The 123,510-nt window shown below is 35.4% G+C and overlaps 5 protein-coding genes, 5 long non-coding RNA genes, 2 other non-coding genes and 2 pseudogenes across 17 annotated transcripts; 10 read left to right on the top strand and 4 right to left on the bottom strand.

The window, feature by feature from the left end:
- Nucleotides 1-5,445: 5,445 nt before the first annotated feature.
- On the top strand, nt 5,446-16,766 carry LOC105157608 (coatomer subunit beta'-1). 3 transcript variants are annotated; one of them, XR_002286765.2, is made up of 26 exons: nt 5,446-5,644; nt 5,929-5,949; nt 6,035-6,096; nt 6,546-6,600; nt 7,380-7,416; nt 7,530-7,855; nt 7,938-8,069; nt 8,155-8,303; nt 9,249-9,317; nt 9,694-9,844; nt 9,917-9,982; nt 10,817-11,005; nt 11,380-11,520; nt 11,619-11,693; nt 11,783-11,959; nt 12,043-12,134; nt 12,310-12,426; nt 13,073-13,187; nt 13,355-13,426; nt 13,696-13,892; nt 13,976-14,069; nt 14,209-14,315; nt 14,603-14,729; nt 15,035-15,202; nt 15,725-15,790; nt 16,458-16,766. XR_002286765.2 is itself a non-coding variant. In XM_011074022.3 (26 exons), exons 1-25 carry the CDS (start codon nt 5,642-5,644, stop codon nt 15,742-15,744), a joined length of 2,721 nt encoding a protein of 906 aa, XP_011072324.1. In that variant the 5' UTR covers nt 5,446-5,641; the 3' UTR covers nt 15,745-15,790; nt 16,458-16,766. The 3 variants fall into 3 exon arrangements, 1 of the variants encoding a protein (XP_011072324.1); XR_002286764.2 differs by having other exon boundaries at nt 15,035-15,237; XM_011074022.3 differs by having other exon boundaries at nt 15,035-15,161.
- An 853-nt stretch (nt 16,767-17,619) lies between these two features.
- LOC105157607 (nuclear pore complex protein NUP50A) lies at nt 17,620-21,771 on the top strand. 2 transcript variants are annotated; one of them, XM_011074019.3, is made up of 3 exons: nt 17,620-17,790; nt 18,786-18,876; nt 19,923-21,771. In XM_011074019.3, exon 3 carries the CDS (start codon nt 19,985-19,987, stop codon nt 21,419-21,421), a length of 1,437 nt encoding a protein of 478 aa, XP_011072321.1. In that variant the 5' UTR covers nt 17,620-17,790; nt 18,786-18,876; nt 19,923-19,984; the 3' UTR covers nt 21,422-21,771. The 2 variants fall into 2 exon arrangements, with proteins under 2 accessions (XP_011072321.1, XP_011072320.1); XM_011074018.3 differs by lacking the exon at nt 18,786-18,876.
- Nucleotides 21,772-23,974: 2,203 nt separating this feature from the next.
- Nucleotides 23,975-27,186, top strand: LOC148788719 (uncharacterized). Its single transcript, XR_016064873.1, has 4 exons — nt 23,975-24,308; nt 24,679-24,776; nt 26,404-26,568; nt 26,935-27,186. It is a non-coding gene; the product is annotated as an uncharacterized LOC148788719 (long non-coding RNA).
- Nucleotides 27,187-29,219: 2,033 nt separating this feature from the next.
- On the top strand, nt 29,220-44,591 carry LOC148788717 (uncharacterized). 3 transcript variants are annotated; one of them, XR_016064881.1, is made up of 3 exons: nt 29,220-29,420; nt 30,704-30,784; nt 44,280-44,591. It is a non-coding gene; the product is annotated as an uncharacterized LOC148788717 (long non-coding RNA). The 3 variants fall into 3 exon arrangements; XR_016064880.1 differs by having other exon boundaries at nt 30,704-30,745; nt 44,280-44,590; XR_016064879.1 differs by lacking the exon at nt 44,280-44,591 and adding an exon at nt 34,637-35,192 and having other exon boundaries at nt 30,704-30,745.
- On the bottom strand, nt 31,558-32,704 carry LOC148788718 (zinc finger BED domain-containing protein RICESLEEPER 1-like; annotated as a pseudogene).
- Nucleotides 44,592-45,820: 1,229 nt separating the features above from the next.
- On the bottom strand, nt 45,821-46,625 carry LOC105157606 (thionin-like protein 2). The gene is made up of 2 exons (XM_011074017.3): nt 46,206-46,625; nt 45,821-46,108 (listed from the first exon to the last, which is right to left on the bottom strand). Exons 1-2 carry the CDS (start codon nt 46,489-46,491, stop codon nt 46,038-46,040), a joined length of 357 nt encoding a protein of 118 aa, XP_011072319.1. The 5' UTR covers nt 46,492-46,625; the 3' UTR covers nt 45,821-46,037.
- An 18,913-nt stretch (nt 46,626-65,538) lies between these two features.
- On the top strand, nt 65,539-68,108 carry LOC105157605 (uncharacterized). Its single transcript, XM_011074016.3, has 2 exons — nt 65,539-65,726; nt 66,963-68,108. Exon 2 carries the CDS (start codon nt 67,096-67,098, stop codon nt 67,951-67,953), a length of 858 nt encoding a protein of 285 aa, XP_011072318.1. The 5' UTR covers nt 65,539-65,726; nt 66,963-67,095; the 3' UTR covers nt 67,954-68,108.
- On the bottom strand, nt 67,474-67,580 carry LOC148788716 (small nucleolar RNA R71). Its single transcript, XR_016065021.1, has one exon. It is a non-coding gene; the product is annotated as a small nucleolar RNA R71 (small nucleolar RNA).
- Nucleotides 68,109-78,865: 10,757 nt separating the features above from the next.
- Nucleotides 78,866-81,624, top strand: LOC105157604 (uncharacterized). Its single transcript, XM_011074015.3, has 2 exons — nt 78,866-79,305; nt 80,540-81,624. The coding sequence occupies exon 2, from the start codon at nt 80,673-80,675 to the stop codon at nt 81,528-81,530; it is 858 nt and encodes a 285-aa protein (XP_011072317.1). The 5' UTR covers nt 78,866-79,305; nt 80,540-80,672; the 3' UTR covers nt 81,531-81,624.
- LOC148788715 (small nucleolar RNA R71) lies at nt 81,051-81,157 on the bottom strand. The gene has a single exon (XR_016065022.1). It is a non-coding gene; the product is annotated as a small nucleolar RNA R71 (small nucleolar RNA).
- Nucleotides 81,625-89,320: 7,696 nt separating the features above from the next.
- On the top strand, nt 89,321-90,249 carry LOC148788714 (secreted RxLR effector protein 161 pseudogene; annotated as a pseudogene).
- Nucleotides 90,250-110,755: 20,506 nt separating this feature from the next.
- LOC148788713 (uncharacterized) lies at nt 110,756-115,287 on the top strand. The gene is made up of 2 exons (XR_016064827.1): nt 110,756-114,317; nt 115,119-115,287. It is a non-coding gene; the product is annotated as an uncharacterized LOC148788713 (long non-coding RNA).
- Nucleotides 115,288-118,031: 2,744 nt separating this feature from the next.
- LOC148788712 (uncharacterized) lies at nt 118,032-119,419 on the top strand. The gene is made up of 2 exons (XR_016064943.1): nt 118,032-118,433; nt 119,257-119,419. It is a non-coding gene; the product is annotated as an uncharacterized LOC148788712 (long non-coding RNA).
- A 2,719-nt stretch (nt 119,420-122,138) lies between these two features.
- LOC148788711 (uncharacterized) lies at nt 122,139-122,730 on the top strand. The gene is made up of 2 exons (XR_016064929.1): nt 122,139-122,437; nt 122,525-122,730. It is a non-coding gene; the product is annotated as an uncharacterized LOC148788711 (long non-coding RNA).
- Nucleotides 122,731-123,510: the final 780 nt, after the last annotated feature.

The raw sequence follows: 123,510 nt of genomic DNA, 5'->3' as shown, positions 1-123,510 counted from the left end.
CTTTCGACATAATTTTCTTGAATTTCTGAAGAAAACGGAATGTTTAACGTGTCGTTTACAAGTAGAACCTCAAGGAGTTAAATGATTACTTCTCCAGACATTTGTTTATACACGAGAAAGTAGTAAGAATTTGTGCTGATGTGCATTTCACGGTGTCAGGCTGTGAGCCCTGGATTTGGACATCATGTGTTGAAGGTTATTGTCAACATAAACAGATGTCTGCAAGTTTAATAAAGAGTAGAGAATCTTAACTCCCTGGATTGATTAGTGTTCTTGGTCCATTTTTAAGTATGTGATCAATGTGATGAGAGAGAAATCTCATGATTTTAATATGTCTTGGTGCCAATAACAAGGGCCAGAAATATCTCAAGAAGTCAATCTCCCATCAAACGGCTCGAGTTATAAGTATAGATACAACCCATCGTCTCGTCCATCGTTTTCAACAGTTTTATGATTTCGGACAAACTTAAAAGATTCTAGAGAAGATAAAGAGAAGATTAGCATGCACATGCCCTTATAGTTCATTGTCCTTTTTGAATTGTGTTTGGTTTAAAATGATGTAGACTGAGAGTAGTTAGTACGAGTGTTGAATGTATCTCTCTCACTTCTCCAATTATCAAATTCTCTTAATTAAGTTTTCAAATTTTCTTATTAGGTTTGGTCGAATTAAGTTAAGTCATCAAGATCCTTTAAACTATAAATAAGACTGAGTTTTAAGATTTTACATCAATTATTAATGTAATTTTAATTAAACAATTGTAGCGACTTTATACATTTATGGTCTTTTCATGAAGGCGTGTAATTATAGATACAATCGAGTTTTAGGATTTTACGTGGACCACTAATGCAATTTTAATCAGACGAGTTTATACATCTATGGCTTGGATTGAGTCTACACGACTTGAACGTAATGTGTGAAAACCAAGAGCTTTTTAAGGTATAAGAATCATATTTTGAGGTATTCTATTCATTTTGGGGTGGGCAAGTGTGGCACCCACATCAAAGTCGATGATGAACAAAATATAGGAATTCAGCAAAATTACAAATTTAGTCCCACAGAATAGGGAGCGTCTCATACTTGACCTGTGCTTTGCGTGATCTTAAAGTTGAGCCCACATTCTGTTAAAATTTGCAGATCGGAGACCAAAATCATTGCACAAAAGGCCCCTAGTCCCACTAATTAACTGCCTTTAAATGTTAACAGTTGACAATCTTTTGATGGCTAAATTACAACATTGGTCCCATAGGATTAGGGCATTTCAATTTTAATCCCACGTTTTATGGGATTTTACTTTTGGGTTTGGTTATGGGTTCCATAAAAAAATTGCACTATTAGTTCAAAAATATATCAAATTTAGTCCTTTATTCACTCCATCATTAATTAGTACACAACCATGTAATTTTATGTGGTCATTACCTGGTGATTTTTTGACGAGAAAATTACCACATAAGCCTCACAAACATGTAATAAAAAACCAAATCAATTGTCCTAACAGGAAAAGGAAAAGCTAAACCTAAATCATATGTTAATCCTCTCGAAAATCCCTCCAAATCCTCCCAATTGTTATACACGTGATTGTCATATGGTAAATTTTACTTCCAAAATTCACAAGCTAATGATCAAGTGAATATCACATAAGTTGTATCATTTATTTGCAACGGTGGGATGCCAAAAAGGACCAAATTTGATGTGTTTTTGGATTACTTGTGGAAATTTCAACTTAATCTATGGCAAAAAATATAACTCCATAAGTGTAGAACCAAAGTTGATATGCTCCATTCTTATGGGATCAATGTACTAATTTTGCCTCTTTTGACCCACTAATTGCTTAGAGCACGTGACTTTATGACATGCTGATCCACCGCTAATATTTAACGACGGATAGTGGAAGGAGCTTTTTGTGCAACGATTTTAACCTCTATTTACATTTTTTGATGGGATTATTGTCAATGTAAAAATCCCAAAAAACATGAGATCAAGTATGAAATGGCCTATGGTATTGGACTGACTTTGCAATTTTGCCTAACGAATTCTTATGTCAATCTTTACAGTGCTTTTTGCGGTATCAAAGACTCTATATCAATTCAATTTCAAGAAAATACAAAGCAAGGGTCCAACTAGTTAAATATAGGAAAGTATGTGACCGATATTATAAAATCTCATATAGTGTGGGAGTCAATATTGTTGCTCTTGGCTTGTCATTCCGAGATGGCTCATTTGGACCACAACTACTTGGACATACTATACACCATAATCTTGTCACAAAACTGGACATAATATTCATCAAGTCATTTATTTTAACTGAATCACTTTAAAAAACAGACTATTTGGACCAACCAACCAGATTATTACCTTTATTCAAATAAAAACCGCTCCTAAGTCCTAACCATTCCCATGTCATATTCCATTACAACTTCAAGTGTTTGATAATCCTCAAACTTGACCACTGCTACTCATGAATGATGACCCTTTTTGTCTGAATTGATGACCTTTGCTTAGAAATTGCTCCAAGTCAAAAAAACAATACAAGAAGTGGGGTTAGCTATAAATGTAAAAAAAAGAAATTTAATTTTTATAAATAGGTGGAATTGCTAGGAATCTAGGCAGGCAATTACATGACTTAGTGAATATCAAGTACAAAGTTTGGACCTCATTTCCTTCTCCATTTACTTTGAGGTAAGTGGACAAGTTTATTCCAAGAATATACCAACCCTATTCCATTTGGAAGTGGGAAGGATTGCCCTTCTAGCTTTTGAACTCCTAATAGCAATCATTGCAAATGTGACTCTTTTTTATTGATTTCTCTCAATAATTTTAGGTCTTAAGATGAAGTCAAATTTGGTGACAACCAATTACATATATATGTAGTATTTTATTAAAATCTTCAATAGATTAAATTTTGAATTTAATTAATGAATAATAATCCCAAAATGACATTCTCTTTTCTTAAAAAGGATAGATTACATTAACGTTTCAAAGGTCTGATCCAAATATATAAATATTTTATGCATGTTACAAAATTATTAGTATTATCATTGAGATTATAGTCGTAACTATAATTACACAAATATCTTCTGAAATACAATACATATTCACTCGATATATACCTGTAATTTTACAAAAAAATATTAGAGGTATTTATGTGTTTGGACATAAGTTAAAGGAGCGTCGATGAAATTTGCCCTTTTAACATATATAATCACAAGTGTTAAAATAATAAAACGCATTTCCTAATTACCCGACATTTATGATTTTATGATCACCGTCATATTCATTTATTTTAATTTTTAAAAAATAATACATAACATATGTGATTAAAACTTTCATTTATTGTATTTATGTATATTCTTTTTATTTTTAAATTTCTTTATCCCTATAGTGCTAATCATCAATTGTTTCTCCACTACCAAGACTTGTTGCTTGCTTTTGCCACACTGCTGAAAATACTCAAAAGGGCACCAAACTTTGAGGTGTTCTTTGTCTTGGCAGAATATTAATAGTTTGTGGATCCATATCTTGATGATGATTATGTAATGAAATTGGAAATCATGTGCCTAAAACACATTGGTTGGACATGCCCTAATCCCCCTAATTAATAACTAATATATGTGAAAGCTTGGAGAGTTTGAGTATTTTTTTTTATTCAAAATTATTATTCACTTTTTGCTTTTTATTTTCCTCCCCTGATACTTTCAGCGCTTTTTACCTATGTCAGTGCAGTTGGTGGGCCGACAATCTAAATTATTACTTTGAAGAATAAATGAGAATTATTAAAGTTGATTATTTTTAGTAAAATGGTTTAAAGTGTACAAATTTTGGATATATTGGTGATGATGCAATATAACTTTTAAAATAGTCTTGCTCGAAGGCCTTGTTTGCCTATTATTTTTTAACTCGTCATATTGTATTTTATAATTGCAAAAAAATTATAATTTTTAGTACTAAGTTTTAATTTCGTTTAATTTCCTATGGAAAAAGCACGTAAACGAGCTGTGAAGTTTACAGGAAAATTAAATAACTTTCATAAATTTCACACTCGAAACTAAAATTACAATTCTTTTAAAGTGTGTTTGGTTAGGTGAGAAGTAAGAATATAAGAGAATTGGAAGTAAAAATAAATGTATAAGAGATTATTGGTGTTTGGTTAGGAGGAAGAGATGTGGGTAAAGTAAAATTCGATGTATATAAAATTCATTCGGAGTCTAATTATGTTTTCGTTCAAAATTAGGCTGAAAAGTGGAAGTATAAGGTCAAAAACGCAAAAACGTAAGTTTTTATTTTTATTTACTCTATTACCTATATATATCTATATGTATAATTTTTCTCCAAAGTTGTTTTGGTATCAACAAAGACAGTTATGTTTGAACTCGAATTCATTAGTTGAAAATATTGTTAGTAATTTTTATTTTATTTAAATTAAACAGTTTAAAATATATGAACAATACTCATTTTGATGAATATTTTTATTAATAAAAAATATTCTTATTCTTATTCGATAAATCTTTTTATTAATAAGGTTCTTAAATTTTTGATATACTAAAATTATATCTGTATAATATTAATTTATTTATTTTTAAATACAAAATAAAAAAAAAGGTTATTTAGTAAAATTACAAAAATTATTATTTTTCTGAATCTATTTTTCTGGTACTAAACAAAGGGTTAGGGAAGTATTTGAGATCTACTTCCTTTTCAATCGTAGCAAGCAACCTGAAGGAAAGCTTTATTCTTTCCCCTCCCTTCCCCTTCCACTTCCCTTTTCCTCTCACTTAAACCAAACGATTATACAGAATGTGACGAGTACAAAAATAATGAGACAAAATCACAAAAGAATTAACTTATAGAACGTAAAATAGAGCTTTTCTTTTACTTTTACATACAATTTTCCCATCCTTTATTCATTGGGCCTGGGATATGGGCCGGACAAGATGTATCATATTCCTTTGAAATACCAAACTCTCAATTCATCTGTCCAAACATAACATAAGATAATATTGAACGGGTTAAGGCCCAATAAAGGACTGAATCCAAATTCTGGGCCTAGGCCTTTTAGGAGAACTGTTGGAGGTGGCCCAAAGTTTATGGGCCATATATTTTCTTTACATTACTTTTACAAAACCCTTTTTCCTTACTTGAGATTTCAAATTATGTGTTGAAGGATTTAAATTTTATAATGACTTGAAAGCCTATTCAAATACAGTAATATATTAATTATTATTTTAGATAATTTATTTTCAGTAACATAAATAATGGAGAAAAATATATTTTTGACTGTATTTATAGAGAAGGAAATTAAAAAAAAGAGAATATTTCAGAAAAAGAAGGAGAGTTAAAGAAATAAAAATGAGCCAAAAGAAAATTAAAATTCCGATAATATTAAAAAAGGGATGATTTTTAATTATAAATAAAATAAAAAATACAAAGGTAAATAAGGTTCATCGCCTTGGTTGAAATTTTGCCACTATTGCTCTCATATGAGCGCAAAATCTCGACTTTCTCTCACTACAATTCACATATTAATACGCGCTCTTTCTCTCTCTTGATCTCAGCATTCGAGTGCGTGTTTTCTTGATTCATTCACTCTTCCACCTTACACTCGGATCTCTTGGGTTCCTCGAATTGCACAACTTACTGTAAAAGATGGTGAGTCGTTTTGCTTCTGTGTTTTTGGGAATGTGATGTTGGGTTGGGTATCGGATCTGTATATCTTCTAGGAATTTGGAGTTAATTTCGTGTTTGGATATTTTTGTTTGGTAAATGGTGGGAGGTTCGGCTGTTTGATTGCTTTGGATTTTACTGTTGATTTTGTTATTTGTTTGGATTGGGTGCGGGTTGATTGAGATCTGAAGCTACTGTTATTGTTTACTGACTCAATTTTTTCGGTTTTTTTGTTTTTGGTGTTGAATTCTTCTGCTGCTGTGTTGCAGCCGCTCAGACTAGAAATCAAGGTGCGAAATCTTTTAAATTGAAAAATTCGTTTTGATGTGTGACTGAGTGATTGCTGGATGCTAACCTTTTGATGTATTACATCAGAGGAAACTTGCGCAAAGATCAGAAAGAGTAAAATCTGTGGATCTACATCCTACAGAGCCATGGTATGTTTTCGATGCAATCAATCAATGTGCCTTTTTTTCTTTCTCGTTCTTCACTTGTTGCATTTTGCATTTTATATCAGCAGCTGGGAAATGCTACCTCGTCAATTTAAAAAAAAAAAAAAATGCAGAAGAGAAAACAATTTCTTTGTGCTTATTTCTCATACTCAATGATTTAGATATTTTACAAGTTCTGTTCATATATATTTTCAAGTGCTCAGACGCTTTTTGCAATCAGGTTATAAAATCCAGTTTAGGAGTTTGATATAATTTTCAGTTTACTTAATCTAAGCTATTTTCTGCTTCTGTTCCTTGTTTGCATTTACATGTATATCTTGGATGTTGGCAAGCTTGCTTATATGTGGGAGAAGAATTACAGCTTTGAATGCCTTTTCCCCTTGTTTATATATCTGGAAAATCTATTGATTCCATGATGCATGGTGCTCTCACAGGATATTGGCAAGTTTGTATACGGGGACTGTTTGCATCTGGAACTATCAGACCCAGGTATAATGCAGCTGACACGAGTATTTTAGTCATCAAAGAAGTTTGATAAATTGATCATATGCGATGACATGGTCTTTTTAGGGTGTTTGTGTAAGTCTGTAAGCTTTATTTTTTGACGGGTTAGAAGACTAATGATGGCAATTCTATAATTTCTAGCAATGAAAATTCAGCTACTTTGATGGGATTGAGTTGTAAATAGGTTTAATGTTGTAATAAGGATGTTAATTTTGTTACCTATTATAGTTTCATTGACATCTAGCTTTTGTCAAAGTACTTTCCTTTTAGGAACTTTCAAGAACCCGTTTTATTCCTCATTTATATTAATTATATCTCATTATATGAGTACATTTTATGGAAGCTACTCATAGTACCACTCATAAGCTCCTTAAGTTATAGTTCCTGGAACGGAGCAAAAGTGCCATGTTATATTGAATGATATTACATCTAGCACTTCTTTGGATTTAGGTATGTTTTCGATGTCTAAATCCTTGCCCATGTCCTCTTGTTGAGTGAGTGTTTGGGTGTGTAAATCCTTAAGATGGACTTTGATCCTATAATCTGGCAGCTCGGAACTTTTGGAGGCGAGTCTTTTGTGTGCCAATTTTCCTTGAACATTTTTAGCATCCTTACTTTGTATTACGGAAAGTCTGAATAATAAAACATTTTATTGATTTGAATAGAGATGTGAAGTCTACTCTGCTTTTCTTGTAATAACCCTTTCTGTAGTTGATTTTCCTTGCCTGGAATTACATTCTAAAGCTTGATTTGTGGTGCTACAGACAATGGTTAAATCTTTTGAGGTCACAGAACTACCAGGTGCGTGATTTGGATTATTTGCATTTCTCGAGTTGGTAAATAAATGTTTCAGTAATCTTTATTATCTTGGTCTGGATCATCTTAATGCTAATTCCTACCATGTAATCTCGCAGTTAGATCTGCTAAGTTCATAGCACGGAAGCAGTGGGTGGTTGCTGGTTCTGATGACATGTTCATGCGTGTGTACAATTACAATACAATGGATAAGGTCAAAGTATTTGAGGCCCATACAGATTATATTAGGTGTGTGGCCGTTCATCCCACTCTTCCATATGTGTTGTCATCCTCCGATGACATGCTCATAAAGCTCTGGGATTGGGAAAAGGGATGGGCGTGCACTCAAATATTTGAGGGTCATTCCCATTACGTGATGCAAGTGACATTTAATCCTAAAGATACTAATACTTTTGCCAGTGCATCACTTGATCGTTCTATCAAGGTATGCCTGTAATGGTTTGTAGGTGAATTTTACTAGGTCTTTTAATTAACTTGATGTGATCTTTATACGTTTCCTTTTGTAGATTTGGAATCTTGGCTCCCCTGACCCAAACTTTACCCTAGATGCCCACCTGAAAGGAGTCAACTGTGTAGATTACTTTGTTGGTGGTGATAAACCTTATTTAATCACTGGTTCTGATGATCATACTGCTAAGGTTGTCCCTTGTTTGCGTCGCTTCTTCTGGTTTCATGAGTTTCTATGAACAAAATCTAATATTATCTGGAGAACTTGTGAAATAGGTTTGGGATTATCAGACAAAGAGCTGTATCCAGACACTAGAAGGCCACACACACAATGTATCTGCAGTTTGTTTCCATCCTGAACTTCCCATTATCATAACAGGTTCTGAGGATGGTACAGTCCGCATATGGCATGCCACCACTTATAGGTAAATTTTGTGCTACAAGGTAGCGGTGTTTAGTTCGGTTAACCCAACTGAACCGAATGGTTCGCCATTTTTAAAAACTGAAAATCGACCCGAACAGTATCGGTTCGGTTTAAACCGAACTGGGTTCGGAAAAAAATATATAAATAATTTTAGTATTTTTTCAATTTTATCCAAAAATACATGTACCAAAATATCAAAACCTAAAAAATAAAATGTATAATGAAAAGAATGTTTAGAAATACAATTCAAAATTCAAATCATCTATATAATATAATATGATATAATATATAATAATGTATTTTATATAATGTAATTAATAATATATATAAATCGGTTTCCGGTTCGGACACCGAACGGTGATGGAAAAAACTGTGTTCGGCCGGTTTAAATGAACTGTGAACACCCCTACTACAAGGTGGCCTGGTTCTTCAATTATGCTGCTTGCCCAAACTCATTTCCTGTTCCATCAAGTAACATGGTTAACATATCTTTAATTTTCAAATTCATATTCGCAACTCTCTCATGCTAAAGTTGAGCTATTGAGAATCGTGTTTTTCTTCATCAACGTTTGTTTGTTTAGCGGGAATAGTCTTCTCAAGTGTGAATACTTCCGGGATTTGGTTTCCTATAAATTTTGTGCCACTTCTTGCTAAACTTATATTTAAAATGTCTGATAGACCTGTGATACCTTCAACTTAGGTCATCATTCCTACATATCACTCAATATTGAGATCGATGAGCCTATAATGAATATACATACTTTATAATCTATGACTATTTGTAATTACCTTGATTCGTACCAAATTAGTCTCCGTTAATTTATATACTTGTGTCTCTGTGTGTCTCACTATATTGGTATTTTTCTTCATCTTCCTCACATAAGATTTTAGGTCAATTGCTTGCCCATCTATATGACTTCTGACCAGTTATGTCATCATCTTGCAGACTTGAGAACACATTGAATTATGGCCTTGAAAGAGTTTGGGCACTTGGTTACATGAAAGGTTCAAGACGGTAAGTTTATTTGCAGTTGATCTCATGTGCTGGTTGAGGGATTCTTTCATTTATTTGAAGTTGGGGTCTCGAGGCTAGCTCTCAGTCTGCTCATGCTGTTTAGAATTATAGGGGTCTGAATGTCCCGAGTTACATCTTGCCCAGATATTATAATGTGAATTTTTTAGCAGTGTGTAAACTCTACAAGTAAATGTCCAGCTCAGTGTTCAAGAAGCTGGCTATAGCCTATAGGTTTGATATTGGCTCTACTCGAGCTTTTACATGATGAGATTATTTTGGGGAATATTAGAGAATCAAACTAGAGAATTTTAGCATTCACATATGCATTTCTCTTTTATTTTGGGACTGAACTTCATTTGATTGATTTAACGTGCAGGGTTGTAATTGGTTATGATGAAGGAACCATCATGGTAAAGCTTGGTCGAGAGGTACCTATTGCTAGTATGGACAACAGTGGGAAAATCATTTGGGCTAAGCATAATGAAATTCAGACGGTCAACATTAAGAGTGTCGGAGCAGATTATGAGGTATAAATTGCCGAGACTAAATTAATTAGTTGCAAAGCCAATTCTCTGAAATTACTTTACATTTTTCCTCAGGTCTCTGATGGAGAGAGATTGCCTTTGGCTGTTAAGGAATTGGGTACCTGTGACCTTTATCCACAGGTTATTTTTCCTTAGTTTCATTGTATTTATGTGATTATTTTGCAGGATTGAAAAGGTATTTCCATTTTATGTCTAGGTGTTCTTAACTGCCCAAGTTATTACGATGCTATCTTGTAGACTTTGGTTTGATATTTTGAAACCTTTTAGCTTAGCTGCCTTTGCGGCCTGCTGGAAGGTCTTGGTTATAATGTGAAATAGATTTGGGAGCATTCAAGCTACTAGAGATGCTTCCTCGCACGAGATGTTTATCCAATTTCTTTGACAATGTTCTACTAAAAAATTCTGTATCCTTTTTAACACTTTAATCTGAAGTGTTCATGTTCATTACATACCTTGTAAATCTTTTTTTTTTTGGATGTCTAGTTCTTAACACGTTAAGGATTAAAATATACTTTAGGGATGAAATGGTCAAGTTCTTAACACATCATGCACTAAACGAGAGTTTTAGGGTGACTATATCTATGTTCTCCATCTCAAACATATTCTTCTCCATTCTTGTTGGTTTTCAAAGAGTTCTAATGGTGTTTGACTTGTATATAAGAATTGGTAAGTGTAAAATTGTATAAGAGAGCACAATCAAGACTGCGGAGTTAAAGATGAAGCTTTTCTTCTTTCTCCTCCTCTTTCTCATTAATTGTTTTCATATATTTTATGACTAATGTGCTAGAGGATCTTTGAAAGATTTTGAATGAAAAGAAAATTAGGAGAGAGATGTCTCTTTGATCATCCTCGTGGTGCTTCTTGAAGGATTAAATTAAATTCATCTCTGCTGATTGTTTGCTGCTCTGCATTGACTTTGTATTAACTTTTATATCTTACTTTTTTTGTTTGCAGAGCTTAAAGCACAACCCCAACGGTAGGTTTGTTGTTGTGTGCGGAGATGGTGAGTACATTATATACACGGCTTTGGCATGGAGAAACAGGTCATTTGGTTCAGCTTTGGAATTTGTATGGTCAACGGAGGGAGAATATGCTGTTAGGGAAAGTACATCAAAGATCAAGATCTTCAGTAAAAATTTCCTGGTTGGTTGTCGTCTCTTATGGATCTGCTTAATTGGGCCTCGTTCTAGTGAGATTTAATTTAAGCTAGAAAAATTTCTTTGCTTTTCTGGTTGCCCTCTTTTTGCCTCTTTTTTTCATAGGTTTTAAATTCAAATCCAACTTGATTCCTACTGCATTTAACAACACTGTGATGCAAAGTTTTGTGGTGGTTGTGCAGCTTTCCCGCATGTCCTTTCTGAATAATGTTGTGGACCTGACATGAGTTACTTAACTGTTCATGCATGATTCTCATTGAACAAGATTGATGTGCATGCATTTACCATTGGAACCTTAAATCCATACTAAGTTCTTACTGCATCTACTAGGATAATATCTAGAGTGATGTTTGCTTTCAGGAAAAGAAAAGCATCCGTCCCACATTTTCCGCAGAGCACATCTATGGCGGCAGTTTATTGGCAATGTGCTCAAATGATTTTATTTGTTTCTATGATTGGGCTGAGTGCAGGTTAATACGGAGAATTGATGTCAATGTCAAAGTAAGAAAGTTACTGGTTAAAATATCTATTGTGCATGTTACAACTGTTCGTATGGATCCTGATCCCTATTTTGTCTGTTTTACGGTGATATATTTCAGAATCTGTACTGGGCTGACAGTGGTGATTTGGTGGCCATTGCCAGTGATTCATCGTTCTACATACTTAAGTATAATGTAAGCATACTACTCATCCTGGTCTTATGAATTTGCATGCAAATTCTTTCTGGGGATTTGGTAATTGAATTGGCTTTTACATCTTGCAGCGTGATGTAGTTTCTGCCCATCTGGATAGTGGGAGATCAGTAGATGAACAAGGCGTAGAAGATGCTTTTGACCTTCTTTATGAAATTAATGAACGTGTACGGACTGGAATTTGGGTGGGGGATTGTTTCATTTACAATAACTCATCTTGGAGACTTAACTACTGCGTAGGTGGTGAGGTATGGTTACTGCTCTCATGGCTGTATTACTTCCAGAATGTGAGACGATACATCTTTATGTGATTCTTTTATTTTATTTTTAGGTGACAACAATGTTCCATTTAGACCGGCCCATGTACCTACTTGGATATCTTGCTAATCAGAGTCGTGTTTATCTGATTGACAAAGAATTTAAGTAAGTCATTCAGTCAAGATATCAGTGGCAGCAGCCACTGTGACTATCATTTGTTATTTTTTATCTTTGATTAGTGAAGCACATGTGAAGTTGACTGTCCTTCCTCTTCATGTGAGGAAGAGGTCCTTGCTTGGTTCTGCAACTGCTCATATGTATATCTGTATCATCTTCACAGTGTTATGGGTTACACTTTGCTTCTCACCTTGATTGAGTATAAGACTCTTGTAATGCGTGGTGATCTCGGAAGGGCAAGTGAGGTCTTACCATCAATTCCGAAGGAGCATCATAACAGGTGTAGCATCTTTAACTTCATACTTGAATTCTAATTTTGCGTCTTGTTCTCGCTGCCATGTATGCATGATAGTCCCAAATGACTTATGCTGCTAAATCAATTTATATATGCAGTTACGCCATGGATTGGCCTGATTTTTGTTCAGCCAATTAGAGTTGTCAATTATAATCCTAATTTAATCATCATTATAGCTGACATTGATCTTATTCTAATATGTTTTTGCTTGCTCTGTTGTTCTTACATGGAAGAGCATATTATATTTTATATGTATGCTTATCTTTGCTTTATCAACATAAGCGGCAAGCCCAAGACTCCATGTTCTGCGTAAATCGAGGATACTTTATTTGTGAAGAACAGTATTTCGATTTCTAATGTATAAGCTTATGCTGCAAAATATATCTTAGAATTCTTCCTTAATGAACAGTACTTGCTTCATCTCTAGCTTGATGATACTATATGGACAAATCCTAGTTCCTTGCCAAAAAAATATATGAAGTAAAAAACCTGTATCTGAAGGAAGTTGATTTCTGAATATGCCATCCCATGATCACTTTGACATTTTCTTGTCCTATCTGATTCTGATGCATAAATTCCTAGAACCATTTATTTGTCTTGGCTTGGGTTATAAAGTTTGTTTGGTGAATAGTGTGGCCCGTTTCTTGGAATCACGAGGAATGGTAGAAGATGCACTTGAAGTTGCTACAGATCCCGACTACAGATTTGAGCTGGCCATCCAGCTAGGCAAGCTGGAGATTGCAAAGGTAAACCTGCTGAATTGTTTGGTTGGGATATTATAGATTAAACGAATATTTTTCTGGAGCAATTCCAATTTGTTTCCATGATGTTCTTTGGAGGGTTCTCCCTCATCTGCTGTACTGATGTTTTGTGCTCCTGAAATATGTGTTTCTTACAAGTGCTTTTTCTGCAGGAAATTGCCATGGTTGCACAGAGTGAGTCTAAATGGAAACAATTGGGCGAATTAGCCATGTCTGCTGGAATGGTATTCTCTTGATTATTGCGCACTGAGCTGAACATGCATTAGTATTTACTTCTTTAAAGATTCTAGACTGATGTTCAAATGGTTTGACTGTTTCTTACACAAATATATACAGATAATGCACCTTTTTCTATAAAAACCTCTATAAATATGTTGAAGAAAATAATTATTGAATCCCCCCCCACCCCCACCCCCCTTGTTTGTCAATTTTGATTAGATGTGTGCTTTTTTTTTTATCGGTTAGAAATTTATGGTTCTGTTTTGCATTTCAGTTGGAGATGGCAGAGAAGTGTTTGAAGCAAGCAAATGACCTGAGTGGTTTGTTGCTACTCTATTCTTCTTTAGGCAATGCTGAAGGAATTACTGAACTTGCATCTCTTGCCAAAGAGCATGGGAAAAACAATGTTGCATTCCTTTGTCTGTTTATGTTGGGAAAATTGGAGGACTGCCTTCAGCTATTAATTGACAGGTAAAGCTTTTCATCACTGTATCTGGTTGGTGTACCATTTTTTTTTATTTCTTTTTGTATGCATAATAAACCTGGCGTTGCAGCAACCGGATACCTGAAGCTGCGTTTATGGCTCGGTCTTACCTTCCAAGTAAGGTGTCAGAAATTGTTGCTCTTTGGAGAAAAGACCTCAATAAGGTTATCTTTAATATCCATGTTCGAGTTTTTATCCATTTATGATATTTAAGCCCAAACAGGAGGAACTAAAAAGTTGAATGTATCTGGAGGTTACTGAGTTGTTTCTTCTTGTTTGATCTGATTTGGATATAATTTGCAGATTAATCCGAAAGCAGCAGAATCTCTTGCTGATCCAGAAGAATATCCAAATCTGTTTGATGAATGGCAAGTTGCACTTGCTGTTGAAGCTAAAGCGGCTGGGACAAGGTATTTCAGCTTTATTTCCTCCACTTGTTATTAATCAAGCATACAAGGGAAAATTAATGGTGTTGGGTAAATGATTCCTATTGCTATTCCGATCTTGGAATATGTAAAAGATGTAAATTCATTTGAAGGTGGTTATGTTATTTATCTTGACTTTAGCCTGTTTTGCGGTGTGTCCCTTTTCCCTTGTATATTTCTAAAACTTGCGGTGCTTAATTTAGTATGTTGTGTGAAATGTTCGAAGTTTGGGCATCTAAAGAGCCAAGATAACTTGTTATCCATTTGCATAGGGGTAACTATCTTCCTGCTGCTGAATATGTGCAACATGCTGATAGATCAACCGCCAGTCTTGTTGAAGCTTTTAGAAACATGCAAATAGAAGAAGAAACCCTGGAAAATGGAGGCTTGGATTATGAGGTAGGGGTGTTACTTTCCTTCTTGCTGGATTCTCCATCCCTTTTTGGCAGCATATTTTGACATATGTCTGCATAAGTTTTTCGGGCGACTTTTCTTTTTATGTATGTGTGTATGTATACTGGAAGTTGCCAGATGTGGAAAGTTGAAACTGCAGAAGTTGCATCATGCATTATATTATAATATCTATTTAGTGTCATGGATTTCAGTATCCCAAGATGTAATGATCCAGATCTTAACCTAGGTATTATGCTAAGTTTATCCGCTAAGCTTGTTTGCTTTTGTTTCATTTCCTAACTTTGTTTTAGGGTGGAGAACCAAACGGTGAAGTGCAAGAGGGGCCTGATGGCACTCAAGAAGAGGCTATTGTTGTGGATGCTGATTCAACAGATGGAGCCGTACTTGTTAATGGCAATGAGGCTGAGGAACAGTGGGGTACGAATAATGAAGGAAAACCGTCAGCCTAAAAGCAATTGGTTGGGCCAGTGTCATATTCCTAGTTTTGTAGCTGGTGATTAATTGATTTTCTTTAGTTGCTTGTTGACTCCCAATTTTTTCAGATTTGAAAACTTTTTGTGTTACTAATTTGTAATTGTCTAGCTTTTGCTGCATCTTGTCATCTAATGCCCGTTTGAATTTTAGGATTAAGTTAAATTAACTTGCACTAGGAATTATTTAATTTTAAACGAGTTTGGCACATTCAATGGAGATTAAAATCTTTTTTTACTGATGCATCACTGACTAGTTATAATAACATCTCAAGCACTTCCGTTCATTGTAAAGTTTCTTGATTCTTCTCCACTGGATTAAGTAAAGTTTAAAAGAATATATATTATGGCATATGACCTGAACAAATTTATATAATATTGAATCACTCTTATTTTTCATAGATCTTCCTTATTAATTTTTCTCGTTATGCATTACTGTTGATTAGCAGTTACTAACCCCGTATTGATGGAACCTTATTTCTTTCTTCTCCCGCTTACTGCTGTTGGCAGTGCTTACGCCAAGTAACTGAGTCCACTCAAGGCAAACGGTTCCAGCTGTCAACTATTTTTCTCACGGTAAGAGTTGGAATGTTTGCCTGAAATGTACATTTCCTGTGATGGCCGATTGCCATGTACTGATTTTGAAATCTCTACAGCATGGTTATATGTCATTAATTATCCTTGTCTCCTACGATGTAATCTGAAATTCGTCATTTGTGTGGACCTCTGGTGCTAAGAGTTTCTTGTCTGCATTTGCAATTGCTATGTACATTCTAGCTTTGTGCATTAGGATGTGATTGCAATTGAAAATGATTTGCTTCCATGTTTAAAAGCTTGTCATAATTGCATGATCTTGAAATGTATGCTTCAGTTATCAAATCTCTAGTAAACCATACTCTTTTTTATAAAGTTGAAGAACGAACTTGACTAAGAGATTTATTTGCTGAGCCTCAAGCTTGTGCCGAGAAATAATTTCGTAATGAAGGCGCATCCTTGAAATTATGGTGACCTTGTTATTGCATTATGCACAAGTTTTGAAAGATAGGTTTGTTCTCCACCTGGCACGAGTTTGATCACAATGTCTGTGTTCCTTGATTGTCATTGGCGAGTATTTCCTCCTGCTCATTGGTTGACCACGAAACCTTCTTTGATAATACATAACTCCCGTGCTTTTCAGTATAGTGAAAATTCTTCTGTTTCCATGCCCCCTCATGGTTATGACAACTAAGTTTTCTTGTGCCAGGTACACTAGAAGTTGCCTGCAAGACGCGTTCCGGGGACCAGAGGTGTCTTTCTGCCAGTGGGGTGATAAGCGCATTGATTTTTTGTCGTTGGGGGCGCACACATTGTAGACTTTCGAGTTACCATTATTAGTTAGCTGCGGCATTAGTTCTCTTATTACACATTCTTTTATACCAATTTTCCGTTTAAAGCTTCATATGCCGTCGGTGAGAAGTGTAGATACATAATAGCTACTTTTCAGAAATTTGTATGGGTTGATTGACTATCATGGTCCTCTGAATTTTGTTATATCAATATGCTGTTCTCTTAATCTCCAGGTTGAAATCTTTCATGCTCTATGCGACATTTGTTCCCCAGTTGGCCAAAAATCTCACATTGCACTAAATCAGTGCGCTCATCGAAAATTGCTGCACTATATGGTACCTACATCGAAATTTGGGCGACATTTACACAAATAAAATCTAACAAATAGGTGTATGCAAGTTTCTTCAACAAATTATTCTTAAATTTGAGTAATTTGTTCCACAATTTACTTTTATTTTGAGATGTATAATTGTGAACAAACTGCAAGTATGGAAGAAATCACTCGAATCTAAATTTTATATTACCTTTTTGTTATAGTGGGAATTTTTAAAAGTTCTAAAATTTTGGTTCAAATTAAGATTTTCAGACTACAATTATATTGTAATATCTATCTATACTAATATAAAAAACATATATTTTATTTATAATTAAATTATCACAAATTTTAAAATATCAATTATAGCCTCTAATATTTGTATTAATACAACAATTTATTTATTTTATATAGTCAAGTTTAATTGTTAATATACTATTATATTTATCTCTCACTTCCACTTATGTTAATTACTTGATCCGTTTTTAATTATGTATATATATATTTCTTTTCAAAATTTGTGCAGTAAGAACTTATTTCATATAACTAATGTCATTTTCTAACTATCAATATATTATTATATTTATCTCTTCATTTTATAAATCATAAATATTAATTGTTATTTTTAAAATTTGTGGAACATCTAACAAGTACTGTGTTATAGATAAAAAAATAAAATAAGCAAAATGAATTGGTACTAATCTAAAACGTCGGTCTGAAATAAACAAAATAAATGGTTAGAGATGAGGGTTTATTTATAAGAGTGTCCTGATTTTTCATTCTTGTGCTCGTTTATAGTAACCCCTCTCTCTCTCTCCCCTCTTTGATTGGGGCTAGGGTTTTAGCGGATCCCATTCCGGACACAGTCCACAAGAGAGAACTACGAAGTAGAGCTTCCAATTCAAGCGGAGCTAAACCCTCATTGAGGTTCTCTCAGGTACCCATGTTTATCCTTCTCTTGTTCGCTGCCGCGATTGCAGCATTTCTTTTTCTTGCCTATGTTAGCCATAGATACAAGTGGTGCTTTTGTTCTATCTTCTTTTGAATCTTTACGACGATTGAGGTTTGGATGGTTCACGGTTTTGCCATTATTTTTATTTGGCAAAGGTGGGTTTTGTCGTTTCGTAATTCAGTGTATACATTGAGCGAATATGGTGTTAAAACAGGGTGCGGCTTAACGGTGAGGGAAGAGCTCAAAATGATCTTTTGCGTGGGTGTGTTGTCGATTGGATATGTTTTCTTTTCTTTATTTTCTTTTGCTTTTCGGTCATGAACTGCACAAATTAAGTTACTTTTAATTTTTTTTTAAAAATCTTTTGAAAGAAGTAGGCGCATTGGATATGATGGAGGTGTCTTTCCCCCAACCCTACCAACCTGTCAAAAGGTGGTACCAATTGAGGTTGAAATGGGTTTGATTCTAGTCGATTGGGGCATAAACTTGAAAGGAAAAAGTGAGATAACAATTGTGAAAAGAATGTAATTTGGTTTGTGTATTGTCAAAAATCTATTTTACCATTCGAGTTCAGTAAATGCTGGGATTATATGTGGGATATCTGGTGCATAGATGATCAAGATGGATTTAGGTTTAAATCATGTGCCTCTTGCCTTTATGTTCTTGAATAGAATTCTGTTCGATTTGGAATAATTAGTGGTCTTGTGTAGGTCTTCTGACGATGTAGTTTTAGCCTTTAATGTAGTGGCTATTGGTTTTTTCTTCGTAATTTCCAGTTCAAATATTATTGGTTTGCAAGAGCATGAATTTTTTTCATAACAAGATCCCGCTGCATGGATTATCTGTAGTTATGGAAATGTAATGTTTTGGCACCAAGTACAATCAGATAGATATAGCTTCATATATGATTAGTCATGTGTATTCCATGAGCTATATTAAGAAGGTTTTATCACAATGACTTATGGTGGCAAACATTGCAGATTTGTGACAAGCCATGCCAAATCCACTTGCATTCTGCTGCCTGCCAATCTGTGGGGAAAAGAAATACTTTATGTGCAAATCATTTTTTAGGTACAAGAAGAAAAGGGAAAAGAAAGAAACCATTATACATGAATTGAACTGATATTTTGAACATTTCACTTCAGACTTCAACATTGTGGGAAATAGGGCAGGTGGATGTAATGGGTAGTAGAAATGGTTGCTTAGATATCATCTAATTATGTATGCACTTCCTGGATCTCCTAGCGTATATTGGTAAAACATTGGCTTATCTTAAATATATAATAACCTCATCAAATTCTATTCTTGCTCGTTGATATCATTGTTCTACTGGGATTATATAAAAATAGGGGAAAAGATAATCCTTGGTGTGTATATATATTTGGAAATCATTAGCATACAAAGTCATCGAAGTTTTCAGTTTTTTTTTTTTTTTTTTTTTTTAATCTCTGAATGCAGAAAAAAATGTTACCTATAGCTTTCGTATATTGTATATCTATAATGGTGAAAAGTTTTATCACCCTCCTTTGAAACATGAGACACGGCTGTTGGTTGTCATCGTAATGGCAATCTCTGGTTTTTGTACAGCTTTTACATCAAACTGTGACATGCTTAATTTTAAAACATGTGCTAATTTTAGAATTATAAGCGTTTGTCATTCCTGTTTCCATGTTTCATCTAACCTTGCTTCTAATATCCAGCATCTTAGCTGGATGAGGAAAGTGCAAGCATGCGTGAATACTTGCAATATATATCCTCAATTTTCTTCAGAATGGTTAGCAACATAAGTGATGGTCTAGATCAATGATTATACTTGTTAATTTTGTAAAAAAAGCTAAAAGCCGCTGAAAATTGGTGGATCAGAGAACAATTTTCGTTTGTTTGTCATGATGTTCTTGTCAAGTCACTTTAAATCATTTTTCATATTTGAGTTCATGGTATTTTAGACACTTGTAAGGCAAGGAAAAGGGTATATAATCCTCAATGTCCCTACTTTTTTCTTGCTCTAGTTGGCAGAACTGGACATAATTTGCCCATCTTTTATAACTAGCAGGGGGCGTTCAATTCAGTATATGCTGCCATTTAATTTTTGCTGAGTTTATTGTGGTTTGATGCAGAGATTGCTGTTTTCCACTCAGCTGAAGAAAAACCTTATCTGGTTTTTTCACTGTAATCTGCGATGGGGGATGCAGAAAACAACTTTCAACCTTCGAAAAAGAGAGCTGCTGGAGTACAGCTGTCTCGTGATAACCCTGATCTTGATGACAATGAAGATACATCTGAACAAGAGTCGGGAACTTTTAAAAGAGCCAGCGACGAGGTTCTTGCTACTAGAAGAATTGTGAGAGTCCGTCGGCAGCAAACAACGCCCACTACCCCAGATCCATCTCCTGCTTCTAATCTGTTTGCGGCTATCCGCTTGGTTCCTCCTGCTTCATCTGCTCCTCCAGTAGAGGCAGTGGCATGTAGTGGTAAGAGTAAGGAATCTGAGCAGATTGATGAGAGCAAATCCGAGAACAAGGTTGATGAACCAAAAAGTGAATCTTTTGCAGAGGAGGAGAATACTGTTGTCAATGATGAAAATGCCAAGCAATCTGAAAGCAAGGTTGACGACCCAAAACCCGAACCGAATGCTCAGAAGGATAAAAATGTTGTCAATGATGAAAATGCTAAGCAATCTGAAAGCAAGGTTGACGACCCGAAACCCGAACCAAATGCTCAGAAAGATGAAACTGACAATGTCAGTGAGCTAGACACAGCTAAATCTATGGTTGATAAGGTAGCAGAAGGTGGAAATTCTGGGGATGGAGTGAAAGAAGCTACAACAGCTGATAACAGTGTGACTGAAGCCAGGAAGCAGGCAGAAGAGGAGGGAAATGATGAGGAGAAACAAAATGCGGAGGCAACTGCTGAGAAGAATGCAGAACCTGCTCCTTTTAGCTCATTTCGACAACTATCAAGTACCCAAAATGCCTTCTCTGGATTTGCAGGAACAGGCTTTTCTGGTACCTCATTCTCATTTGGATCAATTCCCAAAGATGGTTCTTCTCTAGGGTCTAGTACTTTTGGCCTGAAGAGTGACCAGCCCACTTTTGGTTTTGGTGTTTCTAATAATGGGAATTCTTCTATTTTTGGTTCCTCGGGCGACAATAAGGCCAGTAAGAGCGAGGGCAGCAAATTTCCCCCGATGCAGGAGGTTCCTGTTGAAACAGGAGAAGAGAATGAGAAGGCTGTTCTTACTGCTGATTCTGTGCTTTTTGAGTATATTGATGGAGCGTGGAAGGAACGTGGGAAGGGAGAACTGAAGGTCAATGTTTCGACAACAGGGACAGGAAAAGCCAGACTCGTTATGAGGGCTAGAGGAAATTATCGGTTAATCTTGAATGCTAGTCTATTTCCGGACATGAAGCTAACAAATATGGACAAGAAAGGCATCACTTTCGCCTGTGTAAACAGTGCAAGTGAAGGGAAAGATGGTCTATCCACAATTGCCTTAAAATTCAAGGACGCTTCCATAGTTGAAGATTTCCGTGCAGCTGTCATGGAGCATAAAGCAAAGCCTCCTGTTGTAGCTCTGAAAACCCCAGAAAATTCTCCTAAGGCATCAGATGAATGATAAGCACCTCTGTTCTGTATATGGAATTGCGTTCATAACGTGATTAGCGCCTAAACCTCTTTCTCTTCTTTTCAAGCAGACAAAATAGCAAAGAGAGAGTTTCTGTTGGGAGTCCGATAACTTTTGAACCCCTCAATGTAGTTTGTGAGTCATTTTCCTTCTGTTGTTAAATCTCTTGTAGACGATAAAAAGTATCCCTCAGTGCTTTTCTTCGGCAATGTAGTTGGGGTTCTGAGTTCTGCTACCTTATTCCGGGGACACAAAAGTTGAATACTTGAAGTCTACAGTTGCATTAAACTGTCCTTTATAGAACACAACTGTTTTGGTAATGTACTGCTATTTCTTAGTTACGATGCTGTATAATTTACCATTGTTTAAAGCTATTTTAAACTATTATTGCATTGTTACAGAAAAAAGAATGCATGAAAATCCTCTAATGCTGATTGTAGCTGAAGTTTCTCGTTCCCAATTAATGGGAAATGCTTATCAATATCATTGTCAAATTCAAACTACTAAATTTTGGTGAATTTTCTATATTTGATGAAGCAATTTTTCTTTTACAGTTCCTTCTCATGTGCAAGATCTCGTTTATAAAGAATCTTCCATCACATTTTCTATATCATGGACTAATTTTACCTATATCTGTGGATTACATGTGATTATATTTTTAAATTATATATAATTTAATTATATTTTAATTTAACACGTATCAGTCACATATTAAAGTATAGATAAAATTAATGGTTCGAATTTTTTAATTCATCTACATATAATATAGTAATTTTTAATGTCTCAGATTATCCGAATGGTTATAACAGAAAAAAGAATTTTACACGGGGTTAATAAATAACTAAATTTAAAATCTAATTATAATAACTGGTATTGAAATATAATTAACCTAACTATTGGCCAAAAGATAGAAAATATGATTTTTGATACTAAGGATTTATTCACCTTTAGACTATTCTTTGTAAAAAAATAACTAATAGTTAGTATATCAATAAATTTCAAACTGTTTATAAATAAAATGATAACAATATAAGAATTACAATAGATGAAATATAATAATGTATCATTAATATAATATTAATTAAATTGGGCAAAAAGCTTTATCAGTAACAAAATGTAATAAGTTAATTTATTTTTCTAATATAGGAGTTCTTTGTATTTTCACAATAGCACAGGGGTAAAAAATGCAATTTACCCTTGAAACTGTTATTTATTCTTAGTATTTGTTCACAGATGAGTCACTTTATCACACTTAAAACCACACACAAACCCTTCTCAAAAATTAAAAAGAAAAAAAAAAAAAAACCACACACAAACCCAAACCAAGAATATTCATCTTTTCCAACTTCCTTCCAACTTACCATTCTGAAAATCATGTGCCGGCGTATGTTAACCCACTATGCTAAAACATAATAAAAGAGGAACATCCCATTAATAGATCTATTGATATACTAATAGTTAGTATATCAATAAATTCCAAACTATTTATAAATAAAATGAAAACAATATAAGAATGAAAATAGATGAAATATAATGATGTATCACTAATATTATTAAAATTGGGTAAAAAGCTTTATAAGTGAAAAAATGTAATAAGTTAATTTATTTTTTTTAATATAGGAGTTCTTTGTATTTGCACAATAGCACAGGATAAAAAATGCAATTTACTCTTGAAACTGTCATTTATTCTTAGTATCTTGTTCTTAGATGACTCACTTTATCCCACTTAAAATCACACACAAACCCTTCTCAAAAATTAAAGAAAAAAAACAAAAAAAAAAAAAAACCACACAAAAATCCTAATCAAGAACATTCACCAACTTTTCTTCCAACATACGTTGCGAGTTCTTGAAAAAAGAAAGAGAAATAGTTACTGTTGTGAAGTTCCCGCGCCGGCGTATGTTAGCCCACCATACTAAAACATTATAAAAGAGGAACATCCCATGAACAGATTTATTGATATACTAATAGTTAATTCTTATACTGTTATCGTTTTATTTATAAATAGCTTGAAATTTATCGATATACTAATAGTTAGTATATCAATAAATTTCAAACTGTTTATAATCAAATGATAACAATATAAGAATCACAATAGATGAAATATAATGATGTATCATTAATATTATTAAAATTGGGTAAAAAGCTTTATAAGTAACAAAATGAAATAAGTTAATTTATTTTCTTAATATAGGAGTTCTTTGTATTTTCACAATAGCACAGGGGTCAAAAATGCAATTTGCCCTTGAAACTGTCATTTATTCTTAGTATCTTGTTCACAGATGAGTCATTTTATCACACTCAAACCACATTGAAACCCTTAATAGTAATTACTAGAGTAATAGTAATTATCAATAACAGAAAAAAATGTATAAGTAATAGTAATCATCAATTTATTGTAATAATAATAATAATTAATTAATTATATATATTTGATATTAATAATCAACCTATATTAATTATTGATAGAGGTAAGGACCGTTTTGCATGCTATATTTATATGAAGCATCCAAATGTTTTTGCCAAGCTGAACTCTATAAAGAAGCAATTTATTTATAAAAATCACTGGAACAAACAACAGGGAGAGTGACTGTAGAGCATCCGCCAGAATGCTCACTTTGTGAGAGAGAAACCTTTTTCTCTTATAAATGAAAATATGCACGTTGTAATTCTCTGATATTTCAATTTTCCTCTCTTTCTCACGCTCTTGCAGCAAAATCATCATTCAGAATGCACATCCGCTTCCTCCCAACGGCTACTCTACCACCGCTGCCCGTGTGGGTCCACTCGAAACGCTAGTCTTTGTCGGCTTTCCTATGCCTCTCCTTCCTACTCGAAATTATTCCTCAATTTTCGCACTGGGATCCTCAGAGATGATGTGAGTTGTCCTATTCTTAACTTTTTTCTTAAGAAATTCGTGACGGTTCTTGAGTGATTTCTTGATTTTTTTTTGTTCTGAATTGATTTCTTGATTTTGCTGAGGTTTTTTCTATTTCTTGATTTATTTCTCGATTTTCTTGAGGGTTTTTCTATTTTGTGATCTATTCTGTTCTTTCTTTTGTTAGTTTTGGACACGACATATGGAGCAATAGTTTTACTTAACAAAATCTTGAGTTCTTTATTTTTTGCCCCTTTGTAATTTCTTGATTTTTTTTCCCTCCTGAAATGGTTTGTTTTGACATGTTATTGAATGATGCTTTTCCGGGTCGTGTGTATTTGTGATTTTGTTGATTCTGGCTTTTTTGCAGGCTGGACTTGTACATTCACAATTATCTGATCGGAAACAACATGCACGAAACTGCCGAGATTTTCGCCAGAGAGGCTAATGTCTGTCCCAAAGCTGTTGGTAGGTTGACTCTCTTGGTCACTTTCAAGATTCTTTTGATGTACTTGAGAAATCTATTATTTTTTTGAGACTATTGTATCTATTAATGCAAGAATTAATCCGTTTGCTTGATTTTAGTTTCTTTTGACGGAAACTTTTATTTTGGGAAGCGTATCTAATCTATGGCTAAATTTTTCTGAGTTGAGTGCTATTGCATGGTTGATTTGGGTTAATTAAGCGAATGCTAGTATAACAATAAATTGTGTTGCTTTCCCAACTTCCTTCAAACTTACCATTCTGAAATTCAGGCACCAACGTATGTTAGCCCACTATGCTAAAACATAATAAAAAAGGAACATCCCATTAACAGATCTACTGATATACTAATAGTTAGTATATCAATAAATTTCAAACTGTTTATAAATAAAATGATAACAATATAAGAATCAAAATAGATGAAATATAATGATGTATCGTTAATATTATTAAAATTGGGTAAAAAACTTTATAAGTAACAAAATAAAATAAGTTAATTTATTTTTCTAATATAGGAGTTTTTTGTATTTTCACAATAGAACAGGGGTAAAAAATGTAATTTACCCTTGACACTGTCATTTATTCTTAATATCTTATTCATAGATGAGTCACTTTATCTCACTTAAAATCACACAGAAACCCTTCTCAAAAATTAAAGAATAAAGAAAAGAAAACAGAAAACCAAACACAAACCCTAATCGAGAACATTCATCCTTCCCAACTTTCTTCCAACTTACCATTGCGAGTTCTTGAAAAAAGAAAGAGAAATAGTTACTGTTGTGGAGTTCACGCGCCGGCGTATGTTAGTCAACCATACTAAAGCATTATAAAAGAGGAACATCCCATGAACATATTTATTGATATACTAATAGTTAATTCTTATATTGTTATCTTTTTATTTATAAATAGTTTGAAATTTATCGATGTAGTAATAGTTAGTATATCAATAAATTTCAAACTGTTTATAAATAAATTGATAGCAATATAAGAATCACAATAGATTAAATATAATGATGTATCATTAATATTATTAAAATTGGGTAAAAAGCTTTATAAGTAACAAAATGAAATAAGTTAATTTATTTTCTTAATATAGGAGTTCTTTGTATTTTCACAATAGCACAGGGGTAAAAAATGCAATTTATCCTTGAAACTGTCATTTATTATTAGTATCTTGTTCACAGATGAGTCATTTTATCACACTCAAATCACATTCAAACCCTTAATAGTAATTACTAGAGTAATAGTAATTATCAATAACAGAAAAAAATGTATAAGTAATAGTAATCATCAATTTATTGTAATAATAATAATTAATTAAGTATATATATTTGATATTAATAATCAACCTATATTAATTATTGATAGACGTAAGGACCGTTTTGCATGCTATATTTATGTGAAGAATCCAAATGTTTTGGCCAAGCTCAACTCTATAAAGAAGCAATTTATTTATAAAGATCACTGTAACAAAAAACAGGGAGAGTGACTGTAGAGCATCCGCCAGAACGCTCACTTTGTGAGAGAGAAACCGTTTTCTCTTATAAATGAAAATATGCACGTTGTAATTCTATGATATTTCAATTTTCCTCTCTTTCTCACGCTCCTGCAGCAAAATCATCATTCGGAATGAACATCCGCTTCCTCCCAACGGCTACTCTACCACCGTTGCCGGTGTGGGTCCACTCGGAATGCTAGTCTTCGTCGGCCTTCCTATACCTCTCCTTCCTACTCGAAATTATTCCTTAGTTTCCGCACTGGGATCCTCAGAGATGATGTGAGTTGTCCTACTGACATTTTTCTTAAGAAATTCGTGAGGGTTCTTGAGTGGTTTTTTGATTTTTTTTTGTTCTGAATTAATTTCTTGATTTTCTTGAGGTTTTTTCTATTTCTTGATTTATTTCTCGATTTTCTTGAGGGTTTTTCTATTACGTGATCTATTCTGTTCTTTCTTTTGTTAGTTTTGGACATGACATATGGAGCAATAGTTTTACTTAACAAAATCTTGAGTTCTTTAGTTTTTGCCCCTTTGTAATTTCTTGATTTTTTTTCCTCCTGAAATGGTCTGTTTTGACATGTTATTGCGTGATGGTTTTCCAGGTCGTGTGTATTTGTGATTTTGTTGATTTTGGCATTTTTGCAGGCTGGACTTGTACATTCACAATTATTTGATCGGAACAACATGCACGAAACTGCCGAGATTTTCGCCAGAGAGGCTAATGTCTGTCCCAAGGCTGTTTGTAGGTTGACTCCTTCGGTCGCTTTCAAGATTCTTTTGATGTACTTAAGAAATCTATTGTTTTCTTGAGGCTATTGTATCTATTAATGCAAGAATTAATCCGTTTGCTTGATTTTAGTTTCTTTTGACGGAAACTTTTATATTGGGAAACGTATCTAATCTATGGCTAAATTTTTTCTGAGTTGAGTGCTATTGCATGGTTGATTTGGGTTAATTAAGCGAATGTTAGTATATCAATAAATTTTGGGTTGATTTCCCAACTTCCTTCAAACTTACCATTCTGAAATTCAGGCGCCGGCGTATGTTAGCCCACTATGCTAAACATAATAAAAAAGGAACATCCCATTAACAGATCTATTGATATACTAATAGTTAGTATATCAATAAATTTCAAACTGTTTAGAAATAAAATGATAACAATATAAGAATCGGAATAGATGAAATATAATGATGTATCGTTAATATTATTAAAATTTGGTAAAAAGCTTAATAAGTAACAAAATGTAATAAGTTAATTTATTTTTCTAATATAGGAGTTTTTTGTATTTTCAAAATAGCATAGAGGTCAAAAATGTAATTTACCCTTGAAACTGTCATTTATTCTTAATATCTTATTCATAGATGAGTCACTTTATCTCACTTAAAATCACACATAAACCCTTCTCAAAAATTAAAGAATAAAGAAAAAAAAACAGAAAACCAAACACAAACCCTAATCGAGAACATTCATCCTTCCCAACTTTCTTCAAACTTACCTTTCCGAGTTTTTGAAAAAAGAAAGAGAAATAGTTACTGTTGTGAAGTTCCCGCGCCGGCGTATGTTAGCCCACCATAATAGAACATTATAAAAGAGGAACATCCAATGAACAGATTTATTGATATACTAATAGTTAATTCTTATACTGTTATCGTTTTATTTATAAATAGTTTGAAATTTATCGATATATTAATAGTTAGTATATCAATAAATTTCAAACTGTTTATAAATAAAATGATAACAATACAAGAATCACAATAGATGAAATATAATGATGTATCATTAATATTATTAAAATTGGGTAAAAAGCTTTATAAGTAACAAAATGAAATAAGTTAATTTAGTTTTTTAATAAAGGAGTTCTTTGTATTTTCACAATATCACATGAGTCAAAAATGCAATTTACCCTTGAAACTGTCATTTATTATTAGTATCTTGTTCATAGATGAGTCACTTTATCACACTGAAAACCACACACAAACCCTTCTCAAAAATTAAAGAAAAAAGAAACCAAACACAAACCCTAATCAAGAACATTCATCCTTCCCAACTTTCTTCAAACTTACTGTTGCGAGTTCTTGAAAAAAGAAAGAGAAAAAGCTACCATTGTGAAATTTCCACGCCGACGTATGTTAGCCCACTACAATAAAAGAGGAACATCCAATGAACAAATTTATTGATATACTAATAGTTAGTATATAAATAAATTTTAAACTATTGATAAATAAAATGATAACAATATAAGAATTACAATAGATAATGACATATCATTAATACTATTAAAATTGCGTAAAAAGCTTTATAATAACAAAATGTAATAAGTTAATTTATATTTTTAATATAGGAGTTCTTTGTATTTTCATAATAGCATAGGGGTTAAAAATGCAATTTACCCTTGAAATTGTCATTCATTATTAGTATCTTGTTCATAAATGAGTCACTTTATCACACTTAAAACCACACACAAACCCTTCTCAAAAATAAAAAAAAAAGAAAGAAGAAAAGAAAAAAGAAAACCACACACAAACCTTAATCAAGAATATTCATCATTCCCAACTTCCTTCTAACTTACCGTTGTGAGTTCTTGAAAAAAGAAAGAAAAAATGTTACCGTTGTGAAGTTCCCGCGTCGACGTATGTTAGCCCACTATGCTAAAACACTATAAAAGAGGAACAATTCATGAACATATCTATTGATATACTAATAGGACAAAATCTTGTTTTGGTATCATTAAAAAAGGTCAGTTTTGTTTTTGGTACCACACATTTTGTAAGTTTGGGTTTTGGTACCATTAAACCAAAAAATGAACATTTTTGGTATCAACTTAACAGCAGAGCCCATGTGCCGTGCACATGGACCTTAACGGCCGTTAGATCCCGTTAAATCACGTGCCAATTCTGTTGACCTCTAAAGACCAAAACAACGGGCAAAATACAGAACCCTCTTTCACTCTTCCAAAGAAGAAATTTTCCCCTTTGAAAAAAACCCTAACCTCAAAATAGAAGATAAATTCGAAGTTGAGAATCTGAATTCGAGAGCGAGGAGGCTAGTGTTCGTGGTTGATTTGAAGAAATGGCGTTGACGCCCATCCTTCGACCCGATTCATTGGTGTCAGATGGTGTGCCCGATTATGGTGAGTTTTTTTTTCATTGCTTCCTTGTCGTCTGAGTTTACCATTTACATTGCTTCCATCAATTTTCTTGACTGGTGTGTCAAATTTCCTATATGATTTAAAATGATACTGGATCATCCTTTCACAAAATCTTCCTTTGATGGCCACTACATTGACTGACTTTCTAGTTGGGAATTGCAAGTTCCTTTTTTTCTACCTATCACTTTAACATTCTCTACCTCTTCAATATGTTCTGTTTTTTACCAGATACCTTCACTATCCTAATTTGTCTTATTGATTTCTTTTAGCCTAATTTTTTTTGTGTATAACATAAACAGTTTTGACAGAGTTTCTTAAAACAATGGTTTTATGTTATTTAGCAGTCAAGTGAGATCTGAAAGATGATTCCCCGCTTAATCTTCCAGCTTTAATGGTTAAAATCAGTTCATCTCAAATATTCTGTTCTTGTGCAAGGAACTCAATCAACATTATTGAAAACCTCAAATTTTAGGTAACTCTAAGTCTTCGGACGAACTGAAACAGAAGTTTTATTGCAAAATGTCAAGAAATTGGAAACTGTATATTTACATATCATGTTCTGCTTTTAGGGGAGTTGATGTGGAGGATGAGATTGGAAAGTGTATATTTACCTATAGTGTTATGCTTTTACTCCATTTGCTGCAACAAGAAATTGAAATCCTATTTCCTTAAAAAGTGCAATTTAATGTATTAATTGTTTTTCTATTGGCATTACAATTGTAAGCAACAACACTTAAGTACAATTATAACATTGGTTGTTTTGGATTGTCCATCATAAGTTATCATATGTGCTTTTGTCTGTTATGGACTCTGTAGAATTACATTCTATAGCATAATAGTAAATCATGAATCAGAGTGCAGTAGTGAGTGCTGTGAATTGTTATTGTTGTCTGTATCCTATGATTGATAAACTTTTTCTGGTTTAATTGGAACTTCATTAGCTCTGTATTGTAAGTTTTGCAAGTCATTCCAGTTTTGCAATTACTTGTTTGGAATTTGTCATCTTATGTTTAAGTATTTCAATTTGTTATATTATTTCTGAAATGGGTTATAATTATAGTGCTTCATCCCCAATATAAATCATATTTGCTTTAATGCAATTTTAGCTATACAACTATTGGATTCTCCTAATTGGTGATGTTACCAAGTTTCATTCGTTTATAGTAGCATGTTAGGCGAGATGTTTTTGCTAATATTTAAACATGAGAAGTTGAGAATTGTTTAATTTATTTATTTGTGACTGGTGCTATTATTTATATTTGCAGGTAAATATAAATCTCTTATCAGCTTACGAATTTATCATGGAGGTAAATTGATATTCCATCCTGAAGCTGAGTATAGAGGGGGTATGGAAAGTGTGTCTGACTTTATTGATAAGGACACTTTTTCAATGCAAGTACTTGACAAGTGTTGTGAACAGTTGGACTATTTGGGTAGGAAAAAATACTTTAGAATCGATCTATTAAAAAAGTTTAGAGCATTATGCTTTGAAACAGACCTTTTTCAACTTATAGATGGCCATGGGGGTGAGATTAGGGTATACCTTGAAGCAGTTAGAAGCCCCATTGTTGCTGCTGAAATTGAAGGGGGTGATAAGGGTAGGGGTGGGCATCGGGTCGGGTAGTTCGGGTCGGGTACCCGAGAACCCGACTAAGTCGGATACCCGACCAATCGGGTGCCCGACAGTCGGGTTCGGGTACCCGACAGTCGGGTTCGGGTTTTTTAGCTTCAAAAAATATACAAGCTCAATTTTTCAAAATGAAAGTAATTCACTCCATGTAAATCTAAAATATAAGTTATGGACACAAATAATTAAAGCTTTACATAAATACCGAAAAAAAAAGAGTTCAATCACATCCATAAATTATCATAGGTTTTTGTAAATTATTTTAGTAACAACAATAAAGCCAAGGCCTCCTAAATCCTAATGCCTACAGACTGAAAAAGCTACTAGCTCATGTCACATTTTCATCCTCGAGTCATCGACCTGTCAAGCATTAAACATACAAAGTGGAAGAACTATTAGAGAAAGTCAAACAGATTAAAAATTTAATATTACACAATGAGGTTCTACCATTCTAATACCTTGTCAAAAATTTACAAGTACCAGTTAGCACCATTAAATATCAATAATTGTTGAATCAACCCCCAACTTAGTCAACTCTACAACAAAATAGAAACTAGTTAGACAAGTAAAATATATGAGTAGAATACATAGAATTGAACAATAATCAAAATACAAGAAAAAGAATAAATAAGTATCTTTCTGAACCACTTCAAGTTCACTCAACTCCTCCTCAATGCTAATTGGTTTGGAGTCTTTTCGTATCCAATCTTGAGTACAAATAAGCGCTTGCACTATTTTAGGAGACAAAGAGCTCCTAAAAGTGTCAAGAACACGACCACCGGTACTAAATGCGGATTCCGAGGCAACAGTTGAGACTGGAACTGCTAATATATCCCGAGCCATTTTGGAAAGAATGGGAAACCTTTGGGCGTTTACTCTCCACCAATTTAGTATGTCAAATTTGTCTCTATGCATTTCAACATCCTCACCAAGATATTTCTCTAATTCCGATTTCACACGATCCCCTTTTCCACATGATTTGTACATACTGAACTCTTGTTCTATGGTGAACGCACTAGTCGCTTAATAATCAGTGTATTGCGTAGATGTCCCAACTGAAGAGGAAGATGATGAAGAAACACGACTAAATGATGATCCCAGGTTTTCTAGCGTTCCTTGAAGACTATGACCGTATCTCAACTTATAATCATTAAACAACTCGCAAAAGTCCATCTCTCACTTGTTCTTTCATCACATTGCTTTGTTCGGTACCACCATACAATTTATCAAAGCTAAATTCAATGAACTCCAATTTATGACGTGGATCAAGGATCACAGCATAATATAAAATCATATTCATCTTCTTAATTGACCCCCAATATTTGTCATACTTTTCTTTCATCTTTCTTGCCATCTCATTTAATTCAACATCATTACTACTTAACCAATATTTGAGAAGCAAGTCAACTTCACATATTTCACGAAAAACCAAATTAGATATGACATACAAAGCACCAGAAATGCGCAAAGTGAGACTGTAAAAATGCCTTAAAAATTTCACCAATACCTTTGCCCTCTCCCAATCATAATCAGTCGGTATTCCGTCAAATGGTTGTCTCGAAAGATCAGTCTTATAGGCAAGATCTGCATCTTCATAAGCATCAAATGCGAGCTTAAGGCTTATAGCCGTCTCCAACATCAAGTAGGTAAAGTTCCATCTAGTAGGCACATCAAGAGATAACAATTCTTTCGTTTCCAATTTTTCAAATTCAACACACTCTTGAAATTTCTTGTACCTAGCTGGAGAATTCCTAATATACCTGATGGCCCCTCTAATACGACAGATAGTTTCATGCTCACCCTTTAAACCATCCTGCACAACGAGGTTAACTATATGTGCCATACACCTCATGTGCACATATCTCCCACCTAAGATGTTTTGCCCTCAATTTTCAAACTTCTTTTTCAAGTAAACGATAGCCCCATCATTGGAAGACGCATTATCAACAGTGATAGAGAAAACCCTGTCAACACCCCAATCAAGCAAGCATTTTTCTACTCCTTTACCTATTTCTTCACTTTTATGCCCGATAATTGGACAAAAGTTCAAAATTCTTTTGTGCAAGTTCCAATCATCATCAATAAAGTAAGCAGTGAGACACATATAATTGACTTTTTGAATGGATGTCCAAGTGTCTGTAGTGATGCAAACCCGTTGAGCATGATCTTTAATAAACGACTTCAATCTTGCTCTTTCATACACATATATATTGAAAATATCTTTCGTTATTGTTCTTCTTGATGGAATAGCAAACATCGGGCATGCAACAGACAAGAAATGCCTAAATCCAGGATGTTCGACTAACTTAAATGGAAGTTCATCCACAACCAGCATGTGACACAAAGCTTCTCTAGTTTTGTCTTGCTCAAATCTCCAATTAACAAGAGGGGCGTCTCTATCACCAATGCGAGTTGGTTGGAAAGACAATCTATTTTGATTTCTGGTGATTTCTTGGGGTTTTTTCTTGCAAGATTCATAATGGTTTTTCAAAGGTCTAGTTCCATGTGCTTTTGGATCGGCTTTGATCTCTCTACTATAATATTTGCACCTAGCCTTTTGGACATTATCCTTTTCACAATGAAATTTAATGAAATGCAATACAGTGATCTAGAAGCCACTACCTTCCTTTTTCTTTTTTTAGAATCACCTAAAACATCTTCCTCCTCATCCTCTCCCTCCAACTCCTTATCAATATTATCATCAAAATAATGCTCAACATTCTCAAGATGATCACCACTAACCTGATTTTCCAATCCATCCATATTTATGGTTTGGGCATTCGGTGACGAGTAAGACTGAGACTGAGAGTGACTTCCAATTCCATCCATATTTATGAAAGATATATTGAGAAGCCAATGTTTTCAATCTGCAAAGTATAAAAACAAAAAAATATATTAGGAGTTTCATAACCTTGCATTGAATAAAAATACAAATATTAGCATGTAAAATTAGAGTTTTGACTTTTGACTTTTGACTTGATACTATAATAGCTACCATCAAAAGTCTTGTGCTTATAACAACCTAGCCTCTACATGTTTCAACAAAACAGTATGCAACTTCAATGAATAACTCTGGTTGGTCATTCAATTAATTGAACAAAAGCACATGTCTTATGATATGAGATACGAAAATTGCATTCTTCTCTGTTATCAGTCAATGGCGTCAAACTTCTGGAAACTAATTGTGTGAAACATATATACCGAGAGGCTTGGTAATGTAAGAGTTTTAGATTCCTTTGTTGCATTACCATCAAGAGAATAGGTATGCTTCTTCCTATCTTTATAAGAAATAGTAATGCTAGAAACCATATCTTTAAGGCAAGCATCGTCAGACCAAGATTCCAGCAAAATTTGTGGTTGAGTATCTTTTTAATGTATGACATGGATGCACCTTAAACATAATATTTTCTTCACTAGCCTTGCCTCAGTGCTTTGGCTCCTCATCTTGGCAAGATGGTGCTATTGGACTGGTGGATTAGCATGTCATTTTCGAGAGAATGAATTTTCATATTGAGATGATTTATTCTATCCAACCTGTGTCTTATCTCTGCTCTGTTCCTATGTGCAACAGTTCAAACTTTCAGGAAAGAGAATGTACCAAATCTTACCCTGGTGTCACGGGCTGCCCGTTCACTAGGCCCCCGTGACGCGCAGTTCGGCCACTCTACCGTTCTACATGGCCGACCACTCAGCCTTCATCGACAGACGACGGACACCAACTAGTCTTAGAGTCCTAGGTGTAGGCCTTTTATTGCTTTGTTACTGCTTTGTTATTTGCTTTCTGTTATTTAGATTGCTCAAGGGGACGTTACGTCTCTTGAGTTGCAAATTTCAGCTTTTCTAGTGTCTAGTGTAGACGATAGGATTTATTTTTTTAAGCCTATTATAGGGGGGAATGAGTTCAAGAAGCTTGGTTTAGTGACGTGTTAGAGTCCCCCTCAAGGCGATCCCCTTGCTCTAGCATCGTTGATCATTGTATACGCACTTTTCAGTTCAATGCAATCTGGTTTTCTGAATTCGCGTGTGCAATTTACGATTTTGTGATTTGTTCCTCCCGACTCTGATATATTCGGCGCGCTGCATTTGTGCCGAGCGGAGGTATTGGCGGACGTAGTCAGCGGACTACTAGCCACACGACGCGCTGTGTGATAGGCGCCTCGTGAGAGGTGGTATCAGAGCCTCGTGCCGAGATGGGGCCGAGGCGTACGAGTGCTACTGCTGCAAAGGCGTCGGGACAAGATCCGGAAAGCCCGCGACACACAGCTTCATCCAGCGAGAGAGCTGAGAACCCGGAGGACGGACACTCCCGGTTGGCGGAATTGGAGGAGAAGGTCTCTTTCCTAGAATCTGAGATCATGGTGCTGAATTCGGAGTTGGACGAATGTTGGCACGTGATTCAGGAGATGGCTGGCGTATTCGAAAATGACAGCATTGCCGATATGCGGCGTGACATGGAGCAGATGTCCATTCAGATTGGATTGCTCCAGCGTGCAGTGGGTAGCACGCCTATGGTTGCTCACGACCCCGGTACTAGGCTTCGAATACCAGAACCGAAGGCCTATAGCGGTGAGCGTGATGCGAAGGAGGTCGAGAACTTTCTCTTCGACATGGAACAGTACTTCCTTGCGGCAGACGTGCGGGACGAGGCAAGGAAGGTTGCGACTGCGACCATGTACCTGACTGGTGACGCAAAGTTGTGGTGGCGTACCAAGTTTGCGGAAATCCAGGCACATCAAATACAGCTCCATACGTGGGCTCTTCTACGGGAGGCGATTAGAGAGCAGTTTTTCCCCGAGAATGTGGAGTACAATGCCAGAAGGGCATTGCGAAAGCTTGAACATACAGGTTCCGTGCGGGAATATGTGAAAGCTTTCTCAGCGCTGATGCTGAACATCCGAGACATGTCGGAGGCAGACAAGCTGTTCAGTTTCATGAAAGGATTGAAACAATGGGCAAGAAACGAGTTGCAGAGGCAACGAGTGACTGATTTGAGTTCGGCTATTATAGCGGCCGAGCACCTGGCAGATTTCAACCTAGAGACACAGAAGGATAGGCAGGCGACGCCTAGTCCTGAGCGGAGTAAGTGGAATGGGATGAAATCATTCAGAAATAATTTCAGCAGAGGTGGGGGAGACTAGAGGCCCTACACTCAGAATGGCTCACAGGTCGGTTCAGACAGGAACAGGCCCCAGGAGAACAGGCAAGGAGCACCCGAGAGGAGGAGAGGGTGTTTCTTCTGCGATGGTCCGCATGGGTATCGCGACTGACCGAAGAGACGGGTGTTGAATGCATTGGCAACGACCTTTGCCGACAATGCGTCATCCTCAAGGAGTGTGGAGCCACAAGCAGAGGCAAGTGGTGAGAATGGCACGGAGGAGGATGAGGACAATTTGGGGGCCGTATCCCAATGGTTCAACACAGTCTCTATGGTGGCGGCGAAGAGAGTTGCGCCACCCCTTGCGAAGAAGACTGTCCCGGCTCTTACTGTGGAACAGCCGGAAAAGAAAGAAGAAGAAGTTCAGCCCCGGATTCCTCGGAAGAAAGGGTTGATGTTCGTTGATGTGAAGATTCATGGCAAGCCAATTCGAGCCATGATCGACACTGGAGCCTCTCACAACTACCTTGCGAGCGTCGAAGTGGCGAGACTCGGGCTCGTGCTGGAGAAGGGAGTTGGGCATGTGAAGGCGATCAACTCGGCTGCACAACCCATTGCCGGTGTAGCCAAGTCTGTGCTGATTAAGGTTGATGCTTATGAGGGCAAGACCAATCTTTCTGTTGTGGTAATGGACGACTTCAAGCTTATCCTCGGGCTTGAATTTCTACGGGATACACGCACTGCAGTCTTACCCCAATTCGTTGATGATGATGGGAGCGAAACCGTGTGTCATCCCTACCTTGGCCGGACGTACTGGAGGGAAGAACTTGTCGGCCATGCAGTTTGAGAAGGGTCGCAAGCGGAATGAACCATCCTACTTGTGCACTCTTTGTCTTGATGAAATAGAAGAGGTGTCAGGGCCCATCCCGGGCGACATCAAGAAACTGTTGATGGAGTTTGAAGACGTGATGCTAGACGAGCTGCCTCGGAAGCTACCGCCGAAGAGAGCAGTGGATTACGAGATTGAGTTGGTGCCTGGCACGAGGCCGCCCGCCAGGGCACCGTACAGAATGTCGCAACCTGAGCTTGTGGAGCTTAGGAAACAGTTGAAGGATATGCTGGAGAGCGGAATCATCAAACCCGCGAAGTCGCCGTATGGAGTGCCGGTCCTGTTTCAGAAGAAGGTCGACGGCTCCCTCCGCTTGTGTTGTGACTATCGGGCACTGAACAAGATCACTGTGAAGAACAAGTACCCGATACCGTTGGTGGCAGACTGCTTCGACCGTTTGAGTGGAGCGAACTACTTCACGAAGATAGACTTGAGGTCGGGCTATTGGTAGGTCCGAGTCAAGGAGGGTGATGAGGCGAAGACGACAGTTGTCACGAGGTACGGAGCTTTCGAGTTTCTTGTCATGCCTTTCGGCCTAGCTAACGCTCCCGCAACCTTCAGCACCTTGATGAACTAGGTCCTTCACGGTTTTCTCGACGAGTTTGTGGTGGTGTACCTGGACGACATTGTAATATACAGCAGAACCTTAGCCAAGCACGAGGACCATTTGCGGCAGGTTTTGACGAGACTCCGTGAGCACGAGCTGTACGTGAAGGTGTCGAAGTGCTCGTTTACTCGGGAGACTATCAGTTTCTTGGGACACATCGTGGAGAGAGGACGCATTCGGATGGATCCCAAGAAAGTACAGGCTATCGAGGAGTGGAGACCACCGAACGATATTCATGACTTGTGCTCATTTCTTGGCTTGGCGAACTATTATCGCCGTTTCGTGAAGGACTACTCCACGATCGCACGGCCTTTGACAGATTTACTGAAGAAGACAGAGACTTGGAATTGGATACCCCAATGCCAAGTAGCCTTCGATAATTTGAAGAGAGCGATGGTGACAGACCCTGTGTTGGCCTTACCAGATATGTCAAAGCCATTCATGGTGGAGACGGACGCTTCAGACTTTGCTTTAGGAGGAGTTCTGATGCAAGATGGCCATCCAATTGCCTTTGAGAGCAGAAAGTTGAAGGATGCTGAACGACGTTATTCAGTGCACGAGAAGGAGTTGTTGGCCGTAGTTCATTGCGTTCGACTATGGCGACACTATTTGTTAGGCTCTCCATTCGTGGTCAGGACGGATAACACTGCAGTGAGTCATTTCATGTCGCAGCCGAAGCTGACCAGTAGGCAGGGACGTTGGCAGGAGTTGTTGTCAGAGTTTCACTTCGTGTTGGAGTATTGGGCCGGCTCCAGCAACCACGCAACAGACGCCTTGAGCCGCAGGGCGGACTTGGCGAACTTGGAGTCGATAGCAGCGCTCTCCACTAGCGCGGCTGCTATCTCTGTGAAGGATCAGGTGCGGGAGTTACTACCGAGGGATCCCGCAGCGCAAGGCCTGATTCGGCTTGTCGAGTAGGGCAAGGCTCGACACTTTTGGATCGAGGATGGATTGTTGATGACCAAGGGAAACCGCGTATATATTCCGAGAGGTGGGGACCTACGGAAATCACTTCTTTCCGAATGCCACGACACACTTTGGGCTGGACACCAAGGACAGGAGCGCACGTTTGCCTTGGTGCGGAGGGCTTACTATTGGCCACAGATGCGAGACGATGTCGAGATGTATGTCCGCACTTGCTTGATTTGTCAGCAGGACAAGGCAGACCATCAGAAGAAGGCTGGTTTGCTGCAACCACTTCCCATCCCAAAGCGTCCATGGGAGAGCGTCTCCATGGATTACATCTCTGGATTGCCTAAAGTCGGGGACTTAGGCTCTATTATCGTCGTGGTAGATCGTTTGTCAAAATATGCTACATTTATCGCAGCACCCAAACACGTTACAGCAGAAGGGACGGCTCATCTCTTCTTCAAGCACATCGTAAAGCATTGGGGACTGCCAAAAGATATTGTCAGTGATCGTGACTCCCGTTTCACTGATGTCTTCTGGACCGAGCTGTTCAAACTCCTCGGGTCCACACTTTCCATGAGCTCGAGCTATCATCCACAGTCCGATGGTCAGACAGAACGCTTTAATTCTATGTTGGAGGACTACCTTCGGCACTTTGTGCAAGGTACACAGAAGGATTGGGTGAAGCTCCTGGATGTCGCTCAGCTGTGTTTCAATGCTCAAAAGAGCTCTTCGACTAACAAGAGCGCTTTTGAAATCGTTACTGGGCAGCAGCCGCTCCTTCCTCACACTCTTGACATCCCACAAAGTGTGAGATCCCCTCTTGCTCGAAGTTTCTCCAAGGAGTGGAAGCAGAATGTTGATATCGCTAAAAGTTGCCTGGAGACAGCTCAGAAGCGGATGAAGAAGTATGCAGATCAGAATCGCCGCTTCGTTGAGTTCAATGCGGGAGACCTGGTGCTGGTGAAGGTCCCGAATCCGAGATTGTCAAAGTCATCAAGGGGGAGAGATCCTCGGTTGATGCAGAAATATGTCGGTCCTTTGCCTGTCCTTAGGCGTATTGGGACGGTGGCGTACAAGGTGGAGTTGCCGCCGTGGTGGAAGATCCACAACGTCTTCCATGTCAGCCAATTGAAAACGTATTCAGCAGACAGGGAAGACGATACCCGCAATCAACCCAGCCGCCCACAACTCGAATTGAAGAAGACGAAAGAGAAGGTGGCTGAAGCAATCCTAGATCACCGAGTGAGGAGTACCGTGAAGAAAGACCACACAGAGTACTTGGTGAAATGAAGGGGATGCAGCAGCGAGGAGAACACTTGGGAGCGAGTGACAAACCTAAAGGCATTTCTACCTCTTGTCGAAGCGTACCATTCTTCCATAGCGCCAGGGACGTCGCTATCTCAGGTGGGGGAGAATGTCACTGGCTGCCCGTTCATTAGGCCCCCGTGACGTGCACTTCGGCCACTCTACCGTTCTACATGGCCGACCACTCAGCCTTCATCGACAGACGACGGACACCAACTAGTCTTAGAGTCCTAGGTGTAGGCCTTTTATTGCTTTGTTACTGTTTTGTTATTTGCTTTCTGTTGTTTAGATTGCTCAAGGGGACGTTACGCCTCTTGAGTTGCAAATTTCAGCTTTTCTAGTGTCTAGTGTAGACGATAGGATTTATTTTTTTAAGCCTATTATAGGGGGGGAATGAGTTCAAGAAGCTTGGTTTAGTGACGTGTTAGAGTCCCCCTCAAGGCGATCCCCTTGCTCTAGCATCGTCGATCATTGTATACGCACTTTTCAGTTCAATGCAATCTGGTTTTCTAAATTCGCGTGTGCAATTTATGGTTTTGTGATTTGTTCCTCCCGACTCTGATAGCTGCATTTGTGCCGAGCGGAGGTATTGACGGACGTAGTCAGCGGACTACTAGCCACACGACGCGCTGTGTGATAGGCGCCTCGTGAGACCTGGGAAGGAGTAAGACTGATTTTTGCATGTGCTAGTTAGATTATTAATTTTTTTAACCTAATAACCTGTCTTTGCAGACAATGAATGGCCAACAAAACAGTATGCAACAGGATGAAGATGAAACATGCAAATGCAACTTCAATGTGACATTTCAACAAACACTAAGTATGCATAGAAACTTACCTTCAAAATCAAAATGTAAAACAAATTAAAACTAACCAAAAATCTAATTACAACAACAATACATAACTATTATATGATTAAATCAACAAAACAACTCCAATCATTGAAAAATTACCAGGCACAATTCTGAAAATTCGCAAAAATAGCCATTGTTGTCGGCGATGAAGGAGAGCTCATCGTCGTCGGAGTCCGGTGGGTGGCGCAGCCGCAGCGACTAGATGCCGGCGACAGCAACAGCAACGGCAACAACAAATCAACAATGGCAGTAAGGAAAGAAACGGGAGCAAGAATGCAGGAGCAGCAGCAAGCAAGGGTTTTCTTTTCTGGCTTGTACCCGTAGCACTAGCAGCCCTTTTTCCCCTTCTCCTAATCGGGTACCCGATCGGGTTTTTGGGTGGATATTTAATATCCGAATCCGAACCCGATTGGGAAGAATCGGGTTTCGGGATAACCCAGAACCGAAAAAGAATCCGACAAACCCGATCCGATTTGCCGTTACCCGATCGTCTACCAATCATAATTATCTTCATAATTATCTTCATAATTATCCGATTTGCCATGTCCTTTACATAATTAAAATTGTTGGTCCACTAGCCAAGGTGCTTCGATTGGTAGACGATGAAAGAAAACCACCAATATAAAGCCATGGACCGAGCCAAGGAAGCTATTGCTGCTTTATTTTCCAACATTGAAGAGAAGTATAAAGATGTGTTTGCATTGGTTGATGCTGGATGGAATGTTCAACTTCATAGGCTTTTGCATGTAGCTAGTTACTACTTGAACCCGGAGTTCTACTATACAAATCCTAATGTAGAACAAGATGAAGAGGTTATGCAAGGTTTATATACTTGCATTTGGTGGGTGGTTCCAACTATTGAATTGCAAGATAAAATTCTTAATGAACTCCCAAAATACAAGAAAGCTGAAGGACTTTTTGGGATGCCTTTTGCAATAAGACATAGGACTACAAAAGCACTAGGCAATGAGAATTATATTCTATAATTTTAATAAAAGTTGATTTTTTAACTATATGCTATACCCCTATAGCTATACTTATATCAAGTTTTTTAAGTTTTGAAATGACTAGCTAAATGGTGGTCTTCTTTTGGATGATCAACTCCGAATTTGCAAAATTTTGCAATTAAAATTTTGAGCCTAACCTGCAGTTCATCGGGTTGTGAATGAAATTGGAGTGTTTTTGAATATGTAAGTATGCTATATAATTTATTTATTGGTATTTGATAGATATAAGTTTTATTTAAGTGTTAATAAATTACAAATTTAAATTTATGCAAATTCATTCTAAGAAAAGAAATAAATTGGAGCAAAAATGCCTCAATGATCTAGTTTTTATCAAGTATAATAGAGTTTTGAGGAGGCGATATGATGCGCATGATACAATAGATCCTATTCTTTTGGATGTGAGAGTAATGAATGGTTGTTAGGGAGATTGACTCCCAATAGTGATGAAGAGAATGCTACAGTATTTGAGGATGATGACTTGACTTGGGGTGATGTTGCACGAGCTGCCGGGTCAGATGAAGATGCTTATAGTTTGTGATCTCAATCTACAATAGAACCAATGGGCACATCAAAGGAGTCTTTTTGAAAACCTAGCAAAAAAGCCTCTTCATCTAAATTTAGTGGACGCCATCTAAATCTAATTAATAAAGAAGAAGAGGACGAAGAAGAAAACTTCGATAATTCTAAAGAGGAGGCTGAGTATAGATCTGACGAAAATGGAGATGATGGAAATGAAAGGGAAGAATCTGAAGATTATCTAGTAGAATAAGATGATTATATTTAGGCTTATTTGTTTTTTGATAACCTATTTACTAAGGATTTATTTGAATCTTTAGGACTTTTGCTATCCTTCAATGGTTCAACATTGGTCGTTTTAGTTATATATGTTGAATTTGTTATTTTATGTCTTATTTAACTTTTTATACATTAATATAATCAAAATAATACTAATTATATAAATATATAGATTATTTCTTATATTTGCGTCATCCTTCAAAAAGGCGTGCGCCACGCCGTGCGCCATGGCTCCAGGAGCCCTTGGCGCCATTGTGCGCCGTGCGCCACTGACTACTATGATTATCTCGGGTTTTCTTCATGAGCTTGTTTAAAATTTTTTATTATTAATACATTTGATATTTTTGTATGATTCACAAAAACCATGTTAGTTCATATTATTAACATCTTATTTTTTAAGGTGAATTACACAATAGTATGTTGGAGCATCTATATTATACAATCATAAATTGCTTTATTTGTGAACTTTGAAAATTAAATACTATGCTAATGTGGAACAGTTGTCTAGATGCCAATTCAAAATATATTTTTCAACATACTTGGTAAAACTTTTTTGAGTATTATGTATGTTCTAGATTTCACCAATGATTTTTAAGAAACACAGATTTTGATAACTCAAAATGTATTTCTAGAAAAATTGTTTCTTTATTTTGCCCAAAAGATTTGTGTTCCTTGTCTAGTGTTCTTTTGTTTTCACCTGATGTTCTGAAATAAGTTTATCTCGTTTACACAAATTTTGTTTCTTGTCGAGTGCTCTTTCATTATTCTCAAAATGAGCTTGAAAATCAGTAATTTCTCTCAAATTATTTAAGATAAATTTTCTGTATTTGATTATTCATGGGCGTATTCATTTAATTATTTTTGGATAAATAAATGACAAATCACGTGTTTGGATCTTTAGGGAAATTTGTTATTGATTTTTATTTTTCATAAAGAATATTTGGATCCAAAACAGTTTTTGCTTTGGAACATTTTAAGCTGCACGCAGTTTTCTATTCTCTAGCAAAGTGCATTTATCACCATATTTGTTTAGACTTCCAAAAAACTACATAATTATCTTTTCTTTTGATAAATGATAAATGTCTTTTAAGATATACATGTGATTTTAAAATAAATAATGAGACTGACATCTCCACTATTTTGCAATTTAGTATGTGGTATTTTATTTCTGAAATTCTGTATAATAATGATTTTTCAATAAATATTTTTGTGATACACTTTCAAAGATTAGATGTCAATTATATGGACAAAAATAGTGTTTCTGTAAAATTTGTACAAAATCACAAATGTATGACCAACGAAATATTTTGAGAAAGCAACATGAGACCAAAACCTAACATAATGAACAAATCGAGAATAAATCTACAAAAACTTTGGAGTAGTATTTCTTGTTTAGGCCTCAACTCCGAATTGCCTTGCGTCCGTCATATTTAAAGTGGTATCGAAATTCATAATTCTATTGCTCTCCACCTTAGAATGTTGAGAACGTGAAGGCTTAATAGAGGAAATCAGATCAGATTTTTTGTTTGAAGTATACAAAGGATAATAAAATGGCCTCAACATTTTTTGATTTTGAAATATGTGGAAAAATTGGTAGAGGTAAAATGGATAGGGACAAAGGTTGCCTTTTGGTTAGAAATGGCAGAGAGGAAGGGAAGATATAGGCTTTCTTATAGTTTACATGCCATTGTGTGTTGCATACTTTTCTATATGGTTGATTCTGCTCAAGTTTTCTTCTTTGTTTTTCCAGTTAAGTTGCCGGTGAACATGATCTCAATGCAAGAATTTGCCTAACAACACAATTGAGGATTTGCTTCATAACAATGCATCAGTTCCCATGTTAGCTTGGGTTCAAGTGATTCTAAGTATGAGTCTCGCAGGTTCAGGAGGAAATCGGCAGCCATCAATGTGAAGACTAGCAATTGCTTAAGACGAAAAACAACATCTAGGAAACCAGAAACAGGGAAACAATAATATAAAATAAGTATGGGAACAAAAACTATTGTTTATTATCAAATCATGTCTCTGTTAGTTGAAGGGCTTATAATTAGTGTAAACTTATTAAATCAAATAAATAAAGCACTGTTTCAAAATATTTCAAAATACCACCAAAACTTCCAAAATAAATCAAAATAAATATTTACCATATTTTGGGAGATGGGCAAAAAATAAAACCAAAGTGCGGGTCATTTTGTGATATATATTGCTTTGTCTAAAAGTGATCTTGAGAGATCTATGTAAGTTGTTTTCCGCGACTGTATTGTTGGTGAATACTATATATTTGATCTTGTTTCGAGGAAGCAATTTTTCTGTTTTGGGAACTTATTTGCGGGGAATTATTTTAAAAATGCAGATAAAAAAAAATTAAAAATTTGAAGTAATTTGAAAAATTTTAGAAAAATAAGTGACACCCGCGGTGATTTAACCGCGGTGTCACAATTTATATTTTAAAAAAAAAAAATTCTATGTCAGCGCAGTGGTTTTTTTTAAAAATTTTTTTAATGTGTCACCGCGGTGACAATTTTTTTTTTTTAAAAAAAATTATTTTGTTCCACGACGAATTGCTGCCAACTTTTCGTTAAAATTTCAGCACCATCATGGCGAGTTGTCAACCATCAAATATACCGTTCGACTCCCTTTGATGAGACGAACATTTCCCCACAAACAATTTCAAATTTTATCAATCGTAAATAATGAATTTTTAGCATGACCACCGCACCTTTCGACCGTCTATTCGTCGCCACCAGAGCGACCCACGATCACGGACCACCACCACTGGACTCGCCTTGACCTAATGGTTCTAACGAGACCAACCTAGTTCAATTTTCTTAAATATTTGTTGAGATATGAAAATTTGAAGATTTTTCCACCGAAAATACGCGCTGAAGCTGTTTGCTGGCATTTCTCCACCGTCAGGAAGAATAACAAATTAAGACCATAGCCGTTCGAATCCTGTCGTCCAGACGATTCCAACAAGACCAGTCTTGCTCAATTTCATCAAGTATTTGTTTGTTCAATTAAAATACAGATGTTTTAAAATAGTTATAATTTTTCTAAAATTTTTCAAAACACTTCAAATTTTTAATTTTTTTTTTATCTGCATTTTAAAAATAAGTACCCCTTATCTGCAGTATGATGCTGGATTGTTTGATACTATGTGTAAAACATTCAACTCCCGTGACCTTCTCTTTCTCTATTTCTTGTACAGAATCCACAAGCACCACATGTTTCAACTCTTCCCTACAGCATCTTGTTCACGGGTCACTCTATGACACTTAAACCACACACAAATAGTAATCAAGAGCATTCATCCTTCCCAATTCTTGTACCATCAAATACATAGGATGTTTGTCTTTTGCACTATGAACTTGAGAAAGATGAGTAATAACAAAACAAAGAGATCACTACTATTGTAGTTCAGTTGACATCAATTTCAACAACTAAAAAGATTAACTCGACTGAAAATCGGTAGCAATGATCTATAAACGTCGAAAGATGGAGAATTCTTCTAAGGCGACGCGTAGCTCTTGATGCACTTATTCGAGCAGGATCCCACACAGTCATCAACCTTCTCCCCATCTGAAACATGCCAAAACAGTGTCAACAAAACAATATCAAATTCAGTATGTGACTCTGAGTGTGTGTGTGTGTTCAAGGAGAGAGATGGGGGGCTTACTGGGAGTACGTTTACTGCTGAAACCTGAGCACATGGAGAAGGCGCAGCCAAGTTTGCAGAAGGCAAGGTTGTCTGAATCTTCACGGAGATCGTTCTGTACTTCTTGGAAGATGCAGTCTTTCAAGCAGTGGGTGGTGCATGAACACAGTGTCTGAGAAGGTTCAATCATGCAGAAAATAAAGCATTTGGTGTAGCAGTCTTTGAAAGAGGCAGAAGATCTCTCCGTCAGCATCCCCACAGCCAACACTACCAACACAACTGCCCTTATTACATTCCTCATCTCCATTTCTCACTTGTTCTGTTCAAGAATCCCTTTGGCCTATGACAACCTCATACTTATATATATATATATATATGTATATATATATATATATGTATATATATATATATATATATATGGCATCTCATAAGGATTATTGTATACAGCAGGTAAGGGTAATGAGTAAAGAAATACAGCAGTGGTCAGTCATGTGAGTGGCCAGTAAGACATTTTGCTCTGAATGCCCACTTACATTTCTCCATATCATTTTTTTTTTTTTTTGCGTAAATTACAATTTCTTTATTTAACTTTGTGAAATTTACACTTTACCATATATGATTTTTTTTTATCTGAAAAAATCACATGCTTTATATATGTGAACAATATTACATTACACAGTGCTTAAATATCACATGTGCATTGCATGTGATTTCTTTTTAACAAAAAACTTGATAAAAAAAAATATTATAAATGGAAAAGTGCAAATTTCCGTAAAACTAAGATGATAAGTTAACATAAAAAAATTTTAAATATCAAAATATAAAAACGATGATTATTGGAATGGTAAAGTGTAATTAACCAAAATAATCCAAGTTGGATATACATAAGTTGAAATAAAATGCAACATGTGATTGTTATTTGTCTTATCCAATGGCAGTCTCATGCTAATATTAGAAAGTTATTACAGAGCACATAGTCACACAAACTTTGGGGCATGATGAAAAACAACGAGAATGTATGAATTGGACACCTCTCACTAACTCATCATCACCTGAACATTAATTTCATGATCATAATAAAATAATATAAAGTTTCTGAATAGGATAATTAAGTGGAATCATGTCGATGTTACACTTAATTGCTCGCATGCTATGTCTTTTTGTCGCTTTCCTTTGTATTTTCGCCTCACGGGTTGTCTTTCCAACCAATATATACTTTCTTTGAGTTAAATGTATTTTTTTGTGCTCTAATTTAGGTTATTTATTATTTTGTTTTTTAATAATTAGAATAGTATTTTAGTTTTATATATTTTTAATTTTTATGCTTTTAGTCGTTGGAGTATACCTCAATCGAAAAAAAAATTAAAAGGATATAGAACCAAAATACTACTTATAAAACAAAAGTACTTGCAAAAAGGAATCAATAAAAACAGTAGCCCTGATTTTAAAGACCCCCTTTAAAAATGTAAAATTACACTTTTTCTCAAAAAAACTTTAGAATTAAACTTACACCCTCTCGAAAATTCGGATTAATCACCAAATTTTAATTTTATTTTTAGCCTCGATGGATTTCATAATTACTATCCTAAATCACCTAATCTTGAATAATCAAGTAGTCAGTTCTTCATTATGATAAAATCTTGAATCCAGATCCTTACTTGTATTTCCTTTTCCTCTTTAGTTAAGAAATTAAATGTTGCATAAATACAGAATGATTTATGGGTAATAAGTAAGTAGAATCACAAAGGGGTATTGAGTAAATATTTTGTCAAATATGTGCAGATCCCATTTCCTCTAAAATGGAATGTGATAATTAGCCCCATTTAATCTCACATAATTTTTAGTGTTTGAGAATATAAATACACCACCTTTTGTGAAGATGCACTTGTCTAGTGCAGCACTCTCGTCTTAATAATAACAACTTTGGTTAGTCTTCTCCGAAAATGCTCCACTTTTGTCATATCAAAACTCAAATTATCGACATCTGGTTTCATTTTTTTATGTCACAAAGTCGGCGGGTTTGGTGGTTGATTTCTTTTAAGTCATTGTGTTGGGTGCGGCGGTTGTTTTACATTATTTTTCAAATTTTTTCATTCATCTTGTCCATTGTTTTACAATTTTTATGATAAATGTAAAGTTGATAATTCCAAATTTCCATTCAAAGATTACATATATAATTTTATTAAGTATCAGAGAAATAACTAGAAATCATATAATTTGCTCATTCGCAATATCACAGAAAATTTTGCTTGCATTTTCCCTTATTTTTATTTAAAATCTGAACTGATTTAAGTGATGAAAAATTTTAGTAGGAAGAACTCAAGTTTAATGTGTTTCATTTTCATATTCCCCAACGTACGTGAAGTACGCCCAAGATACTGATAATAGACCCAGCCTCGATTGGATCTGCTATTGCAGTTTTTGTTGCATTTTCTATTGTTATTGAAATACACATGATAAATGTATAGTTTTTTCCTTTAGATTAAATTAACGACTTCATTATACACATGCAAGATGAATTAAAATAGAAAATACAATCAGCCTCGTTCGGGGGGGGGGGGGGGGGTTAATTATTTTTTTATTAATATAAAATAAATAAATTATATAAATATACTTGAAATAAATACTATAATTTTATTATGAAACCACATTTTGAATATTATAGTATTTATTTAAATTATATTTATATAATTTATTTATTTTCTATTAATAAAAAAATAAGTAATCCCTGGTTGGGCTATATTCAAGATTACAGTGTGTGTGTGTGTGTGTTTTATGTCGTGCAACCATGCATGTTTTGTTCTTTGAGTTTTATATTTAAACTTTGGAAAAACCAATAATTATAATTATAAATCACCTAATATGAAAAATCAAATATTCATTTACGTGATACATATGATATAATCTTGAATTCGTTTCCTTTCCCATTTGATTTACGAAATCAATTACATAAATCCATGATGACCAATCAAAAATCAAGCAATTAAATAAGAAAGATTTTGGAGTATTGTAATCTTATTTCCTACAAAATGAAATGTGATTTGCCAATTAACCTCACATGATTCTACTGTTTCAGATTATAAATACACCACCTTCTTATGAAATAATCAAATCAAATATTTTGCCCAAAAAAAACAAAAAAGAGGATTTGAATTTAAGAAATGGAAGGGAAATGTGTAAATCATGTTATTATTGCAGCGACAACATTACTAATAATCGCAAACATCGTCATTGCAACAACATATGCGACGAATTCAATGATTTCGATCGAGCCATCAAAGGATGCATGCAGTGACAAATGCAGCAGAGAGTGTGCAGGAGGAGGAATTCCGAATATATGTTATATGTATTGTATATACTGTTGCACTCATGCATGTCCACCCAAAAATGAAAGCGGACAGGTTTCGACTCCATCGTTTTATTGCAGCATCAGTTGTTCGATTGATCGTAACTGTGCAAATATTGAAGGTATATGTTTAACTTATTTCACAGCGTCGTATTCGTAAATTTTTATGTTTATAACATATATACTTATGTATACTTATGTTGTTGTGCATTAATTATCCGTTGTACATATTTTGTTTAACAGATACAAATCAGAAGCAAAGGTGTCTCGACGATTGTTCTAATATCTATTGCAAGATATGAGGGTCGAGATTTGTATGAGATTTTGAGTATGAAAGTTTGATTATGTGCAGAAAATAGAAATTCGGGGTTTTTTTTTTTTCTTCTTGAAAATGTTGTTATTTAATTAATGCGAAATGTGTTTTAATTGAAGTTTTATAGAATTAAATTATATAAAACTCGGATTTCTTGGCTATTTCATCTCTTTTTCCTAATGCTACAATTGACATATAGAAAACATTATAAAAAGGACTTTAAGAAAATAAGGTCGTTCAGATTCAAGACTTATTTGTCTTAAAATATAAATCAGGATGTAATAAACTGTAAATTATAATAAAAATAAATCTACACATACAGATAAGTAAGATTTAAACTTAATATAAAAGATTTTGACAACTCAACGTTACCACTAAAACAAATATATATAGGGTCAAATTCATTTTGACCCCCTGTGATATATGAAAATAGCAAAAAAAACCCCTATAAAAATAAAATTATCAAAAAAACCCCTGTTATGAATAAAAGTGCGCACTGCCCCCCTGGTCAACAATTTTTGTCTCATGAATTTCCTAAAATTTTGCATATTTAGTCTTTATTCACCTCTAATTGTATGCTAATCCCCTAGCTCAGAAAATGGTATCAGACCCTAGGTTTATTGAAGAAATATATGATTATATTACATTTTGATATTATTTATCCACTAGTGGAGGAGACTTTTCAAGAAAAATGGAACCGAACGAAAGTTCGAGTTACTATGAAAACAGGGAATATTTTCAGATTCTGGAAATACAAAGAAGAGAATTTCTCATGGAAATTCTTGACAAATGCGACAACGGTCCCAAGAGGATTGATCCAAAACTTCTCACGCCAGAAGAGGAACAAGAGTGGCTGAGAAATTTTGAAGTTCGACAAGTACTACCAGGAAATGCAGTGAGACGTCTACACTTCACTAAAGTTCATGGTAGAATTCCAGCCAGGAGAAACAGAATAGGTAAATTCCTACATAATTTCAGTTCTAAGAATTATGACTGATTGGAAAGAACTCGAGCAGGATACATCAAAGATCTCTCAAGATCTGAGAGAGATACAAAAGACGGTTCAAGACTATAGACATAGGTTAATACATATACCTATGAAAATAGAATCTTTAAGCCAAAAGGTGGACGAGGTCCTTAATATCTTTCCCCATCTACACAAGTTTCTTACATATCTGAAGGCAGAAATTACAGATCTGAAGAGAAACCAACGAGAAAGCCCTGAGACATCTAGATCCAGGCAGGAGCGAATCAGGGACGCCTTTGGAACAGTACCTCTTCTACGCCAAAAGGGGAAGGCCACGGAGATTCCAAAGCCGAAGTCAAGAGAAGATCTTATTATTGCTTCCATTAGATCTATAAAATAATGGAAGTAACAAGAGCGGATCTATCAGATCCACAAGAATTAGCGGAATCCTTCTCCCAACTTGGGATCGTGGATTTAGTCAATATCGAAACAAATGAAATCACTCCAGCACTACCACCGCCGGAGGGAAGTACATGCTCTAATGATCCTCCACAGGATCAACCGATTAGAGAAAGTGCGGATTTCCACACTAATGCCACTCCAACGTTTGTGGGAACCAGGCTAAAGGAAAATCCAGGAAGAAATCCAAAAAGAGTGCCAGAGAATACACCTTGGACGAGGACTATGCTCCAGCCCTTACATCCATATGGCGTTATACTAAACCTGGATATTATCGATTTTCGAAATATCGAGAAATTGATAGACGAATGGGTTGCAGCAATCAAGATAGCAGCAACTACCCTAGAGCTCGACAAAGAAAATTTCATAAAGCTTGTAGAGTTGAGCTTAGAGGGATCTGTAAAAATCGGATGGGATAATACCCCAGAAGATACCAAGGCCAGCATTCTTGTCGGAGATTCAAAGAGTGCGATAGCAGACCGGCTAGGAATGCTTATCAAGATACACTTCATCGGAGATGGTTACTTCGAAGGAAGTAGAGCAGGAAAAGCTAGAGAATATGCACAGGCTCTTTTCAGCCTTGAACTTAGAAGTATTTGCGTAGTAGATGAATACATCTACTGGTTTCGCAAGTATTTCTTCCAGAGTGGAGTAGCAACGGAAGTAGCAGCTCCAATGTTCTTCGCAAAGATATGCAGTCCATGGAGGGAAATGTTGATCCAGTCATACAAAGTACCTGAGAGACAGCTAGATTCAGTGGCACGAAGAATGTCTTTTCTTAAAGACAAATTGAAGGATTGGTGTTATCAAGCATCCATCCAGAAGAATATGAAAAGACTGAGAGGTAAAATCAAACGAACCCCTCTCTGTTGTGATAACAATGATTTTCCAACTATTATAGGAGAATCAAGTGAGCCAAGGAAAAGGAGGAAGCAGAATAGTGACTCCAACCCTAGGAGTTCCAGAAGAACCTTTGCCCGGCGGAGATCATGGTGGTCCAAGTCCAAAGCCAGGACATACAAATCTAGACAGAAAACAGGACCAACAAGGGTTTCATCCCAAGGATCTAGACGAACAGATGCAAGATCCACTGGAAGAACCCCTACAAGAAGAACTTTCAGACGAGCCCATACCCGAGCCAATGAAAGTTTCAAAGACTGCAATTGCTGGACCTGCGGAGCAAGAGGACATATATCTCCCGACTGCCCGCAGAAACGTGGTGAATTGAGAAAATTTGAAGCCATGGATGATATCTTAGATGCAGTTTACTATGGCGATTTGGTACCTATCTACCAATTCGAAGATCTTCCTTCAAACGAAAGCGTCTATGAAGAGGAAATAGAGTCTGATTCGGATGAATCTTCAACCGAGTCAAAATAATTACAACGAGGGAGATAGGCTTCAAACTTCTGAAAACCTATCAGGATTCTTTTCCAGAATTACGGTGTCAAACAAAACCATGGAAAGAATCATGCGAAAAGATTCCAACCTCAGTCCATACGATGGATTTAGGATTGGAGGAATTGGGAAAGTCATGAACCAAATAGGACTGAACCAAAGGAAGTATCACATAATCTACAAAGTAAGTTCAGGTGAGTTTGCTATACCTATGGAACTTACTGGTAATGTGATGGAAATGCAGTTAATTCCTAAAGAAGAAATTCTCGAATAATTGAGTAAGCTTAGAGAAGAAGTAGCTATTACTATGAAATGGATCCATATAGGGACTATTGAAGTAGTAATAAAAGCAACTTTTAAGGAAGGAATTGATTCAGAAATATATTTATCGATAATGGATAGAAGAATCAATAACTTAAGAGATGGTTGTCTTGGAACAATGATAGAAAATTTGTATGCAGGAAAATTGATGTTTGACATTCATCCTAGGATTGCATACAACCTAGCAGACCAAGATTTTAGTAGAGTCTTAACCTTTCATCAAGATTTTAAGAGAAAAGATCTAATGAAAGAAGGAAATAGACCATATTCTATAACTTATAGAATTGCATATGCCCTTTCCAATACCCATCATTCAGATTTGTTCCTTAGGAAAGAGTATATTGAGATTCCTAGAATTTTCAAGGAGTTCGCTAAGGTAATGACACCAGACCCTATTAGGATACCTAGAATAGGTGGTGTTGATATTATTATAAAAGATCACCCACTCTTAGATCGGACACTTAACTCTAGGACTGAGTTTAGTAGTCGGATGTCCCTTTCAGAAGATAGGATTATATGCTACAAAGGAAAGGAGAAAGAGTTATTAAAAGCTTTAACTCCTCAACAGATTCAGGTAGATAACGTAAAACTTAGATGCCTTGAAGGATGGAAAGAGATACAAGTTATATTCGACATCACTAAGAAAGAGAATTATTTTCCTTGTGATGACTTATATCACTTGCAGCAACCTGTTGTTGGAAAATATGAGGGCATGCTAGAAATAGCAGGCCATGAAATTATAGTTGCAGGTGTTGCAGGACGAGAAAGTGGGAGTATGACTTTGGGGTTAAGTTTCCTCGAAGATCATAAACCATGGGGAAGAAAGGGTAATGGAATGGAATTCAGTCTTGATGGTGTTACCATAAGGATTGAATGACGAGTCCCTTTTCGATATACATATCTGTTGGTATATTATATGATCAATATAAGACAGAGTATTTTGCAGCTTATATTGATTCAGGTTCAGGAATTTGCACGGCAAAACCTGGAGTTTTTCCTAAGGAAGCAAGGGAAACCTTACCCGTTATTGCAGGAAGGGATTTCTTGCAAAAAATTCTGATACTCAATAAAGGAATACGAGAAGCCAAAATCATGATTGGAGGAGCATTTGGATCACCCTGGTTTAGGGTAAAAACACCTCCTATATACTTTCATGATACAGGTACCGATATCTTGTTAGGTAACAATTTCATTCAAACATTTGTAAGATATATGCAAGATAACCAAAGGAATCTGTTAATCTTTACTACTAACTGTGGTAATGAGATACAGGTGTTGCGAAGAGAAAAGGCATTTAACAGGATAATGCCAATAAATTTTCGCAGCAAACGTGGTGATATGGATGCCAAATTAACTCATCCAAAAATGCAGGATAAGAGAAAATTTGGTAAGGTCCTTTTGTCTTTCAGGCAGCAGGGACTCATAGACAGCGATAGCTTCTATAAGGAATCCGAGGAGGAAATTCTAAACCTTAAAGAAGCACTACTGGAGATGAAATCGCTAGACATCAGCGAAGATAGCAGACTTTCTCTTGAAAATGTCAAGAGGCTTATCCAAAGGAACTTCAGTGAGAATCCTCTGGCTTGGTGGGATAGGAACAAGATCGAAGCTACTCTAAAGGTCAAAGATGAGTGCAAATACGAGTATGTTCGATACAAGCCTATCCAGATGAACATGGAGGATAAGAAGGATATGCAGATGATAATCAAGGAGCATATCAGTCTTGGACTCATTGAACCTGGAATCTCTACCTACAGTAGCCCTGGATTTCTGGTAAGAAACCATGGTGAGATTAAAAGAGGTAAACCCAGGTTGGTTATCAACTATCAAGGTATTAATAAGATATTAGAATTTGATGGTTATTACATTCCTAGTAGAGAACACTTAATTGATTGCATTAAAAGAGCGAAAGTGTTTTCTAAATTTGATTGCAAATCTGGGTTTTATCAGATTAAGATGGAGAATGAATCAAAAAAAATTACTGCATTCTCCACACCACAGGGACAGTATATCTGGAATGTACTTCCAATGGGTTTTAGCCAATGCACCCCAGATATTTCAAAGAAAAATGGATAATCTTTTCAAAGATTATTTTGAGTTTATATTTGTCTATATTGACGACATACTTATTGCATCCAAAAATATGAAAGAACATATTAAACATTTTCGATGCATGCTATAAAGAAGGTTTAGTACTTTTTGAAAAGAAAGCTACTATTACAGTTAATAAGATTGAAATTTTTAGGAATTCTTATTGATGAAACAGGAATTGAGTTGCAGGACCATATTGTGGAGAAAATCCGCAATTTTCCAGATGTACTCAAAGACAAGAAGCAATTGCAAAGCTTCTTGGGAGTTATTAATTTTGCAGGAATCTTCATTAAGGACCTTGTAAGATACAGAAAGAATTTTCGACCACTTTTGAAAGAAACAGAGAGTACAAAGTGGAAATGGGAAGAAATCCACACCAAAAGGGTTCATGAGCTGAAACAAGTTTGCAGTAACCTTCCAAAGCTTGCTATACCGCAAGACGGGGATGAATTGGTAGTCTACACAGATGCCAATGATTACAGATGGGCAACAGTGCTCTTGAAGAAGACAACTACAGGGGAGGAACCCTGTAGATATACCGGAGGGTTGTTCTCAGAACAACAAGCCAAAGTTTGGCACATAAACGAGAAAGAATTCTTTGCGGTTTGGAAAACTTTCAAAAAATAGCCTTTATTTTTACTTGCTAAAGAATTTACTTTAAAAGTTGATAATACTAATGTTAAGCCTTTCTTAAAGAATAAATTAGAAAAGAAATAGAGAAAGCTCGTATTATTAGATGGCAAGCTGAATGCCAATATTATTGTTATAATATTGTCGTTATAAAATCTCATGAGAATGTTCTTGCAGATTTCCTAACAAGAGATGGAAGCATCTGAAGCAAACTCCATCATGCTGAGACTCAGGCACCTCTGGAAAACCTCGAGGAGCTTGACAGAAAGTTCGGACAACTAGCAGTCAATGCCCAAGTTGCCGGACAAATCCAAAGAGCCGATCTAGACAAAGTCCAGGTCGCAATAAGAAGTTCCTTATTAGCATCCACCTCGCTATGGAACGACTTACGAGAATCAATTCGGAAGGCGTCACCTTCGGGGATGACTCACGAGTTGAGAGAGCATGACCCAAAACATGCCTTTAGAGTGCAGGGCTCTACACCTGTAGCGTCGGATTCAAGTACCGATTGCACAAGGCCATCACCAGACTCTGGTGAAACGGCACAATTGAATCACAGGAAGTGCAAACTCCTGAAGGTTCAAGTCAACCCAACACCTCTGGGGGTAAAGAGGGAGAGATTAGCCTTAGGTCAATGACAGACACCTCTAAGGCTAATACTAACGAATTAGTATCTTCTTCTGCTTGGCAGGATTATCAGCGTATGTGGGAAAAATTAATTTCCCACAAAAGAGTTAATCCAGGCAAGACAATTATCGAAACGTTCGAAAAATATAACAGAGTCTGGATGTTAGAAGGGTCTAAACCAGAAGATGTCAGAGAATGGTATGATTTTGGAGCTCTTGCTTCAATTCATACTATGTCACTGAGTTTTCCGGAAATCTCAAAACTTCCGGAGTGGATTAGTGGGGCGGTCTTTGATTCATGGCAAAACAACCCCCACTTGAAAAGAGGCGATGTCCTGGAGATAAAATTTATTTCACTAGCTCCAGAAACTGCAGGAAAGGGGTCTCACCCAGCATTCCATTTCATGAAGCTGCAGAGGCCAGATATGGTAGCTTTCAACAAAATCAAAGCTGCCTCCCTTGGTATCTGCCATTAGTGAAGATAGTATCTCTACCAGGAGAGCTTGGGGATTATGGGTCTGTCTCACAGAGATTGAAAAAGTCAAGTATCCATTCAAAATCTTCTCAAACAAAGTGAATGGATCGTTCCTGTTAAATTCTATGACAGAAAAGAGCACGGAGTTCGCTGAAAGCTTATTCAAGAAAAAGAGAATGTTGATATGGGAAAATAAGCTGCCAGCAACTGAAACCACAAGGATGAAGACATGCAACATGTTGCATGTTGGGCAATGGCATAACCATCTATGCCCTTGCTGCGAGAAACAAGAGAAGCCCCTGTTCGGGACAAAGATTCGGGTCATAAAAAATAAACCCAAACCGGACTAAGATAAGGGAAAGAGAAAAACTTTTACCAAAAGAAGTAAAAGTTAAAAGATGTAAAAAATCGAGAGGATAAGACTGTCGGCAAAAACCAACAAAAGCCAACAGTCAGCAAAGCAGCAAGCTGGAAATCATGTGACCGACAAACCATTATGAAAGACAGCTGGAAATCACAAGGCAATGACGAACGCAATGAAATCATCATAAAATAAATTTGGAGTCCGAATTTCAAGTCCGCGGACGCCTATAAATAAAGATGCAATGAAGCAGAAGGGGGACATCAGAAAACTTCTCCTACTCTTCAAAGCATTAGAATTCTGAGTCTTCTTAATTTCCTGTAATATTTTAATTTCTCAGTTTATGGGGGTTTCCCCAACAAGTCAAGTCCTCTACACCATGAGAGGCTAAAACAGTTGTCGTTGAAGGAATAATATCTATGTAATATTTCCTATATTTCTTCAATAAAAGATAGGCTTCCATTCAACCTGATTTTCCAAAATTTTATTAAGTCCCTATATTGAAGACCCTTTCACGCCCTAAGGTAGGAAAAGAAATAGGGCTGTGCTGTTTTGTTACTGAAGGAGTCAAGTTCCTGCGAACCATTTGCTGCGGTAGTGTGGTTGGAAGAAGTCTATAAAATCGAGGACTTGGAATACCCGGAAATAGAGAGGTCAAAGCAAGGTATGAATTTATGGGGTCTTAATTTATTTCGGAAGCATGATGGGCCAAATTTTGAGCATTAGGGGTTGATTATTAGAGGTAAGCAAGTAGATATGGATAAAAGACAAAATGCTGCTGAAATTCTGAAAAACTTGGGGACCATAGGTGTACTTTAATAGCCCACAAGAAAATTTTGCTTGCATCATGCTTCCGAAATATACCTAAGCCACTATAAATTCATACCTTGGTTTGACCGCCTGCTTCCGGGTATTCCAAGTCCTCGGTTTTTTGGACTTCTTCCAACCACACAACCCCAACTGATGGTTCGCAGGTGTTGGCTCCTTCAGTAACAAAACAGCACAGCCCTATTTCGTTTCCTACCTTAGGGCGTAAAAGGTGTTTCAAAACAGAGACTTAATAATATTTTTGAATAAACAAGTAGAACAGAAGCCTTTCTTTATTGAAAAAATATTGAGAATATTAGATACTATTCCTCCATTGGAGGAGACAACTGTTTAGCCTCTCATAGGATAGAGGACTAGACTCGTTGGGGAAACCCCCATAAACTGAAAGAATAAAAAAAGTACTAGAGAGATTGAAAACACTCAGAATAAATGATTTGAAGAGTAGGAGAAGTTTTTCTGATGATCCCCTTCTGCTTCATTGCATCTTTATTTATAGGCGTCCGCGGACTTCAAATCCGGACTCCAAACTTATTTTGTGATGATGTCATTGCGTTCGTCATCGCCTTGTGATTTCCAGCTGTTAGTCATAATGGTTTGTCGGTCACATGATTTCCAGCTGGCTGCTTTGCTGACTGTTGGCTTTTGTTGTTTTCTGCCGACAGTCTTATCCTCTCGCTTTTTTACATCGTTTAACTTTTACTTCTCTTGGTAAAAATCTTTCTCTTTCCCTTATCTTGATCCAGTTCGGGTTTATTTTTCGTAACCCGAATCTTTGTCCCAAACAGGGGCTTCTCTTGTTTCTCGCAGTAAGGGTACAAATGGTTATGCCATTGCCCAATATGCAACATGTTACACATCTTCATCCTTGTGGCTTCGGTTGCCGGTAGCTTATTTTCCCATATCAACATCCTCTTCTTTTCGAATAAGCTTTCAGCAAACTCCGTGCTTTTTCTTGTCATAGAATTTAACAGGAATGATCCATTCAATTTGTTTGAGAAAATCTTGAATGGACACTTGACTTTGTCCATCTCTGTGAGACAGACCCATAGCCCCCGAACTCTCCTGGTAGAGATACTATCTTCACTAATGGCTGATACCAAGGGAGCTTCTCCTGAGGCAGCTTTGATTTTGTTGAAAGCTACCATATCTGGCCTTTGCAACTTCATGAAATGGAATGTTGGATGAAACCCCTTTCCTACAGTTTCTAGAGCTACCGAAACAAATTTTATCTCCAAAACATCGCCTCTTTTCAAGTGGGGGTTGTTTTGCCATGAATCAAAGACCGGCCTACTGATCCACTCCGGAAGTTTTGAAATTTTCGAAAAATTTGGTGACATACTATGAACTGAAGCGAGAGCTCCAAAATCATACCATTCTCTGACATCTTCTGGTTTAGACCCTTCTAACATCCAGACTCTGTTATATTTTTCGGACGTTTCGATAATGGTCTTGCCTGGATTGACTCCTTTGCGGGAAACTAATTTTTCCCACATGCGCTGATAATCTTGCCAAGCAGAAGAAGATATTAATTCGTTAGTATTAGCTTTAGAGGTGCCTGTCATTGGCCTAAGGCTAATCTCTCCCTTTTTAACCCCAGAGGTGCTTGGTTGACTTGAACCTACAGGAGTTTGCACTTCCTGTGATTCAATTTTTGCCGTTTCACCAGAGTCTGATGATGGCCTTGTGCAATCGGTACTTGAATCCGACACTACAGGTGTAGAGCCTTGTACTCTAAAGGCATGTTTTGGGTCATGCTCGCTCAACTCGTGAGTCATCCTCGAAGGTGATGCCTTTCGAATTGGTTCTCGTAAGTCGTTCCATAGCGAAGTGGATGCTAATAAGGAACTCCTTATTGCGACCTGACCGTATCTAGATCAGCTCTTTGTATTTGTCCGGAAACTTGAGCATTAACTACTAGCTGTCCGAACTTCCTGTCAAGCTCCTCGAGGTTTTCCTGGAGGTGCCTGAGTCTCAACATGATGGAGTTTGTTATCTGCCTCCATCTCTTGTCAGGAAATCTGCAAGAACATTCTCATGAGATTTTATAACGATAATATTATAACAATAATATTGGCATTCTGCTTGCCATCTGATAACGACAATATTATAACAATAATATAACAATATGAAGATTCCTGCCAAAATTAACAACTCCCAAGAAGCTTTGCAATTGCTTTTTGTCTTTGAGTGCATCTGGAAAATTGCGGATTTTTTCCACAATATGGTCCTGCAACTCAATTCCTGTTTCGTCAATAAGGATTCCTAAAAATTCAATCTTATTGACTGCAATAGTAGCTTTCTTTTCAGAAAGTACTAAACCTTCCTTATAGCATGCATCCGAAAATATTTCAAGATGTCTAATATGTTCCTTCATATTTTTTGATGCAATCAATATGTCGTCAATATATACAAACATGAATTCGAAGTAATCTTTAAAAAGATTATCCATTTTTCTCTGAAACATCTGGAGTGCATTAGCTAAACCCATTGGAAGCACATTCCAGATATACTGTCCCTGTGGTGTGGAGAATGCAGTAATTTTTTTCGATTCATTCTCCATCTTAATCTGATAAAACCCAGATTTGCAATCGAATTTAGAAAACACTTTTGCTCCTCTAATGCAATCAATTAAGGTTCTCTACTAGGAATGTAATAACCATCATATTCTAATATCTTATTGATACCTTGATAGTTAATAACTAACCTGGGTTTACCTCTCTTTATTTCAACATGGTTTCTTGCCAGAAATCTAGGGCTACTGTAGGTAGAGACTCCGGGTTCAATGAGTCCAAGACTGATATGCTCTTTGATTATCATCTGCATATCCTTCTTATCCTCCATGTTCATCTGGATAGGTTTGTATCGAACATACTCGTATTTGCACTCATCTTTGACTTTCAGAGTAGTTTCGATCTTGTTCCTATCCCACCAAGCCAGAGGATTCTCACTAAAGTTCCTCCGGATAAGCCTCGTAACATTCTCAAGAGAAAGTCTGCTTTCTTCGTTAATGTCTAGCGATTTCATCTCCAGTAGTGCTTCTTTAAGGTTCAGAATCTCCTCCTCGGATTCCTTATAGAATCTATCGCTATCCATGAGTCCCTCCCTGTTGCCTGAAAGACAGAAGGATCCTACCAAATTTTTTTTTATCCTGTATTTTTGGATGAGTTAATTTGGCATCAAAATCACCACATTTGCTGCGAAAATTTATCGGCATTATCCTGTTAAATGCCTTTTTCTCTTCGCAACACCTGTATCTCACTACCACAGTTAGTAGTAAAGATTAACAGATTTCTCTGATTATCCTGCATATATCTTGCAAATGTTTGAATAAAATTATTACCTAGCAAGATATCTGCACCTGTATCATGAAAGTAGATAAGAGGTGTTTTTACCCTAAACCAGGGTGATCCAAATGCTCCTCCAATCATGATCTTGGCTTCTCGTATTTCCTTATTGTGTATCAAGATTTTTTGTGAAAAATCCCTTCCTGCAATAACGGGTAAGGCTTCCCTTGCTTCCTGAGGGAAAACTCTGTGCAAATTCCTGATCCTGAATCAATATAAGCTGCAAAATATTCTGTTTTATATTGATCATACAACATACCAACAGATATGTATATAGAAAAGGGACACGTCATTCAATCCTTATGGTAACACCATCAAGACTAAATTCCATTCCGTTACCTTTTCTTCCCCAGGATATGATCTTCGAGGAACTTATATCCAAAGTCATACTCCATTTTCTCGACCTTCAATACCTGCAACTAAAATTTCATGGCCTGTTATTTCTAGCATGCCTTCATATTTTCAAACAACAGGTTGCTGCAAATGATATAAGTCATCACAATGGAAATAATTCTCTTTCTTAGTGATGTCGAATATAACTTGTATTTCTTTCCATCCTTTAGGGCATCTAAGTTTTACGTTATTTACCCTAATCTCTTGAGGAGTTAAAGCTTTTAATAACTCTTTCTCTTTTCCTTTCTAGCATATAATCCTATCTTCTGAAAAGGACATCCGACTACTAAACTCAGTCCTAGTGCTAAGTGTTCAATCTAAGATTAGGTGATCTTTTATAATAATATCAACACCACCTATTCTAGGTATCCTAATAGGGTCTGGTGTCATTACCTTAGCGAACTCCTTGAAAATTCTACTTCTTCTCTAAGCTTACTCAATTCTTCAAGAATTTCTTCTTTAGGAATTAACTGCATTTCCATCACATTACAAGTAAGTTCCATAGGTATAGCGAACTCACCTGAACTTATTTTGTAGATTATGTGATGCTTCCTTTGGTTCAGTCCTATCTGGTTCAGAACATTCCCAATTCCTCCAATCCTAAATTCATTGTATGGACTGAGGTTGGAATCTTGCCGCATGATTTTTTCCATGGTTTTGTTTGACACCGTCATTCTGGAAAAGAATCCTGATAGGCTTTCAGAAGTTTGAAGCCTATCTCCCTCGTTGTAATTATTTTGACTCGGTTGAAGATCCATCGGAATCAGTCCCTATTTCCTCTTCGTAGACGGTTTCGTCTAAAGGAAGGTCTTCGAATTGATAGATGGGTACCAAATCGCCATAGTATACTGCATCTAGGATATCATCTGTGGCTTCAAATTTTCTCACTTCACCACGTTTCTGCGGAGGAGATATATGTCCTTTTGCTCCGCAAGTCCAGCAATTGCAGTCTTTAAAACTTTCATTGGCTTGAGATGGGCCCGTCTAAAAGTTCTTCTTGTAGGGGTTCTTCCAGTGGATCTTGCATTTGTTCGTCTAGATCCTTGGGATGAAACCCTTGTTGGTCCTGTTCTCTGTCCAGATTTGTATGTTCTGGCTTTGGACTTAGATCACCATGATCTCCGTCGGGAAAAGGTTCTTCTGGAACTCCTAGGGTAGGAGTCACTATTCTGTTTCTTCCTTTTCCTTGGCTCACTTGATTCTCCTATAATAGTTGGAAAATCATTGTTATTACAACAGAGAGGGGTTCGTCTGATTTTACCTCTCAGTTTTTTCATATTCTTCTGGATTGATGCTTGATGACACCAATCCTTCAGTTTGTCTTTAAGGAAAGACATTTTTCGCACCACTGAATCTAGCTGTCCTTTAGGTACTTTGTATAACTGGATCAACATTTCCCTTCATGGACTGCATATCTTTGCAAAGAACATTGGAGCTGCTACTTCCGTTGCTACTCCACTCTAGAAAAAGTACTTGTGAAACCAACAGATGTATTCGTCTACTGCGCAAATACTTCTAAGTTCAAGGCTGAAGAGAGCCTGTGCATATTCTCTAGCCTTTTCTGCTCTACTTCCTTCGAAGTATCCATCTCCGATTAAGTGTATCTTAATAAGTCTTCCTAACCGGTCTGCTATTGATCCTTTTGAGTCTCTGGCAATGATGCTGGCTTTGGTATCTTTTGGGGTATTATCCCATCCGATCTTTATAGATCCCTCTAAGCTCAACTCCACAAGCTTTATGAAGTTTTCTTTGTCGAGCCCTAGGGTAGTTGCTGCTATCTTGATTGCTGCAACCCATTCGTCTATCAATTTCTCGGTATTTCAGAAATCGATAATATCCAGGTTTAGTATAGTGTCATATGGATGTAAGGGCTGGAGCATGGTCCTTGCCCAAGGTGTATTCTCCAGCACTCTCTTTGGATTTCTTCCTGGATTTTTCTTTAGCCTGGTTTTCATAAACGTTAGAATGGCATTAGTGTGGAAATCCGCACTTTCTCTCATCGGTTGATCCTGTGGAGGATCATTAGAGCATGTACTTCCCTCCGGCGGTAGTAGTGCTGGAGTGATCTCATTTGTTTGGATATTGACTAAATCCACGATCCCGAGTTGGGAAAAGGATTCTGCCAATTCTTGTAGATCTGATAGATCCGCTCTTGTTACCTCCATCATTTTATAGATCTAATAGAAGCAATAATCAGATCTTCTCTTGACTTCTATTGTGGAATCTCCGTGGCCTTCCCCTTCTGGTGTAGAAGAGGTACTGTTCCAAGGGCGTCCCTGATTCGCTCTTGTCTGGATCTAGATGTCTCAAGGCTCTCTCGTTGATTTCTCTTTAGATCTGTAATTTCTGTCTTCAGATTTGTAAGACCCTTGTGTAGATCACGAAGAATCTTAAGGGCATCGTTAACCTTTTGGCTCAGAGATTCTATTTCCATAGGTATATGTATTAACCTATGTCCATAGTCTTGAATCGTCTTTTGTATCTCCCTCAGATCTTGGGAGATCTTTGATGTATCCGGCTCGAGTTCTTTTCAATCAGTCATAATTTTTTGAACTGAAATTATGTAGAAATTTACCCGTTCTGTTTCTCCTGGCTGGGATTCTACCATGGACTTCAGTGGAGTGTAGACGTCTCACTGCATTTCCTGGTAGTACCTGTCGAACTTCAAAATTTCTCAGCCACTCTTGTTCCTCTTCAGGCGTGAGAAGTTTTGGATCAATCCTCTTGGGACCGTTGTCACATTTGTCAAGAATTTCCATGAGAAATTCTCTTCTTTGTATTTCCAAAATCTGGAAATATTCCCTGTTTTCAGAGTAACTCGAACTTTCGTTCGGTTCCATTTTCTTGAAAGTCTCCTCCATTAGTGAATAAATAATATCAAAATGTAATATAATCATATATTTCTTCAATAAACTTAGGCTCTGATACCATTCTAGGTGAGCATGGGTGAAAAATGCATAAAAATACAAGAATAGTGAAAATGGACTAAAATTCACGCTTGAAAGTAGTTCAGGGGTAAAATGGTCCAGAATTTAGCCCAGCTCCACGCATATTCTTTTTAGATTCTATCGGGGGACCAAATTGAATGATTTTGAAAAGTTACGGGACTTAAATGAGAATGCAAAAGTTAAAGGACTAAAACGAGAAATAGCCAAAGTTAGGAAACTATTTTTGTCTTTAACCCTTTTTTTCACGTTCTACAAGTATAAAAGAGTAAGAGAGCATTGTTGGGCAATCTTTGGAGTGAAAATGCACAAAATTTTCTGACTCTGGATGGTTTGTAAAACAATAAATTTATTATTTTGCAGCAAAGTGTCCATTAAAATCTTCATTTTCTCCAACTTTAACTACGTGAAAAAAATATAAAATTAAGATATGATTTGTTTACATTCCTATCAATATAAACAATTCGTAGACACATGCAATTTGAATTATGTAAAATATATAACAATAATTTTTTAAAAAAATTAAATTACTTTAATACAAATTAGTACAAGAATTCAAAAAATCCCACACAATATAGGAAAAATATATCATCAAATTGATTAATCTCATAAACTACAACATCTCTTTTTAATATAAAAGAATTAATAATATTTTTTTTTTATAAGAAGTTAAATGAATGGAACTTTTATGTTGAATGACGTGAATTTAGATATAAAAGTTTATTTTATGTTTTTTAATAATTTCCTCAAAAGGATTTTTATTGGTTTTTATTTCTTTTTTTCCCCTCAAGTTTCCCGCCTTTTTCCTTCTACTTATTCCTTTCCTCTTTCACCCTTTCTTGGCCTAACTTCCGTCTGTAAACAAGAGTGTAGGCTTCTCTCCTCTCATCTCATCAGCACAACCGCACAAATCGCTCCAACGCCGAAGACTGCGCCGTCGTCCTCCGCTCAAAACCACACCGCTGAGGGCCGACCGTTTCTTGACATGTCCTTTTTGTATTGGTGCTGGAGATCGCGATAGTTGCTGCTACATTCGATCTCTGAGGTGTGGTTTCTGCTTTCTGTTTGGGGGTTTAAATTTTCTTATCTTCGGCATGAAAGTTACCACGGATGCAATCGAGATTGAATCCTCTGGAAAAAATCATCGTTTTGTTCGGCGGAACATAATAGTTAGGTTTTCTTGAGGTGAAAAGTTGTGGATGACTTACATCTAATCTTGATGATTGCATAAAACAGGATGAAAATTACAGATACACAAACAAGATATCCAATCCAGAAATAGGAATTGAGCAGATAATAGACATATGTGAGCTATAATTTTTGCATTGACAGTTCATGATGTATTAACAGCTTTACGTTTTGTGTTTTGCCTGATTATATATGTACTGGCAATCTATTGCTCTGAAGGAAGCGACAAGATCCCTTCCGAGTCTTGCACTGGTTTCTTGAAGAAAAATATTTTTTGATATCATTTTTTGAAATCTTTTCTGTTACTGAAAGGTGATCTTGGGTATACTTTTATGGTTTTTCTCTAGAGGGAAAATAAGACCTCCAGTTACTTGTTCAGATGTAACCGCTTCATGACTAGTACTTTTAATTAAATTTAACTAATTTAAGCTGATGGATGGTGAACTTAAATGTTTATGCTTATATGTGTTCTTCAGTCATCCACACTGCTGCTTTTGACATATCTAATACATCCCGAGTCAAAATGGAAATTGTGACTGTTTTTCTTGTTTTGAACTGACGGGCAGATTGGATGCAGTTGGAGCATTCATTTTGATCTATATGTGCATTCATGATGGAGAATCTGATTGCGCCCCTGAAGATTCCTTCATAATAGACAGAGAATTTATTGCCGTAAACTACTGTTGTTTGTTAAACAAGACAAAACCTTGAATCTGGATAGATTATTTACAGTTCTAGACAATTCCTTATGTAGAGTTTGAAACATGTTGGTATGTTATAATCCAACTATGGTCATGTTCGAAGACTGCAGCTTGTTTGATTTCCTGTTTGAATTGCGACCTTAATTCTTGCTGGTGAGTTAAACATGTTGTATTTCTTCTAGGAAAGATATGTTAACTATTACTTGATTAACCCAGCACTTGAGACGGGCATAATTTTGGCACTGCATACAGGGAATTTTAAATTATGGATATCAAGTTGTCACAAACAAATTAGCTAAACCATTTAGTTTGCTTGATTTAATTTTCATTTTACCTAATCTGTTTGTTTTGTTTTGTTTTCCCTTATAATTAATTCCTTTGGTTTTTTACAGAAAACCCGATATTTTTGGAATCTTGTTGAGGTAGATTTTTAGATTGAGCGTATGTTACATTTAGTGGACAACAACAGAGACAGAAAGAATAACAAACAATCCAAAATATAGCTAATCGTCTTCCGCTTCAAGCATGGCAGAAGACACAAGCTCCTTGAAAGATCTTGCGGTACCAAGTGCTCAAAGTTTGCACTCAAGCATTTCAGCACCTTTAATTGAAGTTGACGATCTCGCGCTCAAACTGGCCCTCGTTTCTATGGTACAAGATAATCAATTCGGAGGCTTACCAGCAGAAAACCCGAACTTGCATCTCTCTGTATTTCTACATTGCTGTGAAGTTCTGAATCTTTCTGGTGTCTCATCGGATGCCATTAAGCTCAAATTGTTCCCATTTTCTTTACGAGATGAAGCAAGAGCTTGGTTGCATTCATTACCAGCACAATCCATTACTACTTGGGAGCAGCTGTCAGAAGCATTCCTAGCAAACTACTTTCCTCCAAGTAGGAAAGCCGAACTCTGTCAGCAAATCCTTTGTTTTGTTCAGAAGGAGGATGAATCGTTGCGTGATGCATGGGAGAGATTTAACAAACTCTTGAGATTTTGCCCTAATCATGGTTTCGAGAAGTGGCTTCTCCTTCATAGTTTTTATGATGGACTGACCTACGATACAAAGATGCTGGTAAATGCTGCATCCGGTGGAGCATTTATGGATAAAACTGTGACAGATGGCTATTCTCTGATTGAAGTTATGGCTGAGAACCAGTATCAATGGTCAAACGAGAGAGTAGTACCGGAAATGAGCCCAAGTAGGTCCAATGTTGATTCATTGACTGTACTTGTTGATACGGTGACTGCTATAGCCCAAAAGCTTAATGAGTTGGAGGCCGAACTACAGAATCAACGTGCACTTCTTGGGAGCATGCAGATGATGATACAAACCATATATGATTGGCACTTGCGACAGGGACACATCCTACCTCCGCCTCAATAGACCTGGAAATCCTACATCCCCTCTTATCTCATATTGAACAATATTCGTTCTAAACTCAGGAGGATTGAATCGAATCTCTTGTTGGAAGTTTGTACGTCGTCATGATATCACTTTCCTGGCATGCCATTTATTGATCGCCTCTGTTTGCAGTTCCCCTTCACTGGTTATCTCCATCACACACACACACACACACAACCAATTATGAAGTAGATGCAGGATTTGGCAATCCTAGTTATTTAGATAATCGTGTTATTACATCAATATAATTTGAGATTACCAGATGTTTCCCAGTAATGTTAATTTGTCAGTCTGAGATTATATATTAATTATAAAATAAATTAAAATGATGAAAACACCTGAAAATAAAGATGAAGTTGGTGGTGAAAAAGTGAATAAGCACTTCAGTAGCGCAGCAACAGCTACTAAATAATAACAAAACGGATTTGGTTGGTCTTCTCCAAAGAAATGCTGCATTTTAATTGCATCAAATTCGTTTTCTTGGCTTTTGGTCATAACTTTCTTGTTACAATTTTTTATGTTTGATTGGAGGCTTTTCTTTTTTGGGTAATTTGTTTAATTGTTTTTGGTTTTTACTTGGTCCAAAAAAAACTCATATATACAATTATGTTGAGTTGTTTTAATTTTATTTATAACCTTGATGGAATTCACAATTACTATCGTAAATCACCTAATCTTGAATAATCAAGTAGTCAGTTCTTCATTATGATAAAATCTTGAATCCAGATCCTTACTTGTATTTCCTTTTCCTCCTTAGTTAAGAAATTCAATATTGCATAAATACAGAATGATTTATGGGTAATAAATAAGTAGAATCACAAAAGGTTATTGAGTAAATATTTTGTCAAATATGTGCAGATCCTTTTTCCTCTAAAATAGAATGTGATAATTAGCCCCATTTAATCTCACATAATTTTTAGTGTTTGAGAATATAAATGCACCACCTTTTGTGAAGATAATCAAATCAAGTATTTTGGTAGGGTGAGAGAGACTTAAGAAAATGGAAGGGAAAAGTGTAGATGCTATCGTTGTAGCAACAACATTGTTGATAATGGCAAACATCGTCCTTGCAACGAATTTCATAAGTTCAATCGAGCAATCACAGCACGAGTGTCGAGCAAAATGAAGCAAATATTGCGTTAATGGTGGAATTCCAAATATATGTCTTATGTATTGTTTACATTGTTGCACTCATACATGTCCACCAACAAACAAAAAAGCCGTGTATTCCAGTCCGTCTATTTATTGAAATGCATGCCATTAATATGCGTAAGATTTATGTTTTGTTGATTTCCTTAAAGTACATGTTGTAATAACATATATCGAGATGTATGCACTTGAAAACTGTGAAATTTTATTTACTAATACGTTATCGTATTTATTTGACCAGATACAAATCAAAAGCAAAAGTGCCTTGATGATTGTTTTGACATCTATCGCAAAGTTTGAAGACCTAGATTAATATGTTATGTCATGTTACCAAGAATTTTGTGTTCCAAGTTCATAATGAATGGCACATGTGTTTTTCTTGAAAGAGTTCTCATGATACAAATGATAATTTGATTTTGTTTCTTTTTATTTTTTAATTGCCATTTTTAACAGTAGGAATTCAATTAATTTGTTCTTATATTTCGCCACATTTCCATATGATTAGTACTTATAGAATAACAAGTACGCAGAATAGTTTCAAATTGACTTTGCACATCATTATAAAATAATAAGGGTAATTTAATGAATTATCTTAATATTTGACATAATTATAAATATTTTTATTATTTGAAAAATCAATACTTTTTTTTATTTTAACGATCGTCCAATTACTAGTTCAATCAATTAGTCTTTGCTATGTTTTCATCCATTTTTTGAGGTGAATTAACCAAAATTCTATTTTGGGCTATGAATTATTATTTTGTTTATTTTTTTAAAAAAAATATGAACTTAGTGGATAATTTTTTATAATTTTTGAGAAAATCCACCATCCACTTAGTTTGATAAGTGTATAGTTTTTTCCTTTAGATTAAATTAATGACTTCATTATACACATGCAAGATGAATTAAAATAGAAAATACAATCAGCCTCGTTCATGGGGGGGGGGGGTTTAATTATTTTTTGATTAATATAAAATAAATAAATTAAATAAATATAATTTAAATAAATACTATAATTTTATTATGAAACCACAACTTGAATATTATAGTATTTATTTAAATTATATTTATATAATTTATTTATTTTATATTAATAAAAAAATAATTAATCCCTGGTTGGGCTATATTCAAGATTACAGTGTGTGTGTGTGTGTTTTATGTCGTGCAACCATGCATGTTTTGTTCTTTGAAGTTTTATATTTAAACTTTGGAAAAACCAATAATTATAATTATAAATCACCTAATATGAAAAATCAAATATTCATTTACGTGATACATATGATATAATCTTGAATTCGTTTCCTTTCCCATTTGATTTACGAAATCAATTACATAAATCCATGATGACCAATCAAAAATTAAGCAATTAAATAAGAAAGATTTTCGAGTATTGTAATCTTATTTCCTACAAAATGAAATGTGATTTGCCAATTAACCTCACATAATTCTACTGTTTCAGATTATAAATAAACCACCTTCTTATGAAATAATCAAATCAAATATTTTACCCAAAAAAAAAACAAAAAAGAGGATTTAAATTTAAGAAATGGAAGGGAAATGTGTAAATCATGTTATTATTGCAGCGACAACATTACTAATAATCGCAAACATCGTCATTGCAACAACATATGCGACGAATTCAATGATTTCAATCGAGCCATCAAAGGATGCTTGCAGTGATAAATGCAGCAGAGAGTGTGCAAAAGGAGGAATTCCGAATATATGTTATATGTATTGTATATTATGTTGCACTCATGCATGTCCACCCAAAAACGAAAGCAGACAGGTTTCGACTCAATCGTTTTACTGCAGCATCAGTTGTTCGATTGATTGTAACTGTGCAAATATTGAAGGTATATGTTTAACTTATTTCACAACGTCGTGTTCGTAAATCTTTTATGTTTATAACATATATACTTATGTATACTTATGTTGTTGTGCATTAATTATCTGTTGTTAATATTAATGGCCAAGGACCAAATCTATATTTGGTAGGCCCATTGCTCATCCACATTACACTCGGCCCACTTGGAAGGCTCTCACCCCGACCCGGTATCCAACCCATTAACCCGACCCAGGTATCTATGTATTTATACCCACTTCCTAAACCTAATTTAGTTTGACTCTCTCCATTTCTTCTTGTGCCCCGCTGTCTGCGATTTCTCTCCCTCTTCTAAAACTGCCTTCCATGGCAGATTCTTATTTCCTTGTCCACCACCGTTAATGGTGGTGGCTTTCCTTAGCCAAGATGATGGCTTAAGGAAAGCCACCCCAACGCCACCTTTCCAACGGCTCTCTTTTCCTCTCCTATAAATAGTTGTTCTGCTCCTTGAAGAACACCTTGAAACCGAAAAATCACAGTGAGATATCTCCACCCCTCTTCTAATTAAAGGTTCTGAGTGAACGGAAGTGTACTGTTGTGATGGGTTTCTGGATTCTCTACTCTCTGTGATCTTGTCCCTGTGTGAGGAGCAACCGTGGGCCGAAGTTTCTGTGGGTGCGGTGCCAAGTGACCGTGACCCTGTCTCTAACTGAATCAGGCTTTGTTCCTGAGCCACTTTGAAAATTACGGTTTCATTCTTTTTTCTCTAATTCCTTGTGTATTATTTAATTTCTCTGTAATCTGTGGTCTGTAATCTTAAAGGAGTTTCGTACTCCAATCAGTGTAATAGTTGGCTAGGTATTCGGTGAGAAAGAATACCACGTGGGTTGTGTACCCAACAGTGGTATCAGAGCACTGTTCTGATCCTCTCCGCGCCGTGGTGGTGGTAACTCGCTTAAACCCCTCCTCTATTTACTACGATTTACTTTTCAGTTATTTTTTATACCTTGTTCGATAACTGAGGTGCTTATCCCCCTAACCACTCTCCTGGTCGGACCCCTGAGGTCGTCGGGTATCTGGACTGGGCGTTAGGCTGGAAAGGCCTTGGTCCTGTTAATATCTCGTTTCTCTGTGATTATTGAGATCTGTTGTGATAACTGGTATATTTGTGCTCGATATTTTCCTACGGATTATTATCTTGATCTGTGATTATTATCTTGATATGTGGTTACTTATCTTGATTTGTGATTATCAACCTTGATCTATGATTATTAATCTTGATCTGTGGTTACTTATCTTGATCTGTGATTTATTACCTTGATTAGTGATTAATAGTTTTGATCTGTGAACTATCTGTTATCCCTTTAGTAATCTGGTATAACTCTGATCTTTTGGACATTACCTGTGATCTGGTACTATATTTTGCGTTATTTGTGATTAATTGAAATCCCCTGATACTATAATAAAACCTGTTTTTCTAAAATCGTTTATTCCTCCTGACATTTTTCTCAAAAATCGAAACTGGTGATTTCCTTTATAAACGCTTCCTAAAATTTTTTTTGATGGCCGGATATAGTTTACAACCCTTTGACGAGAAAAGCAATTTTTCTATCTGGCAATAGAAAATGAAAGGTATTCTAATCCAACAAAAGGTGTTTAAAGCAATTGACGGAAAATACACTGATAATGTTTTCGAAGAAAAACAATTGAAAAATGATGAGTTTGCCTACTCGTCCATTATTTTAAACCTTTCTGATAATGTTCTTAGAAAAGTGAGAAAACAAAAAACCTCTAAAGATCTTTGGGAAAAATTGGAGGATTTATATACCGAAACATCTTTGCCCAGTAAGCTTTTTCTATTAGAAAAGTTTTTTTGTTATAAATTGGATCTGTCCAAAAATATTGATGAAAACCTTGATGATTTTACCAAATTGATACAAGACATCAAACTCACCGGTGATAAAAATATTGATGATTACACTCCTATTGTGCTCTTGAATGCAATTCCTGAATCTTATTCTGACGTGAAAGCTGCTATTAAGTATGGTAGAGATAACATTAATTTGGATACTGTTGTTAACGGTCTAAAGAGCAAAGAAATGGATCTAAAAGTTGCTAGACCTAGTCAGAACAATCATGAGGTTAATCTTGCTAGAGGCAGGTCTAATTTTAGAAACAATGGTTTTAAGAACAAAGGTAGAAGTCATAGCAGAGGTAAAAGCAGAAATGGTTGTAGTAAATTTAGAGCAAGGGATAACACTTATAAGGATGATAAAACCAAGGAAAGAGGTTGTTATATACATCTAAGACTGCAGGAAATCAAAACGTGATAACACAGATAGAAACTTTGATGAAAAGGAAAAGGTGAATAATGTCTCTAATGAAAACGACGAAGTCTTTATGGTTTATGAAGCAAATTCTGTGCATTCTGTGAGCAAATTTGAATGGCTTATTGACCCTGGTTGTACTTTTCATATGAGCCCTGTTAAAGAAGTTTTCTCAAACTTTCGTTATGAAAAATCTGATTTTATTTCTATGGCAAACGAAAAGAAATGTGAGATTTTGGGTCCCGGCGTTTCTTTAAATTTCAAAGAGGGTTATAGGTTAACCCTGAAAAATGTGAGATATGTTCCTATTTGAGTCACAACTTGATTTCTTGTGCTACTTTAGAAGAGGATGGTCTTGAAGGTAGATGGGGCAAAGGCCTCATGAAAATCATGAAAGGTTCACTTGTTGTTTTTAAGGCTGAAAAGAAACGAAACCTCTATTTATGTTCTGTTACCTATGATTCAATGACTGCTTTTGTGAATGAATGTGATATGACTGCATTGTGTCATAAAAGGCTTGGACATATGAGTTTGAAAGGTCTTGAATTTCTGAAAAAGGATGGGATTTTGAATGACAAAATCGAAAATTGGATTTTTGTGATGATTGCATATTGGGTAAACACCATAAAGTGCATTTTCCTACTTCATCTCAATCACTTCCTTCCATGTCTTCATGCATTTTGGATTACGTACATGCTGATGTTTGGGGTCCGTCTAGTGTTCCTACGCATGATGGTAACCGTTACTTCTTATCTATCATTGATAACTACTCTAGGAAGGTGTTTGTTATTCTTATGAAACACAAGTCTGAAGCTTTTGAGAAATTTGAAAAATGGAAAATTCTTGTGGAAAATCAAACTGGGAAGAAATTGAAATCCCTTAGGACGGATAATGGTCTTGAATTCTGCAATAAAGATTTTTCGAGTCTTTGTCACAAATTTGGTATAAAAAGGCATAGAACAAATCCCTATACCCCCCAACAGAACGGTGTGGCTGAACGTATGAATCATACCTTGCTTGATAAAGTTAGATGCATACTTATAAGTTTTAGATTGCCTAAATCTTTTTGGGGTGAAACTATTCTTACTGCTGCTCACTTGATAAACTTGTCCCCATCTGTGCCTCTATCTGGTAAGACTCCTGATTTTATGTGGACTGGTAAAAAATCTGCATAATGTTTAGATTCGTTTTCTAAGTGTTTTGATGTGTTTTATGGAGATAGAGAGAGAAAAACAAAGATAAATAAGTATGTGTTAGAGATAGTATGTATGTTTGGATTTGTTTTTTAAGATAATTTAAAATAAGTATTGTATGTTTAACGTTGTGTTTTGGGAGACAAAAATTACTATTCATTGTCAATTCATAGTCAAATCATGTCTTTTTTATATATATTTATGTATATATATGTATGTATTTATGCTAAAACACCTAAATAAAGTGTTTTTGAATGATGGCAAATATTAGGTATGTTTTGACTCATCTCGGAGATAATTTGAAAATGAAAACAAACATAGCGTTGTTATCTCATATTTACGTGTCTTTGGATGCTCTGTGTTTGTTCACCAAAACCTTGATAAGTTAGAACCTAGATCGATTAAGTGTGTTTTATTGATTATCCTGATGGCATAAAAGGGTATAGACTTTGGGTTCCCTAGCAAATCAGGTTTTAAAGTGCTTATAAGTAGGGATGTGACTTTTAACAAAAATGAGCTGTCGTGCTTAGATAAAACCCAACATAGAGAAAAAGAACCAACTTTCAATAAGGTGGAGGAACACTTAGAGGATAACCAAGAAGGGGAAGAGAATCGTGAAAATCTAGTTGAACAAACAGCAGAAAATGATGCAATAATCACTGAAAATCCCTTAGACGACTATCAACTTACTAGAGATCGAGTAAGAAGAGAAACTAGGATCCCCACCAAACTTAGAGATTATGACACTGCATTAATCACAGAACTGTCTGAACCCACTAATGTTGAGGAAACAATGAAATCAGAAAAATGGCTTAGTGCCATGAGAGAAGAGATGAGTTCATTAAAACAGAATAATACATGGACCTTAGTTTCTAGACCCAAGAACTTCTCAATAGTTGATTGCAAATGGATTTTTAAGGTTAAACAAGAAAACCCCATTAAGTATAAAGCTAGACTAGTAGCAAAAGGGTTTACACAAAAAGAAGGCATAGATTACAATGAGATATTCTCTCCTATTGTGAAATACACCACTGTTCGTATTATTCTTGCCCTCACTGCACACGACAATTGAGAATTAAAACAAATGGATGTTAAGACTGCTTTTTTACATGGTGATCTTGATGAGCATATCTACATGAGTCAACCTGCTGGTTTTATGGACAAACTCAAACCTGATTATGTCTGCCTTCTTAAAAAATCATTGTATGGTTTAAAACAGTCTCCGAGACAATGGAACAAGAAATTTGACTCTTTCATGCATTCATTAGATTTTAAAAAGAAGTCATTATGATCATTGTTTATACTTTAAACATGTTGACAGTACTCCTATCTTCCTTGTGCTTTATGTGGATGATATGCTTATAGCTAGTCCTAGCTTACATCTCATTAATCTCTTGCAAAAAGAGTTACACAAAACTTTTGAAATGAAAGATCTAGGTGATGCAAAACGTATTCTTGGCATGAACATTGTTAGACATAAAGGAGAGTCTACTATTTTGCTAAATAAAAAATCCTACATTCTTTCTATCTTAAAAAGATTTTCAATCGAAAACTCCAAGCCAACCTCTGTGCCTCTTGCTGCCCATTTTCTACTTAGTAAAAATTAGAGTCCTAAAACTGATACTGAAAAGGTTAAGATGAAAAAAGTTCCCTATTCTAATGTGATTGGATCCATCATGTTTCTCATGGTTTGCACGAGACCCGACATTGCATATGCTATTTGTTGCTTAAGTAGATACATGTCTAATCCTGGCCCTCCTCATTGGGAGGCTTTAAAATGGCTTTTGAAATATCTGCATGGCTCTGAAAATGTTGACATTTTGTTTTCTAAAAGGAGTAAGAACACTCAACTTCTTGGCTATGTTGATGCTAACTATGCAAATGACACAGATAGTAGAAAATCCACAACATCTTACATTTTCACATTTTGTGGTTCTTGCATAAGTTGAAAATTCCAACTTCAACATATAGTTGCCCTTTCTACAACAGAGGCAGAATACATTGCCACGACAGAAGCTTTCAAGGAGGCAATTTGGTTAGATGGCCTCATTAAGGAAATTGGTTTCTCAAATGAAAAGCTCACGGTATACTCTGATAGCCAATCCTCTATTCAACTGTGTAAGAATCCCGTGTTTCATGATCGAACGAAACATATGGATGTAAGGTATCACTTCATTCGAGATATCGTCAGTAAAGAGGTAATAAAGTTGGAGAAAATCAAAACTGAGGATAATCCTGTAGATATGGGTACCAAGTGTCTATCTCTTGAAAAATTTCATACGTGTTTAAAAATTCTGAATTTAATTCCGGACTAACATGTGCTTTCAAGTTATTTTATTCTCTGCAGGTACATCCACGGTGAACTTCTTTTGGCAATGATGAAACAAACTGATTCAGTGATAAAACTCCAGGACCTCTTCCCTCTTGTGGGTTTTGGTCCAAGGTGGAGATTGTTAATATTAATGGTCCAAGGACCAAATTTATATTTGGTAGGCCCATTGCTCATCCACATTACACTCGGCCCACTTGGAAGGCCCTCACCCCGACCCGATATCCAACCCATTAACCCGACCCAGGTATCTATACATTTATACCCACTTCCTAAACCTAATTTAGTTTGAATCTCTCCATTTCTTCTTGTACGCCGTTGTCTGCAATTTCTCTCCCTCTTCTAAAACTGCCTTCCATGGCAGATTCTTATTTCCTTGTCCACCACCGTTAATGGTGGTGGCTTTCCTTAGCCAAGACGATGGCTTAAAGAAAGCCACCCCAACGCCATCTTTCCAACGACTCTCTTTTCCTCTCCTATAAATAGGAGTTGTTCTGCTCCTTGAAGAACAACATGAAACCGAGAAATCACAGTGAGATATCTCCACCCCTCTTCTAATTAAAGGTTCTGAGTGAATGGAAGTGTACTGTTGTGACGGGTTTCTGGGTTCTCTGATCTTTGTGATCTTGTCCCTGTGTGAGGAGCAACCGTGGGCCGAAGTTTCTGTGGGTGCGGTGCCAAGTGACCGTGACCCTGTCTCTAACTGAATCAGGCTTTGTTCCTGAGCCACTTTGAAAATTACGATTTCATTCTTTTATCTCTAATTCCTTGTGTATTATTTAATTTCTCTGTAATCTGTGGTCTGTTATCTTAAAGGAGTTTCGTACTCCAATCAGTGTAATAGTTGGCTAGGTATTCAGTGAGAAAGAATACCACGTGGGTTGTGTAGCCAACATCTGTTGTATATATTTTGTTAACAAATACAAATCAGAAGCAAAGGTGTCTTGACAATTGTTCTAATATCTATTGCAAGATTTGAAGATCGAGATTTGTATGAGATTTTGGGTATGAAAGTTTGATTATGTGCGGAAAATAGAAATTTGGGGGTTTTTTTTTCATGAAAATGTTGTTATTTAATAAATGCGCAATGTGTTTTAGTTGAAGTTTTAAAGAATTAAATTATATAGAACTTCGATTTCTTGGCTATTTCATCTCTTTTCCTAATGCTACAATTGACATATAGAAAACATAAAAAAAAAAAAGGACTTTAAGAAAATAAGGTCGTTCAGATACAAGACTTATTTGTCTTAAAATATACATCAGGATGTAATAAACTGTAAATTATAATAAAAATAAATCTACACATACATATACGTAAGATTTAAATTTAATATAAAAGATTTTGACAACTCAAAAGTTACCATTAAAACAAATAAAAAAAAGAAGACATTTATTATATTTTTTTCACTTTCTAAAAGTATAAAAGAGTAAGAGAGCATTGTTGGCGCAATCTTTGGAGTGCAAATGCACAAAATTTTCCGACTTTAGATGGTTTGTAAAACAAAGAATGTATTATTTTTCAGCAAATTGTGCATTAAAATTTTCGTTTTCTTCAACTTTAACTACTTGAAAAAATATAAAATTAAGATATGATTTCTTTACGTTCCCATCAATATAAACAATTCCTATATACATGCAATTTGAATTAAGTAAAATATATAACAATAATTTTTAAAAAAAATTAAATTACTTTAACACAAATTAGTACAAAAATTAAAAAAAAATCCCACACAATGCAGGAAAAATATATCATCAAATCGATTAATCTGATAAACTACAACATCTCTTTTTAATATAAAAGAATTAATAATATTCTTTTTTATAAGAAGTTAAATGAATGGAACTTTTATGTTGAATGACGTGAATTTAGATATAAAAGTTTATTTTATGTTTTCTAATAATTTCCTCAAAAGGATTTTTATTTTATTTTTATTTCTTTTTTTCCCCTCAAGTTTCCCGCCTTTTTCCTTGTACTTATTCCTTTCCTCTTTTACCCTTTCTTGGCCTATGATGAAATTCAAGCTCCTAATGATCTACAGAGCTTTCAGTCTGAGAAGGAACAAGAACAGGGAACTGAGAACAGCAGCTAATATGAGAGACCTGCATTTGTTTAAGTCGTGTTTCTTTTCTGCTGCTTTAAGTGAAATAGCACTTTTATGGTTGTTAAGAGTTAGTTGTTTTTTTTGTATATAACAGCCCTTTATCTGCTATTTCAAGCACGAGATTTCTTTAAACTCTGATTCAAGAAATAAAAGTTTTGTTCAGTTTGCAATCTATTCCCAGTTTTCCCTGCATTTCCTCTATTTCAACAGCCTAACTTCCGTCTGTAAACAAGAGTGTAGGCTTCTCTCCTTTCATCGCATCAGCACAGCCGCACAAATCGCTCCAACGCCGAAGACTGCGCCGTCGTCCTCCGCTCAAAACCACACCGCCGAGGGCCGACCGTTTCTTGACATGTCCTTTTTGTATTGGTGCTGGAGATCGCGATAGTTGCTGCTACATTCGATCTCTTAGGTGTGGTTTCTGCTTTCTGTTTGGGGGTTTAAATTTTCTTATCTTCGGCATGAAAGTTACCACGGATGCAATCAAGATTGAATCCTCTGGAAAAAATCATCGTTTTGTTCGGCGGAACATAATAGTTAGGTTTTCTTGAGGTGAAAAGTTGTGGATGACTTACATCTAATCTTGATGATTGCATAACAGGATGAAAATTAACAGATATACAAACAAGATATCCAATCCAGAAATAGGAATTGAGCAGATAATAGACATATGTGAGCTATAATTTTTGCATTGACAGTTCATGATGTATTAACAGCTTTACGTTTTGTGTTTTGCCTGATTATATATGTACTGGCAATCTATTGCTCTGGAGGAAGCGACAAGATCCCTTCCGAGTCTTGCACTGGTTTCTTGAAGAAAAATATTTTTTGATATCATTTTTTGAAATCTTTTCTGTTACTGAAAGGTGATCTTGGGTATACTTTTATGGTTTTTCTCTAGAGGGAAAATAAGACCTCCAGTTACTTGTTCAGATGTAACCGCTTCATGACTAGTACTTTTAATTAAATTTAACTAATTTAAGCTGATGGATGGTGAACTTAAATGTTTATGCTTATATGTGTTCTTCAGTCATCCACACTGCTGCTTTTGACATATCTAATACATCCCGAGTCAAAATGGAAATTGTGACTGTTTTTCTTGTTTTGAACTGACGGGCAGATTGGATGCAATTGGAGCATTCATTTTGATCTATATGTGCATTCATGATGGAGAATCTGATTGCGCCCCTGAAGATTCCTTCATAATAGACAGAGAATTTATTGCCGTAAACTACTGCTGTTTGTTAAACAAGACAAAACCTTGAATCTGGATAGATTATATACAGTTCTAGACAATTCCTTATGTAGAGTTTGAAACATGTTGGTATGTTATAATCCAACTATGGTCATGTTCGAAGACTGCAGCTTGTTTGATTTCCTGTTTGAATTGCGACCTTAATTCTTGCTGGTGAGTTAAACATGTTATATTTCTTCTAGGAAAGATATGTTAACTATTACTTGATTAACCCAGCACTTGAGACGGGCATAATTTTGGCACTGCATACAGGGAATTTTAAATTATGGATATCAAGTTGTCACAAACAAATTAGCTAAACCATTTAGTTTGCTTGATTTAATTTTCATTTTACCTAATCTGTTTGTTTTGTTTTGTTTTCCCTTATAATTAATTCCTTTGGTTTTTACAGAAAACCCGATATTTTTTGGAATCTTGTTGAGGTAGATTTTTAGATTGAGCGTATGTTACATTGAGTGGACAACACAGAGACAGAAAGAAGAACAAACTATCCAAAATATAGCTAATCATCTTCCGCATCAAGCATGGCAGAAGACACAAGCTCCTTGAAAGATCTTGCGGTACCAAGTGCTCAAAGTTTGCACTCAAGCATTTCAGCACCTTTAATTCAAGTTGACAATCTCGAGCTCAAACTGGCCCTCGTTTCTATGGTACAACACAATCAATTCGGAGGCTTACCAGCAGAAAACCCGAACTTGCATCTCTCTGTATTTCTACATTGCTGTGAAGTTCTGAATCTTTCTGGTGTCTCATCGGATGCCATTAAGCTCAAAATATTCCCATTTTCTTTACGAGATGAAGCAAGAGCTTGGTTGCATTCATTACCAGCACAATCCATTACTACTTGGGAGCAGCTGTCAGAAGCATTCCTAGCAAAATACTTTCCTCCAAGTAGGAAAGCCCAACTCTGTCAGCAAATCCTTTGTTTCCTTCAGAAGGAAGATGAATCGTTGCGTGATGCATGGGAGAGATTTAACAAACTCTTGAGGTTTTGCCCTAATCATGGTTTCGAGAAGTGGCTTCTCCTTAATACTTTTTATGATGGACTGAACTACCATACAAGGATGCTGGTAAATGCTGCATCCGGTGGAGCATTTATGAATAAACCTGTGACAGATGGCTATTCTCTGATTGAAGTTATGGCTGAGAACCAGTATCAATGGTCAAACGAGAGAGTAGTACCGGAAATGAGCCCAAGTAGGTCCAATGTTGATTCATTGACTGTACTTGTTGATACGGTGACTGCTATAGCCCAAAAGCTTAATGAGTTGGAGGCTGAACTACAGAATCAACGTGCACTTCTTGGGAGTATGCAGATGATGATACAAACCATATATGATTGGCACTTGCGACAGGGACACATCCTACCTCCGCCTCAATAGACCTGGAAATCCTACATCCCCTCTTATCTCATATTGAACAATATTCGTTCTAAACTCAGGAGGATTGAATCGAATCTCTTGTTGGAAGTTTGTACGTCGTCATGATATCACTTTCCTGGCATGCCATTTATTGATCGCCTCTGTTTGCTGTTCCCCTTCACTGGTTATCTCCATCACACACACACACACACACACAACCAATTATGAAGTAGATGCAGGATTTGGCAATCCTAGTTATTTAGATAATCGTGTTATTACATCAATATAATTTGAGATTACCAGATACTTGTTTCCCAGTAATGTTAATTTGTCAGGCTGAGATTATATATTAATTATAAAATAAATTAAAATGATGAAAACACCTGAAAATAAAGATGAAGTTGGTGGTGAAAAAGTGAATAAGCACTTCAGTAGTGCGGCAACAGCTACTAAATAATAACAAAACGGATTTGGTTGGTCTTCTCCAAAGAAATGCTGCATTTTAATTGCATCAAATTCGTTTTCTTGGCTTTTGGTCATAACTTTCTTGTTACAATTTTTTATGTTTGATTGGAGGCTTTTTTTTTGGGTAGTTTTTTTAATTGTTTTTGGTTTTTACTTGGTCCAAAAAAAACTCATATGTACAATTATGTTTAGTTGTTTTAATTTTATTTATAACCTTGATGGAATTCACAATTACTATCGTAAATCACCTAATCTTGAATAATCAAGTAGTCAGTTCTTCATTATGATAAAATCTTGAATCCAGATCCTTACTTGTATTTCCTTTTCCTCTTTAGTTAAGAAATTAAATATTGCATAAATACAGAATGATTTATGGGTAATAAGTAAGTAGAATCACAAAAGGTTATTGAGTAAATATTTTGTCAAATATGTGCAGATCCTTTTTCCTCTAAAATGGAATGTGATAATTAGCCCCATTTAATCTCACATAATTTTTAGTGTTTGAGAATATAAATACACCACCTTTTGTGAAGATAATCAAATCAAGTATTTTGGTAGGGTGAGAGAGACTTAAGAAAATGGAAGGGAAAAGTGTAGACGCTATTGTTGTAGTAACAACATTGTTGATAATGGCAAACATCGTCCTTGCAACGAATTTCATAAGTTCAATCGAGCAATCACAGGACGAGTGTCGAGCAAAATGCAGCAAAGATTGCGTTAATGGTGGAATTCCAAATATATGTCTTATGTATTGTTTACATTGTTGCACTCATACATGTCCACCAACAAACCAAAAGGCCGTGTTTTCCAGTCCGTCTATTTATTGAAATGCATGCCATTAATATGTGTAAGATTTATGTTTTATTGATTTTCTTGATGTACATGTTGTAATAACAGATATCGTGATGTATGCACTTAAAAACTGTGAAACTTTATTTACTAATACGTTATCGTATTTGTTTGACCAGATACAAATCAAAAGCAAAAGTGCCTTGATGATTGTTTTGACATCTATCGCAAAGTTTGAAGACCTAGATTAATATGTTATGTCATGTACCAAGAATTTTGTGTTCCAAGTTCATCATGAATGGCACATGTGTTTTTCTTGAAAGAGTTCTCATGATACAAATGATAATTTGATTTTGTTTCTTTTTATTTTTTGCCATTTTTAACAGTAGGAATTCAATTAATTTGTTCTTATATTTCGCCACATTTCCTTATGATTAGTACTTATAGAATAACAAGTACGCAGAATAGTTTCAAATTGACTTTACACGTCATTATAAAATAATAAGGGTAATTTAATGAATTATTCAATATTTGACATAATTATAAATATTTTTGTTATTTGAAAAATCAATACTTTTTTTAATTTTAACGATCGTCCAATTTACACAATTTCATCAAATATAAAGAGTATTGATAAATATTTCTCAAAAAAAAAAAAAAGAGATATTAGTAATTATGTAAAATTTCAGGAGAGCTCGTTATAATTTATCTAAATAATAAATTTCTTAGTTGAAATTAATTTGTTCCTCAAATGGAGGAAAATAATATGCTTCAGAAGTTGGAACTTGCAAGTGCTAAATAAATATGTGAAAGCACTAAAGAAAATTAAAAAAGAAACCACATTGGAATAAAATTTTACAAACGCTGTTCTTTACCACTCAAACTGTAACATTTCCAAGTTGCAAAAGACTATGGAAATCTTTAAGACTTATTGCATACGTACGATGCTAAACATACTTCTTGCTGATGCAGTCCTTTGAACATTGACGAACACATACTTCAAATTTGGCACCGCCTGTGGAACAATATGATATTAAGACCAATTCCAACTTGCACGATCCACGCAACTCTCCAAGTGGTTTCGTGAAATTTTATTACATAAAATCTCAACTTGTTCAAACAAGTTCATGAGATTTTTGAATAAATACAAAAAATAGGTTTCGTTTTTGAATCATATATATATTACCTGAGGAGAAAGGTCTACACTCCGAATCACAAGCATTTGCACACTGCGTAACGACTTCTTGTTTTGGTTGGCAACCTTTCAAGCAATCGCTCACGCAAAGAGGTTTCCTAGTAATGATGCATAGCAGGTTACATTTTAACGAGCAGAAAGCTGCGCGATTCGAAGAACCATTTTCTGCACTAACTCCTGCGAAGAAAATTATCATGATTATAATCCTCAAATAGATAAAGTTTTTTGCAATTTTATCCATGTCGATTTAACTGAATTTCTTTTTTTTTTTTTTTCGTTTCGTTCCCCTCGCCCTCTCTTTTCTTAGTTGAAAGAGTTCGGGATGTGTGTGGTGTGTATATATAGATCACGGAACTTCATTTCATCAAAAAAATTATAATAGCATTTTACTTCTATATTTTTTCAACTTTCTACTTAATTTTATTTCGACTGTGGAATAGTATTCACAGAAAATTTTACTTACTATTGTACACCTATATATCTTGATGATGGATTGATTTTGGAAAAGATGCAAGAAAACCCCTATAATAATGCAAATGAACAAATTATCCCCATATGAGAAAAAAAAGTGACAATTTACCTTCTAGTGTTTTTAAAATGTAGTAATTTACCCTCCTATATTTTTTAAAATAAAGTAATTTACCTTCTTAGACACAGAGGTAAATTGCTTCATTTAAAAAAAAAAGATATAGGGAAATAAATTACTATTTTATTATCATAAGGGAATAATTTAATTATTTACAATATCAAAAGGAGGTAAATTGCATTAATCCCAATTGATTTAAGCAAAATGATCTCACATTTCTGTATTCATTTGAGAGAATTAATTAGGAGCTTTTGAATTCATAATGTATAGATAACCATGATGAGTAATTATATAAACGCCCATAAAAAGTGACAATTCAGCAACATATAAAGGAGCTAAACAAGTGGGCTTCAACAAATTAGTTTTAGTCTTATTGCTTACATAATTCTTCAATGTAACTTACAAAAGGTCTCATTTTGAGTCTTTTTCCCAACTTTTATTAGAAAATTGATTAAAAAAAAAAAAACCATGTATTAGTCACATGGCCAATCGCTGCATAATTTGTAAATGATTCCATTAATTTTCTAACGGAAGTTGATTGGATAGAAATGAAAGTGAAATTTTTTTAAAGTTGTGGAACTATTTTCAAAAATTCTATAAGCAAAACGACTTAAATGTATAAAATCTAAATTACGGGACAAAAAATATATATAATCTTTGTTATAATTGTTGTTGGAATTTTTTAGCCCAAACCAAAGGAATGAGCCTTTACTTGGGAAGGCCAAATCACACTTGGCCCAATGGACTACCTAATCCACTAACCCGACCCGTTAACAGGTTTGACCCGTCTGCCCTACTACTTAAATCTATTTCTATCAAACCCTAATTCATTTCCCCTTTCTCTCACCCGACTGCTTCTCTTCTTCTTATGCACTATGACTTTCTGGGTTCTTCACTGACCCTTTGGTTTCTGCTTTTGCTCTTTCTCCAAAAATGGCCGTTTACTCGCCATCAATGAACAACCTCTTTAAATGGCTGGTCCATTGCGGCTCTTGGGAAACAAGCTGACAATGTTCTTCTTCTTCCTACCTCCATTCCCTGAAACCCTGAAAGCCTTAGTGGCAAAACTTGTGTGGTTCGAATAAAAGCCTTTGTGGCAATTTTTCCTTTGTGGATCTAAGGTAGAACCTCTGTGGTTCTTACTGCCTTTGTGGCTTGTGTGATTCTGAGCAATCGGTAAAGGTTCATAACCTTTGGCCTTGAGTAGGATTTGGGTTTTATTAGGCTCCTGAGCCTCACAGTTTTTATGTCTTCTGTTTCAGTGATACTATTGTTCCCAGGTTCATTCATTGTATTAGTTTTTATATTACTTAGATTACTTGTAATTTGTTTTAAGAAGGCCTGTAATCTATTTTAATTTACTGTATTTTTTGTAAAACGCCGGAGACCGATCCACTCCTTACAGTGGTATCAGAGCATCCAGGGTGAGTCTCTGGCCTAAAAAGGCCATATACGGTAATATTGCTTCAACCTAAACTCATTTAATTCTAGTCTCAGAACCCCAAACCCTTGTTGTTTACCTCCCTTGGCCGGGCTCTTGAAGCCGTCGGGTATCTGGTGGAGGGGCAGTTAAGGCCCCTGCACATATATACTGTGATTGGGATATTTTCTGTTAATATCTGTTCTTGCTATTATCTTGTAAATTGTGAATACTCTGTGCTGAAATTATCACTGTGAAACTTGTTGTTTTCTATTAAAATGTCTGGTTATAACTTGCAACCCTTCGATGGAAAATCTAATTTTTCTATTTGGCAACAAAAAATGAAAGGCATTCTAATACAACAAAAGGTTTTTAAAGCAATCGATGGAAAATATTCTGAAACAGTTTCTGAAGAAAAACGGCTTGAAAATGATGAGTATGCTTACAGTTCTATTATCTTAAATTTATCTGATTTTGTAATAAGAAAAGTTGAAAAACAAAATACTCCTAAGGAATTATGGAATAAACTGAAAGAATTATATATCGAAACTTCTCTCCCTAGTAAATTGTTCCTTTTAGAAAATTTTTTCAGATATAAGCTTGATCTTTCTAAAAATATTGAAGAAAACATTGATGATTTTACAAAACTAATACAAGATATTAAACTTACTGGGGATAAAAATATTGATGATTATACACCTATAGTTTTATTAAATGCTATACCTGAGTCTTATGGTGATGTTAAGGCAGCTATTAAATATGGTCGTGATAGTGTAACTTTAGAAACTGTTATTAGTGGTTTAAAATCGAAAGAAATGGATTTAAAAACAAATGCTCCTAGTACTAGTAACAATGAAGTAAACTTTGTAAGAGGAAGACCTAAGTCTAGGAGTAATGATAATAATAAAAACTATAAGTTTAGAAAACACAGTAAAAGCCATAGTAGAAGCAGGGGTAGAAGTCCTTCTAGGAATAAGTACTATAACAACAAAGGAAATGATGATAAAAACACTAAAAAGGATTACAAGTGTTATAACTGTGGGGGAAGAGGACACTTTATAAAAGATTGTAAGAAACCAAAGAAAAATAATCAAAATGATTCTGCTAATGTTTCTGAAGAAACCTCTGATGAAGTATACATGGTTTCTGACATTAATTTTGTTGATAATTCAAATAAATTTGAATGGCTTATTGATTCAGGATGTACATTTCATATGACTCCTTATAAAGATATTTTGATGAACTTTAAAACAGAAAAATTAGGTTCTGTTTCTATGGCAAATTAGAAACTATGTGATGTTCTTGATTTTGGGGATGTTTTTCTGAAATTTGAAAATGGTTTTAAACTTACCCTTAAAGGTGTTAGATATGTACCTGACCTTGCCCATAATCTGTTATCATGTTCAGCCCTATAAGAGGATGGGTTGGAAGGGAGATGGGGTAAAGGGATAATGAAAATCACCAAAGGGTCCTTAACCATTTTTAAGGCAGAAAAGAAAAGAAACATGTATCTTTGTAAAGTGCAATATGACTTATTTTTTGGAAATGTGTCTGAAAATAATAAATCTGATTTGTGGCATAAGAGACTAGGCCACATAAGTTTAAAAGGTCTTGAATTGTTGAATAAAAATGGTTTTCTGCACGATAAACCTGCCACGTTGAATTTTTGTGATGATTGCATTCTAGAAAAACAGCATAAAGTCAGTTTTCCTACTTCCTCATACCCTGTCCCCACTTCTTCAAAATGCATATTAGATTATGTGCATGCAGATGTATGGGGTCCTGCAAATGTTGAAACACATGGTGCCAATAAATACTTTCTTTCAATTATAGATAACTATTCTAGGAAAGTCTTTGTTTTCCTTATGAAACAGAAATCTGATGTTTTTGAAAAGTTTCAGAATTGGAAAAGTTTAGTTTTAAATCAAACTGGTCATAAGCTTAAAGCTTTAAGGACTGACAATGGTTTAGAATTCTGCAACAAACAATTCTCTGAACTTTGTGATAAGTATGGCATAAAAAGACATAAAACTACACCCTACACTCAACAGAATTGTGTAGCAGAAAGGATGAATAGAACCTTACTTAACAAAGTTAGGTGTCTTTTAATTAGTTCAGGTTTACCAAAAATATTTTGGGGTGAAGCACTTTTAACTGCTGCTTATCTAATAAATAGATCACCATCTGTGCCTTTGTTTGGAAATATTCCTGAAAAATTATGGTCAAATTCTGATGTTGATTTCTCTTCTCTTCGTATTTTTTGGATGTTCTGCTTTTTGCCTTGTTAATGGTGATAAATTAGATCCTAGGTCCCAAAAATGTGTATTTATTGGTTATCAAATAGGTGTTAAAGGGTATAGATTATGGTTGAGAAACCAACCTGGTTTTAAAGTAGTTGTTAGCAGAGATGTCATTTTTAATGAATTTGAAATGCCTTGTCTGAAAATTACTTCTAAAACCACTGAAAACTATAACATTGAAAATACCTTTAATAAGGTGGAACCTAATAACCTAGATAACCAACAAGGGGAAGAAATAGAAGAAAGAGAAGAAAATCAAGTAGATAATAATGAAGAAATAGAAAATGAAAATCCTGAAAATACCTATCAACTTGTAAGAGATAGGGAACTTAGGGAACGTAGAATCCCTACTAGGCTTAGAGACTATCACTTAGCTTTGAATACTGAAAATATTGAACCAAATACTTATGAAGAAACTATAGAAAGTCCATATTCAAAAGAATGGTTGTCTGCTATGCATGATGAACTTAAACCCTTAAAAGAAAATAAAACTTGGGTTTTAGTCCCTAAACCTAAAAATGCTTCTGTGATTGACTGCAAATGGATTTTCAAAGTACAAGAAGATAATAACAAAAGATTTAAGGCAAGACTAGTAGCTAAAGGCTTTACACAAAAAGAAGGAATAGACTATGAAATTTTCTCACCTATAGTCAAGTTTACTACTGTAAAAATCTTGCTTGCTTTAGTTGCTCAATTTAATTGGGAACTTAACCAGATGGATGTAAAAACTGCTTTTTCTGCATGGAAATCTTGATGAACAGATTTATATGTCTCAACCTTATGGATTTGTTGATAAGAAAAATCCTAACCTTGTTTGTTTGCTTAAAAAAATCTTTATATGGTCTTAAGCAGTCTCCTAGACAATGGAATAAAAAGTTTGATCAATTTATGCATTATTTAAAATTCAAAAACAGTGCATATGATCCCTGTTTGTATTTCAAGTATGTCAATAATGTGCATATATTTCTTGTTCTATATGTGGATGACATGTTAATTGCCAGTTCTAGTCTTAGCATGATTAAAGACTTATAGAAAAATCTGTGCAAAACTTTTGAAATGAAAGATCTTGGAGATGCCAAAAAGATACTTGGAATGAACATTGAAAGAAATAGGACTAGTTCAACCATTTTCTTAAATCAAACATCTTACATTCAAAGTATTCTTGAAAAGTTTTCAATGTCAACTTCTAAACCTTCTTCTGTGCCACTTGCTGCTCATTTTCAGTTAAGTAAGGATCAGTGTCCTAAAACTGACACTGAAAAAGATAAAATGAAAAATGTGCCTTATTCCAATGCTATTGGTTCTGTTATGTATTTGATGGTTAGTATTAGACCTGATATAGCATACTCTGTTAGTTGCCTAAGTAGATATATGTCAAACCCTGGTTCTTCCCACTGGGAAGCTTTAAAATGGCTTTTAAGATATTTAAACGATACTAAGAAACTTGGCATAACCTTTTCAAAAAGTCCTAATGGTGCAAAACTTGTTGGATATGTGGATTTTAACTATGCAAATGATAGGGACAATAGAAAATCTACCACTTCATACATTTTTACACTATGTGATGCTTGCATAAGTTGGAAGTCTCAACTTCAAAACATTGTAGCACTTTCAACTATAGAAGCTGAATATATTGCCACTACTGAGGCAATAAAGGAAGCTATCTGGTTAAAAGAATTACTTTCTGAAATTGGTTTTTTAAAGAAAAAACTCACTTTTTTCTCTGATAGTCAGTCAAGCATTCAACTTTGCAAAAATCCAGTTTTTCATTATAGAACTACGCATATAGATGTAAGGTATCATTTCATTCAGGATGTAATAAATAAAGGTTTAATAAATCTTGAGAAGATTAAATCTGCTGATAATCCTGCAGATATGGCACTAAATGTTTGTCTTTGGAAAAATTTAAAATCTGTCTTGATATACTTAATCTGTGAACTGTTATTCTGTAACCAGTTTTTCTGTTTTGCAGGTACTATCCTTAAGGTAATGATGATAGCCTAAAAACCCACCATCTTGGTTTGGACCAAGGTGGAAATTATTGGAATTTTTTGGCCCAAACCAAAGGAATGGGCCTTTACTTGGGACGGCCAAATCACACTTGGCCCAATGGGCTACCTAATCCACTAACCCGACCCGTTAACAGGTTTGACCCGTCTGCCTTACTAGTTAAACCTATTTCTATCAAACCCTAATTCATTTCCCCTTTCTCTCACCCGACTGCTTCTCTTCTTCTTCTGCACTCTGACTTTTTGGGTTCTTCACTGATCCTTTGATTTCTGCTTTTGCTCCTTCTCCAAAAATAGCCGTTTACTCGCCATCAATGAACAGTCTCTTTAAATGGCTGGTCCACTGCGGCTCTTGGGAAACAAGCTGACAATATTCTTCTTCTTCCTATCTCCATTCTCTGAAACCCTAAAAGCCTTAGTGACAGAACCTGTGTGGTTCGAATAAAAGCCTTTGTGGCAATTTTTCCTTTGTGGATCTAAGGTAGAACCTCTGTGGTTCTTATTGCCTTTGTGGCTTGTGTGATTCTAAGCAACCGGTAAAGGTTCCTAACCTTTGGCCTTGAGTAGGCTTTGGGTTTTATTAGGCTCCTGAGCCTCACAGTGTTTATGTCTTCTGTTTCACTGATACTATTGTTCCCAGGTTCATTCATTGTATTAGTTTTTATATTCCTTAGATTACTTGTACTTTATTTTAAAAAGGCCTGTAATCTATTTTAAGTTTCTGTATTTTTTGTAACACGCCGGAGACCGATCCACTCCTTACAATTGTTCGGTTAACGAGACTCATATTTAACATACTTCGATCATGCAATGCTTTAAGCATTATTACTTCAACAACAAATTTGTAGCTATTGGGAATTTATTCTCACAGTAAGCCCACAAAGTAAAATCAATTATTTCAGTGTAATACAAATCAATATAACAATGATTACAGTTTAATAGGAACAGTGAGAAAAAATAACAATGATAAGTAATTTTGGCTTAAGGAGCTGGATCTGATGGGAAAGCCACAGCCACAAAGGCCGGCAACCCAACCACCGGTTGCTCAAATCCACCAAGAAAAAATAACCACCAAGGCTAACCCACGCCACCAAGGCACCATTAAATCACTCAGGTTCACCTATCTCTTTCATTTTTTTCGCACTTATTTCTCTCCTCTTTTTCTTCCAGAAGGTAGTGAATAAATAGAGAGAAACCATAGATGATAGCGGAAAAAATTAAGAAAGTGGGGAGAAGACGAGGAGAGAATAAATTCGGCAAAGGGTTTAGTTATCTAAAGATGGAAACCAGTTTGGGTAATGGGTAGATTGGGTCGATGGGTCGGGTCATGTCTTCCAAGTGGTGGGTTGAGACTGTGGGCTTGGGCCTACCAAATTTGGTCTTGGGCCAATTTTCAAACAGTAGCTTTGCATCTACCAATTTTGCTCAAGTTCAACTATTAGGATGGATAATCTCGTATGCACACAAACACATACCATCACACACACAGATATATAGAAAACTGTAATATTTTCAATGAAAGGCAAAATGCTTTTTTAGTTCCATAAAATAAATGTAGGATTTTTTTTTGTACTACAATTATGACAGATGTTGTTTTTAGTCCTATAAAACTCATGATTACGCATTTTTAATCCCAAAAAGTCACGTGTGTTGTGATTTTGGGACTAAAAATGTACTGTGGTTTAATTTGGGACTAAAAAGTCTTAAAATCACACTTTTTGGGACTAAAAAGGTGTAACTTTAAGTTTTATGGGACTAAAAGTGACATACCATAGTTATGGTACTAAAAAAAAATTTATCCTTATTTTATCGGACTAAAAAAATATTTTGCGGGTCAATGAAATATATGATGAAAATTATTGTATCCAAAGAATAACAAGCGATCGCGACTTATTATTTCATTTTATCAACTTTTAAGAGATCATCATAATAAATTCCAAATATTTTGGTTAATGTATATCTAATTTCTTTTTAGATGATGGTTCCCTATTTTTTAATTAGTGCAGTGAATGTATATCAACTTTTTAGAGATCAATCATAACAATATTTTAATATTTTTAAAAAAATAATATATATATATATAGCTTTTAATTATTTATATGTTGCTCCCTGCCCGGGCCTCTCACGAGGCGCCTATCACACAGCGCGTCGTGTGGCTAGTAGTCCGCTGACTACGTCCGCCAATACCTCCGCTCGGCACAATGCAGCGCGCCGAATATATCAGAGTCGGGAGGAACAAATCACAAAACCGTAAATTGCACACACGAATTCAGAAAACCAGATTGCATTGAACTGAAAAGTGCGTATACAATGATCAACGATGCTAGAGCAAGGGGTTCGCCTTGAGGGGGACTCCAACACGTCACTAAACCAAGCTTCTTGAACTCATTCGCCCCTATAATAGGCTTAAAAAAATAAATCTTATCGTCTACACTAGACACTAGAAAAGCTGAAATTTGCAACTCAAGAGGCGTAACGTCCCCTTGAGGAATCTAAACAACAGAAGGTAAATAACAAAGCAATAAAAGGCCTACACCTAGGACTCTAACACTTAGTTGGATGTCCGTCGTCTGTCGATGAAGGCTGAGTGGTCGGCCATGTAGAACGGTTGAGTGGCCGAAGTGCGCGTCACGGGGCCTAGTGAATGGGCAGCCCGTGACATTCTCCCCCACCTGAGATAGCGACGTCCCCAGCGCTACGGAAGCATGGTACGCTTCGACAAGAGGTAGAAACGCCTTTAGGTTTGTCACTCGCTCCCAAGTGTTCTCCTTGCTGCTGCATCCCCTCCATTTCACCAAGTACTCTGTGTGGTCTTTCTTCGCGGTACTCGTCACTCGGTGATCTAGGATTGCTTCAGCCACCTTCTCCTTCGTCTTCTTCAATTCGAGTTGTGGGCGGCTGGATTGATTGCGGGTATCGTCTTCCTTGTCTACTGAATACTTCTTCAATTGGCTGACATGGAAAACGTTGTGGATCTTCCACCACGGCGGCAACTCCACCTTGTACGCCACCGTCCCAATACGCCTAAGGACAGGCAAAGGACCAACATATTTCTACATCAACCGAGGATCTCTCCACCATGATGACTTTGAGAATTTCGGATTCGGGACCTTCACCAGCACCAGGTCTCCCGCATTGAACTCAATGAAGCGGCGATTCTGATCTGCATACTTCTTCATCCGCTTCTGAGCTGTCTCCAGGCAACTTCTAACGATATCAACATTCTTCTTCCACTCCTGGGAGAAACTTCGAGTAAGAGGGGATCTCACACTTTGTGGGATGTCAAGAGTGTGAGGAAGGAGCGGCTGCTGCCCAGTAACGATTTTAAAAGCGCTCTTGTTGGTGGTGGAAGAGCTCTTTTGAACATTGAAATATAGCTGAGCGACATCTAAGAGCTTCACCCAATCCTTCTGCGTACCTCGCACAAAGTGCCGAAGGTAGTCCTCCAACGTAGAATTAAAGCGTTCTGTCTGACCATCGGACTGTGGATGATAGCTCGAGCTCATGGAACGTGTGGACCCGAGAAGTTTGAACAACTCGGTCCGGAAGATGCCAGTGAATCGGGAGTCACGATCACTGACAATATCTTTTGGCAGTCCCCAATGCTTAACGATGTGCTTGAAAAAGAGATGAGATGTCCCTTCTACTGTAACGTGTTTGGGTGCTGCGATAAATGTAGCATATTTTGACAAACAATCTACCACGACGATGATAGAGCCTAAGTTCTCGACCTTAGGCAATCCAGAGATGTAATCCATGGAGACGCTCTCCCATGGACGCTTTGGGATGGGAAGTGGTTGCAGCAAACCGACCTTCTTCTGATGGTCTGCCTTGTCCTGCTGACAAATCAAACAAGTGCGGACATGCGTCTCGACATCGTCCCGCATCTGTGGCCAATGATAGGCCCTCCGCACCGAAGCAAACGTGCGCTCCTGTCCTTGGTGTCCCGCCCAAAGTGTGTCGTGGCATTCGAAAAGAAGTGATTTCCGTAGGTCCCCGCCTCTCGGAATATATACGCGGTTTCCCTTGGTCATCAACAATCCATCCTCGATCCAAAAGTGTCGAGCCTTGCCCTGCTCGACAAGCCGAATCAGGCGTCGCGCCGCGGGATCTCTCGGTAGTAACTCCCGCACCTAATCCTTCGTAGAGATAGCAGCCGCGCTAGAAGAGGGCGCTGCTATCGACTCCAAGTTCGCCAAGTCCGCCCTGCGGCTCAGGTGTCTGCTGGCTGCTTCCTAAGCTCCACAAGCTTAGGCTGCGACATCTTGTACGGTGCCCTGGCGGGCGGTCTCGTGCCAGACCCCAACTTAATCTCGTGATCCACTGCCCTCTTCGGTGGTAGCTTCCGAGGCAGCTCGTCTGGCATCACGTCTTCAGACTCCCCCAACAGTTTCTTACTACCGCCCGGGGTGGGCCCTGACACCTCTTCCATCTCCTCAAAACAAAGGGTACCCAAGTAGGAGATCTCATCCTACTTGCGCCCCTTCTCAAACTGCATGGCCGACAAGTTCTTCTCTCCTGTACGTCCGGCCAAGGCAGGGATGACACACGGCTTCGCTCCCAACATCATCAGCGAATCGGCATGAGGTAAGACAGCAGTGCATGTATCCCGTAGAAATTCAAGCCCAAGGATAAGCTTGAAGTCGTCCATTGCCACAACAGAAAGATTGGTCTTGCCCTCATAAGCACCAACCTTAATCAGCACAGACTTGGCTACACCGGCAATGGGTTGTGCAGCCGAGTTGATCGCCTTCACACGCCCAACTCCCTTCTCCAGCACGAGCCTGAGTCTCGCCACTTCGGCGCTCGCAAGGTAGTTGTCAGAGGCTCCAGTGTCGATCATGGCTCGAATCGGCTTGCCATGAATCTTCACATCAACGAACATCAACCCTTTCTTCCGAGGAATCCGGGGCTGAACTTCTTCTTCTTTCTTTTCCGGCTGTTCCACAGTAAGAGCCGGGACAGTCTTCTTCGCAAGGGGTGGCACAACTCTCTTCGCCGCTACCATAGAGACTGTGTTGCACCATTGGGATACGGCCCCGAAATTGTCCTCATCCTCCTCCATGCCATTCTCGCCACCTGCCTCTGCTTGTGGCTCCACACTCCTTGAGGATGACGCATTGTCGGCAAAGGTCGTTGCCAATGCATTCAACACCCGTCTCTTCGGACAGTCGCGATACCCATGCGGACCATCGCAGAAGAAACACCCTCTCCTCCTCTCGGGTGCTCCCTGCCTGTTCTCCTGGGGCCTGTTCCTGTCTGAACCGCTCTGTGAGCCATTCTGAGCATGGGGTTTCTGGTCTCCCCCACCTCTGTTGAAGATATTCCTGAATGATTTCATCCCATTCGACTTATTCTGTGCAGGACCAGACGTCGCCTGCCTATCCTTCCGAGTCTCTTGGTTGAAATCTGCCAGGCGCTCGGCCGCTATAATAGCCGAACTCAAATCAGTCACTCGTTGCCTCTGCAACTCATTTCTCGCCCATTGTTTCAAGCCTTCCATGAAAGTGAACAGCTTGTCTGCCTCCGACATATCTCGGATGTTCAGCATCAGCGCTGAGAAAGCTTTCACATATTCCCGCACGGAACCTGTATGCTCAAGCTTTCGCAATGCCCTCCTGGCATTGTACTCCACATTCTCGGGGAAGAACTGCTCTCTGATCGCCTCCCGTAGAAGAGCCCACGTATCAAGCTGTATTTGATGTGCCTGGATCTCCGCAAACTTGGTACGCCACCACAGCTTTGCGTCCCCAGTCAGGTACATGGTCGCAGTCCAACCTTCCTTGCCTTGTCCCGCACGTCTGCCGTAAGGAAGTACTGTTCCATGTCGAAGAGGAAGTTCTCGACCTCCTTCCCATCACGCTCACCGCTATAGGCCTTCGGTTCTGGTATTCGAAGCCTAGCACCGGGGTCGTGAGCAACCATAGGCGTGCTACCCACTGCACGCTGGAGCAGCCCAATCTGAATGGACATCTGCTCCATGTCACGCTGCATATCGGCAATGCTGTCGTTTCCGAATACGCCAGCCATCTCCTCAATCACCTGCCGACATTCGTCCAACTCCGAATTCAGCACCGTGATCTCAGATTCTAGGGAAGAGACCTTCTCCTCCAATTCCGCCAACCGGGAGTGTCCGTCCTCCGGGTTCTCAGCTCTCTCGCTGGTAGAAGCTGCGGCATGTCGCGGGCTTTCCGGATCTTGCCCCGATGCCTTCGCAGCAGTAGCAGTCGTACGCCTCGGCCCCATCGTGGCACGAGGCTCTGATACCACCTCTCACGAGGCGCCTATCACACAGCGCGTCGTGTGGCTAGTAGTCCGCTGACTACGTCCGCCAATACCTCCGCTCGACACAATGCAGCGCGCCGAATATATCAGAGTCGGGAGGAACAAATCACAAAACCGTAAATTGCACACGCGAATTCAGAAAACCAGATTGCATTGAACTGAAAAGTGCGTATACAATGATCAACGATGCTAGAGCAAGGGGTTCGCCTTGAGGGGGACTCCAACACGTCACTAAACCAAGCTTCTTGAACTCATTCCCCCCTGTAATAGGCTTAAAAAAATAAATTCTATCGTCTGCACTAGACACTAGAAAAGTTGAAATTTGCAACTCAAGAGGCGTAACGTCCCCTTGAGGAATCTAAACAACAGAAGGTAAATAACAAAGCAATAAAAGGCCTACACCTAGGACTCTAAGACTTAGTTGGATGTCCATCGTCTGTCGATGAAGGCTGAGTGGTCGGCCATGTAGAACGGTTGAGTGGCCGAAGTGCGCGTCACGGGGCCTAGTGAATGGGCAGCCCGTGACACCGGGCTGCCCCCAAGTTATTTTAGTTGACCGAATAAGGTGGCAATATTAATTCAATGTATAGATATAATTTTAATCAATTTACCCCAGAATCCAAAATGAAATAAGAGTAAATCAGTAAGCCAAGGAATGTATTAATTAATTTTAAACACACACATATCATTCTCCATCAGAAATGCAAAATTCAATTACTGTAACATGCTAATTATTTTATCTAGGCACAAGACTTGCCCAATTATTTGTAATTCAAATACACCTTTCTTCTTGTCAAACTCAATTCCAACACACACACACAAACACTCACACTAAGAAAATATTGCAAGAGAGAAACAGAAATGAAAGGGAAAGGTGTTGTCATTGTAATAGCGACACTAACGGTTATGGCAACCGTCGTTCTTGCAACCTCTGATTCCATGAAATCGAGTAAGGCGTCGTCACACAACGATTGCTACTTGAGATGCGCCAGAGGCTGCATGTCCGTGCCGGTGAATCCTGGATGTTTAATGGGTTGTGAAACTTTGTGTAAAGATTGTCCACCAAAATGCGAACACAAGATGCAGGTTTCATCTTTGTCGTACTATTGTAATGTTGGATGTTCCGTCAGCAAATGTGCCAAAATCAAAGGTTTTTACTATATATATATATATATGTGCGCGCTAAGTACGCTAATTATTTCATTTATATATACCGTGTATGGTTTAATTAATTTGTGTAGTGATATGTAATTATATTTCTTTCAACAGATACAGACGCACTGCTAAGCTGCTTGGGCTATTGCTCCGACATTTATTGCAAGATTTGAAGGCCAATGCATGACGCATGATGTTATTTAGTACTTATATTATATACATGTCGTATCTTACATAGCGTATATATTTGTTGTGGTTATTCGAGAGAAAATTAATACTGATGAACCTATGCATTTTCCTTGATAAATTCAAATTTTAGACAACATTTTAGATTTCCTATGTATTTGGATTTTGAGGGAATGATTTGAATGTTCTTGTAATTAAGATAATTAATCATAGTTAAATGTTATATTTATTTTTGTATAATAAATTTAAAGAATTTATTATAATTTCAATCTATATATAAATCCAAACGTAATCTTAATGAATTCAGAGACACAGATGCTTCCCATGTATTATCATATACATGCATGGGGTTAAACTTACATATATGATCTCAACAAAGTTAGATGAATATGTAAAATTTCTTTCAATCATAAAAAAAAAAAATAATATATTCATGAACTCATGAAATAAAATATTAATAATATAAAAATTAAAAACAATAGGAGAAATTTTTTTCCATACCTTGGATTATGAAAGTCTTTTGTATTCATATCTCGTCTATAATAAAGATTTATCACATTTAAATTTTGAAAAATAAGAAAAGTGTAAAATATCTTACGCTTTTGTTAGAAAACACATCATTCTTTTTTTATTACGCGTTGTTAAAATATTTGGACAATGCATAAATTTTGAAAACTTAATACTGAAAGTTTGAAAAATCATAAAGGTGGAGTTTGAAAATTAAGAAAATTAGTATTTAATATTCTCTATAAATATGAAACAACCAATTACCATAATTTAAAACAATAGAAAATCGAAATTCTAAAAATTTAGCAATAAGTCAAAATTGAAAAATTAAAAGATACTGGAATATGATTATAATTAAAAGGAGACTGAATTTAAAAAATATAAGAAAAATTAGATTTTTTATATTTGAAAACTCCAATTACTAATTTGGTACCACTATATAAATAATATAATAATATAAAAAGTTAAATATGTTAATTATTGTCATAAAATATGTACGGACTAATTTAATTATAATTTAAAATATATTTAAAAATTTTAATTATGTGAAAGTAATTTTGATTCAATGATTTCAAATTATTAGTTTTTATTTATTCATTCATTTGTTTACATAATTAAATAGTTTTATATGTATCATCTAAATTGCGAAAAAATAAAAAAAAATAAACAGTACTGACTAATATTAAAAATATATGGTTACATATGGTGGATTTTCAATCAAAAAGAATTTAAATATTTATTTAGAAATAAAAATAATCATTACCACAGATATATATCGAGGTGGAAAATATTTATGTTATAATCAATTAAGAAAATTATTAATATTACCATTAATATTTACCTACCAATTAAGTAGTTTTTTTCTAAATTATAAAAATTCACCATTTGGTCAAAATAGAAGAATTTGGGTAAAAAGATAATAGAAATACATTTCCTCAAAATGTGAAAAGTCTTCAATTTGTCAATATTTGGGTGCATACACATTAACTATGTAAGATTTGTTTTCTTTCTTTCTTTTTTTTTTTTTTTTTGTTTTGAGTTGTTTTCATAATATGCTTTTGCCAGTAGAAATATTAATTTGGGAAAGTGAATCAAATTGCAATAATGCCAAAATCCTAACTATTAACTTGCGAAAGAGAATCGAATTGCAAGAATGGCAAAAGTTCATCATTAGTGAGAACATACAGGACAGTATTTATGACAATTATTGTTATAACACTATTGCAATCTAGAATTCATAGGATTTATCAATAGCAACAAAAATGGGGGAGAAATATGTCCAAGTACAGTTGGTCGTACTGACAATCCTGTTGGCAGTCTCTGTCAGTTCCGTGGCCGGAAACACAGCGACTTGCATCAGAACATGTAATTTCAAGTGCAAGGGTAAGCCGAATTTCGACCAATGCGTCGAGGGTTGTGCGCGAGCATGCATACCTCGCACCACTGCTTCGGATCCATCTTACTTTTGTAATCTTGGTTGCTCACTTCAGAAATGCGCCGCCATTGATGCCCATGGTAATTTGTTTCGCCCTTTCTACTAATTGATTATGTCTTCTTTCCCTAAGTTTTTAGGAAATTGGTCTTAGATGCATGTATACTGTATCTATTGTTCTAGTCTAATTGATAGAAAATTCCTCCTGCTCAGATCAGGTTTGTTCGAACCAAATCAATTACAATTTTTTTTAAATTGTACACCAATCACACGATAAGTATATTACATTATTATATGATTAATTTTAGATTTGATCGAGTTGGATGAGGATGAGAGTTTTCGAAAAGTCTTGATTGAGATGAAAGTATTTAAGTTTAATTCTAAGGCCATTTGATTGGGATGAGTTGTTCACTGATTTGTTTGATATTAGTGGCAGATGAAAATCAACTGGGGAGATGTCTGGATGAATGCTCCACCGTTTATTGCAAAGCATGATCAGATGTAGCCTGTTTAAATAAATCAGTTTTATTGTGTACTCTTACAATATTAATTTGAGCTTAATTTAATTATTATGAATATTACAGAAAAATATTTAGTATTATTTTTTTTACAGTACCTCAACCCGGTGCAAATGATTAAAGTCTTTATTACAATATTAAGTAATTGACACAATATAACATTAGTTTAAAATATTCCATAAGTTCCATTAATTTAAAAAATTCGGGTAAAGAAAAATTCATCAAATCGAGTATAAAGTTCCGTTATTTCTCATTATTAATGATCAAGATACTCTAATTAGTAATTCTTATACTTGCAATGGGCAAATATAATATATTTAAAGTCAAAGGAGTGTGTTATAATTGTTTTCAAACTATTGTCATTACATATGCAACGATTGATGAATGAAAAAATTAATCATGTTGTTAATATTTTTTACGAAATGATAAATGATGCATAAAATTATAAGGTTATGTATTATTTTTTGTTGATGGCGGTATTTTTTTTCATAACACTAACACAAAAGGTACAGTTGTAAATGGAGATTTCTGGTAAGTGGTGCAAGTACAAATTTAAAAGATTTTAAGAAAAAATTATAATTTCGTGTTTCAAAGGGGCTTTAAATGTAATGAACCTTTATTTTTGTTCACCCATTAGCTATTAGTATTGGATGAGATTTAGATTGCCGGTAGGGGTGGCAATCGAACCTGAATCCGGTAGATTACTTCCCAGATTTGCTCTTAATGGGGCGAGTTGGGGTCCAAAAAAATACAAGCGAGATGGATAGTGGGTCCTAAATATTAGGACCCAGCAAGGTTCGAGGCCTATCCCTGGTCCTTAAGGACTCGCCTCGAGACCCACCTCGAGATCTGCCCTAGTTTTATTATTTAATATTTATATATAGATATATATTATTTTACTTTATTTTGGCAGAATAAATACTAACAAAATATTATATTATTTTATTTATTTATTATTAGGTATTTGTTCAATAAATAATAAATTAAAAAATTATCTCAAAATACTTAATGAGGACGAAAATGAAAAAAAAATGTTGGTACTATGTAATTGCTATCAATTGTTTAGTTTGTTTTGTGAATACTTCATTTATAGTTGAGAATTTATTTTTTAGCTTTGAATATTTGAGTTAGGCCAAGAACAATTTTATTTGATTGCTATTTTAATTTTTTATATATATTTATAAAATAAATAATAAAAATAAAAATAATCGACTCTATTAGGTTAGATCCATTCCGACGGGTTTTATAGTTAAGTGGGGCAGGGTTTGAATATAATCGGGACGGGACGGATCCCAAGTCCTTCCCGAAGTTGGCGAACCGAGATCCGCCCCATTATCACCCCAAATTTCCAGAATGACATAAAAAAATAGTAATCACACAAAAATCCATAAGTATTTAATAAATCTAGCTTTGAGTGTTGAGAGAATAAGAAAGCAATGACATTAATCTTATTACATATTGATGTGGATAAGCTAAGCAAAGCCTAAAGTAGAGAAAGCATGCCCAAAAATAATCTAAGAAGTAATATGGGCTCACAAATGTGAGAGGCTCGTTGAGGCCCTACAAGTACATAAGTCAACAAAGGATGCTGGATAGACGATATGCGTTAGCATCTCCTAGCAAGACATGTCGTCCGTATGAATGATTATAAGTATAAATATGCTAATATTTATGAAGGTTAGTGTAACTATTAATGTACCAGCTTTTACGATGTACAATTTATTTATTTACACGACATAACTTGAGTTTTGGAGTGTTCACGTTTGGTCAAATCCAGCACCTATTGTAACACCCCCTTCGCTACAAGGGCTATATTTACCCTAAACGTCATACTTATAGTAATTCCTGTTATTATATATAAAAATGCACATAATCATCTAATCAATATGCATACATAATCACAACGTCATAACGACATAGTCAACCCACAACATTACATATATACAAATCAAACACCACAGGTGATCCACCACAGTTGATCTCTACGCCTATATTATCTTTATACAAACAAAATAAGATTTGTACTCTAGCTGACAAAGAGGAGAAAACAACATACTGGCCCGACCTACCTGAGTATAGTGCGTAGACCTATTCTTCAACAGTCAGACAACTCAAAGTCTACTCCTAAAAGAAAATGTCAACAGAGGGATGAGCTTGCCACTCAGTAAGTAAATAATCAGCCTATCTATATATGTATATCAAATACAGCCCAAACAGGACAAGTAGACATGCATGGATTATAGTCAATTTAATTCCAACATAATCAATTGTAGTACACCACATAGCTATCTCACAATAAAATAATCAATTAAACTTCCTTTTTCCTGTTTGCTTACCAGAAGGTGATATCGTATTTTTCCCGTTAACTCAATCTCACCGTTATATAAATTTAAGTGAATCCCCTTGATAGCCGGCTCATCAATCTCATTTCGCATCATAGCTCTTTCAATCGCATCATATTTCTTTTATTTCGCATCATAGCTCTTTTCATTTTATTTCTTTTTCATATCGCATCAAAGCTCTTTTCATTTTATTTCTTTCTCATATCGCATCAAAACTCTTTTCATTTCATTTCGCCTTATAGGCTTTTCAACACATCAAGGGGTATTCACGCCACAATATATATTCAATTTCCACCACTCCCTCATTTTTACATATCACCATTCTTGTAAGCAACTAATAACGTAAAACAGTATATCCATATATTCTCATTTTCAGACATCCACAACACATCAAACAACAAACATAATATTTCAATGTATTTTCTCATTCCACGTACACAATACCATCAATCAAATCAAATCATCAATCCCTCATATACTTTCAGATAAATCCATATCAGCATGAACCACAAATTCAGATAACAGTAAAATCACAATTAAAGATACATATATGGATAATACTAGTTATTTACTTACCTCGACCTTACAACGCCTTTATCTATTCAATAGGTAGTGGCTTGATCTTCTCACTTTACCCCCGTATCCTATAATGAGTTATACCACACACAATAAATATGTCAAGAATATTGTAATTTCTTTTAAATATAAGATTGAATATCATTTGTAAAATTCATAATAATTCTTTAATATTCTATTTCTGTCGAAATATAAATCTTCATTTTTCCTCTTTATTAACATACCATTTATTAAATATAATTTTCAGAATATTTCTATGAATTTTCTATTAATTTATCACTATTATACACTTTAATTGAACAATAATACATAGGATTGCATATTTGGTTAATAATTCCGATGGAATTGTATAAATTAGCTATAGTAATATTCAAATCTAACAAATTTAATAATCTAATAACCAACGACATCATTTTTATATCCGATTCTATATTTTATTAGACACTATTTTAAATAATCAAACCCGTAAAATATTCAGATTAAATAGTACATAGCTCAATATAAATAATATTTAATAAATGGACTAACTAAATAATATAATTATATAAATTATTAAAAATTAAAATTACAATTTTCGCACCTCGGTTTCTTTTTTGTTTTTCCGTGGAAGGATTGCAATTTCCCCTATTTTGTTTGTGTATGTGTTGTGTTGTGTGTGTTGTGTAAATTTAAAAAAAAAAAAGAAACAAAAGAAAAAGAGAGAAAGAGTGAGGCGGTGGGCTGGTGGGCCAACCCTCACTTCTTTCTTTCTCTCTCATATATATATGTATATAATATTTCTATGCCATGTACTATTATGTATTATATATTATTTATATTTATATATATGATATTATTATTATTTTATTTATTTAATTAGATTTTTCTCAAAATACCCATCACGTCCCTCTTAGATTTTCTTAATTAATATAAATTGTCCCCAAATATTATAACAAACTCCAATTTAATTCGTTCAAATTTTATTATATTCCAATTATAATCTATAATTTATTTACCAATTAACTATATTTCATAAAAATTTATCAATTAATCCCCCAATTATATATTATAATCTTTGGGGCGTCACACCTATCCTTTGTGCAGGTCCCAAGCTCATTCCTCGTACCCCGAGCTCAGAAGTCAAGTGACAAATGACCTTTGGAGCCAATCACATATTATGTACAAGATTGTTGAATAACTTTGCACATTATTATATATAAGTGTCAATACTGTTGTACTAGCAAAGTAACAAAATTTGTGCAAAATGGGAGGAAAATATGTTGAATTTGTCATCCTAATGATAATTCTAACGATGATGTCTCAAAGTTCTGCAATACAAACAGTGCCAATGGCTGGAGATGCAGGAGCTTGCATGGATGGATGCAAGTCCTACTGCAAAAATAAGCCAAACTACAATGCATATGTCATCCGTTGTATGAAAGAATGCTTTACCTCAAACAAGAATTTCAAGTTTGTCTTACAAGTTGGTTGATCAATCGGCCAACGTAGCACCATTGTTAGCGGTTCTTTTCTCCGTACTTATTGGCTTAAGTTCTTTAACAATTTGCTTTTAAATGGATACATTTGGGTGCATAGTACACGAGCTTACAAGTTAGGTAAATGAAAAATTTTGCTTTTGTTTATGATATAGAAAGTTTTCAACTTTAAGCATATTTGATTGAGATAGATTTTGTTTATTGATTGATTTCACATCACTGACAAATGAAAATCAGCGGGTGAGATGCCTGGATGAATGCTCCACCTTCGACTGCAGGGCATGATCGAAGCAGGAGGAAAAATTAACAAACGATGTCGATCATGAGATATTATGATGTTTGATCAAACATTATTATTGTTGTTGAATTTTATTTTTAAAATTGAAACTCATACATTTGAAAGAGCATTGATGGCCCACTTTTTCAGCATGCTGTTACAGATTTTTTTTTTGGCTGTTTCATGTGGCAATTGAAGGCAATTCATGGCTGATTTCAAATGGGTTTTTAAGGCAATTCATGGCTGATTTTAATTGGTTTTTAAGTCATTTTATGGCTGCTTTAGTAGGCCATTATTTGGTTGCATTAGTGTGAGGAATGGCCATGCCTATGTAAAGGTCATTCCTCATGCTTGTCAAAACACACAAACATTTTGATCAATTCCCCTCTTTTCTTGAAGTCTCTCTTGGTTTCTCTATAAAATATTTTATAGATTTGAACTTAGTTTTAGTAATAAGCTTTTGAGTGTTGTTCGAGCTGTTCTTCGGTATAGTGCCAAAATCGAAAGAACTGTAACTGTCTTATCCTGAAAAAAATTACGCTGAACCCGGTGCACTGCTGATACGAGGCGTATATTTTCTTTAAGGCAAGTAGTAATTCTGCGATTCGATTAAAAATTAACGACTTCAAATTGGACTGAGAATTGTTACGATACAATTCTCGTTGTAAGTTTTCGATTTAAATTTTTTGTCATAAATAGTGTTTCTAATAGCTTTATATTACTTATTCCAACGTGGCTTTATTGCTTTTGATTTCTAAATCCGATTGTAATATTTCAAAACATCGTTTTGATTGCTTGAAACCAAATATTTTTCCAACAATCTTGAAGAAAATATACAGGTTTTGAAAAATCGAATTTTGTCGTTGGAACTGTTTCGGAAAATGCTATTTTCAAACTCTTTTATTTTTAAACGTTACTTTTAGTTTCCTAAAATACTAAAGATGGCCGAGCCGATTTCTGTTGCAATTCCGATCACACAAAAGGTCGACTTGACCGGTTTACCGGACAAACTTTCGGGCCAATTTTTCAAACGCTAGCAACAGCAAATGAAAATTTGGTTGACGATGAAAGGACTCTTTTCAGTGATTCAGGTGATCAGACCTGAACCAATTGATACCGATCCCAAAACTGCTGAGATAGCGCAGTGGACAGAAAGGGATCAAATAGGCAGAGGAGCAATTTTGTCAGCCTTGTCAAATACGCTCTTCGATGTCTATTGTTCCGATTCTTACACTGCTAAGTCTCTGTGGATGAGTTGGACCGGAAATATAATACAGAAGAGCAAGGGCTCAAAAAGTATTCTGTTTCCAAGTTCATGAGGTATCAAATGGTTGAGGATCGGTCTGTAGCTGAGCAGACTCATGAGATTATCAATCTTGAGCATGCTCTGGCTGATGCTGAGATGAAGCTTCCCGAGAAGTTTTTGGTCATGTCCATAGTGGACAAATTTCCCAAATCTTGGGAAAATTTTGGCATGACACTCAAGCATCAGAAAGGGAGATTGTCTCTGGATGATCTTATGATTGCTTTCAGTATTGAGGAAAAACATAGAAATCAAATGCACAAGATGCCTGTTGAACATCAACCAAGGGCCAATCTTATAGTAGGAAAACAGAAAGTGAATAAGATTAACTCGAATTCGAAAGCCATCAATAAAAGCAAGGCCTCCAAAAATAAGAAACCAAAAGCAAACAAACCATGCTGCAACTGTGGGTAGGTTGGACACTGGGCCAAGCTTTGTCCTAATAAAAAGGCCAAGACCGGGCAGGCAGTTGTCAACATGGTTGTGGGAGGTTCTAGCGGTGCTAGCACCTCAGGAGCAACTGGCGGGTATGTATCTGTACAACCCGAACTCTTGACTATTTACGAACCGTATGATTAGTTGATTGACACTGGAGCGAATGTGCACGTTTGTGCTGATAAATCTCTCTTTGTATCTTATCAGGCCATTAGTGGAAGGATAGTAAGCATGGGGAACTCCAGTACAGCTGAAGTACTTGGGATAGGAAGCGTGGACTTGAAGTTTCCTTCAGGGCGTATTCTGTCTCTAAAAGGAGTTCATCATGTACACACTGTCAGAAGAAACATTATTAGTAGTTCTGTAATAGTTAGGGAGGGATATGAGTTGATTTTCAAATTTAATAAAGTTGTAATTCAATAATTTGGTATTTTTGTTGGTAAAGGCTACTTAGACGATGGCTTGTTCAAAGTTTGAGTTGATAATAATAAAATTGATGTTTCTGATTCTATTATATTGAATGTTGAATCTTCTACTCTGTGGCATAGTAGGTTAGGTCATTCAAATTTGAATTCGATCAAACGAATGATGAATTTGAATTTAATTCCTAGTCAAAATATTGAACGAAATCACAAATGCCAAGTTTGTGTAGAAGCTAAACAAGTTAGGAAATCCTATCAATCAATTGAAAGGGATTCGAAAATACTAGATTTAGTTCACACTGATATTTGTGAGTTCAATGGAGTTTTGACCAGGGACCACAAACGATATTTTATCACCTTTATAGATGATTGCAGTAGATACTGTTATGTGTTTCTCATGAAAAATAAGGATGAAACCTTAGACAAATTTATTTTGTTTAAAAATGAAGCAGAAACCCAAACTGATAAGAAACTTAAAAGACTAAGATCCGATAGAGGAGGAGAGTATGAGTCGAGTAAGTTCAATGAATATTGTCAAACTTGTGGCATTGTTCATGAAGAGACTCCTCTATATTCCCCTTCGTCTAATGGAATGGTTGAACGAAAGAATAGAACATTCAAAGACATGATTAACAGTCTTCTACTAACCTCCGGGTTACCAAAGTATTTGTGAGGAGAGGCTTTGGATACGACTTGCCATATTCTGAATAGAGTCCCTCTAAAACACAAATACGAGTACTCCTTTTCGAGTTGTGGAAAGGTAGAAAACCAAGCCTCAAATACTTTCGAGTGTGGGGGTGCCTAGCAAAAGTGCTAGTCCTAGAACACAAACGAAAGAAATTGGGTCCTAAGACTGTTGATGCTGTGTTCTTGGGCTATGTGGAGACAAGTTATGCCTTAAGATTTCTGGTTATTAAATCAGAAATTCCAGACATTGAGGTCAACACAATAGTCGAATTTCGTGATGCTGTATTCCTAGAAGATGTATTTCCTTTAAAAACTGAAATACCTTCAAATGTTTCGCTTGATGATTCACTTGCCTCCACATCTATTCCTGAACATGTGGAAAAGATGTCAAATGTGGGGTTTAGTATTAGTAGTTTTAATCAGACTCATGAGGAGTCAGATGAATCTAGACGAAGTAAGAGAGCTAGGACTGTCAAGGATTTTGGAAGTGACTTTGTCACTTACAACATTGAAGATGATCCGTTCACTTTCAAAGATGCTATGGCTTCTTCAGAAGCCAAGCAGTGAAAAGAAGCTGTCAAAAGTGAGATGGACTCAATTGTTTCCAATGGAACATGGGTGCTAGTCGATCCTCCTCCGGGGTGTACTACTATTGGATGTAAGTGGATCGTTAAAAGGAAACTAAAACCTGATGGGACCATAGATAAGTTTAAAGCCAGATTGGTGGCTAAAAGGTTTAAACAAAAGGATGGAATAGACTATTTCGATACCTATTCTCCGGTAGCTCGATTGACTACAATCCGGGTGCTTATAGCACTTGCTTCGGTGTATAATCTCCCGATCCACCAGATGGATGTGAAAATAGCCTTCTTGTATGGTGAACTCAAGGAAGAAATTTATATGGATCAGTCTGAGGGGTTTGTAGCTCATGGTAAGGAGCATAAAGTTTGTAAACTTGTTAAGTCTCTATATGGACTTAAACAAGCACCCAAACAGTGGCATGAAAAGTTTGATAAAACTATTCTTGCATTCGGTTTCACTGTAAATGAGAATGATAAATGTATATACTGCAAGGTTAAAGGAGATAAAATGATAATTCTATGCATGTATGTGGATGATATTCTGTTAATAGGATCATGTCTAGATATTATTACCGAAACCAAGTCATTTTTAAAAAAAAGTTTGAAATGAAGGATATGGGTGAGGCTAATGTGATTCTTGGCATCAAGTTGACTCGGTCAACTGATGGAATAGCCATTTCTCAATCTCATTATGTTGAGAAGATAATTGAGAAATTTGGTTATCAAAATAGTAGAATTGCTAAAACACCATATGATCCTTATGTAACTTTATTCAAAAATGAAAATGGTGTTTTCGGTTGCACAACTAAGGTATTCCCAAATTATTGGGAGCTTACAGTATCTGGCAAATGGCACGAGACCAGATATATCATTTTTGTCTCTAAGCTGGCTAGATACACTAGTTATCCTGACAAAACCCATTGGGGTGCTTTGGATAGAGTACTAAGGTACCTAAAGGGCACGGTGTCACTGGCCATACATTATGACAGATTCCGTGTTGTTCTTGAGGGATATAGTGATGCTAGCTGGATAACCAAAAACTCCGAGAGTAATGGGTGCTCAGGATATGTTTTTACCTTAGGTGGGGGCGCAATCTCCTGGAAGTCTGCAAAACACACTTTGATAACCCGATCTACGTTTGAAGCTGAGTTACGTGCGTTAGATACGACTGGTACTGAGGCAGAATGACTATTTGGGTTGTTATCAAAACATCCCATTGTAAGTCAGCCCCTTCACCAATTGCTGTACATTGTGATAGCCAAACCACAATAGCAAAGGTGAGAAGTCGTAAATACAATCAAAAGATCAAACGACACATCCAAGTTAGCCTAAAGTCTATAAGGGCATTAGTGTCAGACAGAGTAATAGGCATTGACTTTGTGGGAACAAAGGACAATGTGGCAGATCCTTTGACGAAAGGATTGAATCTGTCACAAGTTCATAAGTCCAGATTGGGGATGGGACTGAAAACCCGTCAGTGATGTATCTACGACGGCAACTCAAGATCCCATAAAGAAGGTTCAATGTGGTATCAAAAAGTCGTAAGAGTATGTCAGAGCACCAAATAGGCTTATACTTTGCATCTGGAGTCTGTCCCCTGAAATTCTGGAAGGTGCGTTTACTCCAAGTGTGGTAAGAGTTTATCTCTGAATAGGGTCAAGTATTATAAGACGAGATGCTAGCAATGCATCCCTGGAGACGCCCAACTAAGTGAATGTCGTTGTATGGCCGCAATTAAGGAATTTGGTTATTCCTGAAAACATTCATGAACAGGATCGGGACACATGGCCTAAGTGTCAACCCTAAAGATCAACACAAAGCTGGTGGCTTGTTGTTACTGACAGACGTTGTCACACTCACAAGCTTAAATTCAAGGCTCAGTTCCATTTGACCTGGTGAGAACTGACGTCAGATAACTTAGACAGTGGTCCAAACCAGAAGGTACCATTGTTGAAAGCAAGTCACAGGAATCTGAGTTCAAATCTATGAGTTTGTGGGGGATTGTTGAATTTTGTTTTTAAAATTGAAACTCATACATTTGAAAGAGCATTGATGGCCAATTTTTTCAGCATGCTGTTACAGATTTTTTTTTTGGCTGTTTCATGTGGCTATTGAAGGCAATTCATAGCTGATTTCAAATGGGTTTTTTAGGCAATTCATGACTGATTTTTATTGGTTTTTAAGTCATTTTATGGCTGCTTTAGTAGGCCATTATTGGCTGCATTAGTGTGAGGAATGGCCATGCCTATATAAAGGTCATTCCTCATGCTTGTCAAAACACACAAACATTTTGATCAATTCCTCTCTTTTCTTGAAGTCTCTCTTAGTTTCTCTATAAAATATTTTATAGATTTGAACTTAGTTTTAGTAACAAGCTTTTGAGTGTTGTTCGAGGTGTGTTCTTCAGTATAGTGCCAAAATCAAAAGAACTGTAACTGTCTTATCCTGGAAAAAATTACATTGAACCCAGTGCACTGCTGATACGGGGCGTACATTTTATTCAAGGCAAGTAGTAATTCTGCTCTTCGGTTAAAAATTAACGACTTCAAATTGGACTGAGAATTGTTACGATACAATTCTCGTTGTAAGTTTTCGATTTAAATTTCTTGTCATAAATAGCGTTTCTAATAGCTTTATATTACTTGTTCCAACGTGGCTTTATTGCTTTTGATTTCTAAATCCGATTGTAATATTTCAAAACGTCGTTTTGATTGTTTGAAACCAAATATTTTTCCAATAATTGTTTTTTTTATTATGAGTATTATTCCGAAAGTTTTAATAAATTGTTTTTTCTAGTCTCCTGAGCCAATGCAAATTAATAATCTCCATTACTGTATTGAATTGGTGCATAAATGAATTTACGCGGACTATTTCTAGTATTTACCAAATAAAATGTAAAAATAACTACATAAACATCTTTATCTTTGCATAATTTTGAGACAAATTATTTTTGTTGTTCATGTTTGGATATGTATAGCATCAAGGACTATTGAGCTTCATACTTCGCAATGGAGGTCGGAGCACTCATCTATGTCGTTTCATGTTGGATTTGCATCTGCCACCCAAAAAAAAAAAAAAAACAAGTACAAAATACATACTCAAAAGGAAAGAAAAAAAAAGCACCGTAAGTCAACAAATTCAATGTTTTATGAACTGTCTCTAGTCGTTATGGGCCAGGGAAGTAGATATTTACCTTTCACGGCCATGAGCGCTTGAGTGATGGCGGCATTCAAAGGTGTATAAACAGGGTTCTTTCCTTGGAATTGTGACTTCTTGTCCCGGAATTCTAATCTTGGTTTCTTAAACTCATTCTTTCTCTCACCACATCCTTCTCTCTTCAAGGCCTGAACATCCTCAATGTCAATGTATTTGGTAACCCGAGCCAAGAATTTGTCAAATCTAGAGCAATTTCTTGGCAAAAGACTTGAAAAAGTCTTCGGCCTGGAGTTCTTGAGAGAAGGCACTAGCCTTGACTTCTGGGTAGCAGAGGGCACTTCCAAAGCGGCAGTATTAAATCAGTGAAGGTAGTTCTTTAGGAACATCCGATCTTTCTAGCGGATCGCAAAGAGGCTGATTTCCGTTTCCCATAACAGATGTAAAAACAAAAACTAAAAATCTTGAAAGCTCTTGATTACACCTTTCCATAGTTGGTTAACCATTCCAAGTTGCCCAGGCAAAAGTAGTAACGAAGGTGCGACACTTAATCTTGTCAGTGTATCCATGTAAGAGAGTCGTGTTATCATAGAGAGACGGGTGTTCTTGAGGATCAGTAGTGGCATCGTACTTGGCAATGGCCAGAGTCTTGCAATTCACACAGTTCATCTATCATAACTCCTTTAGTCAAATGGACACCACGTGGCTCCTTCTGAGGCGCTATCGTAACTTGATGCTAGATATTCTGCAGCAATTTTTGAAGGCACTCCAAACGGGCTATCCATTGAGGTGGAATCCTTTCAGGGAGATGTGGGAGTAGAGCTCGCTCCCTTAATGAATTGTCAGTCACCAGGCTTGGGGGACTTCCTCCTTAACTATCATCTCAGTCTCCACAAGGACTGCTGCAAGTATGCTCGTTATTGCTACCAATTCCTCCCAACCTATTGATGCAACCATCTATTCTATAACTCCGATTAATTCAGGAGATAGCCTCCTCGAGGAGGTATCTAACAAAGTGATATTTCGCGGGGGGATCCATTGAGGAATCAGAGGGTCTGGAGGGTCCTGCAGCTACTAAGCCTCCAATAGGAGCTAAGGAGGCGTCCACCACAACCTCGAGAGCTTGAGTGTTCCCTATTGCCCCCACAACTTTTCGTTTGCTGAGATTGTTGCTTCAAACTCAACATGAATCCTCACATCTTAGTTTTGTGTTCCTACAGATGACGCTATTTGATGTGTGCAAAATCACAATGGTCGATTTTTTCGATAAACTTGAGGTCTTTAGTGGGCTAAAGTTTGCTAAAGTTTCCTGCTAACTCGAAGATGTGAACCTGCAAAAATAATATTAGTATTTTGATGCTCAAGTCAATATCCAATATTAAAATCATAATAATACTGAAATAACAAAATATGAGCAAATTATAATTAAGTATGATAAAGAATTGTGAATGAGAATTAAAAATGTGCAGGAAAGATTGCTTGTGAATACTTGAAAAACTGGCCCTTGCTTGAGGGGGCTAAACTTATTTTTATAATCAAGGTCACCCAGTTGTGAGGGGGTCTAGTTCCTTGGAGGGATCTGAGGGGGTCTATCCTGATCTGGAGAGTTCAACGAGATGAGAGTCATTCTCTGTTAAGGAACTGTCCTTCTGAACCTTCTCATCAACTTCTTTTCTCAATCATATTTTGCCACTTGGATGTTCCTAGAGGGTTGTCAATGAGGAATTAAGCTCTCCAGGTCTCTAGTGATCAAATCCTTCTCTTGGGCTTTGGGTAGGGAGAGGGCTATGAGGCTCCTTCCGTCTTTTTTTCTTAATTTGGTTTGTTGTTGGTCTTTTTTTCTTAATTTGGTTTCTTGTTGGGCTGAAAGGTAGTCCTAATTTTAAGCTTTGTATTTAAGCTTTGTATTAAACTTACCACAAGATTTATAATTAATAAATTAAAGAATAGAATTAAACTAAAATCTAAGTTAACTACTTACACACTAATAATAAAATCCTAACTAAATTAATTAAATTCCTATAACTCTATTCCTCCTAAATCCCCGTCTTTCACTTCATAAAAATATGTTGTCGACAATTAAAGTCAATGATAAACACATTTTTACAATTAAAAAATAAATAAATTCTAAGAATTCATCATTAAATCGAAATTGAAGAATTTGGACCAAAAGATAATAGATTTTCCTCAGAAGATAATAGACACAGACAATATGCTTTTGCCAGTGGGAATATTTATTTGGGAATTGCAATAATGGCAAAAATTTTATGCCAATTATGACATATGACAGTAATTACAAAAAATCCCAAGTACTAATTTGAGAAAGAGAATCGCATGGCAAAAAATCAATTAAATATTACGAATTAAATGATAGTAAATAAGAAAAATATCCATTATAAGTATTTATAATATCTACCTAATAGTGAGAATTCATAGGAATAATCAATAGCAACAAAAATGGGGGAGAAACATGCTCAAATACAGTTGGTCGTGCTGACAATCCTGTTGGCAGTCTCTGTCTGTTCGGCGGCCGGAAACATAGTATATTGCATCACACTATGTCATATCCGGTGCAAGGGTGACCCGAATTTCAACCAATGCGTCGAGGGTTGTGAGAGGGCATGCGGACGTCGTACCACTCTGTCGGATCCATCTTACTTTTGTAATCTTGGCTGCTCACTTCACAAATGCGCCACCATTGATGCCCACGGTAATTTGTTTCTCCTTTTTCTACTTGATTATGTCTGCTTTACCTCAACTGTTTAGAAATTGGAAGTCAATTTCGAATATTCTGATATCTCAAGCATGTTTTAATCAATTTTTCAATATTTGAATCCAACTTAAGTCAAACATGAAACATTGCTACTTGCTAAACAATATATATATATATATATATATATATATTTTAGTGAATCGAACGAAAAGCTCGGGCTTTTAATGATGCATACAGATCTTGAATCTAGTATCAATAATTTTGTTTTATTTTTTATATTTTAACAATAAAAGAGTAAATTATAACGAGTTCTGTTGAGGTTTGACATAATTATAAATACTACTCGTTATGTAAAAATTTATCAATACCTCTTATTTTAACGGTCGTATAATTAACAATAAGCCCATTACGTTAGGTTTTGTTAGTTTTTTGTCTATTTTATGTAGTGAATTGATGGAAATGATCTTGTGGATTAAAAATTATAATTTATTTATTTTTTAAAATTTTATTAATTTTGTTATAAACCAAGTGAAGAATTTTTTTATAATTTTTCAAAATTTTCCACCCACCTCGTTTATTTTTTTTTTAAAAAAAAATACAACAAAAAAAATGTCATAATTTCAAATCTCCATTTAAGGATTATATATTTTATGAAAGATGAGAAAGTATTTATAAATTTTCAAATAATAAAAAAATATTCATAATTACACCAATTTTCAAGAAAAGTAGTTGTAATTTACATAAAGCGTTTGATATTGAGATGAGCTTATTTAGTGATTTATTTGATATGAGTGGCAGATGAAAATCAAGTGGGGAGATGTCTGGATGAATGCTCCACCGTTGATTGCAAAGCATGATGAGATGTGGCCTGTCTCAATAAATCAGTCTTGTTGTGTACACAATATTTGAGCTTAATTTAATTATTTATGAATATTATCGGAAAATATTTAATTTTATTTTCGTTGTAGTCCCTTAGCCCGGTGCAAATTGATTAAAATCTTTATTACAATATTAAGTAATTTACATAATAACATGATAAATTCCATTAACTTAAATAATTTGGGTATAATTAAGAAAGAAAAAGTCATCAACTCGGGTATAAAGTTCCCTTCTTTCTTTATAATTTATTACTAAAAATATTCTAACTAATATTATTTTTATACTTGTAAAGGACAAATATAATATATTTAAAGTTAAAAATTGTGTAATTATAATAAGATACTATTATTAAATTATTGTCATCGGATAAAATATAATGGTTGATAAATGAATTAACATATGCCAATAATTTATACGAAATGCTGAAGAATATATAAAATTAAAAGTTTATGTAATTTTTGGTTGATATCAGTATTTTTTGTTCAAATTGTACAGTTTTAAATGGAGATTTCTCATAAACGGTGCAAGTGTAATTTCAAAAAAATTTTAAGAGAAACTTATGATTTTGTATTTCAAAGAGGTTTAAGTGTAATTAAACCTTATTCGTATTCTCCAATCAGTGACGAGTATTAATTAGTATCAAAAGAGAATCAGATCGCCAGAATGTCAGAAGAAGTATGAAAAGAATATTATAGTAATACATACAAATTAAAAAGGATAATTATATTTACACCCCCTCAACTATTTTCTCTTTACACAAATCACTCCCGCATTTTCAAAAATTATAGAAATCACCCTTGACAGCCTTTAAAATCAAAAGTACCCCTATTAACTCCGTCAAAGTTTACTTTAATTTTTCAATGATAGAAAATCTTGAAAGCTCTCGATTACACCTTTCGATAGTTGGTAAAACCGTTGCCGAGTAGCTCTAGCAAAAGTAGTGACGAAGATGTGACTCTTAATCTCGTCAGTCTATCGATGTAAGAGAGCCGCATCATCAAAGAGAGACAGGTGTTCTTGAGGTCAGTAGTGCCATTGTACTTCGCAATAGCAGAAGTCTTGCAATTCACACAGTTCATCTGTCATATGTTCAGTCAAAGGGACACCACGTTGCTCCTTCTGAGGCACTATTGTAAATTGATGTTGGATATTCTGGAGCCATTTTTGAAGGCACTCCAGACGGGCTATCCATTGAGGTGGAATCCTTTCAGGGAGATGTGGGAGTTGAGCTCGCTCCCCCTAATGAATTGTCAGTCTCCAAGCTTGGGGGACTTCTTCCTCAACTATCGCCTTAGTCTCCATAGAGGCTGCTGCAAGTATACTAGTTACCGCTGCCAACTCCTCCCAACCTATTGATGCAACCATCTATTCTATTACTCCCATCAATTCAGGAGAAAGCCTCCTCGAAGAGGTATCTAACAAAATGATATTTCACGGGGGATACATTGACGGATTAGAGTGTTAGGAGGGTTCTAGGCCTCCAATAGGAGCTAAGGAGGCGCCCACCACAACCTCGAGAGTTTGAGTGTTCCCTATAGCCCCCACAACTTTTCGTTTGCTGAGATTGTTGCTTCAAACTTTCATTAATCCTCACATCTTAGTTTTGCGTCCCTATATACGGCGTCATTTGATGTGTGCAAAAATCACAATGGTCGATTCTTCGATAAACTTGAGATCCTTAGTGGGCTAAAGTTTCCTACTAACTCGAAGATGCGAATCTGCAAAAATAATATTGGTATTTTGATGCTCAAATCAATATCCATTATTAAAATAATAATAATACTAAAATAAGAAAATATGTGTGAATTATAATTAAGTATGATAAAGGATTGTGAATGAGAATAAAAAATGTGCGGGAAAAATTGCTTGTGAATACTTGAAAAATCGTCCCTTGCTTGAGGGGGCTAAACTTTATTTTTATAGTCAAGATCACCCAATTGTGAGGGGGTCTAGTTACTTGGAGGGATCTGAAGGGGTCTATCCTGATTTGGAGAGTCCAACAAGATTAGAGTCCTTCTCTGTTAGGGGACTATCTTTTTGGACCTTCTCATCAGCTTCTTTTCTTAATCATATTTTGCCACTTGGACTATGTTCCTAGATGGTTGTCAAGGTGAAATTAAGCTCTCCAGGTCTCTAGTGATCAAATCATTCTCTTGGGCTTTGGTTAGGAAGAGGGCTATGAGGCTCCTTCCGTCTTTTTTTCTTGACTTGGTTTGTTGTTGGGCTGAAAAGTAGTCCTAACTTTGGGCTTTGTATTTAAGATCATATGACACATATATTTATAATTAAGCTTACAACAAGATTCATAATTTAATAAATTAAAGAATAGAATTAAACTGAAGTCTAAGTTAACTACTTACACACTAATAATAAAATCCTAACAAATCCTGATAACACTATTCCTCCTAAATCCCCGTCTTTCACTTCATAAAAATATGTTGTCAACAATTAAAGTCAATGATAAACACATTTTTACAATTAAAAAAAATAAATAAATTCTAAGGATCATCATTGATCGAAATTGAAAATTTTGGACCAAAAAATAATAGATACACATAATATGCTAAGAATTCATCATTGAACCGAAATTGAAGAATTTTGACCAAAAGATAATAGATACACATAATATGCTAAGAATTCATTTTTGAATCGAAATTGAAGAATTTGGACCAAAAGATAATAGATAATAGATTTTCCTCAAAAGATAATAGATACATATAATATGCTTTTGCCAGCAGGAATATTAATTTGGGAAAGAGAATCAAATTGCAATAATGGCAAAAATGCATGCCAATTATGACATATGACAGTAATTACAAAAAATACCAATTACTAATTTGAGAAAGAGAATCGAATGGCAAAAAATCAATTATATATTACGAATTAAATGACAGTAATTAAGAAAAATATCCATAATATCTACCTAATAGTGAGAACATACTGCAATCTAGAATTCATAGGATTTATCAATAGCAACAAAAATGGGGGAGAAACATGTCCAAGTACAGTTGGTCGTACTGACAATCCTGTTGGCAGTCTCTGTCAGTTCGGTGGCCGGAAACATAGCAACTTGCATCAAAGCATGTCGTCTCCAGTGCAAGGGTGACCCGAATTTCAACCAATGCGTTGAGGGTTGTGCGTGGGCATGCGGACGTCGTACCTCTGTGTCGGATCCATCTTACTTTTGTAATCTTGGTTGCTCACTTCACAAATGCGCCACCATTGATGCCCATGGTAATTTGTTTCTCCTTTTTCTATTTGATTATGTCTTCTTTCCCTCAAATGTTTAGAAATTGGATCAAACATTAGTCAAATTCGAATATTCTTATCTCTCAAGCATGTTTTAAACAATTTTTCATTATTTGAATCGAAATTAAGTCAAACATGAAAGATTGCTACTTATTAAACGATATATATATATATATATATATATATATATTTTAAAGAATCGAATGAAAAGCTCGAGCTTTTAATGATGCATACTGATTCTGAGTCTAGTATCAAATGATTTTATTTTATCTTTTATATTTTAACAATAAAAGAGTAAATTATAACGAGTTCTCTTGAAATTCTGACACAATTATAAATACTCCTTATTGCTTGAAAAATTATCAATACCTACAGATTTTAACTGTCGTATGACAATAAGCCCAGTACGTTAGTTTTTGTTAGCTTTTTGTCTATTTTATGGGGTGAATTGATGAAAATGCTCTTGTGGATTAAGAATTATGATTTATTTATTTTTTAAAATTTTATTAATTTTGTTATAGACTAAGTGAATGTTTTTTTTATAATTTTTTGAAATTTTCCACCCACCTCATTTATTTATTTTTTTTTAAATACAATAAGGACAAACTTCACAATCACAAATTTTTATTTAAGGATTATATATTTTATCAAATACGAGAGAATATTTGTAAATTTTCAAACACCTAAATAATATTCGTAACTACACCAAATCATAAAAAAGCTGGTTGTAATTTACATAAAGTGTTTGATTCTAAGGCTATTTGATTGAGATGAGTTTATTTACTGATTTGTTTGATATGAGGGGCAGATGAAAATCAAGTGGGGAGATGTCTGGATGAGTGCTCCACCGTTGATTGCAAACTACGATGAGATGTAGCCTGTTTCAATAAATCAGTCTTATTGTGTACACTCTCACAATATTTGAGCTTAATTTAATTATTATGAATATTATCGGAAAATATTTAATTTTATTTTCGTCATAGTCCCTCGGCCCGGTGCAAACTGATTAAAATCCTTATTACAATATTAAGTAATTGACATAATAACACGATAAATTCCATTAACTTAAATAATTTGGGATAATTAAGAAAGAAAAAGTCATCAACTCGAGTATAAAGTTCCCTTATTTCTTTATAATTTATTAATAAAAATAATCTAACTGGTATTATTTTTATACTTGCAAAGGATAAATATAATATATTTAAAGTTGAAAATTTTTGTAATTATAATAAAATATTGTTATTAAATTATTGTCATTGGATAAAATATAATGGTTGATATCGATAGTTTTTGTTCAAATTGTACAGTTGTAAATGGTGATTTCTCCTAAGCGGTGCAAGTGTAACTTCAAATTTTTTTTAAAGAGAAACTTATCATTTCGTATTTCAAAGAGGTTTAAGTGTAATTAAGCCTTATTCGTATTCTCCCATCCGTAACGAGTATTATTTGTATCTAAAGAGAACCAGATTGCCAAAATGACAGGAAAATGTGAAAAGAATATTAGAGTAATTCATACAAATTAAAAAGAAAAATTATATTTACACCTCCTCAACTATTTTCTTTTTACACAAATCATCCCTGTATTTTCAAAAATTATAGAAAACACCTTGACAGCCTTTAAAATTCAAAAGTACCCCTGTTGACTCTATCGAAGTTTACTTTAATTTTTCAATAGTGTTTTGTAATTCTTAAAAGGTAGAAAGGGTGTCAAAGTAATGTTTATGGGGATAAATAATAATCATGTATGATTTTATTATTATTTATACTAATTTTAAAATTATTTTGTGAACCTTTTTTTATTAAACCTCTATATAAAATTACCACTTTTAAATAATTAAAATATTCAACTATTCAATTAATATATTAATAAGATTAATTACTAGATTATAAGTTTAAATTAAAAATTTGTCACACTTTTAAAAATTATAAAATTATTAAAATCAAAGGATTATTCATCCTCTATTTTTATTCATAATTAAATTTTATCAAAATTAATAAATAATAATTCAAAATAATTTATACAGTTTATATAAATCATATTAGAAAGAGTATAATAAGTAATATATTTATGGATAAATATATTTTGCCTCCGTAACTATTTTTGATGTAACATATATCCTCCTGAATTAACAAATGTAACACTTACCCCTTAGTTGGACAAAAATAACTCTCATGCCTTGATAATTATATTATTTTTAATATATTTTAGTATTTTATACATAAAATTATTATAAAATTATTTTCTAGTTAAATTTTTTAATAAATAAAGAATTTAAATTAAAAGTAGAGTATAAATTAATATATATATATAGTAGATACACAAAAAATATAATATAACCAACAACTCATATTTGCTTATTAAAAGAAATTAAAAAATATATACATATTTTATCATATCTTTTAAATGTAACTACTTATTTTTATCTGAAAAAATAAATAGTTAATAACTTAATTTTATAACAAAATTAATAAAAACTTTTTATGAACATATTTTTGTGTAATTATTGTACTCATTTGTTACTTAACTTTGAACCTATAAAATATAATACAATTTGACTATTTAATTCGGTGATTATATTTTACTTTATTATAATTAAAAGATATTTTTTCTAATTAAGAAAATTTTAATTAAACTTAAAATATGAAATTATTAAAAAAATAAATTCTTTGAACTAAATATACATATATATATTATAAGGGCAATTTTGTCCATAAATTTAATTTTAAGGAGTGAGTGTTACATTTGTTAATTAAGGAAGATAAATGTTACATCAAGGATAATTCAAGAGGGCAAAGTGTAGTTTGCCCTATATTTATTAAAAAACTATTTTAAATTATTAAATTAACTTTTTTTAAAGTTATTTCTTCTTCCCAACCCTACCACGCCCACCTTCAATTCCTGCATGTGCCCTTACTCCCACCACCCAATTGCGGCCTACGACATTGCCACACTTGCGCCCATCACCCTCTTCTGCCAACAAAATATACGTATAAGTATATATATATATATATGTCCAATTATATACATATTTATATAGTATAAACATATGTACATATATGTATAATTTATTTATTTTAATAAATTTAGTTATAAATAAAAATAAAAAATAAATCTTTTCATTTTAAGAATTTAAAATAATTTATATAAGTGTGATAATTTTTAATTTAAATTTATAAACTAGTAACTAATTTTTATTAATATATTAGTTAAAATAATTTAATATTTCAATTATTAAGAGGTGTAATTTTATATACAGATTCAATAAAAAAATTAATAAAACAATTTAAATTAAAATTAAAAATTAGTTAAATAATAAAAAAAAATACAAGGTCATATTATTCATCCCCATAAACATTACTTTAACACCCCCTTTACCTTTTGGTAATTACAAAATACCCATAAGGGCATTTTTGTTATTGAAAAATTAAACAAAAATTTAATGATCAGCAGGGTATTTTTGGATTTTAAAAACTACCAAGAATAATTTCTGTAATTTTTAAAAAATAAGAGTGATTTGTATAAAAGAACAACAGGTGAAGGGTGTAAACGTAATCATCCCAAATTAGAATCCATAAGCATTTAAAAAATCCAACCATGAGTGTTGACTGTTGAGAGAATAAGTCACATTAATCTCATTACATATTATGTACAAAAGATTGTTGACTGACTTTGCTCATTATTATATATAAGTGTTGATACTATTGCACTAATAAAGTAACAAATTTTGTACAAAATGTGTAGAAAATATGTGGAAGTTTTCACTGCAATGATAATTCTCACGACGATCTCTCTGAGTTCTGCAACACAAACAGTGCCGACGGCTGGAGATGTAGGGGCTTGCATGGATGGATGCAAGTCCGCCTGCAAAAATAAGCCAAAATACAATGCATGCGTCATGCGTTGTATGAAAGAATGCTTACCTCAAACTGGAATTTCAAGTTTGTCATACACATTTGCTCAATCGACAAATGTAGCACCATTGCCAACGGTTCGTTTCTCCCTACTTATTTGCTCAGGTTCTTTGACAATTTGCTGTCTTAAATCATACATTTGATTGAGTTCACATCACTGACAGATGGAAATCAACGCGCGAGATGCTTGGACAAATGCTCCATAACGGAGTGCAGAGCATGATCGATGCAGAAGGATGAATTAACAAACGACTTCGATCATGAGATGTTATGATGTTAGATTAAACAGTATTATTGCGTACTCTTGCAGTAGTTGATCTTCTATTATGAGTATTATTTTTTGGAGAGTTTTAATAAATTGCTTTCGCTAGTCCGTTCGCCCGATGCAAATTAATAATCTCCATTACAATATTAAATTGGTGCATGAATGAATTTGACTACTTTTAGTATTAATCAAATAAAATGTAGAAGTAATTACATAAACATCTTTTGCTCTTGCATAATTTCGAGATAAATTATTTTGTATCGTTTGCCATCGGACATGTATAGCATCAGGGGCTATTGAGTTTCATACTTTGAAATGGACCTGGGAGCACCTGTCTTTGCAGTTTCACCTTTGATTTGCATCTGCCACCCCCAAAAAAGAAAAAAGTAAATAAAGAAACATGCACGAAACACATTAAAAAATAAACACCAAAAAAGAGCATCGTAAGTGAACAAATTCATTCTTTTATGAATAGTCAAATTAACATCCTCTAAAACTTAAGTATTTCATAAAAACCTTCTCGATTTGAAAAATTACACTGAAACCCTTGCACCAATCTTCCACGTTGCAAATTTTGTGGATAGTGGACGGGTTTTACGACAAAATATGTGGACAATGATAGTTTGTGTAAGGGAAAATTTTTATATTTTTGTCTTGAAAGTATAGATGGTAGATGGTATTTTTGGTGCACTTGGAATTTTTTGGCAATAAAGGATAATATTTTTTTATAAATAGTATGTTAAGAACATTTGTTGCTGAAAATCGCTAATTTGACCGGAAAATGTCACAAATTTACAGCTATAACGTGACACGCATGTGACATTTTTCAGATAAATTTGTAATTCTCACCATGCCTTCATCGTCAAATTGAATTCCAAATGGATC

The sequence above is a fragment of the Sesamum indicum genome, linkage group LG3, assembly GCF_026168435.1.
Source record: "Sesamum indicum cultivar Baizhima isolate 11 linkage group LG3, ASM2616843v1, whole genome shotgun sequence".
In the NCBI taxonomy this organism is placed as follows: domain Eukaryota; kingdom Viridiplantae; phylum Streptophyta; class Magnoliopsida; order Lamiales; family Pedaliaceae; genus Sesamum; species Sesamum indicum.
This window is presented reverse-complemented; position numbering and strand designations above follow the sequence as displayed.

Coding starts and splice junctions, on each gene's coding strand:
- LOC105157608 (XM_011074022.3), top strand. Junction 11,006..11,379: donor TCTTCAGTAAAAATTTCCTG/GTTGGTTGTCGT, acceptor GTTTGCTTTCAG/GAAAAGAAAAGCATCCGTCC. Junction 15,162..15,724: donor TGAGGCTGAGGAACAGTGGG/GTACGAATAATG, acceptor TGCTGTTGGCAG/TGCTTACGCCAAGTAACTGA.
- LOC105157607 (XM_011074018.3), top strand. CDS start 19,985: ATGGGGGATGCAGAAAACAACTTTCAACCTTCGAAAAAGAGAGCTGCT.
- LOC105157606 (XM_011074017.3), bottom strand. CDS start 46,491: ATGGAGATGAGGAATGTAATAAGGGCAGTTGTGTTGGTAGTGTTGGCT. Junction 46,109..46,205: donor CAGCAGTAAACGTACTCCCA/GTAAGCCCCCCA, acceptor GGCATGTTTCAG/ATGGGGAGAAGGTTGATGAC.
- LOC105157605 (XM_011074016.3), top strand. CDS start 67,096: ATGGCAGAAGACACAAGCTCCTTGAAAGATCTTGCGGTACCAAGTGCT.
- LOC105157604 (XM_011074015.3), top strand. CDS start 80,673: ATGGCAGAAGACACAAGCTCCTTGAAAGATCTTGCGGTACCAAGTGCT.